Here is a 106,221-nt window from a genome sequence, read left to right as displayed (position 1 = left end):
TGGCACCAGCTTTGAGCTAAATCTTCCCCAAATCGTTCCCAAAGCTTTGCGTGCATCGCCCCGGCGTGCGGCACAAGCAGCCCCAGGACTTGCGTGGGTCCGTGTCCCCTCCCTGGGTGGCACTGATGTCTCTCCATCTCAGCAGAGCTGATTTTTCACCTGCTGCCCCTCCTTGCTGGCAGGCAGCAGATCAGAGCTGGGTTTCCAGCCAAGCACGGTGCATCTGAGCCCCACCGCTCTGATCCAACCCCCCAAAAACATCCCCCCATTTCTTCCAGCTGCCCATACGGCACGGGACTGGTGAGCTCGGCAGATGCACCAGCCTGGACATGCGGGCACGGACAGCCCGGCATCGCAGACAGGAGCAACGGGGTCAGGAAAATGCATGTGTGCTTTATTTATGGATATGTTTGAATATTGACATGTACAGAAGAGATAAGTACAGGTTACACCCCAGTAGTATAGGCAGACATCAACCATCCTCTCCTACGTGCACGCACACACACACACGCACGCAGCCTTTAGCATCACCCTGCTGCCCATGGGGTTATTGCTCCAGCACCGGCTCCCCGCCGCGGTGTCTCCCCTCGTGCTCTTGCTTTGACGACGATGTGGTATTTGTACATACACAATATTTCACGGGCTTTCAGGACTGCCAGACCACTGGGAACAGTGCTGAGCAGCCAAAAAAATAGAGTTCGGTGGCTACAGAAAGTTTGGCTGGTTCTTTTTTTCTTTTTTTTTCCCATGACTCTTCTTTGTGCTTATGAAAGGCCCCAGGTATGGAGTAATTCCTAAAAAAATTCTCTCCCTTTCTCTCTCTTGGCTCGCTCAATCCTTTGCCTTTACAAGCAGCTGCTATGACTTTGGTGGCTGGTCAAGAGACTTAAAAATGAAGATCCGTGGTTCACTTCACAGAGTTCAACAGAGATGAAATTGCATCCAAAAAAATGACTGACTTTTCACAAGGGAAAAGCAATGGCCTGTGCACGCATGTGTCTGGGGGGGGGGGGGAATGCAATCGGGTTTCCTTCCTCCAAAAGGCCTGCTCAAAAGCCATCCTTTTTTGCAAAGTTTGATTCGTGAACAGGCTTGGAGGGAGAATTGACATTAAATATTGGCAAAAAGGGTGAAATGATCAGGAAAAAATCATGCAGGTTTGGGGATTATTATTTATTTAATTCTGTGTAATTGGACTGCCCACCCCAACTCCCTGGCTTTTTGCTGCTGGGCGAGAGGCTCACTGCTCTGTGCCTTGCTCACTCCATTTCGAAGCACCCCCAGACCGCGGGGAGCCCCCGGGGGTGCAGGGCCCGGCCTGGGACAGTGCTTAAAGGACTCTATCCAAACTCACAGCGCAGGACAAAGGCTGAGGACAGGGAGCGCATTTTCAGACCTGCAACCTCAACTCTGCAGATGCTTCTGAGGTCCCTCAATCAATGGCACGGGGAGGGGACCCCTCCGGCAGACACCCATTTACAGGAACTCACTGCGGGTTTTGCAGGGATCCTGGCACACTATTGCCATGTTTTCTGAGCTTCTCATGCAACACCTCTGTGATATGGCCCATGGCAGTTGGCTGTCACTTTCCACAGCCTCAGGGCACTTTTAGCTGTTGGTCTCCCATCCTTCCAAAACTGAGGACTTGAGAAGACACCGCAATGGGAATTGAGGGTCTCATTGGCCTGTGATGCTTAGAGAAAACCAACATCTTAAGGAGTCTTTAAAGCAAGATATAAATCCAGGGGAGATGATGTTGTCTGTCATAGAAATTGTTAAAAATCTTTTAAGATAAATCTGCCAGAAAGTGTAAACAGACCATTGGTCCTGCTGCGGGACATGGTAATGGACTAGGTAACCTCTGGAGCTCTCCTCCATCCCCTGCAGTCTATGAGTAGGATTCGCCACATTTGTTTTTCACAGCATACCAGTCCTAAGCGAAAGCTGAAGTGGGGTTGCCAGTCATCCTGACCACCTAGAAAAAGTCTAACTAACTCTGCCTGCTGTCAACCAGAGAAGGAAACGGCAACGTGGCATTTCAACATCGCCACCAGTGAGTTCTAAGAGACACAGGAGTGGAGCCATGAGAGACTGCAGGAGTGGGTACTCCTGGAAAGCAGCTGACGCTTGCATCCCCATCCTGCGCAGAGACTCAGCCAGTGCAAGATTAAAGGCTGGTGGAGACAGGCTTGCCAGGGCCAGATGTGTAGAAGAGCAGGGCATGACTACAGGACTTGCAAGGAAAGTGGCAGAAGAAGGCAATTCACAGCATGACCTCACGATGTTGAGGTAGTTCCTTGCCTTTGAAGGGCTGAGCATCGGGGTTTAATCCCTTCCCCACCTGTGGCTCAGAGGACCCAAGCTTTGCAGAGTTGCAGCTAGTCGTTGTGTCACTTGGTGCACAGATGGCTCCACGGTCTCTCAGAGGACACCAACGTCCTGGATAAAGGGGAGATGTTCACAGCAACTCAGTGTGTGGCTATGGCACTTTGAAGGGAGGTAAGGGATTCCCTGCCTGTAGCGCTGCCTCCCTGCCTGCTTCTCTGATCTGGATGAGCCTCTTTTAGTAAAGATCTCACCCGCAAGTTTCAGTTCAGGGTGTGACCTGGCACCCTGCACACAGGGCTTGGATCTCGGCATGTTCCTTTGCACAGCCCTGGATGGGGACAACCAGGTGCTACAGCCCCGAGGACCTCAAGGAGCAGAACTTTGGAGAGGATGCAGCCAGGAGGATTTCTGTGCGTGTCTTACACACCCACAGGTTTTCAATAGAAAACAGGAGTGGTTCCATATTGGACCAAAACTCAAGAAAGTTGCTGCAGTTTCTCAGCAAAGTCTGAAGCAATGAACAATGGAAGGTTTTCTGCAGGGAACGGGAATAAAAAGCGCTGGACTTTGCTGCGTCAGCTGCTGCTAAGCCTTTCTATGGAGCCAAAGGCTAAGGAACTAACGGTGTTCCTTGGAGGAGGACAAACCAAGGAATAAATGGGCTGCTGCAAAGCCCAGGCCTCAGGGAAAATCTGGAGCTATTCCTGTGCCTCCTGCGGCGGTCAACCTGGGTAAGCATTTATCCTGGGAAACCTTCTCACCCTTCCTTACCATCTTCTTTCTTGGCTTGATCTAGCGAGGCGTTCAGCCCCCCAAGAAGGCACTGTGAGTCCTCAGCTTGCCTCCTCGAGGGAAGATCCCCAATTGCTCCTCACCCTCCAGCTGGGCTCTGGTTGCAGCTCAGCAGAATGGGTCACTTCACCAGCCTTTGCTTAAACGACCTCTCAGCTGAGTAAACAGGACTTGGCAGGAGGCAATGTCCTTCACGTGCTAACCTGGACACAAACGATTGCCTCTGCCAGCTCTTCAAGGAGGGGAACCATAGCAATCCACTCCCTACCCATGACATGATTCATGACTTGGCCTTTCCACAAATTGGCTGGATATTTATGTCCCCAGGGTGGTATCTAGCAAGCTTTTTCTATCCTATCTCTTCCTAGGAAAAATAATGAAATCCCCTGACCGAAGACCCTCTGCCTCTCTGCGAGACTGGTGGATGCGCAGGTAGGACGTGAGAATGGGTTGCATTGGGTTCACATCAAGTCCTGCCCACAGGCTCACACATTCACCTCTCATGGAGAAAGGGTAGCTTGGAGTGGGACAACACTGGCCTCTGGTTATTTGGATGTGACCAAAAAATACCTACCCCAAACACTTTACAGGACCAGTAAATGGAGACTCTAGGGTTGGGACATGAAGAAAGCCAGCTGTAAACAAAATGCAACACACGTGTTTCTTCCTGAACACCATCAATACATGACACACGTTTCTCGAAAAAGGAGGGCCTGAGGGGTAGGTGACAGCTTGGAGATGCATGCTGGTTGCACGCTGGCCATGATTTCAATATCGGGTGGATAATCCCCACCAGCCAGTTCGTAGCATGGTTACTTGGTCCACCCCAGAGGTGCTTCAGGATCCTCTCCAGTGAACAAAACCAACCACCTTCTCACCAGTCCTCTGGTTTCTTCAGTCTGAACCAGCTGGGCTGCCTTTAGGTCCTGAGCAACCCTGGAGACAGTCTGAACTCCACATCGCTTGACGTGTCCTGTCAAGAGCCCCTCCAGAGTGAGTCAGGGCTTCAGGAAACCTCCTGACAACTCATCCATCAAAAGTCTTTCCCCTTTTGGCTAGGGCAGGCAAAAGCATTTCCTTTGCAGCTCTCATTTCTTGGCTCAACTCTATCCTTTACCTTTTCCAAGGGAATTGTCCATGGCTCTGACCCCATCCGCAGAGAGCTGGAGAGACAACAACCAAGCTGTGGGGTGGGAAGGTGGCCAGGACCAAGAATGAGCTGGTTGTCGATGATGCTGATTGTATAAAATCAAATAAATTGGCAGACGGATGAGAAGGAGGAAGGGAAGCCCACACGCTCACCTCTCCTTCCCATCCCCTCCCTCCTCTTCCCCCTCCCCCCAAAAAAGTTACTGGTCTGGTTGTTTTGTAAAGAAACCAACACAAAGAGAGTCTCTGCCTGGCGTGTGCCCGCCTTGCTTCACATCACGAAGAGGCTCAGCACAGCAAGAGCAGGGAGAAGCCACATCTGCAGCGGAGAGGCTGCCCAGCAGGAGGGAGCCGCTGGGCTGGAGGTCCCTGATGACAGACGAGTGGAGCCCCGCAGGAGCCTCTCCTCTCCGGCCACCTACAAGAGAAAGGAGGCACATGGAGTGAGTGGAGTGGTTCTTCCCCACCTTGGTCCCTCTGAGGATTTAGGGCTTGGGGACTGCGTAGTCTTCCTACATGTCTGCATGAGCAGAGGGAGCCAGGGCTAGTCTCAGCACCCCAGCTCTAGTCTGGAGGTCAGCTCAGCTCTGTTGGAGATGGTGGCGAAGGTGGTGGTAGCTCCGTGGCATACAGCAGGGTCACCTCCTGGGCACAGCATTGGGTGTGCAGCCCACAGGTTTGGGCACTGGTTGGAGGTGTCTTTGTGTGAGGTGGGTGCCTGGATGCCCGCTCTGGTCAATGGAGAGCCATGCAGCTTATGGAGCCACTGCTGGCCAGCAGCATGACCTGGTGGCCTCTTCAGGTGGAGATGTCCCCTGGGTGTGGAATACATCTCCATGGGGCTGGTAGACATTTCACTAAGCAGCAGCTGGGAGCCAGGTGGCTTACTCCAAAACACAGTGCATGTGTTTACGTGACTGACTCCCACCCCGGGTGCCTACCCCCCCGCAGACAAACCGCACCCTTCTCCTTTCACAGTGCATTGACATCCGTGGCCGAAAATTTGCTTTACTAGAGACCTCTATTTGCATTAGTTGATAACTGACATAATTCAGAGCCAAGGCTCTGCACTGCTATGAAGATGGGAAGCAGGCGGACTAATCAGTCCATCGTAGCTTTCCTGCTCAGGTCCAGGGGCACCAACTTCGTTAAACATTGAACAGGGTCTGGATTCGAAGTTGAGTCCAAAGTCAAGACCCAACTCTCCGGTTTCTCTTGCAGTGTCAGCAGGGACGGTGCTCCAGGAGCACTCACACCTCAGCAGAGGGATGTGCTGCTGTCACGTGGAGGTTGGCGATGTGGTGGGGCCATCCCTTACTGCAGTTGCTTTCTCCAGCTTCCCACTTGCTGGTGGCAGCAGCAGTTGTCTATCTGGGATGAAGGGTCAGTGATGAGGGAGGTTCATAGCTTCATCACTTCCACGATAAAGTTGTCAGTGCAAGGTATGGATCTCAGGCCACTGCTTGGATTGCACTGAGGCCTGAGGAGCACCAGCTGGAAGCAAATCCTCAAAATCTCCCGGGTGCAAAGTTTATGGCCTGATGAAAGTATGCCTGTGCTGCGCATGGCCACCCATGCCCCGAAAAGCAGTGAGGGAAGCTGAGGCCACATTTCTGCACCTCCCAACCTGCTGCTGTGTGAAAACAGAGTGGAGGGAGGTGAATCAGGTGTTTTCCCAGGAAAAGAAAGGGAAGAAGGGAAGAGGCTTAAAAAAAATGTGTGTGGAAGCTCTCTGAAGGTATCGGCTAGCCCAGTGCAAAGCCCACTCTCAGTCCTTGGAGTCTAGTTAACTGACAGCTTCTGTTACCTGAATGTTCAGCAAATCAGGGTCACTGTTAATTATTCAACAGTAAAATAATTCATTCTGAAAACTACTCTGGTGGGTGGCAAATCAAGGTCATTGCTTTTTATTTAAAAATAAAATATTTAATGCCTACTACTGCCATCATCAGTAAATTAATCTGTTATTTATTTCAAAATAATTTCAATTTAATATTATTTTGATACTAACACCTTGCTGATGAATAGAACCTTTCATCTGAAATTTCCCAATGCTTAGCAAACCTCAGTCAGTTAAGCCTCAATGTTATGACCTCCAGGATCTCCATCTAACAAGGGAGGAACCTGTGTCCCAGCCAGCTGAAATGCTTGTCTGAAGCCATGCAGCTGCCCTGCAGGAGGGTGAGGAGCCAAACCAGTGGTCCTGGCTCCCCTTCTACACTCCTGAAAAGCTCATGGATTTCCCAGTACCTCTAAAAAAACCCATATCTGTCTGTAGCACCCATGAAAGAAAAGAGGTGACCAACAAGCAGGAGGGCAGAGTCAGGAATAGAAGCATGTAGCCCTGTGCTTGATGTTGGGGAAAAATATGTCAGGGCATGAAGAAGAGGGTGAATCAGGGACTCCAGGAGGTGGAGGGGAGGTTGGATGTCTTCACGTAGCTGAAATGACACAGATGGAAAAGGGAGCTGAGGTGAGGAGGGCTGGAGGGCACGGAGGATGTAGAGACACGGCCAACCATCTCTTGACGCCACATCAGCCCTTTCCTACCTTAGTGGGCTGGAGGTGCTCGAAGATGTTCTCTCTGAGGGTCGCCACGGCTCTGTTGGCATTTCGCTCCTGCTTGTACATCTGTGTGGTGGGGGGGATGGATGGGGCCACAGCCGCATTCAGGTAGGTCCCATTGCCAAAGGCCAGAATGGCATTTTCTTTGTGTGGGAAAGAGATGAAGAAAAGTGTTGTCAGGGCAACATTTCCAAGGGAAAGCACATGCATCCCTTCTCCAGCCTCCTTTGACTGCATCACCCTAGGTGCCCGAGGGTCTTCGGAGCTCCTTTGATGAAAGCACAGGGAGCTGGACACCTATAGACTCTTGAGGACCAGGGCATCTTCATACCCTAATTCACAAGAAGCCTCACCAGCTCACGGGCAATGCTGCCGGTGCAGCAATGTGCCAGGTGATACTTACGGAGGCAGATATTGTCGGTGAAGAGATGCAGAAAGCTCTCACACTCTTCCTGCCGGTTGCCGCTGGCATTGCACGTGCACCAGGGAGCTATGCTGGAAGTTGAGTTGTCAATGTAGTTGGGTGTGATGGGGCTGCCTGCCGGGAAGGATGGAGACATGTTACCACAAGGCTGGTACTTTAGAAAGGGATGATGATTTCCCTCCTTGCTGCTCCCTTGGGTTGCTCTGCTTACAGCCTCAGCCGAGCCCCTCCATGATGGCAGCACGAGAAAACCCTTCAAGTGCTGATGTCACAGGTCTGTTGTGCTGCCAGGGAGGAGAAGCAGGGCAGCCGCAACCCTTTTGTTCACCCCACCACCAACAAAGCCTTCAGTCAATTAAAACGTGCCATCAGTCCAAGGAATGGGCAGCTCCTGGGAACCCAGGTTCTCTAATAACATTCAAAAACTGTATGTGAATGTGTGTAAAGGTTTCCATGCTGTCATTGAAAACGCCAAAGTCAATCTCCAGAATGGTCAGAGACAACAAAGGAAGGATTAAATCGGAATGAAATCTTGACCTAAAAAGCTGTCAATCTATCCCATCCGTCAGGATGGACCAAGTCCAATGGCCGTTGGCGCTTCTCTTTGGACTCTGGCTGTGCTTGTGCTAACTGCTGCCAGCTGGGACTCTGCAGCATCTGAAAACCCAGTCTGACATCCTCTGAAGTCAGCAAGATGGCAGTGGATGGTGATTTCCAGTGGCATCACTTGTGATGGCATCAGGGAACCCCTGACAGAGCAGATGCCCTGGGACAGCCCATGTATTTCCACCTGAGAGAGAAGCTGGGATCTTGCAGCAGCCCAGGGCGCATGGTTTTTCTCCCTCCGCTGCAGCTGTCCTAAAGTTACCTCATGCTCATGGCTTAGGCTCCTTCTCTAGTCACCAGAGAGAGAGCCCAGCATCTCCCTGAATCCCAGTCTCAGCTCTCCACCTTACAGTCCTCATAGCTTTTAGCTGCCCAGAGCAAGAGGAGATGTTTCCCACCTAGGGGAGATATTTCCCACCCAGAGGAGATACTTCCCACCCAGGGAGTGGGAGAGAGAGCAGCCAAAGGACGCAGTCTCTTACCGATGATGCCTGTATACGCCAGCAGACAGGCAGCATAGCTGTCCCTCCGGCAGCCGCTCGCAGCCTGCAGGGACGGCTGGCAGTTAAACTGGAACTCTGCATAGCGTGACCTGATGGAGCAAGAGCACAAAATGGGACATATTAGCACAGCTATTCGGGGCAAAAAGGGACATAACAGCACACTGGTGTTATTTACAGAAGGGAACGCATTTGCAAAATCCTTTGCTGCTGTAGGCGTTGCTAAACCAGTTTGAATGAATGTCGTTTTATGCTCTCCTGCCCACCCCCAACAAACCCTGAAGTAGGTTTTATCCCCTTGAGATGAGACATGAATAGATGCTGTAGTTAATGTTTTACAGGCTTCCTCTGGGACTGCAAGAAAGGTCCAGTCTTGGAAGAAATGTTTGTTTTCTGGTGTGTGAAGCTGGTTTTTGAGGGAAGAGCTGTTGCAGACAGTGAGGAATTCATTCTGCATTGCCGTTACCTGGTTCTTGGGTAATAACTTCCCCTAGAGACCTAAGCCTTCATTTTTAGGCTGATTTGCTGAAAGAGAGAATCACCCTGGTCCAGTTTCTCTCTCTTCAAAGACTGTGATCTAAATGTGGCTGAGGTCAGCCTCAGATTAAGGGAAATGCCCAGAGACTCAGATATGAAATGCTCTACCCGTCATCAGGGCTGCTGCCACATCCTCTGCTGCGGGCACCCATTCTCAGGAGAAGGTTGGACTCTGGAGCCTGTGGAGCAAGAGGTGTGTGACATACAGCTCTGACCACAAGCCACCGTACCTCAGTTTTCACATTGTCTTGGTCAAAACACCAAACCAAACCACTCAGCACGAAGCAGCTTTGAGTCACACGCTGGGCTTGTTGGTCTGAGCCATCAGGGAAGTAGGTGCGTCATTCAGACAGATTGCCAGATTGCTCTTTCTGTGTGGCTCCCCTGCTAGCTTGGTTGGATAAACTCTGTAAATCATGCTGCCAACCAGATATGGGCCACCTGATTCTTTAGGGATGAGTCAGTTGTTGGCACACAGGCATCTAGTGGTGTTTGGACATTGTAGGATAGCTAAGACATCCCCATGGGGCTTTCAGGTAGGACATAGGACCTACCGGAGATGCAGATCCATCTAAACAGGCATCCCATGGCCAGGTAAGAAGGCATCTCACATGGCTTTTGAGCTGCTTAGGGAACTCAAGCAAGCATTAGCACTGCCAACACTTGAAGGCAGGGCCCTGTAGATGACAACCTGCGGTGTCTGAACTGTGGACTGGGTACCTCAAATGTTTGCTCTGCCTGGGCAATCTCAGAAAAACTGAGCATGTTGCTCCTCCCAGACAGCCTCTCTCTTCCAGACATTTTGTCGGTGCTCCTGGTCGGTGTCAGCACTCCAACTCACCTTCCTGCCCACTTCTCTTCTCCTCCCCAGTCTTCTCCTTTCTTTCTCTTCTTTGTTCCCACCTTTGCCCTGTACCAACCCCTTGCTCCTGTGCCATGGCCAAGCAAACTTGCCCAAATTTTTGCTGCATTATTTAGGGAAGGGAGGAGCTGGTTGCAGGTTTTGTATTATTCATGTTGGTAGAGCCCACCCCTCCAAGCTGGGAAATTCAAGGGGTTACATCTGTGAAGAAGCTGCAGGAGGACTAAGCAGTGCAGGCAAGGTTAGCCCTGGAGTATTTCACTCTATTTCTTTAAAAATTATTTGTTCCTGGCTCTCCTTGTGGTTTCTGCACAGCTAGCTTTGACCAGGTCACACGTCAACACCTTGATCCCGCTCTGTCTCTTGAGGATGTTTTATATTATATATTCAGAGACCAAGGAACCAGATAATTAACAGCTGTGCTGCTTGCAGGAAACGGTTTCCAGCCTCCTGGGAAGCAACACTCTCCCCTTTGAACCTCTTCTTCCCCGCTGGGCCCTCTTGTCTTGTTAGGGCGAGGGCAGTACCCGTCCGTTTCAGATTCCCTGGGTAGCCAGGGGAAATCTGAGCAAGAGCTGGTGTGGCTCAGGGGCTTTTGCATCCTTCAGATGTATAGCTCTGTTCTCCTTCATCCACGTTTCTGGGGTGCAGAGGGGTGAGGGTATTAGTACCAGCCCACCCTTCCAAGAGGATGCTGCTGCTCTCACCTCCCTTTGTGAAAAGATATAATTTTTTTATTGTAATTTAAAGATGACGTGCTGGTAGGGGGTGGTTGCTGGAAGTTCAGCTCAGGAAGTCCCAAAGCCCACAATAATTAGAGACTGGGATAATACTGGGAGATGTGTCCTACACTTGCTCTTGTGCTCTTCTCCAGGAGTCTGTTCCTGGCCACAGGACATGGGGCTGGGACCATCACGTTTAGTGCAGTACGGCTGCTGTTACGGTCTTACGTCTCTCACTGACAGATGGGCTCCACTCCCGAGAGCTGTATGTGGATTAACCTTCTGGAATATCAAAGACTTTTTGAGAAATAGAGGGGTGAAAATAGTACAGCTGAGACAAAAACACTTAAGGGGTATGCCTGTGAGCATGCACACTGGGATGGGTCTGTGCATGTGTGCACGCATGGGGCTTAAATGGAAACAAAGGAGCAAACCACTCTGGCCACACACTACATGGTGCATGTGGAGTGAGAACTGTGATGCTGAGACTCCTATTGCAATCACTAGCACATCCAGCCTTGCAGCAGAAGGGTATATTTTTTATATATATGATTAATTTTTCTAATTAAAAAAAAGAAAGCCATGGTTTTAAGGTATCTACAAGTGCCTGTGACTGTTAGAATAGCTTGGGTGCTCCTGTAGGATGCTCTGGGCTAGGGGGGATAGACAGTGAGGAGACAGATTGGTAAAAGTGGCTGCAAGCACCCCACACCACATCCCTGCTTAGCTTGCACCTTCCTGGAACTATTTCCATAGCAGGTCTTACTTTAGGACCAAAGCCAAAAACCACAGAAAATGTTAAAAAAGTTCCAGCACGAACTTCTCAAATCTTCTTCTGTCTGTTAATGCCTTCTATATAGAGTATGAGACAAGGACATGGGCCATGGGAAGGAACCACTCAGCAATGGCCTATGTCGGTGGGTTGTGGTGGGATGGGTGCCTCCAGACAGGATCCTTCAGGTGGGTGCATTGGTTCTGGTCACCGGGCTGTCACCAGTGGATGAAGCCCAGGCTTGTCCAAGGGACAGCTCTCCATGTTGGCCACCCCGGCGTGCAAACGTTACCTGCAGACATAGTTTTCCCGACAGGAGTCCAGAGGTGCCAGGCAGTTGGGCTTCTCCTTGGACTCATAGGAGCAGGCAGGAACGATGGTCTGCCGCCGGCGTTCGGCACAGGCTGTGTCGTCGCAGGGGCAGAAGAGCAGCTCGTGGGTGTACTCGGGCGGCACGCGGTCGAAGAACTTGCGCAGAGCCTTGTGGCACTTGGAGCGGTTGCAGGTGTCAGCCCGGGCCAGGCGCCGGATGCAGAAGGAGACGTACTCCGTCCGCAGACGCTGGCACATCTCATCCACGTTGCAGGCTTTGGCGGCATCCAGACACCGGTTCACCTGGGTCACCTCGTTCTCAGACCCTGTGGGGTGGTGGGAGATGGTGATGGGCTTTTGTGCTGACCTGCCCACCAACAGCACCAACCTATGCCGAGATCTTCATCCCCATCCTGCTCCCATCCATGGCCACCCCGGTGAGACCACCACCCACTCTGGGAAAGCAGAGACCAGGGTGAAGTCTACATTTGCTCTCTGTGTCCTGGCAGAACCAAATCCCCTTTCTCTACTCACCTTTTCCAAGAGGTGTCACGGCCACGCAACAAACCTCACACCCCAGAGCCGGCTCCACCAAGCTCTTAAATTTAATAAAATGAAGCTTTGCTCTACCCTGGGCATCTCATAACACTTTACCAATGTGAATTAACCAACTTGAGGCCTGGGAAGACAGCAGTCACTAGAAAGTGCATCTACTTATGGCCATGACTGCACACACCAGTGTGATGAGATCTCTTCTAATGGACTTTCTTTTTCCAAAAGGTTGCTCAAGATCAAACACTGAGTCAATGGCAAAGCTGGGTCTCCAGATACACGGGTGGTCTGCACTAACCCTTGCACCCCAGACTCTCTAACCTGTGCAACGAGTTTCCTCAGGCCTCCGGAGGGTCAAGTCTGGCTTTGGCAGCAGCTGTGCTTTGTTCATCCCAAGACCTGCCCAGCTAAGTGAGAGCTGTCTGGGTCTCAAAGCGCTACAACAGTGCTCTGGCTTCCCCCATCCAGACCAGTCCTGACCAGTATGCCCACATCCTAAGCAGCGACAGTGCCTTCATGCAATGGGGATCAGAGCTACCATCCAACATGATGCCCCTGGGACCTTGATGCTGCCTGCATGTGAGCGCATGCGGGTCTCTCCCTGCACACATCACAAGGTCACCCCTTCGCCGGCTTCAGAGAAATCGCTCTGCATTTCCACCCTCTTAAACAAGAGAGGAAAGAAAGTCCCAGATTAGCCGTCTGGGTGGGAGAGCAAGGGTGTGCTGTGGGGCTGCAGGGGAGGTGGAGGAAAACTTGCAGCAAGGGGGAACAATCAGGAAAATAAAGCAAAAACTGTGGTGATGGATGAGAAACACACTGTCTTTGGTAGGCAAATAGGGGTCTCACGAGTTTATGTGCCAGTGACCTCCTCTGCAAATGTGGGGAATAGCTAAGAGGGAAAGGCATTTGTATAAGACTGGTTTTAGGGGTCCTTCAAAGAAGGATGAGGCTCTGTTTTATAGACGGGGGAAATGCAACAGAGTCCCTGGTAGGAGTCAGTCGAGACATTAGGCTCTGTCTGATCGGACAGATAAGATGGGGGTCCTCCAAGCATGGGAGAGAAAATGAATTTGAAGCCGTTTTTCACCTGTCTGAATTAAGCTCATGACCTGAAGCACAGTAGAAGGACTTTCTCCCCAGCAGAGAAGGATTTTTTCACAGAGGAAAAATCCCCAGAATGATAAATTTCCAATGCAGAGTCAAGCCCTATCTTTGGCTGCGAGTTAAAACCAGCCAGTCACTGCTGACAAGTGTTAAAACATTGACAGTCTCTCTGAGCACTTCAAAACTGGCTGCCTTCCTTCATTTTCACTGATGTTATCAGATGCTCCTTCTCCGAGCATTTATTTTTCCCTTCCTGTTGTCCCCTCTGCTTACGGTGAGTTGGAAGTCAAATTCCAAGTTTTCCAGTTATTTTATGATGGGTGGAACTTTTGCTTGGTGTGTTCCCACCACAGCATTGGTTTACGCTGGGGAGCTGTCAGCAAACGTGTAGAGAACAGTTACTTGGAAGGGTTTCATTACCCATTCAGCTAATGAATCACAGGGAACACGCTAGCTTTTCTCCCACGCAACAACAGAGGATGTGCTTTTTTAAATCATCACTACAATTAGAGTGGAGGGTTATAATTCCATTTGTACAGTTTTAATAGTGGCCATATATTGTTTATGTAAAATTGGGTTAAAAATATCTGTTGCTCTGACTTGGCATACAGTCATGGGCATGTCTTATGTTTCAATAAGTTTTTGGGAATTTTTTTTGGTAGATTTGAGAGGGTCCTTTGGCAATGCTGACCATATGATCCTGGGCACTGGACAGGCGTGGGGCGGCAGGTCATAAGTTACGTTATAGACAGTGTTGATGAGTATAAATAGGGGAAAAAAGGCTAAACCAGGAAACTTCACATCCCTAGGTGGATGCTGAGTCCTTTGGTACATCTCCCTGCTGCTCTGGACCCATTCGCTTTGCTGCCCAACTGGTTTCAGTCTGCTTTAAAAACCTGACAATGTGTTAACCATGCATAAAATCCCCATCCCTAGATTTCGCCATGCTCTAAAGAGCCCTGTAGGACTTTGAGCGAAAGGGGAAAAACTCTAGTAAAGAAGGCCATGACCCAGCAAACAGCTTTGTGATGCTTCACTTTCCGTGCTCAAATCGGTCAAGTGGAGTCAATAAGAAGATGTGAGGTCAGGGAGCACCCCCCTTCCCCTCACTGCTCAGATCGTCAAGGGCTGATGGGTTAATTTGCTCCTGGACATTTTCACCTAAGTGCCTTGCTGTCGCGGGGACCACAGACGTCCGTTGGCCGCAGGGACCTGCTGCTCCTTACTCGCTTGGGTGCACTCCAGCTGTGGATGCCACCCCAGAGGCTGGCACACATTTGGGAAGAGCTGCAACAGGACTGCTGTTTTGGCACAGAGACACACGAGGAGTACATTACCTGCTCCCAGACGGGTAGTTTGGTAACAAAAAATCAGTCAGTAAAGCTTCCCCATGGCTGTGGTGTGTAAGCAGAGTCGAACACTGGTTGTGGTGGCAGCTGTGATGTTGGTGATGGATGGCTTAATAGCTACTGCACTGACCTTTTGACTGCTGAGCCGGGAGTTCATGCCCTCGAGGGGGTTAAAAGGTGTCGGGCAGCTCTGCTCAGGTAATTAAGGGGATTACATGATGCAGAGCAGAACACGTGTCTGAGTCCTGAGGTTGCCCTGGGGGCATGGGGTTAAAGGCTGTGGCTGGGATCAACCGGTAGGTCGGCTTATTGACCTTTTTGTCTGCAGAGTTTGACCCTGTGACTGATGTGGAAACACCTTCTCATACCTAACGATACCCAAGCAGCCCCTGCTCGGCAGGGTGTCTGCATGGCACAGGTCATCCACCTGCTATGGAGAGTCATCCCACTCATGATGGCTCATTGGAAGAGGTCTCGCTACCACGTCCCTCAGTCCCAGCCCTTCACAGTATGGACATGAAAAAAACAAAGGATGAAAATCACAAGTGTTTCTTCCTACGACATGTACCAGTTTAGCACAGGATTCATAAGCAGCTCCTTGGAAAAATGATTGCTAGACCTGAACTATGCAATGCTTTGTGAAGAGACCACAAGAGAGCACAAAGGACTGCTTTGTCTGTAGCGCTTAATCCCACAGCCTCTTCCCCCCAGTCTGAACCAGTAAGTGTAAGAGCATCTTCCCACCCACCTACCTGCGGTGATGGATGCCAGCCGGACATAATCAAAGCCCCTGATGAACGGCTCGTAAGGGGAACTCTCCAGTACATTCATGCCTGGGGTGAAAAGAGAAGTTCGTGAGAAGGCAACTGAGGCTCATGAGGGATGTCTGAGATGTACAAGGTTCAACAGCTGCAGCACAGGTTTGTTTGGTGCATCCAAGGGGGCGTGTGCTCTAAAGGCCGTAAGTAAATGGATACTCAGAGTCACAGGAACTGATGTGTGGCCATATCCTTAGGGAAGGGAATAGGATGGAACTGGCTTTTAAAAATATATCACAGCTTTGGAGTAGAACAGCCTCTCAGGGAACTGTTGAGTTGCAACCCTCTATAGCTCAAGTCTTGGGCCCCTTTACAGGGGATTGCCGCTGAGGACACCAGACTGTAGCACAGGCTTTTGCTCAAGGGCAGAGTTCAAACCACCAGCTCCCTACATACATGGGGTTTCCATCCCCATTCTTGCTATTTCCTATATGCCCCTCCCTGGGTCAATGGTCCTCACCTGTTTCTGGGACACAGCCAGGTCTGCGCACAGGGTTGTGTGTGTGGCAATACATGCCTTCATATTTATTAACACGTCTCCCTTTCTCCTTGCCAACAGCCCTTTCTTACTTGGCATGGAGCTAATGACCCAAAGCGCCCACAGAAACTTTCCCTCTTCATTTTTAAGTTGCAGGGAAGCTAATTTTATTCAATCGGTGCTTCCCTTTCATCCGCTCAATGGTCTGTAATGCCCCGTCATCCTGATGGATACCACAGAATATTATTGAAGCAAACAGCTCAGTAGCATTTTTTTTTTTATTAGACATTTAGATGGATATGGACAGCAGCAGCAGGTGTACTGGCTGGGATAAAAGGACTATCAGACCACATGCTCCGGGCATATGCTGATCACCAGCTGCGGTCAGGAAGAAATGGCTCCCAGGGTACACAGCCCTGTGCAATTACCACAGGTGCATTACAAGGCAGCTTTACACCTTCATTGAAATATCTTGCATCGTTACTGACTGGAGAGGGGCCCATTTGTATGTTCCAGCATAGCAGTTTTATGTCCTGATGATATAGCACCTTATCAGAGAATTGTTATCGGGTTGTCATCATGTTATTGTGTCTCCAAATGGGAAGGTGGCTAAACACAGGCACGCTCAAGAGAAGCTGAGTAAATAGTATGCTTTGTAAATTCCCTGAGCACACACTTCCACAATTGATTTTATAAGAGGGCTTCTAGGAAGCTTTTTACAGCCTCCTGGGTACGTATGACTGAGAGACAAAGCCATACATGGAGCGTGTGGATTGGCTTCCTTTCTCAGTCAATTAAACCTGTGTAAGGACTCTGAAACATGTGACTATTATGAAATATATTTCCCCAGGGAAATTAAGGCAAGGAAATCAAAGGAGTGTGAATCTGCATAGCAAGTGAACTCGGTGCTTGAAAAAATGCGGAGCTCAGGACACGACAGCAGAGGAGAGGTAGGGCAGAGTCTTGGCAGTGTCTGATAACAGCTCTCACAGTCATCCCCAGCCTGGCCACCCAGCACCCATCTCCCACTTTGCATCTGGAGACCCATTCCTGGCCCCTGCCTGCTCCCAGTGCTCCCTGCCATCCTCTCCCTGCTCTTCCAGCAGTGGTCCTGGAGCTGGAAGTCCTCCTGACACCACTGTCCTGCACAGCCACGTCACAGATGAACTGTGTCCAAGGCTTCAGGCCATGAAGGTCAGCAGGGAAGGGGTTGCAACGCAGCCTGTTAAGATGAATGGAGAGGCTGGATTGCCACCTCTTCCCCAGGCTTCACTTCAATGCAAACAAGTTCACCTGGCAAGTAATTATGGGAAAGATTGGATCCTGAAGGGTGCTGAGGTCTCTTATTTCCCCAGTCAGTTCATATCACCACGCTCTACACCCTGCAAGGTGTGGTACCCAAAAGCTTTCCGGGAACTTGATTAAGCAGTTCCTTTTCTGGCAAGCCTGTGCATTATAGTCTCCATCCTCTTTGTTTTGCTTGGCCTTTTGGCCTGTGTTATCACCCCTGCACCTTTCCTTTCAGTTTTCAGCCAGCAGTGTTTTATTAATCTATTTCACAGCCCATGGCTGGAAGGTTCTGTTTTATTCCCCATTTTAATTTTCATGGTGCATAAAATACTCACCAGCCTGACAAGGAAGAGTTATGGCCACTGAGGTGCACTTTTATGATGACTTCTAAAAAAAACCTTCAAAATCCAACACTTGGAACACTTGGGAACACTTTAAATTCCAACTTGATGTCACCAGCCCCAAATCTTCACTAACCCGAAGACACTGGTGCATTTGAGAGCCTCCAAGAGAATGATTTTTTTTTAAGTTCATGCTGTTTTTTTCCTCAATGCCCATGCTTTGTATAGTGTTTCTGTAAAATCCGCCGCTTTCATGGTCTTGGTTAGCATACTTAGATGCAAAACATACCATGCATTTCCCCAGCAAAAGATCTCAGGGTATATTGGGAACATCATATAAAAGAGGCCAGGCTAAAAGGAAGGAAGGAGGTGTCTCAGGTTTTCAGGCTTGCTTTCCCCAAAAAGTCATTACTGTGGGGGTCAGCAGGTCTTGAGAGGGAATGGGATACTACAGGAGTGACCTTTTTTACAGCTACTTTGGTGCTGGGGAGCTCTGTAGAAAGCCCCAGCAGTAATTCCTTTTTAAGAAGATCATCAGAAATGAGCACCCTGCTCGACTGACCTTCCATCAACGTGTGGTGGATGCTCCAGTAGACACTCAAGCAGTGCTTCTCCTTTTTCATGCCTCGCTTGCACTTGCAGCCGTACAGCTGGCTGGAGAGCAGGGCCGTCACAGTGCTCCGGCACTGGTTCTTGGCGTCGGGGCCCAGCTTGTTGGCTCCATTGCCTGCGATGCATTGCCGGAGGGTTCTGAATTTGGCGCTGCAGATGGGGTCGTTGGTGCAGGACTCGCCTGCTTGAAGACAGTCCCTGCTTGAGCTGACAGCTTCCGCCATACCTTCTGCAAGAAAACCAGAGAAGAGGTGTGAGGGTGATGGAGCAACCCCAGGTGGGAAATGAATTATATCTCCCGTGAGCTGGACCAGGCTGGGATGTCCAAATTCACATGCAGAGATGGAAATCCCTCACATCACCGTCCATTCTGCAAACAATGATCCTGCTTCTGAAGTCTTTAAGTGGGCAGATCCCTCTCCAACAGGTCAACTGGAGGGTTTAAATGCCCAGACTTGCCACTCCTACTCATGGATTGCCCCCATGATGGGGCTGAAACACATTGGCTGCTCGAGTGTGCTGCAGCACTGCTCAGCAGTGTCACAGGGGAACAGGATTGGGTGAAAGGAAGTTGGAGGGACGTTAAGGAGACAAGACACAAGCTGAGATTCAACACCTCAACCCAGCCCTCTCTCCCATATTGCTGGGCCACCAGCAGCAGTGAGATGCATGTGGCCTCCAGATGATAAGCCAGAAGGAGAGGTCACCTCTCTCCTGGAGACCAGGTTTTTCCTGATTTCAGAGAATGATCATGGATGGGGTCAGCCTGGAAGCAGGATTATATGTGGCAGAGACTCAACCAGCTCCTGGTGCTTGCTCTTTCCTGCTTGGAGCACAAAATGTTCTCCAAGCACTTTGCTGCCCCAGATCTCTATCTCATTTCTGCCTTCCAAAGTTAACAGCAGCCCAATGCTATGGAGACCCCAGCTTCTCCTCCTTGCACATGATTTAACTTTCCCTACACCTCCCTGAAGCTATGAACGGCTCTGTGTGGGGTGTTTTGACATGGAATCAGCCCACATGTGTCCCAGGAGTTGGCCCTTGTTCACTGTCACCACCTCCCCAGGACTCCCACCATTTTGTCTTGGCTTATCCCAGGCTTCTGTAAATTCTCCTCAGTTACTTGTAGAAATACCAAAAGTCCTCTGTTACCCATGCTGAAAGGATAGAGGAAAGCATGGCAGGAAGTCATTATTGCTACATGTATACAAATAAACTAAACATGCTCAGTGGTGCTGTGCCCCCATGGTGTGGAGCAGACCATTTCCATGCTGTTAAATGCTCCTCCTCTCTAAAGCAGGCTGGCCACATGCAGACTGACTCCTGGGGATGGGTCCTGGCCTGCGCTCACTCTAAGGCTCACGGCTGCATGGCTGCACCTTGGCAATGGCAGATCCAGAGGCTCAGCCGTGCTCAGCAGGTCATGGTGGCACCCAGGTGGAGGAGAGGAGACAGGGGTCGAGGACAAGGCAAACTGCACGCTTTCCAGTTGGTGTGATGCTCTGGAGCATGTTGACATAGGTCAGGCATGACTGCACCATGGCTTGGGGGAGTGATGAAGAGGGAAACCTGGTTTATGGAAGGGGAGAATCAGTCCCCGTGCCTATAACATAATTTTGGATCCTGCTGTACTAGAAAAACAGAAAGTCCTGTCATGACCTTAAAGGACGACTTGTCAAATGCTTCCCAAAGGAACTCCTTGTCCCCAACAGAACTTGTCTTCCCTTTGGATAGGAACCAGAAGGATAAGGATACTTTACCCTTCATGGGTGAGGGCACCTTCTGTTTTTTGAGCCCCTTCAAGGTCTGCTCCTGGTGAGACCCAACTCGGACAACATCATTAGAAAATTCTGTCTCTTGGGAAAAATGCAGGGCCCTGATTTCCACCTCTGAGGGCTTCATGAGATCTCCCCTCTCTCCAAGAGTCTGTTGATCTCTCCATAAAGTCCCTTTTTCCTCCTTCCACCTGCTACCTCTCCTGCCCTGAATTTCTGCATCTGCCTCCACCGCCCTCCCAGTTCACTGCTTGAGCCCAGTATATCCATTTCTCTTCCCTCAGCAGGCACAGGGTGTTTGCTAAGAAGGAGCTGCTTCTGTTGCTCTTGATTAGAGTAGGAAGTAGCAGCTGGAGTTCAGATATTTCAATTATGTTTATTACAAACTTTGGGTGAACCCACCAGGAGGTTTCCTCCTGAAATATCCCAATGGCATCTCAAATGCAAAACCCTTCATCAAACTCCAGACTATTTCAAAGTGCCTCATGGCCAACATCAAGCTTTCAGTTATCTCAAATCTCACAACACCTCAAATTTGAATTCTCCTACCCCTGATTTATTCATAGACCTGGTTTATTTAGCACTCAAGGCTTGTTTGGATCTGCCAAATGTGGAGAGAGAAATTATTTCCAGCATGTAGGAAACTCTGCCTTGGGCTGTCATACCTTGACGAACTCCGAACACAAGGAACCAGTTTCCTTGAAATATCACTTGGTCTGCAATTTCACTGAGATCTATAAAATGAGACGGAGCTGCTCATAGTCTCTGCTTTCAGACAACACTGAATTCCCCATGCACATATCTGAGCAGAATCCATGGGGCGGGGGGAAAGAACGTTTGACGTATTTTGCCCTGGCTTTCTCCAAAGAATCTCCTCTGGACAAGGATAAAGCATGGCAGGTTTTATTCTAGAAGAGATGACTTTGTCAGTGTCATGTCAGCTGCTAGAAAAGTAGGTTAAAATAGAAATTATGACCCTCTTTCCCCCTCTCTGCTACATGAATTGCAGAAGATACTCCCCAGGATGGTTATAAACACAGCCAGCCTGTAAAAGCTGTAAAACACTTTGGGATCCCACTTTAAATAAATCAAACAGATTGACCATTTGAGAAATTTTCTTGCAAAATTTTAAGTAAATATATCCTCAAGCTGAGACTTGCTTCATAGAACAAAGGTCAGGGGTGAATATTTACAGCCCAAGCCCAAAGCATAAAACACCCCCATTCAGACTTTACGGCAGAAGTGCTTGAAGCAACTTGAAGTGGAGCGTCACGAATGACCCGTTCCATAATCATGTCACTTAAAAACCAAATCATTCAGGGGCTTTTATTGTTAGCGATGTCTTTGCAACTGAGACAACATAACACCACGTTTTCCTTCTCACACTACCCCTGAGAGAGTAATTTTATGCAACATTAAGAGAGTGCCTCTTAGGGAAAAAAAATAATCTCTGTGACTTATAAAATAGATGGTGCTTCCTAACAGGCAGGGACAAAAGCAAGATCAAGTCTTCTCTCCCAAAGATGGAGTGGCCTTTCTGGTTTTTCCTTCAAAACCAGCACCTTGCACACTCTCCACCACGGGATTTTCCTCCGCCTCTGCCCCGACTGACTGGGGGGCTTGGGATATGCACTGGGTTGTGCATGGCTTGGGTTTTCTGTGCCTCTGCTTTTCTAATAGCAGACCTTCCAGCTCCCTCTGCTCTCTTTAAAAGGCCATTTGTCTGGATTTTTATTCCTCGCTTGCTGCTAATTTCACGCTGTTTACGGTGGGCAGATGGAGTAATGAGTTTATTTTCGCATCCTGTTTGTAGCTATGCTGCACATCTGTTTCTGCTCTTGCTTACCTCAGTGACACTTACATAAAGTTACTCCTAGTGTGCAGGAGTAAGAGAAAGCTCTTCTGCCTTGACAGATCCTTGGTTCTTCTTATATGGGTATCTCAAAGAGCATTTTGTTGAACAAGGTCTGACTCTCCTCCAAGGAGACCATTTCCTTCATCAAGGACATGCAGCTGTGTCTGGGGTAGAGAAGTGTGAAGGTGACCCCATGTGCCAGCTGGGAAACGGCAAACAAAACGCCTGGAGAGCACCAACAAGGGGCCCTGCCACTCTGCCTTTCTGATCCAACCAACACTTGGGCTTCAGGTGTTTTAGGAGGAACCACAGCATTTCTCATGGTGCTGTTCAACATGGGGCTTTGGGATATGTCCCCCTCCCCTCCAGTTTCTGTATGTATTAGGTGTGAATCCTTTTATACCCCTGATTCTCGCACACTCCTAGGGAGTGATGAACACTTATTATTTCTGTGACAAGCTGTTGACTCCAGGATGTTTGGTGTTTGCTTTTACAATATTTGCTGCTAAGAGGAGAATAACTATCCAAAATCTCCAACAAAGCAACAGGAGTGGTTTATTACCCCTTTAGGTTAGTTGGACATCTTTTACATAATTCTTCCTAAATCAAGCCTGCCAAATCTTGCACTTTGAGTACAAGTATGATGCAGAAGGCTCCGGCCTCTCACTCCCCTCATGCCCACGCTGGATCTCCTGTGCTCATGAATCCTCCATGCTGTGGGATCCCTTCTGCTCTGCCGCCTCATGTGCCTGCTGCACTTCAGAGGTCTTCTGCTGACCAGACACACCACATGCAACATGTCATGGTGCACGAGAAGCTGTCTGTCTACAAGCCTTGGTTTGCCTGCAAAGCTGGATGGGTCTCCTCACGCCAGAGTCAGTCTGCCAGCCAGCACATAGGCCATGTAAATGGCTGGGAGAGGACATTGCAAAATCTACTTGCATCCTGTGCTAAGGTGACAGACACCTGCAGAACTGGGGTCTAAACCTGAGGAGGGCACCAGACCATCTCTCTGTGTTCAGCTGGGAGAAATGGCCATCACTGGGCAATCCTAATAGGCTGGGTCAAATCAAATCTGTGGGAGAGATGTTAGTGCTTGCTAATAGGCAACTGCCTGATATCCAGAAACTTTCAACTTACCCAAAACTGTCAGAAATAAGTTATTACACACAGTTGTCCTGGAGTGAAAAATGATGGGAAAGGGAGTCTGGAAGAAATATTCCTAGTATTTCCCAAATATGCATAAACCAATAGTGATGCATGAATGGGCCCAGGTGGCTAATGCAAGTGGTCACTATGGACTATGTTTTCACATCATGACTTTACAGTCAAGTGTTCAGGACCACCTAAGGAACAAGCCCTTGTATACAGCTCAAACTTCATTTCCCATTTACTGTTGAAAGAGCTGCAGAGTGTGCAGTGGACTGCCTTTCCTCCAAGTGCATACATTGGACATGCCTCCACCTGCATACCTTAGATTTTTTTCCAGGAGTGCAAGAAGTCATGGCTCACAGGTGTCCCCCTCTTCAGGGGCCTCATTTGCAATGGGGCTGAGGCACTTAAGCATGCGTGAGGCATGCAAGAGAGGCAATCCTACACTGGGAATTCACTGTCTGCATTGCACTAACTTGCACTCACATGGGTTCATGTCACTGGACAAAAACCCTGCACCCTGCCTGGTCTGGGGGGAAGCATATAAAGCATAACAGTGCTTCGCCAGTAAACACCTCTGCCATACTGATGGTCCTTCCCCAAACCTGCCTGAGAACAACCCTCCCAGGAGATCCCGCACACCTTGCCCAGAACTTGTAGCTGTCATCTGGATTTCCTAGTGCCCAGCAATCCCCTTCGGGATGCTGTTCCCCAGACAAGGGAAAGTTCCCTTCCCTTCCGTCTGTTTTGCCCTGGGCTTGGTGCATGCTCACTGCTCCAACACCATGAACTCTTTGAGAGCTGGCTTACTGTTTTGCTGGATTAGATCAGAGCGGCTCACGCGAGGAAGATGACACTGTTCATTGCTTTGAACCCTCTGTGGATTTAGATGGGTTTACAAACATAACACATGCGTAATGGAATCCCACAGTGCAAACTGATCTTCTTTTGCTAGTGATTCTTCCCAGGCAGCACTGGGGTAGTGGAATTTGCTGAGAACAACTCAGGAACGTAATGTCTGAGGGTGTCAAAGCAACGCCGGAAAGTTCAGGCCAACAACATGCTGCATGTCTCGAGCAGGCATTAAAAATATGCTGCCTGACTCTTTGTACCTCCAGCTCTGACCTTTCTCCCCTTACTTTCTACTATAAGCAATCTTTTGTCTGTATTTTCTCAGTGCCTTCAAGCAGGACTTTACAGACACTGAGGAAATACAAATAAATACAATAACATTCACTAAATGTTTCCTTCTCCTCTAATAGCTCATCCACGTAGAAGATAATTTACTCATTGCATGAAATCAAAATCAGAAGAAACCAGTCCTCTGATCTGTCTTCCTGCTTATCGTAGACTAATGCATGACACCTAGATACCTTCAGAGAAGCCTGAAAGCTTGTGATGTCCTGTAGGTCAAGACCCCTGATGCGGCGGGAATGTTATTAAGCAAGCCATCCCACCGGTCCTTTGGCATGATGGATCTGTGCAAGTCGGATGATGCACAAACATTTTTAGTGGGTTATTCTCTGCCCTGTGAGGACTTACAATGCAAAGTGAGAGAGAAATGTGATGGCCACAAGTGTTAAATGAAAGCCAAAGAGGGCTCAGTGAGTCGGGTTTTGGACATCTACTGAGATGAACTCAATAATACCCCATTTGTCTTTGACAGCCCCTCTCATCTGTAGCTCTCTTAGCCATTTGCCAAGGAGGGAAGTGTCACTCTGGCTTTGGTGAAGCCTGAAGAGATGAAGCAATTTATTTGTACCCCACCAAGTCAATGACTAGAACCTGACTGGAAAAAAAAAAATCATGGGCTGGAGCATTAGTTGTTGGATTGTGTTTGCAGACTTTCAAGTTGGAAGAAAATCCAGAGCCCTCTGGGTGTCTGTGGTCTGGTGAAGTTACATCATGCCTCCATTACCCTTAAGGACAAAAGAATTCTTCATGAAAACTCTCATGATAACTTGGGGTGAAGTCTCCCTAGATATCATTACTCTCCTACACTAACACATCCTTTTTGACAAGGCTTCAGCCTTTGTTTTTTAAAGGTGCCTCTGGAATGCCCCTTCCTGCTGGACTGACTCAACCAGACTAACCACTGAATCAGCTATAAACAATATTTTTATGAAAGGAAGATGCAAATCAGACCATCACGCTCAGTGCATGACCTGGTTGCAAATGTGTACCTATTCCGAATAAGATTAATCCATCTGACCAGAAAGAAGGCTTAAAACTTTTGAGCATCCATGAAGCCTCAAACTGGGTACACACTATTCTGAAATGCATCCTCTGAAGCCCCTATCGTACAACAAGATACTAGTTTTGGCAGTGAACTTGATCCATGTCACATTCATTGCTTGCCAAAATTTGGGGACACCATTATATTGATATATCAGGGGGCTTCAGTCCCTGATTTCTGGTGTAACAGAGGTGCTTCCCCCATACCAAAGCTAACCAGTTATACCACCAACAGGAGACAGTGGTTAGTGGGGCTTGTGATCACTAGGATCGTAACACGGGTGTGTAAAAATAAGCATCCCATCCTGTGGGATAACTGAGGGTCTTTGGACATCAGCTCCTTGTCTGAGAAGATAAGAGCACATCTAGCAGAGAGCTGTAAGGACAACTGTATTAAAGACTGTGAGATCTCAAGGGCTAGAGGAGATCTCTAAGTACTTAAAGGAAATACATATAAGACCACAAGTTCCACCTAGGTTTGGCTTTAAAATGTCCTGGCCACGTGGTAGAAACATAAAGATTCTCTGCTGAGGCATAGCAAAGCAAATTTAGACCCAAAACTGCTCCTTTTTGGGTCTAACTCTGGCTGCGTCTGCTTCATCATACCAGCTTGTCTTCTGTTCCCTTTCTGACCTCTCATGTTCCCCATCCAGAGATCTATGTGCTGTACAGGGCTCAGACATAGCCCTATTGACCCAAAAGATGGTAGTGAGCAAGAGCCTTGATTGCATGCCTTCCAGTCTGGTATTTGACCTTCGTATGCTGTAGAAAGTACATCCCAAGGAAGGTGATTCAATATCAAGGATTCTTGGTATTCAGAATGATCTTTATTCTTGCTATTATGTTGAAGATGACAAGGAGACATTGTGGGCATCCTGTCCCTAAGAGAGGAATCCATTATGCATTTTCTTGGAGGGACATGGCACAATGAGGCAGCATAACTGGCCATGGCTACAAAGAGGGAAGCATAGAGGTTGCCTGCGTCTCTTGGAAAACCTCAGTCTGATGTCTCCAGAAAGCAGGGAAGAGAAAACGTGCATGTGCATGTGCAAATGAGTGTGTGCGTGTGTGGAGGGAGGGCTGTGGAAAATGCAGTGAGTATTGTTCATGCCTAGCATTTATTCAGTCAAAAATACGGCTGATGGGAACATATATGGACTTTACAGCCGAGGCACTAAGTGTATTGCTTTGAATGTGTTTTTATTGCTGGCATTTTAAAGCAACTCTTACTGGTATATCAAAATACTCCGAATGAAAGCTGCCATTGAAAGAGGAGTCATTATCACTTCAATTGGCACTGCATTCGGATGAACTGAGAGCGATCTAAAAAGGATAGTAATCGTCGGTAATGCTCCACACACGGGTGACTTCCATTTGCCCTGTCCAGCGCTGTGACATTTTCTCTTGCTCTTCCATGTCCTTGAGAAGAGTGTGTGACTGTCAGAGCTTTCCACTGCAATGGTGAAAGCAACAGTCCTGATGAGGTCTTTTTCTAAGCAAGATCTGGCTATAGCAGCCCCAAAGACAGAAATCCATCCCCTACTGGAGGGGCGCAGGATGTATTTAAGCATGTTGCCACCCTGAAAGGTGGCAAAAAGGGGCAATTTTAGATGGGAAGCTGGAGACTTCAAAAAAATCATAGAATCAGAGAATCGCAGAATGGTTTGAGTTGGAAGGGACCTTTAAAGGCCTTCCAGTCCAACCCCCCTGCAATGAGCAGAAACATCTTCAACCAGATCAGTTTGCTCAGAGCCCCGTCCAGCCTGGCCTTGAATGTTTCCAGGGATGGGGCATCCACCACCTCTCTGGGGAACCAATTACAATTGCGATGTTGATGACTTGCTTTGTGCCACCATCAAGAAGCCAATGACCTTGGTCATCAGCTGGGTTTGACACACAGAAAGGAAATAAAAAGTCCCTGTCCCAGACAAAAGTCTAAGTTAAGGAACAAGTGGAGCATTCTGCAAGCAGATGCAGGAAGCATGGGACAAGGGTGGTAGGATCCTAGGTAGAGACATGCAAAGACAAATGGAGGTCTGTAAATGGGGGAATTGGGAGAACTAAAGAATAATTTAATCAAAGCAGTATTCATGACATCAGCAAAATGCCAGACATTTACAACAGTCTCCACTGCTTGGATTACATGCTCAAGTTCATTATCAGTAATTGCCACGGGGCTGATTTTCCAAGTTTTTAGAGGAAAGAAAGTGCTACGTGCTCCAACTGTTAGTACAGGCATTTCTCTGGTGCTTCTAATGGCTGCGTTTACTCTTCTCAAGGCAGAGCAGTGATAAGCGCATACTCTTAACTGCAGTCCCTGAGCTGCGAGATCCCCAAAGAGCTTAGTACTGTGGTGTTTGGGGTTCCACAACAGTCCAGACCTGTAGCAAGATTTATGTTTAAAAGAAATATTTCACAGGCTTATATTGAGTTTGGAGATTGGCAAACATGCTGTTAACATGTTCTCTTGATCTGTATTTCCTAGATTAACCTGAGCGTAAGCCCTTTACATCTCCCCCTTTTGCAAACAGAAATTCTTCTCGCATTGCAGCTTATGCTCAGCTGTCACTAAAACAGCATTCAGGGGTCATCAGCCACAGAGCCTGTAGTAGCTGAGCTCCTCAGCTATCATTTCATTTTGTCGATGTATTTTTATACATCTGTCTATCTATCTGTGCCTCAAGATCAGCTCAGCTTCCCAGTCCAGATTTGAATAAGCAAGGCAGTCTGATTCTCAGCTTTCTGAGCAAAATTTCAGCTAGCAATGATCAGTGCCTTAAAGGCAGTCTTCTTAAGTCCAGCAGAGTGAGATACAGATCTTTTTCAGAGCCTATAATGGTTTTGTACACATATATAAATATATATATGTAATTTTTAACTCCCTTAACACCACTTTGCTTCAAATCATTTGACTGAAGAATTCTGGCATTCACCAACTCTTCAAAATCTTGCAAAGTCCTGTTGATTAAGTAAGGACCGTTGTAAAACGTGACCATTTCTGGGAGCCCATATCTGCCAAATAAAGGTTTACTGTTTCCCATAAGGTACCTTAAGAGAAGAGTCTAATAATGCAGTCTCAGAGTACCCTGGATAATCCAACACATCCCCCATATCTGAGACATCATCATTGTTTTTTCTCTCTAAGGTAGAAATTATTGACACATTTCACGCATATCCATTTATCCATTTTCTTCATCTCTGTATTCATTTGTGACCACTGCAATATATTTTTCAAGATCTCTCAGATTCTATACAATACCTCAAGGCTGTAGTATTTTTGGCACTACTAATTTTTGCATCTATATGCTATAATATCAATTACAGAAAGCTCTGATTTGAATTGATATGTAATTCCCAAGCCTTCTTTCAGTGACAGTGTTAACAGCTTTTTGCAATGTCTTGTCTTTTGCCGTGGCCTCCAGAAGTTTATTCCCTACTGTGTTTGAGGCGAGAGAAATCTCTTCCAACAGATTTGCATGCGTTATGCAGTTCTCTGCATAGTCTTCAAGAAGAGACTTCTCAGACGCTCTCAGGACTGTGCCTGCTCTCCGCTCTTCTTTTCCTGCTTTGCACAAACTGCATGGATGCAGCTGCAAAATGAAAGCTAAACACCCTTCTGCTTTCTGGAATGTGAACGAGCTTTTTGCTTTGGGAACAATTAATTTGGGGTCCATTTTTTGTTGGGATCCATCTTCCCTACCTGAATATTTTTCTTTAACATCTTCTGGAGCAAAGACTCCCCTTTATGCATTAAGATGCTGTTTCCATTTCTGAAAACCAATGCCACCAGTCTGCAAAGCACACAAGAGTTTTGTCACACTGTCCTGAGTCATTTGCAGAGGGATTTAATGGCCAGGTGGTCATCTTTGGGTGACACAGCTTGCCAAAACTCAGGTGATTTCTTTGTTCTCTCTTTGACTTCTAAAACTCCCTGTCCATGTTGGCAGCCCTGATTCATTTTGAGCCCTTCTGCATAACATCCCAGAAAGAAGAATTGTCATCTCATTTTATTTCAGGAACCAAACTCTGCAAATCTTTCTTATCTGTCAAAGCAGCATTTCTGTAATCGCCTGGCTTTGGCCAGAGTCTGTGTGTGTGTCGATTCACTTGTACTTTCTCCCAAATATCTCACATTTCTGATTTTAAATTAGATTTCTCTTGCCATGTCCCATTTCCTGACCCATTTCTGCAGCTTTTTGTTGTCTCCCCCTTTTGCTGTCTTCCCCCCTGTCTTTCAGGATATCATCTATGTGTATTGCAATGCTCTCATTTCCTTCAAATAATTCTTGCGCTTTCCTGTCAAAAGTCTCAGGAGCAAGTTAAAACCCAGAAGAAAATTTGTACAAGCAACCTCTTCCATCAGGGCATTGAAAATGCAGACTCTCAAAGTCTTCTTGGTCAGGGCAATTTGGAAGGACCCAACAGGGGCAGCTAACAGCATAAAAGAGAATACATCTCTAGCCATTGTCTTGAAAACATCTCCCTTGGCAGACAAAGGAAAATATTTTCTCTGAATATTCCTACTGAGTTCTTTGGGATCTAATCACAGTCTGAGGGACTTGTCCTTCTTTCCTGCTGTTCTCGGGGGCATGCACATTGCAGTGGCTTCTATTTTTAAAAATTATTTTCAATGTTAGTAGATAGTCCAAACCCTTCCCGTAATTCTGTCTCATGAACAGAGGAGCATTTCTGGAGGCTGAAGCACTGAGCGCTTAGGATCTGACAGCACAGATTTCTATGCCTTGTTCACCAATGCCACTAAAGACATATTAATACTGTTTTAAAATTTTTCCTTTTTTCTTTTTTTTTTTAAACCAGATTCCTTCTTTTAATGACCTTACTTAGGAGTCAGAACTTCATTTATCTCTTGACTGTGACCCACCCGCCCTGCTGATGAATTTTATTTTTCATTTTTTTAGGTTTTAGCTTAACTTAACCCGCCTTCATTCCAGCACTCCTCTTTCCTGGTCTACACTTGTTTGCAGTGTATCACTTTCCTGCTCCTGATATCATCCGGTGTTTCAGATTCTTTAAAGATGTAAACCTGAAAAAGGATTAACACTAGGGAAAAAATGAAAAGAGTAAAAAAGCTTTCCATCTGTCTTGGACTCCTACTGTAGTCAATTCCTATGGAAGAGCCCTTAACTGGAAAGCAGTTGATTAAGTGAGGCTGAGGGTGCAGGGAAGGATGTTTGTGCTGGTGATCGACTGATGGACAGGTACATTCTCATGAATTGGGAACAGGAATGTATCTGGAATGAATGTCATGGGCTTCTCCTTCTCTGAGAAAATGAAGTGCAAGACCCTGAACTTCTGCTGTTGCCCAAACCAGGACATGCGAGTGATGAGATGGGCAGCAGTTCCAAGGAGACAAAGCACTTTGAGGACCCTTTTGGGCAAGACCTTCAGAATGACACCCAGGCTGCTTCCTGTCATGTCCCACCACACTCTCCATACAATAAGAGATTCTCCTTTCAAATACTGTTTTAAAATCCTCCCTTGCCGCACAACTGCTGATACAGAAATAGGCTCTCCCAGGGGTTGTTGGTACTTGTCAGAGAGTCTGTGTATATCAACTACAAGAAATGGCAGAAAAGTAACATCTTTATCTTCCCAGTCCTCATCAAGAATAAGATCCCAAAGGAGTGGACAAAGACAAATAGATGCCCTTTTTAAAGGAGGAAAAGAAGGGACCAGATGAATTATAGACCAATCATGTGGATAAGACTGGCCAGCACAGCAAGGGGTGACATGGTATGATTTTACTTTTGCAAATTATTTGGCACAGGTCCATATTATGTGCCCATAAGAATGACCTCTGAGCAATCATGGTAAAGTGGGTGCTCATGAATACTGTGCTCCAAGAAGAGTAGCAATGGCACATTTTCAGACTAAGAAGGTCTCCAAGGGTCTGTCCTGAGTCTGGTACTGTTCAATATTCTCATAATGACTCAGATGATGGAATAGAAAATAGATTTATGTAATTTGTGGCTGACAGAAGATGAAGAGGGGGGTCACAAGCAATGTGCAGGACAAGACTGGAATTCAAAATTATCTTGATCTGTTAAAGGCAGTGTCCGAAATCAGGAGGATGACACTGAACAGAAGCAAAAGTGCCACTTGGCAATGGGAGTGCAAGAGGACAGGAGGGAGGAGTAAACCTAGGAAATGGGTGGCTTGCCAGCAGTATGGGAGACATGACCATGAGGTGGGAGGTGGTCACAAGAAAAAGCAATGAGATGCAAACCAGAAAACATGAGGTGTGGGACATGAGCGGTGCATATTTACAACAGGAAGCAATTATCCTGCACTTCTCAGCTCCAGTGAGGCTTTAGCTGGAGTTTGGGTCCATCTTTTTGGCAGGACAACACATGCTAAGGAAGATGACAAGATCCCAGAGGAATTTTATTAAAATTATAAGTGGTTTTGCAGGCTGAGGAAAGGCTGAAAGAGCAGGGTTTGTTTAGTTTAGGATGAAGGCTGTGAAGAAACAAAATCAGAGCACTCAAATATGTAAACAAGATGGTTCAGAAGGGGACAGTGATAGATAGCCCTCCACCGTTGTGGGATGTAAGATGAGAAGTAATTTTGAGTAACTGTGCAGCAAGGGAGATTTAGTTAGATATTAAGAAAAATGTTATATGGGAAGTTAAAAAGTGAAACAGATTACAGAGGGTCTGTTTAATCCCCAGCAGTGGAATCATTTACAGAAACATCTGTCAGAAACGGCTCTTGCATCCTCCCTTCTTTGCTGGAGCAGCAGGCTGTGTACGTGCGGTCCCTTCCCACTCTCCCTCCCTACAACACTGACCAGTTGTGATTATTGAAGACTTTGTGGCTGGTATGGACTTGTAAAGTGAGAACGACTGCCTCAAAATCAAAGAAAACACACTGGAGTCAGACCCAAATGAAAAGTGAATAAAGTCCGTGTGAAGTCTTGCTCTCCCAGAACAAGGCATCTCCTTCTTCTCATGGTTAAGCTGATGTTAATCAGCAGTGACTTCATTGAAGTATTGAAGATGAAGGTGTGTAAAACCAAAGCTGAGAAGAAGGATACCTGGTAATACTGTTGTGAAAAAAAGAAGGAGCATTTCCTCCTCTAAGGATAATTATGCAGGCTGGTGGTTCGGAAGAAAAGGAAATGGGTTTGCAAGCCCTCCCATCAGGATATTGCTGCAACCACCACGCTAACCCATGAAAGACAAGCAGTTTGAGGCTGAATGCAGGGTTGGCCATGCACTGGGGAAATGTAGCCATTTGGGTTATCCTGGATATGAAATACAAAGAAAGTAGGTGCCCACTGGCTCAGCACAGGGCTCTGCTGGGGATGGTGGAAAGCCCAGCACTGGGCAAGTTGACCAAGTGCCAAAGAACATCCAAGTCCCAGGAAAAATGGTAGGATGTTTTCCCATTTGTATTTAACTTTCAGATCCATGAGTGCTTCTGCCTTGTTCAACAAATAGATCTGGCAAACACTCCCTATATATCCACTGCCCATCTGTGTAATGAAGAGAGTAACTCTTCCCTGCTTCACCAGGCTCTAACACAGCTACTGAAGCTCTGTAGCTATCCATTGGCTACCACCAAACGCTGACACTCTGCCACCAAAGCAGCAGAAAGGTGGCTGTTTTCTTAAACTACGTTTCAGCACTTGCTGGAGGTCTGTGTCCTCCTTTGCCGTCCTTGATGGAGAGCTGAGGGAACTGCTGATCAAGGGCAAGCTGAGCCCATTTGTTCACTCCATACCCTCCTTCAACTCAACGCCATCTCTGCAGGCCTGATGTTAAGGCAGAGCACGTAACATACCCTTGTCCACTCTTGCCAATAGCAAAATAAGCGCAATGCCTTCAAAGACAGAGGTCTCGGTACATGAAGTTCAGTAAGCTCTCTGAGGGAGCTGTGATGCCCACTGCATCAAACAGTCCTAAGGGCATGTCAACATTGTTGGTTCAGCAGGGGCCAGGACTCATTTTCAGGTTACCATTCTCACTGTAGAGAAGCAAGGAGAAAATTACATTTTCTTTGTTTGATCTCTGGCACTTTTTGATCAGAAAAGTCCACAGGTGTTGAGTTTGAACTACTGCCAGACTAGCAACTGTTAGCAAAAATGGACAGTATTGGAATCATGCCTTCAGTGGTTTCAACACACTCTTATCTATCCTATACATCATTTAATATAACTAAGCACCGAAAAACCTTCCAGCTCTACCTGGCTTGCAAAACACAAGAGCATTCAAGATGAGCCAAGACAACTGTGCAGACCTTGAGCATTCATTGGTAAGAAGAGAATCTCACCCATTTTTAAAGGGTCATTTATCAATGAACTCTCTTCTTAATGTACCTCTTTAAAACATTTAAATGGCAGTGCATTCTGCACTGCACTGTTACGATAGAAAACCCAGCCATATGTCAAGCAGGAACTGTGACCCCTTTTTCTGTGATTAAGTTCATTTTTGTTCCATCCACTTTTTTTGTACATGATTAACTGGCTCTTTTTTATTTTTCTTTGCAAGGGCTGAAGCAGTTTTAATCATATATAATTCAACACTTGCTATGCGATTTGCATTCCCTGCTTTAAGATGAATTTGGCACTAAACAAGCTCTCAATTATACTCCCCCGCCTCTGTTTTCTCTGGAAGTCACAAAATTCATTCAAACAAAAGCTAAACCTCCCTGAAGTTTTATGAAGATTAATGATGACAAAAATCAAAGAACAGAGATCCTTCTACTGACTTTACAAAACCACAGGGTTCCAATATATGTTCTGCAGCGGCACTTTTCCAGGCAACTTTGGGTTCAAAGACAAAACTGTGTGCCTGTCTGTACCAGCCCAGGTCATTGTGTCTGTCTATCGTCCCTTCTTCTCATGCTGACCTTTTTTTGCTTCTGGCACTAGATATGAAGGTTGGAGTTTGCAAGCCCAAAGCATAAATGAGGATGAACAAGGACGAATAAGGCAGAAACTGAGATTAGAGGAGGAAGCCCAGTTGGAAAAACCGGAGAAGCTTCTTGCTGAAGAGGAGAGGAAGAGAAAAGGCAGTGAGAAACGGGCACTGAGGCAAGACAGCTGGAATTTAGGTATGCAACTATATATATGTATGTATTTACATATATATATATAAGTACATATTTAAATGTAAGTACATAGATCACTGCAGAGTGCTAGTCAACACAGAGCTGATTAAGAGTTAGGCAATCCATAGAGAAGCCTAAATTAAGTGCTTGTAGTTACTCTCTAGAAACACTTCCATGCCTTCCTCAACTACAGGAGAGACTAGGGAGCCTCACTTAGCTCTGATCCCCCCCATAGCCAATGAGGCTGATCGGGGGAGACAGACGACAAACATGGGGTGGGAAGTCACAGAAAGGAAAAGGCAGGCTGTGTTGGAAGAGCAAAAACACAAAACCATGAGAACTTATGCTGAAATAAACAAAACTCCACATTAAAAGGACACTGAGGCTGTAAATGCAAAGATTCACAAGTTGGGACATGCCGTGAGTAATCCAGAAGGAGCTGAAATCCACCCATCTCACCCCAAACCAGCACAATGGTATAGTCCATACCAATACAGTCACATAATAACTCCACTCTATGCATTAATACAACTTAACACACAGGGGTGTTTCTTATTATGTATATCTACATTGTCCAGAACATCAGGGGCTTACTGCAAGTTAGACCAAGAGGTGCTATTTTAATCATCAAACTTGGGTTAAAAAATCTACCTTTCGAAGCAGTGCGAGCATCGTATTTGTACCTCCTGTAATATTTAGAGTGTTGCACAGAGCAGTAAGAAGCAGCACTGCAAGATCTAAGCAGCTTTGGCAAGTCTTTTCAAATATGTCTCATAAAAGCAGAGTGAAAGAGATATTCTATCCGGCTAACTGTTAGTAATAAAAGGCATAAAACCAATGTGGGGGCCACAGAACAGGTAAACACAGTGGAAACAATATGAGAGAGAGAGGGAAAGAGAGAAGAAAAACTGACCATGTCTTGGGGTTGTTCTAAACCCAGGATGACAGATTGGCTTCCCCTACAGATGCTGAGTTGAGGCACTGGGCAGGAGGTAGGCAGAAATGGGCAGATAATGAACCATGGGGGCAGTGTATTAAAAAAAATAAAATAGAAAATACAGAATAAAAGACAAATATTTAATTATTTGTCATAGGAGCGCTATACAGAGGAAAAAACATGGGACTTGTCTGGCATTCATTTAGTCACTCCCATGTGAGCTACATCTCTATGTTTCTGCGTTGCTAGAGGAGCTGATTGCCCACATGTGGGCACTTAGCGCCATTCGAGATGCTCTAGGGTATCTGAGACATGAATGGGACTGCAGATGTGACACAGTCCTATGGGAATTCTGCACATTTCTGGAGCAGCAACTGGAAAGCAAGTGGAGCATTAGGCAGGGCAACCAACTCAGCTGTATAGGTAGACATTTATATGAAATTAGAAGGATATGACCCTTGGAGCTTAATCCTGGTCACGTAGGAACAGGATGTTCGCTGAAGGTGCACTGAAACAAAGAGAGATGGCAATGAAAATGTAAGTCCCAGGTGTCAAATGTGGCCAAAGCAGGGATCATTAACTTCATTGTCGGGGGAAGTAGCAAGCTGATTAAAGAGAAGACCTCTGGCTTGTGTCAGGAATTAAATAAAGCATCTGGAGCCAGCCAGCTAGAATCAGAGCTTGCTTAAGGTGGGATGGGCTTTCACAATGTAACACAGCAGCAAAGTGCCAGCAGTGTCATCTGCTATAAACACTGAGTCCCCTGGAAAGCAACACATCTGAAACAGCATCCTAAAGTCACAATGTCTTCACCTGAGTTAGACCTGCATTCATGGCAATTATGTGTTCCTTCCATCCTAGAGATCCCAGGGGATGGAAGGAAATTAAATAATAATAAGTTATTAAGCAAGGTTTGAACCTTCATGCTGAACTTTCTCCTTATGCCCTCCCTATTTCTGTCCTGTTTTCAGTCTCAGCTCAAATAACCAAAGAATTCTGCTATAAGAAATGATCTTGTAATCCAAGACAACTCAATCCATACAAAGGTCTAGTAACTTGCCTGAAGGCTTCTCTTACCCTTGTAAAGTAAGAGTCCACCCAGGAACAGGAGCAGAATCCTGAAATGCAATTACTGGCTGCAATTATTTATAACACACTTTCAATGATTATTCATAGGTTTCATATGGGGAGGGGGGGGCAGGGTGGGGTGGGGGGAAGGTCACCAGGTTGCAAACAAGCCTGAAATTCAGAATTGCTTGCTGAGGAGAGCTGGGGGAAGATGATTATGATGGATAATACAAGAGAAGAGTATAAGGGAAATTGATTGTGAAGGTTTACCAGGAACATGTGGACTATTAAAAACTCTATTGCACATCAGTGAATTTCAGACCCTTAAATCGACAGGACCTTTAAAGGGAAATCACATTTTCTATCATCTAATCAATGTAGGTAGCAGTGTGTTCGGTCTCTCTCTCTTTCCTGCTCTCTATTGACTTCAATTGGCCAGTTTAAAAAAGTTTAATGTTTAATCTGATATTAAGTGTCACGAAGTTTGAATAGACCAGAGGCAGCTGAAAAAGCCAGAAGCAATAAAGGTCAGCTTTCCTCCTAACTATCTGTATAAAGTCCAGCTAATCATAGCTCTCCTTGCATGGCATTTGTTATTTCAATAACCCTTTTTTCCCCCCACATGGCACATTGAGGTTGCTCTCAGCCCCGTGCTGCTCTGATGAAGACAACACAAAATTGTGCCAGCATCTGACTGTGAGGACCCCCTTCCTGCAACACATGATGAAAAGTAATTCAGAGCTGTTTGGGACCTGGCCAGGGACAATACTACCAGTCAGGTCCAGTTCCTCCGCTGCCTTTCACCTTATAGAGTCATACTTCTGTTCGCAAGTGCTATTGCAGTCAGGGGCCAGCGTTCCTGGCTCTGTGCGAGGATAAACAATAAGGCAAAGGGCTGCAGCGGCTGCTTTTCATCTTCAAAGTGTTTTCTCAGCTGTGGATGAACTTGAGGTTCCCAGTGCCCGAGAAAGAATTAAGGTCCTACAGTGTTTCCCCACAGTGCCCTGCTCAATAGCAGAAAGGTCCCAATGCAGAAGAAAATTCGGAAGCACCAAACAACGTAGTGACCACAGTGCCTTGGGGAAAGGAAGATTGTTACACCCATTTAAAACCACAGAAAACATGAGGGAGAGATGAGAGCCATGGGGATGAATGGTAAACCAGTTGTTCTCAGGGTACCCAGCCCTCTGAGCTGAAAGACAGGGACGGGGAGCAGAATGAAACCCCCATAATCCAAGGGGAAATGGTCAGCGACCTGTTGCACCACTTAGACACAGTCTATGGGGCTGGATGGGATCCACCCAAGGGTACTGAGGGAGCTGGCGGAGGTGCTCACGAAGCCACTTTCCATCATCTTTCAGCAGTCCTGGTCAACTGGGGAGGTCCCAGTTGACTGGAAGTTAGTAAATGTGACACCCATCTACAAGAAGGGCCGGAACGGGGATCCGGGGAGCTACAGGCCTGTCAGCCTGACCTCGGTGCTGGGGAAGGTTATGGAGCAGATCATCCTGAGTGCCATCACACGGCACGTATGGAACAACCAGGGAAGTGGACCCACTCAGCATGGGTTTATGAAAGGGAGGTCCTGCTTGACCAACCTAATCTCCTTCTTTGACAAGGTGACCCACTTAGTGGATGAGGGGAAGGCTGTGGATGTTGTCTACCTGGATTTTAGTAAGGCCTTTGACACTGTCTCCCACAGCATTCTCCTGCAGAAACTGGCTGCTCACAGCTTGGATTAGTGCACTCTGTGCTGGGTTAAAAACTGGCTGGACGGCCGAGCCCAGAGAGTGGTGGTGAATGGAGTCAAATCCAGTTGGCGGCCAGTCACCAGTGGAGTTCCCCAGGGCTCAGTATTGGGACCAGTTCTGTTTAATATCTTTATCAATGATCTGGATGAGGGGATTGAGTGCACCCTCAGTAAGTTTGCAGACAACACCAAGTTGGGCAGGAGTGTTGATCTGCTGGAGGGTAGGAAGGCCCTGCACAGGGACCTGGATAGGCTGGATCAATGGGCTGAGGCCAATTTTACGAGGTTCAACAAGGCTGAGTGCCAGGTCCTGCACTTGGGTCACAACAACCCCAGGCAACGCTACAGGCTTAGGGAAGAGTGGCTGGAGAGCTGCCTGGCTGAAAAGGACCTGGGGGTGTTGGTCGACAGCTGCCTGAACATGAGCCAGCAGTATCAGAAATAGTGTGACTGGCAGGACTAGGGAAGTGATCGTCCCCCTAGGGGGGGGCACTGGTGAGGCTGCACCTCAAATCCTGTGTTCAGTTTTGGGCCCCTCACTCCAAGAAGGACATTGAGGTGCTGGAGTGTGTCCAAAGAAGGGCAACGAAGCTGGTGAAGGGTCTAGAGAACAAGTCTTATGAGGAGCGGCTGAGGGAACTGGGGTGGTTTAGCCTGGAGAAAAGGAGGCTGAGGGGACACCTTATCACTCTCTACAACTACCTGAAAGGAGGTTGTAGCGAGGTGGGTGTTGGTCTCTTCTCCCTAGTAACAAGCGATAGGATGAGAGGAAATGGCCTCAAGTTGCACCAGGGGAGGTTTAGATTGGATTTTAGGAAAAATTTCTTCAATGACAGGGTAGTCAGGCACTGGCACAGGCTGCCCAGGGAAGTGGTTGAGTCTCCATCCCTGGAGGTACTTAAAAGCCGGGGAGATGTGGTGCTTAGGAACATGGTTTAGTAGTGGGCTTGGCAGTGCTAGGTTAACGGTTGGACTTGATGATCTTAAAGGTCCTTTCCAACCCAAATGTTTCTATGATTCTATGAGCCTATCTCCAGACCAGACCCATCCATGAAGAGCTGGTACAATCTCAGAGGAGGATCCTGCCGGAAATGCAGAAGATGGCATGTTTAGGATGTCGGTGTGAGTGCAAGCTCCCTTCCTTGTGTGGTCTCATACTGAGTTGTCAGGAGCTGTTATGGAGCAAACGAGGCCAAGGAGAGGCAGCAAATTAAGGTAGGCGTTGGGATTGTAGGAATGAAGGGTCTGCGTCAGACGAACAGAGGGTGAATGTGGGCGTGGATCAGAACAGAGCTAATATACATAGTCTAGAAATGGGTCACTGTAAGGTTATTTGGAGTAAAAACCACCTATGGGTGGAAGAGGAGAAAGGTCTGAAGCACTTGGCTGCTCCCCTATCAGGACCTGCATTACAGCCAGGATGCGGGAACATCACCATTCTGCTGTGGTCAGCAAGTAGTTGATTAAATCCTTCAGTGCTGCCTGTGAGAGCAAGGCAGGGGCCCTTCAGAAAGCAAAAAGACTGTATGATTCACAAGTTCAGAGGCCAGGAGGTCAGAGCTGACCTCCTCCCTTACACAGGCCAAAGGATTGCATCCACTCACAGTGGTAATGGCCCCTATAATTTGTCTTTGGCTCAAGTGTATTTTCCAGAGAAAAGCCCCCATTGATTAGAAGGCCTCAAGAGAGAAAGAAATCTGTTATCATCCTGGGTATGTTTGTTCCAATGGTTAATCACCCTTCTTGCCAAAATGTGCTTCTTTTGGCTCCTTGGGTTGTATCTGGCCCAACTTCTTCCCCCACCTCTTGTTACTGCTTTCCCTGTGAGGTTTAAATTTTTTTTCCCCTCCTATTGAAAACACTTTGATAACAGATTCACTGCACCACACATCTCCCTTCTGCAGCAACTTCATTCTTTAAAACCTCTGTCCCTGGAAGGTCTTGGCAGAATTCCAAATAATTTCTGCAGCTCTTTACTCCGCTGATCCAATAGTTCACAATCTGCCCTCCCCGGCATGGGGAGGGAGGCCGTCCCCACTTTTTTGGCACCCACTCCAGCTGGGCTGGTCTGCTCCAGCATGGAGTTTTCATTTCTGAGTCCATGAAGGGTTTGAGTCCTGTGTACAACAACTTCTGAGCAAATCATGAGGACTGCCTGTCCACCATGGCCCTAAGTCCTTCTCTCTCTGCCAAACTGTCATCGTTCTGTGACAAGAGATTGTGGTTTTCCTCCCGTCCTAGAAGCCTTAGCCTTCAGCTAAAGAAAAAGCTCGTTGCATCTGCCTCGCTTATGTACCAGTGATGAGGATTTGTGTCTTCAGTTACTCAATACCACCACACTACAGATTGTTATCTTGTCCAAGAACAGTATCAATATTTTTAATCATGCAATTAAAGACCGTATCAGAATGGATATGCACCAGGGGAAAGGGATTAAATTGCACAGACAGCCTTGGATCTGTCATCGCCTGTCTTTTGACTGCTTGGCTTTTCTACCTCAACCTGCTCTAATAAGATCAGACCATTCTCCTTCTCCTCCTCCACAAGATATTAGCAGGTGTAATGTACCTGGGCTGACCTCCCACTGTCCTCAGTATCTCCAAAATAAACACTTTACAGCTTTGCAAATTACCCTAGAGAGGGGCACAGGCATCTCATCTCCAGGCATTGCTGAACCCCCTCCCTCCCCAAATCCTCTACATCTAAAGAACACACTTGGGATCAGTCGTGAACACCACGTTGTATGCTTTATGCCTCATGAGAGGACATGTAGCCTGTTTTGGAGAGGTGGTATGCATGCCTGGTGGGATGGTGTGGTCTGCATGCAACACGTGCGCCTCAGATGAGGGCTCCTGGTCTAGTTCCTAGCAATGACACTGGAAGTCCATCAACCTTTCCATGCCTTGGTTTCCCCAGCTGGGAGGTAGATTTGGAGATGCTGGCTTCTGCACAGGGAGCTTTGAGACCCCAGGTTTACTGCCAGGTAAGCGATAGCCATGGGATATTTATTTCTAGTGGTTTTGGAGTGAACCTGGAGCACTGCAGAGCTAGGTCCAGGCACAGTATAGAGGTGTCTATGCATGGCTGGTTTACCTGGCCAAGGTGAGTTGCTTATATAGCCTGACTGTGCCCAGGAGCAGATCCCAAAGGGCAGTGCCATTGATGGCACTCAATGCCCACTGGGGCACAGAGAGCCTCCACTGTTGAAGATGGAGCCAATTCAGAAGTGTCTGATTGAATAAGGATGAAGGTCCTAAATCCTTGAGAGGGTTTTGATCATTTCAGCCTGGTTTTGACTGTTTCCTGGAGCTGGATCCACTTTCTTTCAAGGTGTCTCTGTGTCACTAGTGACCACAGCCTTCCCCCCTCAAGTGCTCGTTTCATACTTACCCAATTCCGGTTTTTTTTGCAGTTCTTGTGGGGCACTTTTCAGGGACAGATTGAATGGGAACAGATTTGAGGTGGATTGAACTTCTCTCTGGCCTGTGAAGCTCACCTGGGTTCAGCAAGCATTGTGCCCTCAAGCCTCCTATGTCTCCTACAAGTCTAGGCTGATGGGAGCCAGGTATTGAACTAGACAATCCTCTTGCTAGCGATGCAGGTTGCAAACTTAGTTGTGTACCGGCTCTAAGTCGTGAACCAGCCACTGTTCCTCTCCATCCACCCACCCCCCCCGCTTCAGATGGTCCCTCTTTAGGTTGCTTTTGCGAGCTGGGAATTTTGTACTACACTTGTGCTGCATATTCCCAGCTTGTTGCAATGCCATTCGCTACAGAGAAATCCCCAAATTCATGAAATCAGAACCTGGCACAACTAAGCGAAGACACAGCTGACTCAGACGACTGTACTGAAGCTATGCTGATTTACACCAGCCTGGGGGAAAGCCACAATAATTTTCCTCTCCTTTGACTGAGTAGCCACGGTGACAAGAGACTGAATAGATGACAAAATAAAACAGATCATGAATCTAGAACATGCAGCTGGAATTTCCCCAGCGGACTCACAATGTGAAACATCAAAAAAAAAGGCCTGTGAAATATGAATTAATGTAAGGACAAGGTTTTAATCACAGTTACAACTTTAAAGCCACAGTAATTCCACCAAGCTCAGTCTGGGGACTCTAGATTTTTGCTAATATCACAGATGCCTCTAGTGCACAAGGAACAGACCTTGGTCTTATTTTTGATGGTGTCAGTTCTGCAGTGAAGTCAGTGGCATATAAAAGTATGAGATTAAAGGTAAGTTTCATGGGCTGGATGATTTGCTGGTGTGACCGGTCATCTCTGCTTCGTCTTCTGGACACACAACTATCTATACTGGGGAGGCTCTGGCCCTGCCAGTGGTCAGCAAGGTTGTTACAGAGTATCTGCTCTGCATATTCAGTGATGTCCTCTTTTTGGTGCAAATCAGGAGTAAAAGATATGAAAATGAAAATCAGGACACTTGGTTTTCATCTGCCACTTGTTTATGTAGGACTGTACCCAATGGAGTACCACGGGCTGACCTCCTGCTGAGCACTACAGGTATTTGTCTGCTCTGAGAGCAGAGCAAAGCCCTCCAAGTCACATTCAGCAGCAGAAAATCATGTGATGAATGTGCCTGTCACATCTTTTGTCTTGTGGCACAATTTCCAGAACCAGCACATGTGCAAGTTACATGGGACTCACACACTGCAGGCTGGACTCTTCCCTGGTGTCACCATAATAAGTCCACTGGGTTGCATGTGGGATCATGCATTATGGCTTGGGAGTAGAGGAAGCAGCAGCTTGAGCTTGATCTGCCCTACTCATCTGTGGGTGATAATGTAGGGACATCCCATGTCCACTTTGCCTCTTGCTGGAGTCCTAATGATACACAGATGCGTACACACACCAGGAGTGACTTCGTACCGTGGTTGCTCACACCCATGACTAGTCTCAGCAGCTGCCACTCAGGGTAGCCCCAGTGAAGACAGACTCATACACCTCTACACTGCTGACTAACTCATATTTCATCAAGAGAAGATAGAAAGAGTCACAGAAATGACCAGTCCTGCCCTGTACGCTCCCTGGGTCCTTCCAGGCTGTACATCCACGTTTCCTTTGTATGGAGACCAAAGCGTAGGTTAAAGTAGAGCTGAACCCTTGATGCAATGTTGGGTGCACACCAATGGGCACAGGAATGAGAGATTTCTCCTGATCTTGTAGTCTGGGAGACACGCTCCTAAAATTGTGAAACACTTCTGGAAATGAAGTTCCCACATTGCATAAGTGCTTCTGAATATGGAGTTCATTATGTGAAAAACAGTGGTGCTCAGGTCCAGAAGAACAATAGATCAAGCAGGAAATCAATGTCACTTTTAGTAAATTAAGGAAAATACTGTATTGACATTGCATGTGCACAGCTGGGTAAAGGCACTGTCTCATGGCTACCCATGGAGAGGATAAGAGATCCCCTGTTAGCAGGAGAAAGCCTGTTGCTCGTGCCGTGGAGAGAGCTGCAGAGTCACTCTACAAAGTAGAACTGGCTAAACCTCATTTAGACCAAAAGGAGGGGTTTTCTTCAAATTACCTAATCAACCCTTCTCTCCCCGACATATAAGAACCTCTTCCTTACATTTTACTTTCAGCAAGGCCTGTTTTGAAGGGAAAATGTTGTCCCAAATGGCAATTTTTTAACTAAAATCTGTTATCATTAATAACAAGTTAATCAGCATATTAACAGCAGCTCTGACCACTCCTAAGCATGCTTTGGGATAGTCTAGGGTCAAAAAAAAAGACATCTTTTAATGGAGGTACTCCAGACATAACAGGACTCATTCAGGTGGTGATTTAAGGAAAACTGGAGATAGTGGGACACCAAAAGGCACAGCCAGCTGTAGCATTCCTGGGGAGTGAGGGTCCCTGTCACTTAAAAGGTGTCCCCTTTCGCCAGCCCAGCCTCATTGCACAAACTCAAACCCAAGGGCAGCACAGGGATTTTGGCAGAGGGAGTCCCTGAGCTCGGGGGATGCAGAAGCAGCAGTGGGACACATATCAACCTCAGGCTCCACGTCAGCCTTGCTATGACGTGTGGGAAACTCAGTGACTTTTGCTGCTTGTTTGCAACACAGCTTTTTGTCTGGGTGATTTAAACTGGTTCCTTTTCCAGTTTTGGGGAGAGGCATGTAGAAGTAAAACTGGTGTAAAAATAATCTCTCCAAGCAGTGCTATGGGATTGAGAATTTCTTTTTACCCACCCAAAGCTCTGGTCTTGCACAGAGCAAATGGAGATTCATGGAAAAACAGAAGATGATAGATATTTTTGCCTTTAAATCAAAAACCTGAATGTCCCCAAACTAAGACAAATGTGGCCTCTGAACTGTGGCCATGGTAAGTCTTGCAATCTGGCTCGCTTCTCCTCTGAGTTTCGCAGCTGGAGTTCATCTCCCAGCATGCACTACAGAGGCAGCTCAGGATCCAAATCACCTCCTTTTCGGCCAAAAACATTTTCTCTTTTGCCAGAAATTCAGCAGGCTGCCGGGACTGTCTTTCTTGCCTCTGGTTTTGTCAATATTTCCCACAGAGGGGAAACAAACTCCAAAGGTTTTGCAACCTGCTCTTCTCGGTTAGAATAACTGCCCGCTCAGTGGGTTTTGTTTTAAGGCTGAGGCTGCCCTGTGGCCAGTGTCTGGACGGCCCCACGGCAAGCTGTTGCCTCGGTTTTGAAGTGAGCCATAAGCTGTCCCGGTGGCCTTTGGATGCAGCCTACAAAGGGCTCTTTTATCAAACCGACCACACAGGGCCACAGCCAAAACGTTCTTTGGTCATGCATATGCAATAATGCAAATGCTTTATGCAGCATATGCAATATGATGTATGCAATACCCATATGCAATACAGCGTATGCAATATGGCATACACAATACAGCCCTTGGTGTGTTCAGTGTCTGGTTACAGGCTCTACCCAGATGCCATTTGTTTATCGAATCCCCGGTATGTTGGAAGGATATTTCTTTCAATCCTTTCTTATGTAGGCAAACTTGGTTTTGTGGTCACCGAGATCCAGGTGGGGGGACCTTTCGGTTTTGCAAGGACAAGAGAAGGTTGAAAAATTTACTAGAGTCTGGGCAGTTTTGAAATCTTGTGCCTAGGCTTCTCTGAGACCTGAGTCAAAAACAAGGGGTTTGACTTGCAATCGCACTCATCCCTGACCGATGTGCATCTAACTTGCACTTTACACACCTCCATGATGCCTACGGCTCCAGTGTTTCTCTTTTCCAGTGCTCAGAAAGTGTTTCCTAACTCCTGATCTTGCCTCATGTTAAGTCCATGACTTCTTGCCCTTTATAAAAGGATGCAAGGGATGGATTATCTCCTCTGCTACGCAAGGTTGTTTCCCCCTGCACCTCTTCTCCAGACTAAATGAACCCCACTTCACCAATGTTTCCTCTTGGCCTTTGACAAGGGCTGGGGCCCAGTGACAGCCAGGGATGTCTGAGCATATTGAAAATGTGCATTTCTTTTTGCAGCCCCAAATTTTTGCAATTTTTACCCCATTTTACTGGTGCCACTGAGACCCATTTCCAATCACAAATTAGCACCAGAAGAAGGAAAACCCAGGAGCTGTAACTTTGGTTTTTGGTAGGTCTATCCAGTACAAGGCAAGGCGATGCAAGGCAAGGTTTAGCATGACATCAGAGTAGCTACAGCTTCTCACTTTTCACCATCATTTTAGCTGGCCCAGGGTAGATCTAGGGAAGGGTCCATATCTAGACAAATCATCCTGCAATCACTAGCAAAGAGTTGGTTGCCTTCAAAGGAAAACCCCCTTTTCACAACAGATCCCCGATTCTCCTCTGCTCCCCACATAACCTGCAAAAAAACAAGTACAGAGAGAGCACCTTACATAGAGAATTAGGTAAGGCAGAGCTTGCTGAAAGCAACTTTGCGCTCCCTTCCCCCCTTGGTCATGTACACTTAGTAAATGTGCTTTTAATCTCATTAATGTTGTTTGAAAGAAGCAATGGTGGATGAATCATCTGATGCAAATGGAATAGTTTAGAGAATACATGCATTTTCATTAGCCTAACTTCTCCTCCAGCACTATGTATTAGCACGGAATTAACCCATTAATTCTATTGATTTCTATTAATATTGTGCATTCCATCAGTGCTCGAATTCCCACGGACTCCTTTCCAACCATCTATAGGAACTGGCTTGTTTAATCAACATTGCACAACTAATCGAGGCAACTGTTTGGGTCATGAAGTGAAGGAGAAAATTGTTTCTAACTGAGACTACGGGAGGAATTTGGGGAGGCAGGATATAATTATTACTGCTGGAGCAGGGCCAGGATGCCAGCTATCGCACTCTGCTGATTTTGCCGAAAGTGCCACGGGAGTTGTTGTAAGCACAACCGACGGAGGCGAGAGCAGATAATTTCATTTGTTCTCCTGTCCCAAAATCCAGCCAGCACCACGCTGGTGGGAAACTTGTACCCTCAAATCCACTGGGATCTTCTCAAACATCTGTCTATCATCTGTCGCAGGCATTCATCAACCTCTATTACAGCAGTATCCCATTACCTTATTGTACTCCCCATATCTATCTTCACAACACCCTCTTTGCCCTGTGCAGATCCGCCGTGCCATTTCTGGCCACACTCTTCCCATCATGGTGGCATTGATGGACATTGTCTGGGATGGAGTCACTGAAGGTAACGGTCTCTCCTACACAGCGGTGAGAGGAGGTGGTCGAAGTGCCACGTCTCCATGTAGGACGAGGAAAACTTCTCATATCTGTGCAAGGCCAAACATCTCCCTGCCGGTTTCGTGCAGTTACATGAAGGGACAGCATCACTCAGAGAAGCGCAGTAATCAAGGGATGGGGAGGATCTCCGGAGACTGTCAAAGTCAAAGCAGGATCACAAAGATGGTCTTTCATGTTTCTAGCTCAAAGCCGCTGGGTTTTCCTTACTGCTCAGGTAGCAGGATGGCTCTGCCTCTTGTAGCCTTTTGCTTGGAGGAGAGGATAAACAAGGTCTTTGATGTAAAAACCCAAATGAAAGCAAACACAACAAAGTTGTTCTTTAAACTTAGCTTATTCACCAAGATCTAGTTCTCCTAGAGGAGAGAGGGATGCAGCCTCCTCCCTGGGCAATCACTGCAGCGAGCTCGCCCTCCCGTTGACTGTGCATGCTGAGACAATATCCATGACATTTTTTACAGCACTATTCCAGCAATATTTTGTCTCAAATTGCCTTTACAAAAGGCTCTCTTTATTCCCCTCATCATAAGCCCTGCCTCATTTTTAGCAGCAAGCTGAATCCTATCTCTTGCATCCCGGCCTAATTATTGAACAACCCTGTCAAAATATTCAGTCGTTTGCTGATATTTTACTCACAATTAGAAGTATGAATGTACTCCATTAGGCTTCTAATATCCTTTATGCTCAGCCTGACATTTGGGGAGCTATTTTATTACAGCTGACACTCTGGGAAATGGGGCTGGCATAGTTAGCATCAGTAATGGTGTTATTGACCCCAATTTTATGAATGCAGGAGGATGCCTGAATGTTACACACTCAGGTATCCAGAGGGTTCTCACTGTCTCACACCAATGTCTGTTCTGGGAGCTCACATCCCTGCCTTTCTGTGAAAGTGTGGGGTTTTTTCTCAGTCCTCTAAAGCTCAGAGACACTTTTCTGATCAAGTGTTTGGCAATTAGTTAACACAAAAAAAAGTCCATCAAGATAGTGAGGATTAAGGTTGAGTTTCTCATTGAAAAGCCTGCTGGCATGTTGATAAAGCATCAAACACAACTGGGAATCCTCAGGGTTGTTTGCACTTCTGAAACAGACTTGTGGCACAGTCCTGGGCAAGTTACTTCACTTTGTTACTCCACTTTGGGTCTGACGGTGGTGGCATCATGATTTTTGTAGCACAGGAGGCTGTGAAATCCCCCTCCATGTTCACCACCTCTCTCTAAAGCATAGGGAGAGATGGTCCCTGCCATGAAGGTCTTCAAGACCAAGGCAGAAAGCCCCGATCCTAACAAAAAGGATAATTTGAAAGCTGAGATTAAGACATGGGTATTCTGAGCCACAGGTCACAGCTGCAAACCACTCATACCTAATTCTTGCCATAGAGATTTGGCTGCCTCTACTGTTGCGTTTCTGGCAACTCATTACATGTCTCTCAGTGAACAGTAGATGATCATGGGACTTTTCTGGTGCCCATCATGCAGCAATCCCAGAGCAATACCAACCAGAAGAAGCCTGGGGAAAGGGAAGCAGCAGTGAGCTACTGTACCAATACCTGACTGCTGAGCCCCAGCAAAGCAGTCCTCCATCCCCACCTGCCCTGACACTTGGGTCCTTCCTCTGACCACCAACAGGCATCTGGAGTAGCTCTTTGAAGAGGTTCTGGATGGGGCTACATGGGTGTAACCCAAACCACCACGTTTCTGAGACTGCATCTGGGGTGAAATACAAAAGGAGGGCCTGGACTTACCCCTGCTGGGTCTTCAAGCAGTGACTGCAAGAGGAGGCTCAGTGGCAAATACAGCTGGAATTTGCAAAAAACATGTCTGATTGATGCTTTTCCCCTTCCTTCCTTAGCAGTCATGATGCACAGACTCTTACCATTTAATATAACAAGGAAATCCTCCCTTTTTCTCTCCCCTCTTTTCCCAGCACCTCATGAGCACCTGGGAAAGCAGTTCTCATCAAGCTGAGGCTATTGCTGAAACTTTGCTCCATTTCAGTGCTAAAAAGTGAAATTCCTTGTGTCAAGGGTAGTTATTGTACTCTAAACCCTTTTTAAAATAATAAAAAGGAGGAGTCATTCACCTATCACTGTGGAGTTTTTTAATGCAAAGAGGCAAGGCAGGCATGGACCTGACAGGGTGAGGTGGCTTCCCCGGGGAACACAAAAAGTCAGTGGCAGAGAAGGGAGAGCCCAAACGCCCCTGAGCCCCAGACCAGTCCTGTGGCTTCAAGTTTTCACACACTCCTGACCTGAGAAATTCAGCTGAGCCCTGGGCTTGGATCCAGTCTGCCTCTGCTTTGTGGCTGTTGCTCTGCCTTCAGATAAATACCTGTTGGGAGGAGTAAGGGAGAGACTGACTCTTCCCAGTAATGCTCAGTGACAGGACTGGAGGCAATGGGCAGAAACTGAAACACAGGAATTTCCACTAAACAGAGGAAAAATATTTTTTACTGTAAGGGTGACTGAAGACTGGAACAGATTGCCCACAGATATTGTGGAGTCTCCATCCTTGTAGATATCCAAAATCCAACTGGACACAGTCCTGGACAACTGGCTCTAGGTGACCCTGCTTGAGAATGGGGGTTGGACTAGATGATCTCCAGTGGTCCTTTCCAACCTCAATGATTCTGCGCAATGCCATAGCACTATCTGTAACGATAATGGAGAATTTCCCAGAATGGGCTGGAAAATGCAGGCGCTGAGCAGAGGTTGAAAGGATGGAGATCGTGAAGGAGCTACACAGGTTCTTTTGTAACTCCAGGATATTTGGGATCCTGAAAGCAGCTGCCTGCACTCCTGGCATAACAGTGGTCTGCCTGTCAGAGGTGCCAAATGTTGTCCATGTTCCTCCAAAATAAAGGCATCGAAGGGGGGAAATCAGCACCTCTCGAAATCAGTCTGCTTATTTGGTGTCCAGGGATTCAATGTGGGCTGTTATGTCTGGAAAAGCTGGGCTTGCGCTGCATTGTGTATCTCCAAACTTTCTCCAAAACTGACTGACTGGCCAAACGTCCCTGAGCATTTCTTCAGTGGCAGAAGGTCCTTCCAGTCACTACCAGCCACAGGGACCAGGAGAGGGAAATCCCAGTGTCACAAGCAAGAAGGGACTTCTTTAACCAGCTTGGGGTTGAAGCATGGAGCTCGGTGTCACAGAGTGGATCTGTAAGGCAGTAACATGTCACTGGCAGCTGCCTCAGCTCCCATTATAACTACTGGAGAGACTGGGCAGGATCCACATGCCTGTACAGAGGTGCTCCATGCCCTTTGCATGTCTTGGGATGCCATAGAGGATGCAGGGACTATATTGTTAGGAGCTCCCACCTCTTCCCAATAATGAAAAGAAGCTTTCAGACCAAATCACCATCCAAAAAAACACAGAAGTAGTTCTCTTTTTTTCCAGCTGGCTCTGCCTCTGCCTGACCACACAGATCCAGCCCCGTACCGCCCTGCGCTGATACCAAGTGAAGTTTAAACGTCTCTCCTGCTCGCCATAGCCTCCCCCCAACACACACACACCCCCTTCTGCATCAACAAAGCTCCAGCTTCTGCCTCTGAAAATTAAATCTTATCTCCTCAAACCACTCCAGCTTCACACACCTAGGATCCCATCTCTCCCTCTCATCTGACTTTAACACTACCATCATTCCCCCTCAGAAGGAGGAGGACAGAGCCCAGATTAAAAGGAGCTGTTTAGCTGGCAGCAATATTACCTTCCTTTGCCCTTTGATTTTTGATTTTTTTTGTTGTTGTCGCTCTTGCATTTTTTATTGAGCACCCGGGCCGAATGGCTGAATAAAATCGAACTTCCCAGCTGAGACCGCAGATGCTCAGCTGAGCATACCTTAGGGAAAAACGTGTGTAATTTCCATTTTGGCCAATAATTATGCAGGGGAATCTTTTGTCCTGGTGGAAGGTGGATAAGAGGAAGAAAAGCCTTTGGAGGTGCCGATTAGCTTTTAAAGAAACGCTGGCCACTTAAAATTGTTGAGCCAGAACTTCAGCAGACATGAATCAGCAGAGATCCTTCATAAACATGGGGATGAAGAGCTAAGAATTTAGCTGAGAATCTGGGGGTTTGGGTGTGGATACGCCTATGTTTATTTATTTATCACTGCAGTTCTCTTTAGTGGGTGTATTTGGAGTTTGTACTTTTTTGCTTTTTTTTTTTGGAAATCAACTGGTTGGCTTGGGATAACATTTCTATGTGTTAAATTAATCCCAGGACAGTAAGCACTCCTTTCTTCCACCCTTGCCAAGTGTGCATAGGTCCTGCACTACTGCTCTTTGCACAAGTACAAACTCCAGACTCACACAGCTAAGCTTTTTCTTGTTTGCGCTCAGTTAGACTTTCCAGACCACCTCCCTTTCCTGCTTTCCCTCTCACCCTTCCTTAGTCTGTTATTCAAGGCCAGGCTGGATGGGGCTTTGAGCAACGTGGTCTAGTGGAAGGTGTCCCTGCCCATGTCAGGGGGGTTGGAATCAGATGATTTTTAAGGTCCCTTCCAACCCAAACTATTCTAGGATTTGATGATTCTGTGATCTCACAACTGGGTCTCAGCCTCGGGGCCCGTTTCAGGCCCATGGTCTTATCCTGAGATGGGTTACTTTCCTGCATATTCAGTGATTAAAGGATCTGGATTCAGCGATTAAAGGATTAAAGGGTCTGGAGCACAAGTCTTATGAGGAGCGGCTGAGGGAGCTGAGGTTGTTTAGTCTGGAGAAGAGGAGGCTGAGGGGAGACCTTATTGCTCTCTACAACTACCTGAAAGGAGGTGGTAGTGAGGTGGGGGTCGGTCTCTTCTCCCTAGTAACGAGTGACAGGATGAGAGGAAACGGCCTCAAGCTGCACCAGGGCAGGTTTAGGTTGGATATTAGGAAAAACTTCTTCACCGAAAGGGTGGTCAAGCATTGGAACAGGCTGCCCAGGGAAGTGGTTGAGTCTCCATCCCTGGAGGTATTTAAAGAATGGATAGATGTGGTGCTTGAGGACATGGTATAGATGGACTTGGCAGTGTTAGGTTAACGGTTGGACTCGATGATCTTAAGGGTCTTTTCCAACCTTGACAATTCTATGATTCTATGAAAACTTGTTGTCAAACACAAACCACCATGAGGCAGCTTTGCAAACCTGGGGTCTTGCAAAGTTGCTACGATTTCTACTGTCTGAGTCAGCAAATACAGATGACATTTGGGTCCCAAGAAAATCAGTTATTTGGGGGTAGGAGCTGGTGCTCTTGATCTCCTGCAAGACCTAGGATCATTTTGAACACTGTAGAAGGAATCAGGAGTAACTTGTCATGATGCGGGTGCTCCCTGTTGGATTTCAAAGGCTTCAGAGGTAAGTTGACAAAGCTATTTTGGGAACAAAATAGTAGTCTTCCCCCATCTGTGACTAAAATTAAACCAGTCCTAACAAAATAATTCTACAGAAGTTTATACAAGCCCCTTTAAATCCACCCCAGTCTCAACCATTCAAGCACTATCGCATCCATCCCTGCACGCACATGCCAGGAAAAGTCTTTCCCAGTACTGCCATAAAGTCCTGCGGCTTATCTCCACCCTGAGCATGTCCACAGAGCTGGACTCTTCCACCTTTTCACCTCCATCCTTGTATAGACCTGAGCCAGCCCAGCAAGGACCAGTTCGTCCACCTTGGTGGGGACTGAGCAGCTGGACTGGGGTGGGAGGGGGACAGCATGGGGCTGGCAGATTCAGAAAGGAGTCATTAGCTTTGCCCCAGAGGAATGGGTGAAAAGCTCATCCTTAACTTTGATTAGAGCGACTAAGAAGTATTTTGACTCCGGGCATATAAATGAGCTCTTTAAAACCTGCCCCTCCATCCCTCCTGCCCCGAGTTACTGACTCAGGGCTCCGTGCTGCGAGCGGCTGCCATACTTCAGGTAGCAGTGCTTTTTCTCCCTCCTCAGTTAGCAAAGATATCACATCCCTTCTCTACCCTAGGAGAGAGGCTTATATCTTCCTTCTTCCCTCACCTGCCTGATTAGCATCAGAAAGCACCCTGGGCATGAATACCCCCAAGGACTAATCCCAGCAAACCATGTCTTCTTCTAATATGCTGACACTCTCCCCCTTGTTTGCATTTTTCTTCTCCCTTCCTCCTCCCTCTTCTCAAAACATTTTTTCCTCCTGCTGGGTTTGTCTCTCCATCTGTTGTCTGTCCGTTTTCCCTCCCTGCCGGGCTGGGGTTGCCGCACAAGACCAGGCTTGTGCTCAAACTGAGCCTATCCTGCCAGCATCATTGAGACCCTCTTCCCCCAGCATCTGCTCTGGGGATCGTGGGTGCATTGCTGCTTGCAATTAATTTCTCCTAAAGTCAGAGCAGCGGCCGCAGAGGAAGTATGAGTCCGGGGAGGCTGATGCTTTCTGTTCAGTGGTTTGGGGTTTGCTGTTCCAGCTCCCCTGTAACCGAATTGCAGCCTTAACTCTGTCCATCCTTGGAGCTCAGACTGGAAGTGCACAGAAAGCGAACAGCAAAGCAGGAGTCCTGGATCGGTGAGATGAAGCTGCAGCATCCACTGGGGCTATTAAACGGGAGGGACTGGATACAACCTCTGAGCAAGGAAGTTTTTAAGCTGCTGGTAATGTTGAGCTGGGAGCATAGGGAAGGATCGTGCTGGACAGACTTTTGCTCTGTAGTCCTTAAATCATACCTTGACCCCACAAAGTGGTGTTTAACCTCCTCTGACCCAGATTTACATAGCAGCAGCCATTCAAAGGTCCATCTCACCCAGCAGCCTGTGTGCAGCAGTGACCAACAGAAGATGCCTGGGCAAGACTACGAAAAAGGGACCAGCGCATGATACTACCCTCTGATATCTTTCCAGCCTTCAGCTATTTTCATCCTATGGACATCCTGAGCAAAAAGTAGTTTCTACGCAAGGCAGTGACTCTCAGCAGATTTCTCTTTGGGGAACCTGTCCAGTTTCCCCACAGATCCATGTAGACATCCACAATGTCCTGCCATGAGGAGTTCTACAGGTTGTCTACCTGATATCTGCATGATGCCATCTTGTACCACTCCAGAAGACCCAGCATGCCTTAAAACATTTAGAAAGTGATCCCCCATGGAATAACAAGGAGGAGAAGCATCAATTAAAGACACAGAAGGGAGATCCTATCCCTACAACTTTAATTTAGACAGGTGTTTTATACTGAAATTCACAACAGGGAGCTTCTACCCTGGGTCCTTGGGGGTCCTGTTATTGCAGCAGAGTTTCAAGCTGCCGTGTTCCTCCTCTGTCTGTCCTATGCCACCCGGCACCCAAAGGGATGGCTTACCAGCTTGCAAGCCTTCTCTCTGGGCAGGGGTTAAATGAAGAGGGTTTTTCAGGTGCAGGGTCGTTCTTGCAAAAGCTACATTGCAAGAGCCTCTGCCCTTCTCTCCACAGGTATTGCAGAGGTATCTGCAATCTTCTGATAGCGTGCTTCACCTCTAGCTAAAAGCATGGTCTTCAGAAGACAATGAAGATTGTGGGACAAATGTCCTCAACCAGGACAAATATCGTCGCATGACATGGAAAAACACAAGTACAAAGCAGGATTATGACCAGAAAGCATGCTCAGCCTCATCAACACCGCTGCCACTTTCAGATACGCAATACACTGTTCATATTAAACTCAAAATCATCTGACCCCAGAGCTATCTCTGTTGAAAGGTTGTTCAGGAGGATAAAAATTCCCCTGACTTTTTAAGTAATATAAATATGATACTGATGGGCATTTGATACAATGTGCAAAACAAATGCTGTGTAATGAACACTGTAAAAGCCTCCTTAAAAGATTTTAAATAAAGAAAAAAATATGGAAAACCTGAAAAAGGAAATAATGTTTTGTGATGCCAACAGACTTCTCCTGTGCAAACAAGAGGAAAAGGGGGGAAAAAAAGAGTTGGATGATTTAACTACTTGGCTTTGATTACTGGATCTTGTCTGCAAAATTTTGGAAAAAATTAACTTAGAGGGGAAAAAATCGAGAGATATTTGGAGTAGCCATATAACAACAGCCCTGGGCCACAGGACAACTGTAACCATGAGTAAAATTTTCAGTATCATTCTCTCTGCCCTAAAATCACACCTTTGAGGGGAATAAGAGTGAAAATGGGAGTGCAAATATGAGGGAATACATTGCAAATATGTAAAACACATAATGGGGTTTTAGCTGCTTGCTTTTGGATTTGAGGAGAGACTGGCCCAGAGCAGTCTCTGCTTTCCCTCAGGACATGGAGACCTGAGGACAAACAGACAAGAAAACAACATGGAGAGCAAGACCCCAAACTCAGAGAGCCCCAAGGAAAACCGCCAGCAGTCACATTCATGCACTGGCACAAGAGACATCAGACCCAGACCCCTAAACAGGGCACCATGAGAGTCCTTTGCCCATCCCACCCCCTCATCCCTGCCTTCCCCAAGGTTAGAAATCCCAGTGACTGCTGACTACCACCGCCCTGGTCCCCAGTGCGGAGGGACTAGCAGTGTTAAAAAGGGTTTCCCTTTTGCTGGAGCGTGGGGATGTTCCTTTTCCTTTCAAATATCATTAAGTTTCTAGTCTCAGGATGGCTGAGAAAATCTGCATTAAATACACTCTGACAGGCCCCCTGGGTATAACCTTGAAAACAGTGGCTTCTCCCCAGCATTTACTTGCTATTAAAGGAGTGTGAAGAGTTCATTTTTTTAAATCGAGGGGGTGATGCTTTCCCAGATGCTAAGAAATGGGTGGAAGATGAGGGGTGTCTGACATGTCCCCCAGGAACCACAGGCCTCCACACAGCCCATGCCCATTTTTGCCCATTAACTGCTGTGTACTAGCTTGTCGGGTTTTCAGTTTAGTTTAGTTGCTGAGCTTAAAATCCTTGCTTTCAGCTCATTTGTTCCTCTGCCCAACCCAAACCTCCCAGAGTGAATAGCTGCTCCTGCTATGGCCCTGGAATAGCTATAACCATTATTATAACTCAGTTTGCACACGCAGCACTTGGTTTTTGCATGGATTGCCTCTGCTAACCAAAGTTCCTATCTTTGCTTACAGAGCAGATAAAAACCTCCTTTAGCAGTAGCTTGCAAGGAATTGTGCATGGCAGCATTTCTCAAACAAAGTATTTTGGGGTCATACAAAGAATATTGCAAACTATTCCAAGCCCAAAGAATAATATATTTGCACATTAAGGTCTAAATACAAGCAAAGAAAACCCACAAAGCCAGAGGACACCCGCCTCAGATCCTGCATTAAGAGATACAGTTCCTACAAACACGCACGTGTGTTTGTATCAGGTAAATCAGGAGTGTGCAAGGTTTCCTCTGCTATTTGGGGCTTTGGTGGGAAGGAGCTGTGTGTTTTAAAGGAAAACTTATGAGTTTGTCAAATTTTATGCTGATAATTTACATGGTCATTTTCATTGATTTGGAATAATTCATCTTTACTGTGATAGCGGCGCCAGAAGCACTTCTGAGTATTAAGAAACTTAAAACAAAAATGCTTCTGAAAGGAATAATTCTTTGTTTTCTTTCAGATTGATGAAAAAGAGGGGTCGTCTACAGATGGTGTGAGTACTGGTGTTCCAAAGCAGGTTTTGTGGGTTGTCTCCAAGCAACTCATGGGTTTAGTAGCAAGTGGGCTGGGGAAAGTTAAAGGCTTTCTGTAACACCCCTGATTGTGCCATCGTGTTCCTCCTCTCCTCCCACCTTGTTATCACCTTTGCTGAATGCTTCTGCAAACACTGTGGCTGAGCTTTTAGCCCCATGCGAGGGACGCGATTGTTTGAGGTGGTTCAGGAGGGAGCCATTGGTTTGGGTGGGTATGGGGAGGTGCAGGGTGGGAGTTAAGTGCTGGTAGTGGGGAGCAGAGCAGGGCAGGAAAGGGGGGCATGAAGCAGATCATCATGGGGGGTGATGAGAGGCATACAGCTGGCTACCTCTGGAAATCAGACAGGCTCAAATTTTTTGTTGAGAAAAACCAAAGACAATGACTACAGAGCTCAGGCTGTGGGGGGAGATGAGGGTCTGAAAAATTGCCAACCAAACCATGATAGCACCATGAGAGTGCAGTTAAAGCCTCCTCTGCGTCTCCCCACCAAGCTGTCAACAATTCCTCACCCAGGCATGTCAACAACAATTTGGCCAAGCCTTCCCAATGCCCATTTCTCCTCCAGTTCAAATCCACAAGTGGGGCTTGAGAGACAAGTCAAAGGCAAACAGCATCTATCCCTGCGTAAACTCCTGCTGATTAATGAGCAGAGCCTGTGCTTTGCCATCTTCATCCATCGTAAGCCCCGTGGCAGCCACCAGGATTCGGTTGCATGTTCCCTCTCAAAGCCTGGCTGTGGGGGCTTGGCAGGGGCTTGCTCTCCCCAGAGCCCGGTGCAACCAAATGGATATTATAGAATCAGACTCATATCATGGTTTGGGTTGGAAGGGACCTTTAAAGGCCATCTAGTCCAACCTCCAACCTGCAAGGAGCAGGGACATCTTCAACCAGATCAGGTTGCATCCAGCCTGGCCTTGAATGTTTCTAGGGATGGGGCATCTACCACCTTTCTGGGCAACCTGTTCCCATGTTTCACCACCCTCATTGTAAAAACTTTCTTCCTTATATCTAGTCTGAACCTACCCTCTTTTAGTTTAAAACCGTTACCCCTTGTCCTATTGCTACAGGCCCTATTAAAAAGTCTGTCCCCATCTTTCTTATAAGCCCCCTTTAGGTACTGAAAGTTTTAAGTATTGAACGTTGCAATGGTTCAAGTTGAAAGAGTTTAGCCTCAGGAGACTGCTCTTTCTTTGTCCATGACTTCTGCTTGCTTTTCTATATACAGCTGATTTTACAGCTCCCAACCTCGCTTTTAAAAGGCTGGCAATCTGTTATCCCATTCACATTTCTCTGCTCCCAACCGATGCACTAAGAAAATTTCATCTGTAAACATGTGCTCTGACCCTCTCCAAAGGCGCCTTTGCTTTCAGACACCCTGATACCTCCTCTGTGCAACAGCATCTTTGATTTGAAAAGGGTCACCAGAAATGGCCCTCTGTCCCTCCAGGGACCAGGAGGGTTCACAGCCTCCAGGAGGCAGGTATGGTTCTGCGAACACTGATAATAAGCCCGTTCAGCCAAAGTTACTTCAGCTATAAAATATCACTGCATCATCAAATGTAAAGCTTCGTTTAAGCTTTCTACAGCTTTCATGGCTGTATGAGTAACAAAACAGCGACTGTGGTATTTTAATTAGCGCCTCAGATAGCCTTCATTTCTTTTGCCAGTTCAGTCTGTAATTTTTGGAGTACCTATCCTTCATTAAAATAAAAAGTCTCAAAGACATGGGAGCCTGTAACTCCTTTTGTATATAGCTGAAGATCAAGGCTCAGGCATTTTAGACATACTGCTGCTAAAACATACTTAAAACTGGCTCTTCCTGTGTATCAGTCAGCACGGTCTTCTCCATCCACATCTGAAGCAATGGCTTTGATCGTCTCTCAACATCTTTGAGCCGGTCCGTCTGCTGTGCCTTCTGCTCAAATCCTTAACACATTTTTTTGACTGGTCTTGAAATGCAGCAGGACCAGGGGGGGCTGGTCACGACTTTCCCTTCCTCAGAATTGCCTCTTCAACTGCCGTTTTCTTACAGTATATTGAAAAATCTCTCAACTGAGCTCCCCAGCCTCAAAGCAGATGTAGAAACCACCTCTCTATGCTTCATTTATTTAGGAAATATATTGAGTTGTCCCATGTTTTCAGGGCTTTGAAGGAGGTCATCTCAATGGCATGCAGCTGACAGAAGGATCTTCTTATAGGACAGCAGAGATGCAGTGGGAGAAGCAAAGTCAGCCTGGACATACGTTGAAAGGGATCAGCACAAGGGAAGGGCTGTTTGCATCCCAAAAGGAATGGGAGGACACAGTCTTCTACATTTTGCTTTCTAGCATCTCTCCCTGTGCATGACAGATGACTGCTCAGGGAAAAGAAATGAAATTCTCTTCCAAGTACCTGATTCTAGGAGCTGAAGCTTTCAAGGAGAAATGCTGAGTCTCAAGGCCAGGCTTGAGAAGGGGGAATGCATTGAGACACTGGGGCAGCCCAACAAACAGTGCAGCAGGCACGGGTGAGGCTTGCCGTGGTCTCTGACCATGAGATACATGGCAGAGTGATGCATGTCCCCTATTTGATAATATTTTTGGGGAAAAGGCGGGTAAAATTCCTGGGAAATGGTATAGGTATGTACTGAGGCTCAAAGAAACAGCCTGACACATTTATGAAAATAAACAGACAAATCAAGACCTTTATGCAATAAAAGGATTTTTCTGTTGTTAGTCAATTTATTTTGTTTTAAGTTTGATCAGCTTCGATAATGACCCTGCAGCACTTTTCTTGCTTCCTTCCTGTTCAATCAAGAAGATACAAAATGGGGAAGATAGGGATTTCTTCTTCCCACACACAGAGGGGATGAGGCATTGCCCCACTTGGCTTTTCAACTCAAACCCACCTAAACCCAGGATGGGACTCAGTTTTTGCCTGTATCACCATGATACAGCACTGAGTTACTCTCGGTACCTGTGACTGCAGTGACTCTGGCAGGTATCTGCCCTGTAATTTAGTGACTGTAAGGAAGAAGAACAATTGCTATTATTTTTTGGATATTTTTTTTAATCCTACCCCGAACCTGTTTTCCATCACAAGATGGAGTTAGAGGAATTCAGACTCTGCAATAAACATGGGACGGGGATGTCGGTACTTGACAAGAATTGTGAGGCTCTGAGTGATGGGCTGGGTAGTTAATGAAACCACCTAGAAAGGCTGACATATTTGCATTCATGTTAAAAGAAAATAATAATAATAATTTGAGGCTGTTGAAAAGTGCTGCTCTGACAGCCCTGGAGAATGCCTCTCATTTACCCACAGACACAAAGCAGCCTCCGCTCCTGCTGTGCCACCGCTGTTTTGAGAGAGATATCAGTCTGGTTTTAGATATGGTTGCTCCCTGCTGAGGATGAACCCCAAACCACCCTCCAACCCATGTCTCTGCCACCTGCAGCCTCATTTCCCAGGCTCAGTGGCTCTTGCAAGCTGCGTGCTCAGACGTTGCTACACCACCAACTCATGGCCATGGCTCATGCATGGGGCAGCTGTAGGGTGGGAGCTGAAACAAGGGGACCTTCCTGGTCCTGGGGTATTCCAGGCCCTTCCTGCTAAGCCGGGGAGCAAACCCCAGCCCCAGCACATGTTCTCAATTAAGCAGCATCTGATGACAAGCAGGGCACGTAGGGGATCTTGCTGCTTCCATCTTCATGGCATTGCCCCAGCCCTTCCTCCCTCGGCATCACATACTGCCCCTAAGGACTATACCCTGTCCGCCTGCACTTTAGTATTTTCCAAAGCGTCAAAAATATCAGGCGAGGAATTCTGCAGCAGCTGTGGCTGGTGACACAAAACAAAACACCATTTCTATTTGCTGATGTGTTCTTCGGTTTTGAGAGTGCTGGGTTTGGTTTTTGCCCTTCCTCTCTCTCTCCCTCCCTTCCTCCTTCCCTCTCTCCCTTCCTTCCTTCCTTACTCCCTCCCTTTCTCCCTCCCTCCCCTCCCTTCCTCCTTCCTTCCTCCCTCCCTCCCTTCCTCCCTTCCTTCCTCCCTCCCTCCCTTCCTCCCTCCCTCCCTTCCTTCCTTACTTCCTCCCTCCCTCCCTCCCTTCCTTCCTTCCTTCCTTCCTCCCTCCCTTCCTCCCTCCCTCCCTCCCCCCCTTGTCTAGGAGCCTCAGAGTCTCTCAAGTCGAATCTCAATCTGCCTGGAGGACTTCCAGCACTTCCAGGTTTCAGTGGCCCCCATCACAGAGGCTTTCTGGGTCACTTTCTCACTTGTCTCACAGAAATAGCTCACTGCTATTCCACCAACCTCAAGTTTGAGGTGATGGAAGAGCCCCTGGGACCCCGACTCCTGTAACCTGCTACTGCCCAGCCTTGGCTGACTGCACGGTTTCTGGCCAGGCTGTGCTGAGATCTGCTTGGGAATCTTGACTGCAGCAGGGCTTTGGGCTAGGAGGAGGGTTGAACTTCCACTGCACACTAAAGAAGCTCCCAGTCTACATCAGGCTTTGCCAGGACATGCTTCACTGGCGAGAAAGGAAGCAGGGAAGAAAGCAACAGTGAGAAACAACAAGGAAAAAAGCAAAGAGAATTCAGGACTGGGTAATTTCTGGCCAACAATTGTCTCTAATAAGGTTTGACTGTATTAATTAATTGAGATGTGCCTTGGAGAGCTGGAGCTGCTGCTGATGGAAGTCAGCCAGGAAGAAAAAAAATCTCATTTTCTCTGCAAACCTGCTGATTAGACCAGATCTCTGAGGTTCACTGTAGCAGGCTTTGGGGAGATAGGCAGCCTTTCAGGGCCTGCGACACAGCCACAGGTAGAAATTGGTTGTCATGAACTGCCAAGGGAGGTGGCCAGGGGTGGAGGAGGACAAAGCTTTGCAGTGGGACCGAGCTGGGTCGTTCCTTCACATAAGCTTTTGATTAATTTCCTACACGAAGCCAAAACACATGTATTTTCCCTGTCCATGTAGGAAGAAAAACATAAATAAGGATATGTGTCATTCATCAGAGGTTCAGGTCATTGGTAGGACTAACACTACTCTTGAGTCCTTACACACCCATTGTCCATGCTGTCAGTCCCAATAACAACTCCCGCATGGACCTCTCTGGGAGGCAGCGACATTGGTGGACTGGATGAACCAGGACCACAAAAGGTGACCTTCCAGTCTCAAGTAAGCTCTTCCAAAACACCATGTAGATATTGTGGACCTGTGCTCCAGCTGGATGCCAGGCAGCAACGTGGGTAACATGGGTGCAAGGTCCCCAGGGAAGAAAATGCTTCCGTCTATCCTTGAAGGACACAGAGCATTGGTGTGCATGGTTGGGTGTGTGTGGCTGAGCTCACATCCCAGGGGACACACAGCGTGTGCAGGAATAGTCACCATGTGTCAGGGCGTTCAGGGAGCATGTGTTTATATTTTGCACTACAGAGTTTTCCTAGGTCTTGGGAAATGTGCTGGAAAAGATGGTCTGTGCATCTTTCCAATCTAAATGCCAGTTATGAACTGGCAGGGGAGGACAAAACAGTCCTTTCTAACTTTGCTTTTCTGCCATGCAGAGAAACTCTGCTCCTTGCTTTGAACACAGTGTGGAGGAATCAGCAGGTAGTCTTTGTGCCCTTGGTCCCTCCGTGAATCTGCACTCCTGTACGTCTCCAAGAACAACCCTCCCACTGCCACCACGAGAAGTGATGAGGTTGAGAAACATCCTGCGCCCTGTTGACCTGACAGCAGTAGCACGATCTGAGGTTTAAACACAGTGATATTGACCCAAATAATAGAAAAAAAACCAACCTAGAATAGAGACGTGTCTGTATTAGACTTAGTGAATCCCGGTTGCTTTTTCATGTAATTTTTTCTCTCGGGAGTTTTTACATGGGAGCAGAAGGAATCCCTTATACAGCTGTTCACTTTTCCTATTTTTTTCTAAAAAAATATAACTCCTATGGCTTGGATATCAGGGGCTGGGTTTAGACTAGATAGAGTAAAAATGCTGCTAACAACTCTTGTAACTCCTACTATAGTTTCTATAGCCAGGACTTGAGAAGATGCTGGACAGAGGTGAGTATGGGACGGCATGGGGTTCAGATGTGCAGGAGTAAGAGATGTTGAGCCAACGTTGGGATTCCCTCGCTTTCCCTTTGGATACAATTTCAACACACTTGGAAAGAAACCGTCCCAGTTTTCCACAGATTCGTTTTCTGCCATAAGAGGGAAATAATCGAGACTGAAACTACTTCCACTAATTGTCTCACTGTGTTAAATCTGAAATGCTGCCAAGTTGCTGCTTGGGAATTGTTCAAACAGCTTTACTTACCCTTCTCTCCTGAAGGCCAGGCTCCCCGGTAGGACTTTTGCACACCAGGTGGTCATCGTGCACCAGCCCAGCTACAGCCTCAGGTCAATTAAACTGATGTTCCCGAGTTCTGCTGTGCTATCTGCCCATTGAAAATTTTGAGGTCAGCAAGGACTATTACATTTTTTTAAACCTCAAAATAAAAACAAAGCAGAAGGCAGATACTTTCCCCCAAAAGACAAATTATTCTAAGTGGCTTCAGATGATTGAAAGACATATTTTTGCAGAGGAAGAAGTGAGATGAAATGTTTTCAAGGACCTTTGTTAAACTCAAGAGAAAGACAGCTCACAAGTCCTTTTCTTGCTTCAGCCATTGGTGGTTCCTACAGTGTTGTCTGGATCCATTTGACTGCTGTCTACACTGATGTCTCAAGCAGGTAAGGTCGCAAACCTTAGAGAGATCAAGCTGCAAAGAAATCATGGTTATGGGCTCAACTCAAGCAAACTCACCCAAGATCTAGATGTACACTAGATAGCTGGCTCCAGACCCATAGGCATTCATGACCTACCTCCTCCTAAGGTACCTAACTCTCCCAGAAACCTATGGGAAGCTCAATGTCCTAATATGATGAAGACATGTCAATATTTTAGAAGATAATGTCCAAGCTTTGATGGGTAAGTCAATACCAGCATCTGTTAATAATCTCATGTAACATCAAAGTGACTGGTTTACCTCTGAAAGCTTTGTGATTGGAAATGAAGCACTTTTGGTTAGTTACCCAGAATGGCATCTCCGTTGTCCCTCCTGGCCCCCACATTTCAGTCTTGGGCATCAATGCTCTCCCTATCCTTCCATATGTCAATCACTTGCTTTTCCAGCAACCCTTTTCACAAGCATTGGGCTCATTGGATAGTTGGCTGCATGGGGGTATGTACAGGCAAAACCAATAGAAGTTCAGCCAGAAGAAAGGAAGAGAAAGTCCCTGACCTTGTCAATGCTTGTGAAGAAGCAGGCTGTCAAACATGGACTTATCTAGGCAAAGTTCTGTGCCCCATATATTTCCTGTTCACATTTGTTGGCTGCTGACCCAGTTATAACTTGGCCTCAGAGCATCCACATTGTGTTGAGGAATAGCTGAGAAATGGCTAACTCCTGGTGAGAAGCGTTTCTTTGGAAGCCGAGGTCAGGTCCTTGCTTGTGATGGCATCTTGGGTTTCATCTGTACTACCACATAAAAAAAGCCTGGACAAAATCTTTGGCCCTGGGGTCAAAAGGTACATTCTGGCTTGCCTATGCCCACATGCTTAAACCTTCCCCCACCAGCACAGACACCTTTACCTGGACCCTTTGTCCTGGGTCTATGACACCTCCTAAGTGTGCCAAGGCACTGTTTGGTCAGGAGGAGCCAAAACTATGCCAGTGAGCTGATAGATAACCAGATTGGACACCAGTAGGACAGGGCTTAAGGATGCTTAAAATCATAGAATCATAGAATGGTTTGGGTTGGAAAAGACATTTAAAGGTCATCTAGTCCAACCCCCCTGCAAAGAGCAGGGACATCTTCAACTAGATCAAGTTGCTCAGCGCCCCGTCCAACCTGACCTTGAAAGTTTCCAGGGATGGGGCATCTACCACCTCTCTGGGCAAGCTCGTCCAGCCTGTTCCTGGCTCTGCTGACTATTTCACATCGATAGATGTGGCTTTTGCCTCATTTCATGTGTACGTGTGCTTAACTTTAGACGTGTGAGCCATGTGAACGTGGGAGTGGAGTGGGAATGTGGCTGAATGTAACTATGGCCATGCATTCATGCGGATGTGCTCACTGTGAGTCTGCTGTCCCCACAGGGAACCTGTTTTATACTAAAAATGTTTCTGCATTAATGTGTAAATTAAAGTATGACTGCAATAACAGTCAAAAGGGAGCCCAAAAGAGAACAGAGAAGATTGATTATGTGCATATTTTAAGTGCTTTGTGTCTGTGAATGTTTATTTGAAAAATGAGTGAAAGAGAAGCACTGACACTACAAATAAAAATAATATAGGGAAATACCTCTCTTTTTATTATTAAATTATAGATTAAAATAGGAAACGTGAGGGAATATAGAAACATATATCTCTTTGTGGAGGCTTTCTATAACAGTCAGCATAAAATAACATAGCAGTACCTGACAGCTTAAATAAAGATAGGAGCCTCAGCTCCTATCTACACATTTATCTCCTCTGATCCAGACAGGGTAAAGAGGCATAAAAGGCTCAGATAATAGCATCTTTTCTGCACACCAGCTCCCAAACGATAGGCAGATTTTATACTCGGTTACTCCACATAATGTCAACATTGTTAGAAAACAAAAGCACCATGAAGGAACATTTTTTTTTCCCCTCCCTCTCTTTCACCTCTTTTTTCCTTCTGATCTTTTACCTTGTGGTTTCTGTGTAAAATACTATGGGGCAGATCCGAAGCTCTGTGCCTCTGGCCCAGCCCCTGAATTTGTGGGGCAGCAGGACATGAGACGATGGGAACGAGCAGTGAGGTTCAGATGGGTGCACACAAATCATATGCACAGAAGCAGAGAAAGCACCAGCCAATTCACTTAATCCCTATCCTTTCCTTGCTGCAAGCTGTCACAATATCTATTGTAGTCGACAGCTATCGACCATTGCATGCCATGCCATTAACCTTTGCCACCCAACACGTCAGATGACGGAGATTGAGAAAGCTGTGTGTCACATCTGAGCCAAGCAGCCCATGGGAGGTGCAAGCAGAGCAGCAGCACACGCTGAACCGGGCACTGAAGCTGCTGAAAAGTCTTACTACAACCAGGTGTTCCCTGTTGCCCATGCTTTGTCCAACAAGGTGGACTTCATCTTGAGAGGCTTTACCCTGACCCCATGGACCCTCTGAAGACCAGCCTACTCTTTCCTCAATTTCCTTCATCACCAACAGTTACCTGCTCCCCTTGAGCAGTTCTCCTGAATCCTTGGTGTGTTCAAGGTGACACCATGTCAAGCAAACCCAGCCTGGAGGAGTTCCTGCAAATTTCAATGCTAATATTCATCTCTGGAAAATGTAGTCCTCCTCTAAAGGTGCAGATGGCACAGGACCAAGGTCCTGGGCATTGCCCGAGAGACGGCACATCACATTAGCATCCACAACTATGCTACTTTGTGATGGTTAACGTCCACAGGACCATACTTCCCCTTTGACATTGCTTAGCTGCTTTTACCTCCAAGGAGCAATCCTGAACCCACATAAAGTTCTCACTTTGCCTTTTCTCCCTGGACTTGCAGGCTGCAGGGACTGCCTTTATGGTCCCAGGAAGACGTTTCTTTGGCTCTACGCAGATCCGCATCAGGCATTTTACTGCTTAGCTGGGAAAAAATAAGTAGCAGTATGAAAGGAGCCTAGATTTCTACATCTCCTTTCACATGCACCTTTTCTGCTATGAACTTCACTAACTTTTCCCCCAGTGGGCAACACTAGGAGCTCCTTCCCGTTTCCACAGCCAATTTCACATCCCACAACCTGTGGGATCTGAACATCTTCTGAGACTTCTATCAAACCTATCTAACCTGGCCAGAGGGCTCAAAATTTATTTGGGGTGGACAGACTGACACACACACACAAGATTCATTTTCTCAGGAAACCACAGGCTGAAGAACAGCATAATTAGCTTGTTTACCTTTGGTTGAATCAACTCGTTAATTCTTACTAGCCTGAAGGGTTTTCTCCAGGGACATCTATATTTGGCTAGTTGATTTGTTATGAGAAGAAAGAGTTCTTGGCACTTGCTTGAGACAGGGAAAAATCTTGGCAGCAGCTACCTGCATTTTTTGGAAAATGCTTATTTTTGAGTCCCAGTGTAATGTAAGGTGACAAGAAGAATAATTGTCCAAGCCTGACTTGGAGCCAGTCCCTCAAGGAGGTCACATCCAAGCTCCTGCCTTCCTCACCTCCATTTCCAGGGAGGATGGGGCCAGGCCTGAGGGCAGGAGGCATTGTGTCCTGGGGGCAGGGAGGGTCTGGGAGAGGTGGAGAGGTTGAGAGCAGGTCTAAGGCACCAAGACCAAGGTGGTTTTAATGGAGAGGAGGAGAAGCCACATCATCACCCATTAACAAGAGGCAGAGCCCAGGGCTAGCCAAGTCTCTTGGCTGACCTAGACTCATCACCCATCACTGAGCCACCATCCAGCTGTACCATCACATGACCATTAAGACCCTTGGTTGAGCAGCACCATCTTTCCATGATACCTTCAACATGAGCATGGGATATATGGGGTGCAGGGAAAAGGAGGTGTGAAAGAACTTATGGCCAACCCTCACTTCCAAGTGTACCAGGCACAGGGTGACCCTGTGCCTAGTGACACTGTTGCTGTCTTGGAGGCTATGCAGGCCCCTTGTTTAGCTCATGGATGCACCTAGGACCTGCAGATCCTACTCATAGATGCGCTGTTTAATCCTCATGCCCATGACACACAACTCTCCCAAAAAAATTGCATCAAGCCTCAAGCCTAGCCCAAATGGAATCCTTTCAACTTCTTTTTCCAGTAAAAATGAGAAAGAAAAATGGCCTAAACATTTTGCTCCTAATACTCAACTTAAAACTTTTTCTTTCTCTGCTTCATGCTGTTGCTTTCTCTCCTCCCCTCCCTGTCTTACAGAAGTGTGACTAATCCTCTTCCTTCCCTTGCACTGTTACCTTGAAGGTATTTATAGAGTGTGATCATGTTCTCTCCTGTGTCTTTCTTCCCTTTTCAACTCTGGATAAATCAAGCTTCCTCAGACTTCTCTCATGTGTCTTGTCTTTCACGAGGTCATGTTAACTGCAGTGGCAAGCCAAGAAAGGCTTTGCCTGTTGGAGAGGACACTTCAGAGCTGATACAGCTGCTCCACAGGCTTTGCAAGAAACTTCTGATGGACTCGCTCTCCACATGCAAATCCCTAGCCCCTTGCCGGGTCTGCGTGCATGCGGGTTTGCATGCACCTGCATGCTTTAGAAACGGGGATTTATCTGATCCCTATCAAATTAGGCAGCACTATCATTTATTTTATATTATCTCATGTCATTGTTAGTGTTCTGCCTTCTGATCTGGAAGCAGCAGAAAAGAAGATGAATGTAGAGGGCTGAAAGAGATTAAGCTGAAACACATTTGTTCAACAACATCTGGAGGCTGTCTGAGAAATGGACGGTTCCTGGCAGGGAAAGGGTGGACTCTCATGCTGTGCCTAGGTTAGGTAATTAAGGAAACTCAAGGTGCTGGTCCAAATGGCCCAGAACTGCCTCATCTGTGCTATTAAACTCTATTCCCCTTAAAACAGAGCAACCACTTGCAAAAGAACTGGGAATGGTCCTTGGCTTGTGCTAGCTCCTCATCAATGTCCAGGACATGGCCGCTTGGCCATGGTGAAAACCACTTCAGGGATTTTAATAGGTTTGACAATCAAATTCCCATGGCTCCAAAGGCTCCTGGGCACTGTATGATTTACGAGTGGCCTCTGTGACCCCCAGCAGAGTCACCATCTCCAGGTACTTCCGATCACTACTGCGACTGGAGCCATCAGGTCTGTGAAACAGTTGAAAATTTCCCATTGGATTTCTTTCTTTCTCTTTTAACTATTGGAAGATGTGTTCCGTGGGAAAATTTGGGCTTGGCAAGTAGAAAAATAAAGTGCTAAATATTTGAATATTACTTTCTTAATATTTCTTTCTTTTTTCCTTTTTTTTTTTTTTTTTGAGTTGAGTACATTGAAATGACAGCTCCTTGACTGCTTCCTCAATCCCCAGAGCTCTCTTGGAGGATAAGAAACCTTGGTGGCTTAGGTGAGGTTCATCTTATTGAACTTAAAGCACCTAAAAGTCAGGGAAAGGTCTAAAATTGTCATCTTGATTTGCTTCGTAGTCCTTGGAGATAATACTGATCTGTAGAGAGGGTAAGTGTCCCTCTGGACCTGCCAACCTCTCTCCGCTGATTTAAAGGAAAAGTTCAGAAGACCAGGTGAAAACCAGGTGGGATGAAACCCATCCCCTGCAGCCTGCTGGCACCATCCCTGTCTGGTGCGCGGGCAGGGGACAAGTGAGACACAGGGTCCATATCTCTTCCTGTCCAGCGTCCCTCCAGGAAGACCAATTTCTGTTTTCTTAATAAAAGCAAGTAAAACAGAACAGGGACATCTGAGGCTTTATTTTAGTCCTTGTTTTTCTTCCCCTGGAATTATCCTCAATAAGCATTTTATTTTCCACTCGCTATCTTTTATCACAATTTTTACTATTCCTGATTTGTCACTGTTGTTCAGAAGCCAAATTGTACCAAAAGCCCAGTATTTTTCTGGGGGAATGAGTTTCTGTTTTTCAGCCTGCTCTTCGATCAGAGACTTTCATTTTTTGCACCCCGCAGTTGCTCCCGTCTCTGTAGCACATCACTGAATTCAGCCCCTTCTCTTTAGCAGCGCACATCTCTAATCCTGGTGCAAACCAGGATCACTGATCCCCGTGTAGGGGATATGGGAAGATTTTCAGAGCAGATTACTCAGCTACTGCACTTGAATTCAGTTTCTGCCTGACTACAGAAATAAGAGCTTGGTAGATTGCGTGCACAGCAGGTGCTGCTAAAAGTCACATTGTTCCTGATACACGGATGAGAAATTTTGCTCCCAGCTTGTAGTTAGCTGCTCCACACAAACACAAATATCCCAGGTCAAACTGCACTGTCACCTGGTTCTACCTCATAATAATTCCCCTCCTTTAAAAATATCCTTGTTTTACACTGTGATGCTGTAAGTTTGCATCATTTTCCAAAACCTGAGAGACACCCAGAAACAGATGTCATAATTCCTTATCCCATGGGAAATCATTCATCCTGCAGATCAGGCACTTTTGGGGGAGTTCACTAGAGTTCTTTTTGTTATTTGCGGGTTTTTTGTTCATTTGTTTGTTACTTTGTTTTTTGCTCCAGCCTTTCCGATTATAATTAATACTTATTGGTAACACGATAGCATATAACAAACTCGACTAGAGATCTGGACCCCCTTGAGTCAGGTACTTAATTACTAACAGGCTTTCCAGCACACATTAAGGATTGGCCTGGCTGGGTCTGTGGGGAGGAAGAATGAAGCAATATCAGCAGAGGGAGATAAATTTCCTTGCATTAGTCCCAAGAGGGTGGTAACTCTGAAGCTGCTTTACCCAACGCGTATGCCTCCACACTCCACGCTGATGGATGGGTCCCCGAGCTGTCACTTCACACACACTTCGCCTGCAGGGACTCATGTCACCTTTCACAGACAGGGGAATCCAACCCCTACGGCTTCCCCAGCTCGGGAATGGCTCTTGGGACTTACGGTCCTACACTTTCCTCCTCCCAGCTGCTGGATTCCCTACTAAGGTTCATCTGCATCTTCTGTCCAGCCTCTCAGGAGCTCTTTCTCCTCTGCTTCCCACCTCCAGACCAGAATCAGCTTGGGACCTTCTCCGCTCTTCCCTTTCCACACCTTCTGGCCCTGACAGAGAAGTCTCCTGTTGCAAGTTTAACGCAATTCCTGATCTTTTTCCCAAGACAGCAGGAGAGCCCCATAAGGCTGGATCCTAGAGGAGGTTCCTCATCTGGGTTTCAAGATATTTCCTTTCGTTTTCCCTGCAATTAACATCCTAAATCATCACAAAAAGGAGACAAGCTTTCCAATCAAATAGGGAAAACCAGGAAATTCTCCGGGAATGGGACACCCGACCACCTTTCAGGAGTTCCTTGGGCCAGCACAACTTATGGCTTTGCTAATTAGGTTTGCTAATACCTACAAAGCCTGACAACCCCCAAGTGATTCCATCATCTTCCCAAAGGGAATCCTGCTCTTCTCCCTTCCTTTAACTAATCAGATGTTTTCCTGGTTGAAAGCAAACTTCTATTCCTAATGCGCAGCTCGAGTTCCTCCTCACTTCAGCTCCTTGCGAGGTGGAGAATGACTCCTTCACATTACCTTGAAGGTGTTTATAGGCTGTGAGCACCGTGACCCCGAGCACTTTTTCCCACACTGGAAGGAAATCTCAGCTAAGATGACTCTGCCCATGCCCTCTCTCCAAAAGACGATGTGGGTGTGACAGGCAGACCAAGGTGTGCAGTTTGTCTCTCAAGCAGCCTTGCTGCATTATGTTCTCTTACCAAGAGGAAGAAACAAAACAAACAGATTGGAAGGGTAAAAAAAAAAAAAAAAGCCCTACTGTGAAATTGCTATAAGTCGTGTGTCAAACCTGGGGCATAAATCAACTAACCCTTGCAAGGAGGAGTGTAATTCCTCACTGTGCAGAGGAAACACTTAGGCAAACTCAGCCTTGTCTGGGGCTTTACACAAACAGGTCAAATGGCTTTGATTCATTCCAAGCCCTGTCTAATAATTCAGCATGCTGGTTTGCTCTCCTCTCCATTAGTAGATGGCAAACACATCGTCCCAACCTGCAGCCTTTATTACAGAAGATTCAGTGTGCATGGATTTATGTTGCCTCATGCCTTGTGACATCTTTTTAAGGTGCCTTCTGCTGTACATACTGAACATCAAAGGAAAACACAGACAGCAACAAAGGAAAAAATGCGTGGTGCTACAGGAGACATCTGCTACCTATTTCCAGATTGCAGGTAACCGAGTCAGCTGTATAATATCTGAGAGATATTGCCATGAAGGCTGTCATGGGGAGATGCATTTTTCTTCCCATGCATGGAAGTTAAAATCTCAGAAGAAATACCTAGCCTGTTATTAAGACTTGTTTATCCAAAGTCACAGAGACAGGTAGCTCTGAGAAGCTATGAGTTTCCTCCTGGCTTTTCTCTCTGGGGTAAGTCTGAGGAAGGGGGCTGGTTGGCTGCAAGCCAAATCATTGCATCTACAGCCAACACCTGGGGACCCAGTTTGCAGGTCCTAGACACCAGTTAGGGGTGATGCACATGAGCAATGGACAGAAAGAAAAGGCAAGTTATAATCATGGTGGAGCTGATACTTACGGAGGGTCTAGTATGGGCAGCAGGAGGAAAAAAAAATAGAGAGAAGCATTCAGTAAAGGCTGCCACAGCAAAAGAAGATGAATTGAGAAATTCAAAACCCTTTATGATTGATTTCACTGTTTATGTAAAACTCTCACAGACAAGACCACATGAACCCTGGACGAGTGGTGACCCAGACACCAGGTTTTCTCCAAAAAATTCACAGCCATCCTTTAAGTGAAGGCTCCCTTCCCAGGAGGCTGTAGATGCCCTGTGATTCCTTTGCTCTGATTAATCAAGGATGATGGGATTTCCCAGGTGGCTGCTGCAGAGGCATCAGCCAGCCTCATTTGATGCAAAGCTCGAAGCAAAGCCTGATTATTTTGCAGAGACTGTTCAATTTGCCCTCTCTGAAGGCACCCTGGAGCTCTCCTGAGCATTTGCTGGGTCCAGTTCAGCTCTGAGCCTCCAGAGACCTCAAATCATGCAGACAGAGACTCCCAAAGGTGCTCCAGTTGCTGCCTATCTCAAGAGAGCCCACTTCCCACAGGCATCTCCGCTCCTCGTGGGTTTTGCAGCCATTAGTGACTAAACTCCCTCGAGGCAGAAGAGATCCGAAACACATGTATGCAATGTGTCCTGCAAGGCAGTCTGCAGCACGGACTGCTTACAGTTAAAAGACCTGCATTAACGTTGAGTCTTGACTCAAATTATGTATACGAGTAGCAGGAAGAGAGGAGGAAAGCAAAACCCACAAGTTTCTCAGGTCTTAACTCACAGCCCTTTAGCATCTGGACCTGTTTAAAATCCCATCCCAAAGTGGACTGCCCTCCCCTTGGGGGCAAAGAATAGATGGCTTAGCCTGGCAATGTATGAAAGATGAGCAATTTGATCCTGCTTTTGGAAGAAGCACCAGAAAACCTGCCCCATTCCTTTCTCCTCAATAAACAGGACCCATGAACTTGAAAGCAGCTGCCTGCACTTGTGTGTCAAAACAACCCCCCAACCCATACGTCAGCAGTAGCGTGGGGAGTGCTGCTAATAACTCTGTCAAAGCACTCAGTGAGAGCAGGTATTGCAGACAGGATTTTCCAGTTGGATTCAATAAATCAAAACCACAGCACAACTATTTTTACTGCATCTTTCATGCAAACTGCTTCCCAGATGGCTTTGGACAGAAAGAGGAACGTGTGCACTGAGGAGCTGCCTGTGGAAGAAGAGGGATTCACATGAAGGGAGGTGAAAAGAGATGAGACTCAAGAGTGACAGACAGTTTTGAGCCGGGGAATATATATCTAGTCCAATGGGATGCAGGGAAACACTTTTTCCCAATGAGGACTGTCAAGCAGTGGACCAGGGGCCCAGAGAGTCTCCATCTCTGGGGGTCATTCATTCCTTCAAGCCACCTGCTGCAGGCAGCTAAATCCCAGTCCCCCCAACAGCTCCAGTCAGATGGACCAGAGAGTGCAGCAGATGACCAGGCTGCAAGGACACACTGGAGGTCTGGCCATGCCCTGCACCTTGCATGGCTGCCATTCCCAGCGGCAGGGAAAGATGTGTCACTGCTGGGTGACTGAAGGACCCCCCAAGGTGGATCTGCAGCCAGGGTAGGGCTTCTTACCGGCTCAGCTCTGTAAGATGCAGGGAGATGCTTGGAAATATTCGTGAAGATAACAATCTTTCTTAACACCTATCAAGTTCACTACAGCTCAGCAGCAGCCAGCTGTGGCATCGCTTGTTATTAGACCTAAATCTTGGAGGAATAACAGGTAATTTACATGTGATGTGACCTTAGAAGGTACCTATCCTTACTACACACTCATTTTTCTTCCCTGTGGCAGTCCCAGGATCTCCTTACCCAGGAATAATGGTGGCTTCCCCTTCTGGAAATCTTTCCTGCTCTCCATACAACAGCTCCAAGTCCTTGTCCTCCATCACCTTGATCGCCACAACCCCCTCCTGTACACACCTGGACACACTCCCCCCCCAGTCACACCAAACTTGGTTTTCCTCCTTGTCCATCTCCAAGACCTAATGCCCATCCATGGCTCTACTTCCCATCCACCTCTTCAAACTCATCCTCTCAACCCTGATTTTCCACTCTGATTTCACCAGCCCCCATACACCCATATTTGAACCTTTAAAGCTGTGATGGCCAAAAGAGATGAAGGCAGTCCACATGGGGTGGTGGAGATGTCTTCCCAGCCCTTCTCTCCCACCTGCTATCACACAGCTGCCACCATCAGCCCATTCAGGCTTGAAGTCCACTGCCAGGAGGTGTTACCAGAGGGAATTTTGACAGATGCATTTGAAACAAGGGAACTGTGCTGAACTGAAGATTGACAGGAACAAGCTTTTCATCGTTTTGTTCCTTTTTATTTTTTTCAGTGAAATGTGTCCTTCTAAAAAATTGTTTTAGCAGGAGGAGAACTTCCTTTGAATTTGTCCTCTTCCACACTTAGGTTGAGAAGAAAGAGGTCATTTTTTTTTTTTTTAAGGAAGCAAAGGGAATATAAAGTCCACTGGAGAGAAAAAGAAAACCTGGATATCTTGGTAGCAGAGTATTTTTAGGGAAAAGTAGCAAACTTTAGCGACATTAAAAGTCATGTTTAAAAATGACCACGTGGAAAGTTATAAAAATGAACAAGTCTTGTGTGAAAATGATGAAGGGGATTTCAGGCACAATAGAAGCCTTCTGTGAAAATTGCCAGGAGAGCAGAAAAGACATTTCTGTCTCCAAAAGCAAAATAAAACACTATTCACAGTAATTAATACTAATCATTAGACTTAACTAGTACTAGTTTTTACCCAGCAGTAATTACTATATAAGGCTCCAGAGCTCTGGAAAAAATACTTTCTGGGTGTGGTGAGATCCTTGCAGAGGAATTTGCACAGTGTTTGAGGACAGCCTGTTTAGGGAGAAGTTTTATTTCTCCTCCGCACCAATACCGAGAGACATAAATATCATATTCTTACTGATGCAAATAACGGATTGCTCCCGTCAGAACTGACAAAGGCACTAATTTAAGGAGCGTTTCCCTCTCTCATACACACAGATGCATTTTTCAAGACATTTTTCCTCTCCCCCTGGGATCTGAGTTCCCAAACCAGGTGAAAATCCGCCAGACGATCTCTTGTGTTTGATTGCATCTGTGAAGAGCCTGTGGGAAACATATGCCAGAAATTATGCTAACAACTAAGCGCAGTAAAACTTGCCAGGTAAACACGACAGTTGTCGGCAGAAGACAGCCCAGATGTCATTTCGGGATCCTGTCCTCCATCGCAATGGTCCAGAAATTATTCTTGGTCCCATGGGGACTTCACAACAAACTACTGCTTTCAGCTCTAGCCCAAATTTTCATTCTCATTCTTTAATTATTATTTCGTTAGCGCAGGGACTGATGTGACCTCTGAAAGGTGCACAAAGGATAGGCAGTGCTTTGGGGGCTGGTTACAGGTATAGTCCAGTGTCCTTCTAAAATTAATTACATTCTTTAATTATATCAGTGCTTTCTAGAGCATTGATTCTCCATAAAGTCTTCCTGAATGCCTCACCGCTGTCTTGTGGGTGGGATTTCTAGCCAATACCACAGGTGCAAATAAATATCGGGGGACACCAAGACAGCAATGAACTTCTCCAAAGCCATGTCCCGGTCCCCAGCTGTGTGCTCCTGTTCTGTCCTTGCCACTGGCACTGGCATTCATGTGGCTGCTGGTGAGACAGATCAGGGAGCAGATCTGGCTGAAAAGTGGTTGAGGGGGGAAAAAAAATTGTGTTCAACTATATAAGTTGCCTGGTCTGGGTCACCGTCGGTGCCTGTGCCACCAGGGAACTGGGTATGAAATGGCAGCAGGAGGTCTCCGTCCAGGCTGGATGATGGTGACGCTGCCCAGTCCCACCTTGGAGAGCCACAATTTCTCCAAGCCCTGCCTCCACCACCCAGGATCATCCCAAAAATGGCAGGGGACACACACACAAAAAGCAAGGCGCTAGCACTGCAGCCCACGTGGTTTGCAGCCAGCATGGATGAAACTGGGAATTGCCATGTTTGGGGTGGCAGAGGTCACTGTCTCCAGCCCAGTAACCCGGCATCCCCACTCCTTGCTGGAGATCTCCCCAGGCACATCTAAACAAGCAGCCCTCATCCATCCGTAACACAAACATCTAGAAAATATCTAGAGAGCAGGCTGAGGGTGTTGGATGGCATCTGCTGGGATGGTGCTGAGCCTGCAGGGGTCAAAGATGGATTCAGAGTTGAAAAGGTCCTTCTGGAGACTCCAGGATCAGAAGGCCAAAAGGTGAATACTAGCTGATAGCTTTGCTCTGGCTTGGAGCGGCGGCGATGAGTGTACCCTTAACACCTGCCCGCTATTCCCAATTGCATTGCTGACAACGGAGAGCTGGCCATTTGCTCTTTTCTTTAAGTCCACTTTCTCTAGAGAAAATCAATCAGTCCACCAGTCAGTCAATCAGGCAGTCAATCAGTGAGTCAGTCAATCTGAACCACTTGGAAAACAGACCCTGCAGAGACCTGGACTCCCACCCAGAGGCCCTGTGAGCCTTGCAGGAAAAATCCTCGGTTCTGAGGGAGGCTGAGACCTTCCCCAGTCCAGGGCACAGCTCCAGCCCCTGCGAGGCAGGAGATGGCCCAGCCTGGGGCATGTCCAGGTCCCGGTGTTCCTCTAAACCCTTGGAGCAAAGCACTCCCTGGCTGGAGATGGCCCCTCTTGGGGGGTCGAAATCCCCCTCCTGCTTTTGGGACTTGTAAGAGTTGCTGCTGCTGACATCTAGTGACAGGGAGAGCCGGCAAGAGGAGTTACCTGGAGCTCTGACAAAGCCTTCCCCACCGAGGGAAAAACCTACTCGGGGTCTTTCCCAGGAGGTGGGCTGACAGCAGGGATGCTCGGGGTGCGGAGGAGGCAGCGCCGGGCCGGGATGTCCCAGCCACTTCCATACATCCCAAGACCTTTTTCCTCCCCCAGTGCCTACCCAAAAAGGACCGGCGCATCCTACCCCCTTGCCTCCCCACAGCCTTTCCCGGTCTATTTAAGCACAGACTCATTCTTGCGTTTGCTCTCTCAAAGAAGCACGAGGAGGGGGGAAAAAACGACCCTAAGGGGAGCTGGCGCAGTTGCAGCCAGTCAAAACCTGGCAGGGAGGCGGCTCCCAGCCGTGGTTGCCCGCTGCCCGGTGCCGCCAGCCCCGGGGCTGCGGCCCCTTCACGCACGGCTCTTCCCAGGGACGCGGGGAGCCCCGGGAATTGCAGGCAGGAAAACCGTCCGCTCCGAGCTGGGGAGAAGCGGGATGGGAGCGGGATGCTCAAAGCAGGGGTGCTGCAGATCACATCCCCGCGGGTACGGCGGAATCCCACGGGGGACAGCATCTCCCAACCACGGCTGCCTTTAGAGCTCACACAGGGATGGGGAGAGACATCTGGGGTCCTTCGCCCCCCGTTCCCGGTGCCAAACAAAAAACCCCTAATTTTGGGGGGGTAAGAGGAAATCTGCAGCAGGAACCCCCGAGCGCGCGCGCGCACACACACACACACACACACACACACACAGAGCTCGGGTCAGGTCGGCGCTCAGGGCACGGCGCACGGCGCTGCACGGCACAGCGGCGGAGCTGGGGCTGCCAGCCCACTCCCACCGGCCCCCAACCCCCGACATTTTCCAGCTTCACCATCACCCTGGGGCTCTGAAAAATCTGCCTCCACCCCAACACATCCCTCCAAGCTCCTTTTCCCCAGCAAGAAGTGCCTTAAATTCCCTGGGTAAATTGAGCCATTCCCGCGGCAAACAGGACTATCCGGAGCGACAGTGGGAAAGATCCCAGCGCTTGGATCCAGAGCAAACGAGACAACAGAAAGCTGGGGGATGCTCCTGGGGTGCTGGCGAGGGGGAGACCGACCGTGCCCGGGGGGGGGGGCCGAAATGTCCCCGCAAGCAAACCCCAGCAGAAAGTTGCGTGTGTCCCCCTCCATCTCCCCGTGCCACCGCGCTACTCACCCAGGAGGATCAGGGTGCAGAAGTAGAGGATGCCCCTCATCCTACCGCTCGCCACGGCTCGGATCACACCGACTCGGCACGGCTCGAGACCCGACCGGCCCGGCACGGCTCGGCACGGCTCGGCACGGCCGGTGCAGGCGGTGCCGGAGGATGCGCGGAGGCTGGGCAGGGCGGGAGGCGTCCCCGCCGCCCCGGCCCGGCCCTCCCGGGGCGAGCGCTCACACCGCGGCCGGCTCAGCCCCGCTCCGGCCCCGGGTCATGCCCGCAGCTCCCACCGGCCGCTTGTCGCCTCATCCCTCCGGGGCAGCTGCGGAGAAGGCTGCTTCCTTGCTTTTTGATTATTTTATTCGTCTTATTATTCCCCCCCCCCCCCTCTTTCAGGAGCAAACTTCTGTCCGCGGGGCGCGGGTTCCGCCGTGCCCGAGCGGCGGGGCAGCCCTCGCCGCCTTCCCCCGCCTGCCTCCGCCGACGCCCCCGCCTCTCCGCGGCCGCGGCCCCGCGGGGAGGGGCTTGGCGGCCCGGCCCCGCTCCTCCCCGCCTCCCCCGGCCCCGGAGCCCCGGCCCCGGGGGGGAGCTTGTGGATCTGTGTCTTGGGCGAGCCCCAGGCATGTCCCCTTTTACCCCTTCCAGCCCCGGGATGTCTTCTTTCTCCCCCGCTGCCCTCCTGGAGGGTCCCGGCATCCCCCACACCCCCAAACCCTCATCTCTTTGCAGCCTCGGACAGGGCGCTCGCTCCTCATGACAGCACCAGCCCCATCCCCTTGGGACCTGTGTCCTGGTCTTGACTGCTAGCAGAGACACAGCCCCGAGGTCCTGGGCCACATCCCACCACCCCTCCCAGTCATGATACCTTTCATTAATCCCCTGCAACCTTCCAAACCTCCTCCAAAAACACCTCTGTAAATTCAGGACCCTCCATCCAGGTCCCCACACCTCCTTCCCCATGGTGCACTGAGCCCATCCAGCCCCTGCAAGAAGTCCCTCACCACCATCTCCTGGTGCTTCTCCCACCCCCCGGGCTCCCCCACCTGTAATCACCATGTCCCAGTAGGTGACCCTCTTTTAGGAAGCTAAGCAGCAGAGCCTGGCTCCTTAATTTTTATGATGATGAGTGAGCATCGTTTTCCACTACCTCCATTTCATGCATGGAGTAGCTGAGACACAAAATGTGAAGTGATGTCTTCAGGTTCACCCAGTAATTAACTGACCGACAGAGTAAGAAGCCTCATTCCCAAGTCAGTACCCTGTAAACATCTCTGTTCCTCCTCCTAATGCAGGCTTGCCTTTTCAAAGGTCCAGTCTTTTCTCCTTTCTTTTTTCTTTTCTTGTATGTTTTCTTTTCTTTTCTCTTTTCTCTTTTGATTTTGTTTTTCTTCTTTTCTTTTTCTTCTATTTTCTCTTTCCTTTTCTTTTCTTTTCTTTTCTTTTCTTTTCTTTTCTTTTCTTTTCTTTTCTTTTCTTTTCTTTTCTTTTCTTTTCTTTTCTTTTCTTTTCTTTTCTTTCCTTTTTTTTTCTTTTCTTTTCTTTTTTCTCTTTGCTTTTTCCTTTTATTTTTTCCTTTTATTCTCTTCTCTTCTCTTCTCTTCTCTTCTCTTCTCTTCTCTTCTCTTCTCTTCTCTTCTCTTCTCTCCTCTCCTCTCCTCTCCTCTCCTCTCCTCTCCTCTCCTCTCCTCTCTTCTTTGCCCTTCTTTTTCTTGCCCTACCCTTCTTTTCCATTTCTATCCCTCCTTTTTCTTTCTTCTCTTTTCCCTACCTTTTTCCTCTCTCCTCTCCTCTCCTCTCCTCTCCTCTCCTCTCCTCTCCTCTCCTCTCCTCTCCTCTCCTCTCCTCTCCTCTCCTCTCCTCTCCTCTCCTCTCCTCTCCTCTCCTCTCCTCTCCTCTCCTTTGTCCTTCCATCCCTCCTTCATTGTCTCTCTTCTTAACACAGAGGCTCCTCTGCTGATTCAGAGAAGCACCAGGGCACTTTTTCCACACTGAAAGCTCAGGCAATGCTTTTGAACATTTGCTGCGAGAGCTTTTCTTGACTGCTGGGTCAGGTATTTTAGCTAAACATGTATTTAAACACTCTGGGAAGGTTTTTTTGCTGGAGCTGTTCAGGGTTCTTAACTTGCATTTCCTCGTGGCATCACCTCATTAATCCTCCAGCAAGTTCTCTTAGAAAATCAGAGCAATTGCACATTTTTATTTTTCATGAGCAAAACAGAGAAGGGTAATAATTCATACAGCCATTTCTAGGTGTTATATATAAAGCATAAAGAAGTCAAGAAAATACTTCTTTTTCTTTCTTTTTTTTTTCCTCTTGGCAAATCAAAAGGAAAGTGTGATCCCTGGCCCTCCTCTCCCTTTGAAATCTTCTACCGTGTTCCAGTCTGGAGCTGTTCATTTAGCGAGTTTTCTAGTCCTCTGTCAGAATTGAAAAGTTGTAAATAAATTAATGTCTTTAATAACTGTCTTTCACAGCTAAAATGAGCATTTCCTGAGCTACTCAGTGGGGAAAAAGAAAGTGTTAATAAAACCTCATTTGGAGTAAAAAAGCATTACTCTTGAGCTGGTTTTTTTTTTTTTTTGACTTCTTAAAGCAGAGTATGATTATGTTTAAACAAATTTCAAAATGAAATTGCAATGAGATGCAATTGAAACATCTAGCTGGGAAACTGGGGAAATTATTGGATTTTTCTGCTTATTATTATTTTTAATTATTTCACAGATTCTTTTTTAGTGTTCTATTTTTGAAGCAGCTCTTTGCCCAGGAAAAATAATATCACTGGAACATATGTGGGTTTTTGAACAAATGAAAAAATATTTTCCTCGGAAAACGTCTGCCCTCCCGTCAGGAATGAGATATTCTGATGCCCTTGGGCCAAAAGAGGTGACCTGAGCCCCATCACCCCATGCATTAAAGAAGGGATGGGTTTGACTCAGTGTCCCACCAAGGTGCTGAGAGCAGGGACGTGGGGACTTGCTTTCCCTGCCCCTGTGTCTTGTCCCCTTGTTCACGTCTGAGCTGCAGGAAAACCTGCCTTTTGGTCGAATCAGTGAAGCTGCGTCAACCTCCTCCATCTGCACAGCTGGAGCTGGAGGAGGCGACGCAAAGGCAGCCTTGCTGTCCCCTCTTGGGGTAAGGGCAGGATACAACCTCCCCCTCTAGCCAAGAGGAAGCTGTCAAGGAATCAGTGCTATGAAAGCAACATTTCTTCTTACGTTTGAAGAAAAAAAAATAGCAGGGAGTTTGAGGGATGGGGAAAGTCCAGGCATAGACAACCCCCAGTGTTCATCCCAACGGGGAGGCATTTCCTGCCTTTCCTGTAATTACTTGCATGCGGAGGGAGGGGACCCCATGCACTGGGAAAAGCCACCCAGAAAAGACATGCTGCAAATACTGTGGAGAGAGAGGGATCATTGTTCCTTGCTGCCTTATTTATCAGATCTGGGCTTTCTCCTAATCGCTGGGTGGATGCTGAAATGAATAGAGTTAAGTAAAAAACACTCCTTCCACGCACATACACACACCCCTCCTAAAATTACCTGCTACCTTGCCTTACAAATGAATCAAGGTATTGATCAGTCAGGTGTAAAAAAATCCCATTGTTACTTATTTTAGACCTATCCCGAAAAGCTGCTCCCCAGAGCTCCGGACAACAGATTTAGCAAAGCCAATGAAAGAAAGAATTGTTTGGGTAGGTCCATGGAGAAATCACTGGGCAGGGAAGGCACATAAAATATGCTGATTAAAAGAAATGCATCTGTGAGAGTGAAACCGGTTACAATGGAAATTGGAACAGAACTTTTGCCTGTCTTCCCCCAGTAAGATTGCTGTGGAGGACCCTACCATTCCCTTCTCACTCCCATGGCAATAGATAGTCCCTAATCCAAAAATAGCCATAGAAACAAGGCAAGACAACCATAGTCATCTTTTTTTATGAATGGTGAAGTGACAACTGAGAGATTAAGGTATTCATGCAACTCCGGAAAGCTGGAAAGCCACCAGGACCATTCCAGAACAATCCATCCATCCATCCATCCACCCATCCACCCATCCATCCCAGGACAGCACCCATGCACAAATGTCTCTTGCTTCAAAATGACTCTCAGGGAAATGGTGACCCATGGTACACAGGGGACAAGACAAGCCACTGCTGGCCAGGAGATATGAGGAGGTTTAGACTAAGAAAAATACTGTCTAGAAAAGCCTGGTGGGAAATGTGAGAATCGGTGGAACCAGCTGCTGGGGTGGCAGAAAAAGCCAGGCAGATGTGTGGAGGGTGCACCAGGCAGTATGAGGTGGTATAGAAGCCCCATGCACTGACTATCTTGATCCCCAAAACTGGGAAGACCAGAGTACTCCCTGCCTCCAACATTTCTCGACCTCACTGTTTGGGACCATTTGGAAAATTTCAAAATTTGGACTAAGATAGGCCAAAAAAAGGCAACACGCTTTCAGGTCAGCTCTGCAAACTTCCTTGATGTGGCTTCACAAAAGCCTGCTGATGAGCTGACCTTGTTGATACGATTGGTAAGATTGTGTTATAATTGCTCAAAGCTTCTGGAAACCCATCCAGCCTCACATCAGCTAAGTATAAACCAAATGACTGCAGAAACCCAGAAACCTAATCCTTCTTCACTTTAGCAATAATCTGAGTGTCCAGACTGGATTCTGGTTTGCCTCTTGGGGTCAAAACATATGGGTCCTAAGCAAAAGTTTGTGTGCAAAGAGAAATATTTACCAAAGCAGAAATTTTTACCAAAATATTTTTACCAGAAATATTTACCAAAGCAGAAATATTTACCTTCACCAGAAATATTTGACAGCCTAGCCCAGGAAGAAAATCCAGCAGAGGCAAATCCAGTTGGACTGCCCTAGGGCAGGAGAAAGGAGTGATGGGCATCAGAGAGACGAAGGCAGGCCAAACCTCATTCTATATGAGCAAAAATGAGGAGGTCACCCAAAGGAGGTAAATCAGAGACAGGAGGGTTTTGCTGGAGGTTTGACAGCTCAGGTAGTGAGAAGGATAAAGTCAGAGTCTAAGGGATGGCTGGCATCTTGTCTTCTGTTACAGAAGGATGTTTCTGAGTCAGCCAGAATGGGATGCTCTGCAGTGGGATGATTACTGGACAGGTTCTCAGGCGACACCCCTCCCTATGCACATACATCTGCAGGACCCTCATTTGATGCCCTTCAGGGCGACAACATGTAAGAGGAGTAGCAGTTTTCAATGAAAGTCCATAGGACACTTGCCACTAGGATGTTGATGCTGCTAGACCTTTTCCAAACAACTTCCTTCAAAAACCATTTCCACCTACAGAGTCAGGAGAGAGGTTATTCTCACTCTCTTCATCTATACCATATGATCCAAGATGTGGATGGAGTGATTTTAGCCTGGAAAAGGGTTTCCACCTGTCAGCACTGTGTTGTCTGTTCAGCCTGGAGAAGACGCAGCTGCAGGCAGAGAGGACAGAGATCTATTTGGGCAAGGTGGATGGAGATCACCTGTCCTCTGCCTCGTCCCATATCAGAGTGAGGGCCAGGAAATGAAACAAGAAGAAAACAGATCCAAAACCAATTGGAAAAAGTGGATATTTGGTGAGTGTTGCCTTGGCACAGGATTTTGTGACTGTTAAAAGCTAACATGATTCAAAAAAAAATCAACTAGACAATTTCACAGAAGAGTGCTCTGGCAATGGTGAGTTAAGTACAGAGACCTCACCTGTGGCTCAGGAACTCCCAGAGCTGCAAGGCTGGAGGTTAGGGGAGTATTTTGAAAAGATTTTGCCCCACGCTGTCCCCATTCTTATCCTCTTCCTTAGATATCCATTACTGGCCACTGTCAGAAACAGATTAACCTTTTTCTGATCTGGCAAAGCTGCTGTGATGTTCATCTTTGTCTGCTGTGCTTGGGCACCAGCTTGCATTATCTGCATCACCTCTTTAATCAGGTGTTGTCTTTACTGATTTTAAGAAGGAGAGGGCAGGAGGAGGGGCTTGGCTCTGTCTTATCAGTTGTTTGTGAGAGTGTAAGGGCTGTGAATTGGAAACTTGGCTGTGTTTTGCCAGTTTAAGAAGTGTCCCCCTTGCTTCTCTCTCTTGCTTGCAAATGTGTTGTTTTGGGACTCTGGTTGCTGAACTTCTGGGATAATGTCACACAAACCTATTAAACTGGGCTGGCAGGAGAGTAGGAGAGTTACTTGTTACCATTTAGGAGCAAATAAAAAACAAAACAAAACAAAAACCCCAATAACTGTGGCTGCTGTCAAACCTTTCTAGGAAGATCTTCATTCTCCCAAGGACTCCAGAGTGTCTCAGCACCTGTAGGGTGTTTAAACTCATTGCCAAGCAGGTTTGACTTCCCAGGAAAATGCAAGGACCTTGGGAATCCTTGTGCATTTTGCAAACTCTGCTCCTTTGGTGAGATCCTGGGAAGCCTGAGCTCCCAGCCAGGTCAGCTGGGGGACCACACTACCTTGCAGAGTTACACCATCAATAAACACAGAAAATCACACATCTCACCTTGCTGGAGTGCAGCCAGCCTTTGGGTGGGATACAGCCGGATTAACCTGCCACGGTTTGCAATTATTTTGAGGTGAACAAAGGGAAAAGGGAATCTGAGCGATGTAAAAACCCCAGTCCCCCAGTACTCTTCATGTGTCCATTCATGGGATACATTGAAAAGAAAACATAGAAGAGGAGCAGACATTATGCAGTGAAATGAGGGAGGAGATTATGGCTGATATCCAGATTATGTTTTGCCATAATCTAGGTAAGAGCCCTTGGAAAAAAATAAATAGCTCACCTTTGCTTTCAGTTAAGATGAACCATTAATGATGGTGGCAAAAGCAAAGCAGGGCATGGAAATGCACTGAGAAATGAGAACTACAGGGAAGCTCTGTCCCAAAAAGCACCATATCAGAAGGACTGGCTACTCTCCGTCACTAGATCTCCAAGGGCCAGCATGCACAACTTCGGATCCGGAGGCAAGGACATAAAAGAAAATTATCAAGTCAAAGTGTAGCCTCTGGGCTGGGGACCAGCAAAACCAGGGCTTACGTCTGAAAGAGAGAGGTAATACAAGGGACATCAGAGATGCTTGTTGCTGCTCAAAACTTTGCTGGGCTTTGTAACATGGAGGGAAGGGGGCACTAAAGACATAGGGAATGGATACGAGATCATAGCATGCAAACCTGGTATTTTCTTGGATAAAATAAATTTTTGTAGGAAAAAAAAGGGCATGTGAAAGTCTCCTTTCTTTGGATTTTAAATGAAAAATTGATGCAGTGCCATGGGGTAACCTTGTTACTCCAGCGGGAGAAGGCGAAGTTTGATGAGGAAACCATGTCAAAAGTAAGGAAGTGGCTAACCGGGAAATGATATTGAACTGTGCTGGATGGGGGAGCCCATCTATTAGTGGAGTTTCTCCTGGGTCTGTCTTGCAATTGATTTGTTTAAGGTTTGCAATAACAATTTTGGCCCCCAAGGTGGGAATGAAGTGCTAATGAAATCTGTTGATGGAACAAAGCTGAGAAACCTCCGTGAAATGTAGAAGGAGCTGAATATCACAGAGAAGACCTCGAGAAGGAGCAGAAACAGGATGAAACTGTACAAAATATAAAGTCGTGAACCTGAAAGTAAAGGTTTCCTTAAACAAGGCACTTGATAAGCCATTTCTCTGTTGGAAATCATTCCCAGCTTGAGCCATGGCAATATAAACTGGTAATAGACACACACGTAGACTGAGGGGCAACATTTCTGGGTGCCTGACTAAAACCAGGCATTCAGCCCAGGTGAAAATGCTGGAGGTACCACGCCAAGGTCCAGAAGGTGACTTTAACTAGTGCATGAGTATCTCAAAAATCAAACAACCTGCTGCTGGGGGCTTCGTACTCATCATACCATCACCTCCCTTGCAAAGCGTGGCGGAGGAAGGACTATTTTGGGAAAAATCCCTGGATTAGATAGACTCAACTGTGTGCTCTCCCTGCCAGGATGTGACACGGTGTCTGGTCCAGCTCCTGATTCCTGAGATGGAGCCACTTCTCCTAAATCCACTTAAGATGTGCAAACAGCCCTGTCAATAGCAGCTCGCCAAGCTGTGTGCTGAACTGTGGCTTTCTCTGGGCTGCAGTAGCCTTGGTAACTCTCAGGGAAAAAAATAACCTAATTTTCTCTTTCATCCATAAGCCGAACCCTTTAATTTGCTTTCAAGTGAATTAAACATAAGCCTCCATTTTTCTAATTCCTTTGTCCTAATTTAAAACTACTGACATTTATCAAAGGGGTTTTCTAGATTTCCCATTTTCAGCTCATTGTTTTAGTATTTTTTAAATAAACCAGAGATTGACATTTTTATTGCTGAACTGCTTTCCTTCCCTCCTTCTTTTCTTAATAACGTGGTGATGTTGTGTTCATTTCTAAACTTTTCTAATACCAAGGAGAGCAGCCTGTGTCCTGCTGCATAATCAAGGTGACCATGGTTTATAACTGAGCTATGTTATCATTGACTTGTGTAATGCAAGAGGATCTTCGAAGGCAAACAACCTCATTCAGATGCCCTGAATGCCACCTTAGTCCCTTTAATGTTCAACACGCCGAATGACCCATGGTTCATCCCATGAAGTTATTAGAGGTATCCATCCCATGAAGTTATTAGAGGTATCAGATACCAGAGAACAACCACGATGCTATGAAAACAGCTATATGCCAGTACCAATTTGTTTGCATTTCCAGAAACAGCAGCTGCCTGAATAACTTTCATCCTGCAAAGTGGGTTTGGTGCCCTTGATCTGGCTCTCCACCTTGTCTGAGAAAGGAATTTCTCTTGTTCAGTATTGTGCACATTGAGGCCATCTTCTCAGAGTCAGCATGAGCATAAACACAGCACAAAACATAACCTGGGGCAAAGAGTCGTCTTCCCTGTGGTTGGGGGCCCTCTTGGAAAGTCTGTGCATTTGCTTTCCAAACTTGTTTTTCTTTTAGTAAATCATAGGGTTGGTGGAATGGACTCAAAGCTGATGGGCAGCCCTTGGGGACCAAAGTCCTCTGTTTATCCACTGGCATGGAGGGTTGACACTGGAAATATTTCCCACACGTCTTTGCTAGCATGTCTCAGAGCTTTCTCAGAAGGACAAGAGGACGAAGTTCACCCATGTCTAGATGACAGCTCTTCTCCAGACAGTGTTATTCTTCATTCCAGCACCTGGCTGTTTTTCAGTGGTTCATGACAAGTCTCCATTTTCCCTCAGAATTTTGGGTTGTATTTTCTTTTGCTTTCTGACACCGATAGCCATTCCACCATGCAGTAAGTTATCTAAGAGCATCTGATCTTCCATCAGTGTTAACCCTGAGTCTTGGCATTTGGGAGGAAATGAGAGGAAGCTCTTAGCGCTAGACTTAATTCAGCATCTCTCATTATTTGGTCCAATCAAGGTCAAATCCTGAAGCTCACACTCCAATGACGTTTCCATCTGCTTAGAGAGCTCCCTGTCTGTGTTGCGGACTAAAGAGATCACCATTATAATAAGGGTGATATAATAATGGATTTGTACTTCCAACACATGGGAATGGTAGGGATGCACTAAGCTCAGGAAGAGGAGTAAATGCCAGCAGAATATAGGTTGTATAAGGGGGAAAAATGAATTTGAAAGCAAGTTTAAGCTAAGATTTCCTTATCCTTTTGCTGGGATTTGGGAGCATCTGCCATGAAAGCTTCTCCTTGGGACACAATGTTCTGGCTGGCCCAGAATGGGGCATAACCTTATCCCCTCATAGATGCCGCAGTTTCCCCATGGTGTCCAGTCTTGCATACAGTGCCTCCTGTTTTGGGTGGAGTCATGAATGGAACTGGACCAGTGTGTGTAGGGCTGCATTACTGTCAGAGGGTCGGTTAAGACTGGGGGTAAAGACAACCGCCCAGAGCCAGGATCTCATACCATAAAGCGAAGTGTAGAAATAGGCTTGAGAGCAAACATAAGCATTGAGAATCCCATAATCTCCTATTTTCCATTGTCAGTAGCTTGGGTTCAACCCTTCAGTGCAGAGGAATGGAAGAACAGCTGAGCATGGGGCCTGTGATCACTGTAACTCTGTTGCTACTGAATCCATCTAAGTTGCCTACTGCTAGGAGTTGAACTCTAACAGAAAAAAAACATGTATGTTGGTTTTCAGTGGACTTCTGTCCTTCATTCCCTGACGGACGTTTTTTATGGAAATGCTTTGCAAATAAAAATGTTTTCTTTATGGAGTTGGAAAATACTCTTTTGAAAGTAAAGTAGGATTTCAGTCTCTTCTGGTAGCAATTAGGAATACAGGGTATTGGTGCATTTGAAAATTGAGCCTCTTATTTAACTGTCTAAATACAGATTTAATTTTCCTGCTTTTGGCACCTAAGCTTGAAAATTTTCTTCTTACAGATGAAAACAGAACATTATAGAAATTGAGTCTATGCCATTTTTTTTTCTGCTTTGTGAAAGATAAAAAAAAATGAAGAGAATAATTTATCAGCATTTGCATCTCTTTTATTCTAACCACTTTGAATCAAAAATCCCTCATGGAATAGCTCTGGGCCATTCTGGCTATACCAAAAACACTCTTTCTCCTCGGAGCCAGAGTTAGACAACCCATGGCAAGTGGGCAAGTGTTAGTTGAGCCATTTCCCTCTGGGGTCTCAACGGGGTTGCGCAGAGAAGGTAGCTTTCAGGTGGCAGAGAGAGGATCAGAAAAGGGACTCTGTAAATTTATGGGGAAGACATAAAATCTTAGCAGAATGCTGTTGCAACATCAGCCAGCACAATGGTGTGCAAAATAGTCTTTGGGAGGTCTGTGCTTCCCTAAGCCCCGCTTTCCAGCCCACTTCAAGTCTGGGGATGTCACCTATTCAGCACAGCTCCATCACCCTTCACAGTGACTGTGCTAGCAGCTGATGCACTCTTTATAGCACTGTCTGACACATCAGCTCTCACTGCTGCAGCCACAGCAATCCACACAATACAACACAGCAGCCAATTCCAGCCCAAGTCCTGCAAGCCATCCAGCGACATTTCATCAGAGGCGTGCAACAGATATAGTGGAATAGACACAGTTTCTCCGTACCATACCTTGTAAAACTCTTTGTGACATCTCCTACATTTGCTAGTAAAATTCACTCAGGCCTCAGGAGAGACCATGGGAGATGATTCACAAGAAGGGATGGGAGATGTACTCCTGGCTGTACCCCAGCCTTTGGACTCAGGGCAAGACAATTTGTCTCTGCAGCCCACCTTCCCCTACCCTCTTCCCAGCTCACATCAGCAGTTCTTTGGGGTAGACTCTACCTATTTTTTCAATTATGTGCCTAACAAGGCTTTGATCTCAGTGGTAGTCTCTAGACACTCTTGGAATTTGATTAAGAAAGCAAGTGCAAAGTGGAAGCGTGGGGTGATTCACATCTGCATCCCCTCAGCCTCTTGCCTTTCCTCCCTCTCTTGTGCAGGGTGCCTTCCCCAGGGTGCTGCACAGGGCACGGGGGTCCAGCTTTGAGGAGCAGAGGAGAGGTCCCTCGGGGGCTATCACTGCAACCACGGCTCCAGGGTCTCTGTGTGGTGGATAGTCTTTCCAGCCAAGCTGTTTGCTTGAGGGGTGAGTGAAGCGGAGGGGGCAGCGGGGGATGGGGATCTGCGTCTTACAGAAATTGGAGGAGGATGTCTTTGTCAGCTTCGATGATAATGGGGAAAACAGAGCGACCGGGGCTGCCTCTGGTAAATGCGTTCCCGAGGCGTGATGGGCTGTTGTGTCAGTATGTTGTATTTGGTTTTCCTCCCAAAGGCTGATTTAATGAAGAAAAATTCAACAGGGAAAAAGGAAATGCACACACAGAGGGAAATCCCTCTGCTGCTGGAGGGGTTGCGAGCGCAGCAGGGAGGGAGGACAGGGTGGTCCTCAGAAGTGTTTCCACATTTCTGGTTAATTGGACAGGTCCAGGCAGGTGGATAAAATCAGTGATGAGCTGAGCTGTGGGGATCTCTGAGGTTCCTCCCACACCACCACCCCTCCAGCCAAGTGACCCTTGAACCTCAGACCCCTTTTCACTACTTTGTATAGAAAAATTTGGCCTCAGGTTGGCCCTTGGCACCCTGCAAAAAGTGTTGACCTTGCTCTCTGCGACCACCCATGGGAGCGAGCAGAAACAGCGCACACTCGTCAGAGACACTCGGCCAGATACAGTGAGAAGCAATAACACATTGGTGTTTTCTGTAATTTCGTCATCTTTCTTTTTCCCACTGTTTTCTCCTGGAGGAGGGGAGTAGAGAGAGGAGCAAAGGCAAAGTGAGAGACAGAGCAAAAGTGCAAGAGGAAAAGAAAAGAAAAGAAATAAAGGAAAGGCATTTCCAAATCTGCCCTTTCCAATTTTTCCATGCATTTATGATATCTACCCTCCCTCACCCCAAAGTCCCACTGGCTGGTACATCTTCCCAGCCATGATTTCATGCCTTGAGGAGCACCCTTCCACGCAGCAGCTCTGCCCTGTGTGTGCTGCCTGACAAAATCTGCCCTTTTGTCCCCAGAGCCAAACCTCCGGCTTCCCATACCCAGTGAATTCACTGTAATTGCCATAATCTGCTGCCTATTAAATCTGATAGCTCTGTTATCACTGTTAATAACAACTAATTAGTGAGGCTGTCACAGGGAGTGGTTCTGTAAGGGAAGGTGTTTGTCCTTAACTTCACATAAAGGCTCTATATTAAATCAGAGGAAGGCACATGACTTCAAGGGCATCGGCACTTGGTAACTTTTAGTCCGTAGCAGTGAAATGGAAATGCTCCGCCAACTTCTCCCCAAGGAAATCGGCTTTGCACATTTGCCAAAACAAAAAATTCACTGGAAAGGAGTTACCAAAACAGCAGCAAAAAATAAAGCAAACTGCAAAAATGTCAGCAGGGCAGGAAAACGGGAGCCAGGATGGAGAAAGCAGCAAGGTGCAGGCAGCTCTGGGGAGATGAGGGGCAGGCAGGGGAGGATGTGATCAGAAGGTGGAATAAAAGGGGAAAGGACTGTGTCATCTTGACATCGTTGAAAGTAGCAGACCCCCTCCACACCTCAAAAGATTTGTTGAAAGCCGAAAAGATTGCCACTGAAAAGTGAAGGATGTTTTCAGTTTTGATGATGAAACATGAACACTTCTCCCACAGTCATTTCTTCCAGGTGAAAACCTGCTCAGTAAAAAGAAAAAAATAACCCACATTTCTCATTCCTAATTCTATGATTTCCTCCACGACCCAAAACCTCCATAAACCAGAAGCTAAATAGCTGCTTTGTCAGGAGAGGGGAGGCATTGGAAAGGAGATGATTGCTCACCCCGAACCCTGCCGCGCCTGACTTTGCAATGGGATTGCCTGAGACCTCATTCTGGTTTTAAGAAACACGCTCCCAGAGCTGCTGCAGCAGGAACAGGGATTGAGAAGACGGAGATGTTAACAGGAAAAGGTAGCAAATAAATATACCCCTGAACCCTTTTTTCATGTGAAAAGACATATTTAGGGTCTGTTTCACATTACAGCTAGATGAGAAGTGAGCATCGCCTCCCACGAGCCATTAATGAAGTAGAAGAAAGGCTACCAAAACAAAACCCCTTCCATGCCCCGGTCCATGCAGAATCAGGCCCCTTTGCTCCTGAGCAGAAACAACCCGCCATCATCCATCATAGGTGCTTATTGAGCGAAACTCCTACTTATGAATAGCAACGAAGAATTTAATCACTTTGGCAGTGAGTGCCTTTTCTGTCCAATATTTGATAAAAAAATCCAAATCTTTATGGTCTCTCTTTAATTAGAGCAGCAGCAATTTTGTGAGATGATGGATGGTCCCGTGATGACTTTGCTGAGGTGGCTTCATGCTGCTGCCAGGTTCAGGAGGTGAATCTGCCAGGTTGGTTTGTTTTACTGCTGCTGCCACTTCTGGGGTTTTGGCATCTGGTTTCATTTGTAAGACAAAAAGGGGCTGGTCCTAAAAGCTTCCTTAATGGATGTTTGGGACCTTGTAAAGGGAAATGGTTGTGTAAAAGATGCCACAAGAGACCAGCTTTTGGTTCTGTCCTTTAATCTTCCTCCTTTTCCCTTTCCCCTTAAAACTGCTGCAGGCAGGTCACCTGCAGCCAATATTCTCCCTCCCAAGTTGGAGGGGGAGCAATATCACACCCAAGAAGGTACATTTTCTAGCGCTCAAAGCACTGGCCTAAGCATTCAGATATACAGGTTCATCCCTTTGTTTTGGCACGCAGTGATTAACATTATTGGAACCGTCACTTCTGCTACCATAGCCTGCCTCAGTTTCCCCAATTATAAAAAATCAGTAGTGTTAGGAGAGGTGCCAGGGACTTAAGAATTATTTGAGGGTGAGAAGCCATTACACAAAACAGGTTTTTGCAGGAAGACAAACACATACTCTGTACAACTGTCCTGTTGTTTTTGAACCCTTTTTCTTCCCAGGATTCATCACAGATCTTCCCTTCACATGTCATTGCTGTCAGCACATACAGATGTTTGCGAAAGAGGCAGATGTTGGCAGACGCTGCAGATGGTGAGCCAACTGGCAGCAAAATGCAGTATTGCCAGGACTCTTCCTTCCTGACATACTTCGGTCTTGCCCTGACTTGCCTCAGGCGGATGCCTGGTGGTGTGTCTTCCCTGGTAAACATGGAAGACAAGGCTGGAACTCGAAATATGTGGCAGGCTGATTGCTGGAGACAGTCACTGGGATTTCCCTTAGAGACAGAGGGGTGAAACAGGTGGTTTTAGGGTGCAACTCTTCTTGTCCCGAGGCACATGTCTACGTCTGCTCTCATGAACCATGTCTTCTTAGCTCTGCTACTCTGAGGAGCAACGGCTGTGAATAGGTACCTGCACTGCAAACATCTGAAGGCTGATCAGGTGAATCTCATCCTCTGGGTCTGTAACGGCAGCTAATCTCTGTAACAAGTGAATGCCACTTCTAGAAGACTGTGAGTCCACATAACAAGACAGCAGCACCATGCATGTTTGATGTTCAGGGCTGTTTGTCCCTGTCCTGCCAGGCAAGTCCCACTGCAAAACTTGTTTCTGAGGTGTGAGACTTGTTCTGGTCTCAGCCTCAAAACATCAGGTCACTGTAAAAGTGAACAAGGCTGTTGTATGACCTGCCCACAAAGGACTAGGAAAAAGTAGCGGCTTCAACAGGAACAGGAATTTGCAAAGCCACAGCTCCACGGGTGCTGATTTACAGCATGCATTATATATACAACTACCCCCCTTCCAAAAAAGAGCAGACCAGATTGCTGTCTCAGTTGCCACAATGTAAATCAAGATCAGCTTGGATTGCGGTGGAGTTTGCTGCCCCAAGCACACGGGCAGATGTTCCGCCTGCAGAGTTAGCAGCCACAGCCAGAAGGCTGTGCCCCACGCGGCAGCAGGGAAGGAGAGATTTCCCTAGGAAAAGAAACTTCTCCATCGTAATACAGCTAGATATATGCTTTCAGTTGCAAACTACAAAGTGAGTGATTTTAGGTGTTGGGTTTTGATATCATAATGTGCCCTATTTTCCATCTTTCAGGCATGAATAATAGAGTGTTGTGTCTGCAAATGCACCGGTCTTTCAGGATGCTGGCAAAGGAAGTGCAAATCTCCAGAGCTCTCCCGTGACCGCTCTCCTTTCATCTAATCCTGGGGCCAGGCAATTGCTAGAAATGCTCTCAGTGGCCAGAAAAGAGCTGGCCTTATTGCTGACAGAGGAGCTGGGCACGGAGCAGTGCACAAGCACAGGGAAGGAGCCAGCCAGCTTCACCCCACAGACAGCAATCCAGCTGTGGGACTGTAGCTGGGTTCACATCGTGCAGAAACACTGCATATAAATCTGTGAACAGGCTCAGCTGATGGTCAACACAGCTACAGGAGGTGAGTATTCGCTCCCTGGAAAGCATCAGGTGGGTTGTGCAGGGATGAGGTCACGCTCCTGCATTTGGATGTGTCCGGAGCTGTTCTGGAGCCCAGTATAAGCCAAGCAAATCTCCAGGCAAGTTGAGTTTTTTTGTGGAAGGAGACATACCACTGTACTCATCTGCTCCAGGCACTGGCCATTGTTTTGTGACACCATTCATCTCTTGTGCCCAACCATGAAGAAACATGCCATAGGATCTAAGCTGATCATTATCCTTGAGTTAGAAAAGAGCTGGAGTGGATGAGCTGGAAAGATAACTTCCTTAGGTATTCTTATTCAAAGCTGAAAAGGTTATATGCGTATCTGGGGTGGGGGAAGAAGATGTGGGAGGGTCACCAGTCTATCAGAAAAGTGCTGAATCCAAGATGGTATTTCTTCTGGGCTCCTTAACCAATGCCCCTGCCCAAGGAGCTCTTGGGTTTTCCCTTGGTGATAATCTCTTCCATGTACTGTGCAAGAAAAAAGTCACCCTTCCATCTCCAGTACTTGAGATGCGTAGTTGGATGAGCAGGTTCTCAAGCTGGAACCCAAGATTCCTAAAAACCTGGAGGACATCAGCCCCAAATGGGTCCTTTAGGGGGACAATTGTAACCTGTGAGGCCTAAAACATGTCATGCTGACATCCAAGCGTGTCACAGAGAACTCCATGCAATGGAGGTTTGAAGCTTGGTTGTCCTCCTGTTTGCACCATTGCCCATGGCCACATTTCTCCAGCATCAGGGTGAGGACCATTGCAACCACATCTCAACTCTGTGCTTGGAAGAAGTTAATCTACTCTTTGACAAAGTCTTGGGATGGTACAAACCAACAGGGTGCCAACCTCCATTCTCATTTGAATTTGGGAGGGATCATCTTCTGCATCTGAGGGCTTGCTAGGGTCAGGTCCTGCCTCGCCTCAGTCTGGCCTCCAGTCATTGCAGAGTTTGACTGTCCTAGTGGCTGTGGCAGGGAGATGCTAAAGCAAACCAACAAGACCATGACAGAACAGACAGCCTTCTCGTGTATGCTACTCTTGTCATGCATCTTGTCCTCCCTATTGCTACCCAGCAATGAAAAATAAAATTTAAAAAAAAAGTACTCTGCTGCACAAGTTAGATTTGTCCCGATTGGATGTTCAGAAGCCTCTGATCCTTTTTGAAGGCATTGTTGGATAGGAAGGAGGTGTTTCCAGCAGAATTCAGATCCAGGCTTCGAACTGAGTTACATTTCAAAGTGCTCAGATCTTGTCTTGGATTAGGAGGAATTTGGATCTGCCCTTGGCAGCTGTCTCCACAATTTGGAGAATTCAGAGCCAGAAACTGGCACCAATTTCAAAGCTTTTTTTCATGACTCTTCAGGGCCTTGATGTTAGTATCATCCATTGATTCATTATCTCAAATGGTGTAAGTACAGCCCAGAGGCAGGTTTGAACTGAAACTTTCGAGACCCTTTCCAAGTTTTCTAAGATATTCCAAGACTTTGACCTTACCAGCCTTTAAGGTGAACGTGACTGGCAAAGGTTTTGTTCTTTCCTGAAAACAGAGATAAAATCAAAACAGAAAATCTTCTGTTCTTTCAAGGAAAAAAAAATCAACCTTTCACTGAACCCTGTGTTATGTGACGCTTTGGCAAAAAGCTTCCCCGAGTACAGTCTTCGATGAGAAATGTGAACATTTTCAAAGGAAGCAGACACTTTCCACACACAAAAAAATAAATAAAATAAAATTGTTTCATTCCCCACAAATCACTCTTAAAAATGGTGTAACTGTAAACATTTTAACAGCTACTCCCTGGATGCAATGACACTTTTTAACGTATTGAATCATCTTCTAGGAGTAATCCTGCCAAACTCTGCTTTTCTTAAATCCTTACTGTCCAGACTTCTTCATCCCAAATCAAGTGATTGATGGATGTCATATCTACTTCCGTTCACACTTAGGTAGCTCACAGCATCACACACCATGATCGTTCCCTTTGGCACTTCATACATTCTACAAAGTCAATGCCCAGATAATTGTTCCTTTGCTGGCTTCCCATCCGACTGCTGGGCCAAATACTTCTGCTCTGTAACTCTTCCTGGAGGATGACTCATTGTATTACTGCTTCAGAGAGTCATTTCCAGTTTATTAGATGGGAATCTTCCATTTCATTAACCAGGAAGTTTTTTGTGTTCATTTTTTTTAAGCATCATAGCATCCTAGATCTTACCCTGTGCTCTCCAACTGGTGTTTCCAATAACCACTCCAATAGTGAGGGAAAGCATTATTTTAAAGGCCTGTATTCTCCCATATCTTCTCTCACAGCTTTTAAAATTAGGTGCTATTATGACTTTCCTCCAGGGAAGCACTTGAGGATATTCCTTGCTTCCAAACACAATTATAATATATCCCCTTGTAGTTCATCTCCCCCCTGGGCTAGAGGATAGGAGCGCAGAAGCACAGCTTCCTACCCCAGAGTTTCATCAGCCATGATAATCTTCTACCTACTCCAGGAAGATGAACAGAAGCAGAGAAGTATGTCAGCAGGAGATCTGCAGAGTTATTTTTCCTCCCTTGTACTCCTAAAGATCCTTCTGCGGTTCAAAGGGAAAGGTGCTCAATTCTCGCCCTGATCTTCACACAGCACCGTATATCAGAGCACCTGATTCTCCATCACTGTACTCTGGACTAATTGTGGTTTTCTTCAAGATCTCTGGTTTCCATGACAAGGGTCTTCCTTCGGCTTAATTCTGTCATTGGTTTTCCAGCCTTGTCAAGATGCATGCTCAGATGGAAAAGGCAGGAGATACCTCTATGCTCTCTTACCCGTGTCGTATAGAAGATGTTCAGCATTTCGCAGACGCAGCCCATAATGCCTGGCTAGACTAAACCATGCAGTCTATAGGCTTTGGTTTTCTTTCTGAAAGTGGAAACCCCTGGGTCAATGGTGCGAACAACTCCCTTCTGTGAGATGGTTTACGATTCCCACATGTTCCAGGGCAGCATTTCCTAAGGGTCCCACCTGGAGCTGTGTATCAACGTGTATTTTCCAAGCTTTGCTCCATGAACAAGGTGGCTGGTTCCCCATGGGGTCGTACCTCATGGTCAACTGATATTGCTGTCTAAGAAGATACTTGCACTAAAATTTCTGTTTTATTGTTGCATCTTTTACCATGCTGGGGAATACAGGAAGATCTCTTTGTCTTATACTCTGCTTTATCTAAAAAATGGTAAACCCACCTAAGTTTTCCTGGGAAGCCAGAGCTTGCAACTTTCAGAGCGCTATTGGCACACAGAGTTTTGCCAGTCTTTTTCCTACCCAGAGGCCAGCGTTGAGCTCAGGGCTATCATATTTGCAGGGTCAGTCCACAGCTGTGCCAAGAGGCAGCTATGCCATGTTCAAGGGTTCCTGTGATTCAAGAGGAGAGTCCAGAGAAGCTCTGGGTGCATCTCATCTCAAAGCCACCCTTTCTATTTCTTCAAAGAGGTGCAGACATAACAACGGGGGCCCTGTGAATCTCCAAGCCCAGCCCTCTTGCAAATACATCTCCCACTCATGTCTGTGTGGGTTTTTGTGTGATCTTTCCCCGCCATCACCCTCATCCAATTTCCAGAGCTTGGAGGGGCTTCTCACAGTCCCATCAGCCATACTGCTCTCCTTGTCTTTCTCCAGGGGGGATGGGGTGGAGGCAGTCTCCATCACCTCTGCAAATCTGGCTTTACCCCCACCACAGGATCCATCATCCCGTTATGTGACCCTGAAAAGGGAAGACTCCTTTACTCCGTGATGGTGTTGAAGGAACACGATGTGCTACAGTAAACAAGTTGCTTGTCCTGAAACTTCAGCAGCACGAGTTGACTTCAGATGACTCCCTCCTCCTATTTGTCTGGATTTTATGCTGCCTGACTCTCCATCTCCCTCCCTTCTTTCCTGGGGAACAATAAATCAGGATTCAGTGTTGTCTGTATAATGAGAAACCCAGGCCCTGTTTCTCAGCTGGTGTAAATGAATGTATATCCACCAGCTCCACTGGAGTCAATATGCACTCAGGGTGAGCACTAACCCCCTTCCCCCCGCTCAATTTTGGTCCTCTCTGTAATGCTGTAAAATAAAATGCACATGCAAAAAGATGTCTTTCTTTTTCTCTTTTTCCCCGACAGACGTTACAGAAGAGCAATTTCCCCAAAGTGTTCTCTAGAAGCATCATATAGTATGGCTTGATTAGTTTGCAAGGGTTTTTTTTGTGGTGCAGCTGCCCAGAAATCAGGCTGAGAGCAAGGGTGGGAATCTTTGCAGCTCACAGCATCAGTGCAAAGAATTTCTGCCTGCTTAGCTGGTCTTTTGCCCCCAAAAAGCCTCTTTTTCTGTGTTTTCCCTCTGGAGCTGCAGAAGCAACTGTTTTCTTAATAGTATTTCTCGGTTTGGTTTTTTGGTTTTTGGTTTTTTTTTTCCTTTCCCATCTTTCTTTATATATATATATAAATGGTGTATGTAGAGAGGGAGAGGTTTTGTGCACAGATGCAATGTTGAGTTGACAGGACACAGAACAGAGTCCTCTCTCAGGAGAATACAAATGTGTCAGGAAAGGAAATCCCAGATTGTTTGAATTTCAGTGCTAACAGCCCCAACATATGTCTAAGTCTTCAAGGGAGATTTACAGAGGAGATTTGCATTGGGGTGGCTGGAAATCTTCTCTTTCCACCTTCCCACTGCCACTGCTGAGAGCTACCAGCTCCCCATTCATGTGACAGGGGAAGCATTTACACCATCGTCTCTCAATGGCACCATGCCAGATCCTGCTTTGGACCTGGTCCACCTCTAGAAAACTATCACAAAAAATCACATCTGGTGTCAGCAGGATATCTCGGACATCCTCAAGCTCTTTGGGTCCTAACAATAGACTAAATGAGGTCCTGTGGAGCTCAGCACTGGAGTGTGCCCTGTGCTGGAGTATACTGAGCAAGGATGAGGCAAAGTCCAGGGCCACAAAAACCAGTACAGCCCTGTTCTTTGGTGAGGAACCTAAATCATGGCCTAAGTGCCTGAAAACTAAACCAGGTTATGTTGTTGAACTGTATAAGCAGGAAAGTACAGAGGGTCAAGGTCATGAGATGTGAACACTTTTCTTCAGTCAACCACATCCCTCTGCAAATAAATCCCTGTGTTTGAGAACAAAACCCACTTTCTCTCTTCGTTTACAGCTATGAAGACCAGGACCTTTGTCCATGGGCATTGCCCAGTCTCTTTCTCATGGTTGACTGATTTTTTTCCTACCTTTGGAATATATTTAAGGTTTCTTGCCTGCTGTGGATTCTCTAGTGTCTAATACAGGAGCCCGTGTTTCATCCACCCCTTCTGAGCTTATGGGTCTTTCTTGCCCACCTTCCTGCTTCTTTTCCCAAACTTTGTTAGCTCTGAGAACTCTCCCTCTGCTTTGAAACTGGTTGAAACTGATAGATAGATTCAGAAGTTCTTGGGAGGAGGATAGGGAGAAGGCGGGAAAGAAAGACCTAGAAACAGGCAGAAATAACCCCAGTTCTTTAAGAAAAAGGCTTTAGGTATATCTGGCTGCTGCAGCTTGGAGTGAACAACATGGAGGCACTGCAAATGACAGGAAATCTGTACGGAAGATGACCCACATTCACAGTTGACATGGGACCAGAATGAAGACATTTGGGCTGGATTTTTGGTAGCAATTTTTGGATGTTGCCTGCCCACCAGATTCTGGGCCAGACCCTGCAGGTCATCTTGCGGATCTCAGTAGGAAGCATAGACAAATCAGCATGCTCTTGTGAGCCTATTTAAATAGAGACTGCAAGTCCTGGGAGGCACTGGGCACTGTGTTTGCACAAGACACCCCAAGGGAGCAAATTCTGTTCCTTTTCTGTGTTCACTGCCCCATTCCCAGGAGACAAAACCAGGAGAATGGGATCAGATGAAGTGCTATGGGCAGAGGGGCTCTCCTCAGGGAACTAATGTGAGCTGAGCTCTTTTCTCCCCTGATGTTTCTTTTGCTGCGGGAAGAGACTAAGCTGGCAGTGGCATGGTGTCACACTCATTAAAGTGACCCCAAGGCTCCCTGCTCATTGCCTTACCCTTTCCACATCCAGCACCTTGCCCAAGTGCTGTCCCCAGCCCTGCTCGTCTTCTAAGGACTGATGTACTTCCAGCTGAAACCCCAGCAGAGTTGAGGACTGCCAACATGCAGGAAGCGGCTGAGAAGTTCAGAAAGCTTTTCTTCTTCTGTTTTTTTCTCAAATCTTTATATTTTCAATTACTGTCTATAAGCACAGACTATTTATAATCAGGAGAAGATACTCCACCCATGCTACCAAGAGATACAGCATGGTTCAGAGCAAGGTTCAGAGCTTGGGAATCAGTCTTTTTCAGGTCCCTGTTTTTACTGGAAAATCAATAAAAAATAACTGATGTAAGTCAAGCCCAACTATTTCCCCTTTCACTTTCAGAGAAATGAAAAAAAGCTGAAAAAAACCAATCATTTCAGGTCACCCCAAAATATTTCCCTTGACCACCTAATTAAATTTTTTACTTCATTTCTAAGTTACTAAAAATAAACAGGTCCACTCTGAGAGAAATTCCACTTTGAAATGACAAATAGAAGCTGAAAGGTTTTGCTTTGAAATTGCTCTGGTGTTGCTGATGTGAAACATAAGACAAGTTGAAAAGAAACATTTTGACATTTCCCTTCCATCATCCCCATACTTTTATTTTCAGCTGAAGCTATCAGCTACACTCAACCCATATTCACAAATGACACACTGCCTCCATCCCTCCACTTTTAATTGAATTAATCCTTTGTGAAAAATGACTCACTGGACTCTACACAACATTTGGTCCAAGCCAGTCAACAACTTTTAATTTCTACTTTCTTCCTTTGTAGTTTGCTGATCATCCAGCAACAGGTGAGGACAGTCATGATTTGTGATTACAGCCCAAAACGAGAGGCAGAAGAGAAGAGATCACACCCTTTCTGTGGGGGAAAGGGGGGAAGAGAGGGGAGAAATGACATAAAAGTCTTTCCTGAGCAAAACCCCGAGGCAGTGACCCTAGAGGACTCAGAGTTCAACCCATCATCAGAGGTACGTTTGACCTATCAGGACCAGGCACACCACAGCACCTGGGTGTGGGAGCAGACCAGCAGCCAGATGCAGGTGGAGAACCGTTGCTGGCCACCCCAGCTATTAGACTGACTGCAAGGAAGAAGAGGACAGTGAATTTTCCCAAGGGCTGTCTCAGAGGTAGGTTGTAAAGGAGATCCTCTTTGTTTCTTTGTGAAAATCCTCTTTTTAGCATCCCTCTTCAGCCAGAACTTTCACAGACTGAAGTTTATTTTGGATAATCATCTGGGTTAAAGTAAATCTTCCTCTTATTGCAAACTGGACATTATTCTACTGGTTTTCCTGCTCCACACACACGTCTCTCTGTAACTGCATCAAAGAGAGAGGGCAGCGCATTCATTATATACAGCCACAGGGAGATCAAGAAGACATTGTTTTGTGATACATGGCATCTACCCCACAAGCACACACATGTGTCCCATGCCCCAGCACAGTCTTCTGTAAGGGATTTTGGGTTGAGGTATCGCTAGGAGGAAGAATTTTCCACAAGGAGAAGATCTTGCCAATAATTTCTAAGGGCATGTGGAAGTGTGTCTTTGTTAGTCCTGACCCTGCAACAGCCCCAGCTTTGCTCAGCTCTCACTTTAAATGAACTGTGATCAATTAAAAGCTCTGCTCGCTGTGTATTCAAAGAGCATATAAATCTTCAGGGTCTAATTTTTCCTTTTGGACAGCCTTTGGAAGACTGAAAATAAAGCCAGTGCCAATTCTAAATATTTCATGTCTCCATGTTCCCAAGCTCAAATGAGTCTGATGGCTTTGGTAAGCTGTAAGGAAACAAGCAGAACAGACCAGAAATCTTTGGAAAAAAAATCATCTCCTATCACCTCTGAAGGGAAAATATTCCTTTTGGTTTTCTTCCTTTTTTAGATTCATATGGGCTTGCAGGGGGACAAAATGGAGGGCTCTAGTGCTGTTTGTTGTTAGATTGCTGTTGAAATCCAGCTGTAAAGACCCAAAGAAGCTTCTCACTCATCTGAAATTATTTCGGTCTGGACAGGAGGTATTCCAGTAAGCTGCTCTGAAGCAGCTACAAATTGGTTTTAAGAGGTGAGGGATAATATCCTTCTGCCTGGAAGTGCATCTTCCTAACTGGTAGCTCCTCATTAAAGATGGTGGGCAGAGAATACTGAGCCTGTATGGCTGTTTTCTCTCCTGTCCCTCTTTTGAGGGTAAATGCAGGACCATGCTTTCCCAGGCTGTCAATGTGGCACTTTGGAACGTGTCCCACATTCACTTAAAATAAATAAATCTGTGTCGAACCAACTTTCTCATGCTAATCAAGTCACTGGAGACAGTGAAGACAAATGGTGTGGGACACTGCCTGTGCTTACCAGTCACAGTGACACTCGTGCCCCTTGCTAAGGCCAGATTCATAGCACAGTGCCTGCAGCCTTCCCTGAATTAGCACTGTTGGGTGCTCCAGGACTGTGTTTAAAACAGCCACAGGTCACTGCCCAGGCAATCCTATCCTCAGACAAGAACCGGTGCTGGCTAGGGACCGAAACTTGATCTCACCACTGGGTGTTGGAAGTGCAACCGTGAATTTCTTCCATCTACCCTCCTCTGATCCATGGTTTCAGAGATACTGATGGCCACATGGACCATTAGATCAGGCAGAGGGTGACTCCTTTGCCTTTGTAGATATGGTCTGTCTCCTGTAGCTGAGAATGAAAGGCTGCTTCTCTTCCTAGACCCTTACGTTGTTGGCGCCCCTATCTATGAAAGCTGCTGGACTCAGGCTGTAATAAGAACAGCAGCTCTAGTGTCCTGTCTTCAGTGTAACTCTGCTGTTCAAGATCCTACCTGACAGTCCACCTAAGCCAGTCAAGGAAAGTGGCTTGATTTGCATCAGGTGATAATCCAGTCTGGTGTCTAAAAGCAGAGGGAAACAGCAAAGTTCCATAAAACCAGAGGTGGATGCCTGGAAAACTCATTAAAAGCTCTCAAAATACAATGGATAATGAATCCTCAGTGGGCTATAATGTCTGTGTAACCCAGTGGGCAGCTGACACCACATTTATCTTCCAAATGTTACCTCTGGTCCCTTAAAACACATTATCAGAGCAGATCTGTGCTGCTGGAGGACTGGAAACATAAACACTCCAATTAAAATCTTTATCAGTCAGACAATGCCTGAGAATTAAAGTCCTGCGCTGAGCCTGTCCGTCTCCCACTGATGCCCCCTAAGATACACTGCTGAAAGAGCTTTGCCAAGTAGACTGGGGAAAACACCATGCTTTTGCTGTTTGCCAGCTAATTGTGGGTTGCTGTGACTTTTTGTTGTTGTTGTGTTTTGTATTTTCTCTATCCCCCAGCATTGAAAATTCATTAGTCACAGGGGCGTGAGGTTAAACGGCACTTCGTGCAAATCACATTTTATTTTAGGTTGCATAAGCTTCACAGAATTTCTGCCTAATGCTTTTGCATTCTCTCATGCCCTCTCCTCCTCCTTTCCATTATTCTTGTCAGTCTAACAACTAACAAGACTGATCTTGCTCACTGCTTTCTGATCCCTGTTCCCCCTCCCAGCTCTCAGTTTACAGTAGTTTTTATTGTAACACAGCTGAACAGGAAAGATTCAAAGGCTCAAAGGACCATGAGGGATTTGCTTCCCGGCAGTCTCCGTTGAAGCACAGGTGTCTTTGTGCCCTTGAAATCTCACCACCACTGAGAAGCTGTGAGATCTTACGCTGATCTTCAAACTAATCCTCACATCGCTCTTGTTCTACCTCCTCCCAGCTTCCTTTCGATACTCGGGTTCATTGGTCAAGGAGTATGGAAGTTAAAAGAGGTAGCAGGTTCCTACCAGCTGGGAAGCTGACTTGTGATGCCTGTTTAATAGCAGAACATGTGGTCTTGGCTCTGTATTTTTATTCTTGTTCCTTATTTCATGAGCATCATAATGATGCTGGAGTGTCTTTCCTTCCTATTTATGCTGTAATCATGGTCATTTGGATTCACATTATTTGAAGTTTTTAAACTTTAAATCTCTAAGACTTTAAATCAGCGTACACATCTCCATCCGAATTAGCTGTCCACCCTTCGTTTCTAATCAAGGGAGCAAAATGGATACTTCTAGGAATGACTCATCACCTCCGAAGAAAATTTCTAAAATAGACCAGATGGCTTGTATCCTGTTTTGCCCAATTGGCTACAAAGGAAGCCCAGGGCACTAGCTCCAGCACAGACATCTGCATTGCAGACCCGTCTATTTGGCCAGAGGAACCCCACTGTAGACATCTGGCTCAAGAGTGGGCATGTAGACTGAGGATGTTTAATATTAGGGAAGATTCAAGCGGAACCAGAATTTCTGGGATGGACACTAGGCCAGATAAGGCCTGCTAGGCTGGATTATGGGTGCTTTAAGAACAGTGATAACAGTCCTTTCTGCATATAAGACCCTTTCAGCTATATTCTTGCCTAATGTCCTTAGGAAATTTGCAGCACTCTAAAGAGAAAGGCACTGTGACAGCTTTGGGTAGGAAACCATGAGGTGTTTCTTGAGAATGTAGGGTGGGTTGTACATGGAAGGAAATGTCCGGGCAAAGAGAAGGGTTTCTATGGCATATCTGCTAATGGTTCCCTGGTTTTGGCTGTTCACCTGCAGTTGCCAAAGGATCTCAGGAAGTTACTGGGGGGACTCGTACTTGGGTGTATTCTTGAACCTTGGGCCATATTTATTGCTTGTGCCAGGCTCAGGAGTTGGTGACATTTAATACATGCTGGGGAAAAGAGAAAAAAAAAAGGGTGTCCACATTCATCCCAACAGTGATGCAGTGTTGATGCTGGGGTGGGAGATGCTGGCTAATGGGAGGCAGATGAGAGCCTACCCTAAAAAAAACATGTGGATGGTGACATGCAATACACCTGTCTTCCAAGGAAGTCTATCCTCTGGGCCAAAGTGTCAGGCCCTCTCAGGGAATACTTTGATCAGGATGCAATTTTGTTAACCCTTATTTTGACCTTGGACAAACAGGATCAACAGAGCTCCATGTTCTGCTGATGTCCAACCAGCTCAATAAAAGCTTGTTCAACACACAGTTCAGAAAAACATTGTCTCCTCTCTACGGTGATGAATGTCAATCAGCATCCCCACCTCAGGGCATAAAAAGGACTCAGAGAGACTTCAGCTTTATGTTTGGCATAAATTGACCTGGGTGTCCACAAGCCATGGACATTCCCCTTTGGAAAATGTTCTTGAGAAAGCAAATTGGGGAGGGAGATGGATGGGAGAACAGTTAGAGGCCAGCCATGCACTCTATCAACCTTAAACGAATGAGCTGTCACATGGATATATAGGGAGAGGGACACAGGTTAGTAAATTAAAGCCCTGACAGCTCTTGACTCCAATCCAACGTGCTAATTGGAAAGACTTCAACTGTTGCTGTCCCCTGAGACCTATATCTCAATCACAGGCCCGCCCTCCCCAGGTCAACCCGAAGAGCTGTTATCGTCTACTGCCTGGGCTTTTCCTGGAAGAGACTCAGGAGTATGAGAACAGGAGAAAAGATGTTTTCTTTGCTCCTACATGGCTTTTCTGAGCTCTGCTGTGCCTGAGTAGGAGCACACAGAGGAAGGTCTGATCCTCAGCTGATGGCAAGTCAGTGTCTCACCCCTGCAGAGATGCTATCACCATCCAAGAAGCTATGCCACTTTGTGCAGATTGGAAACCCTCCGGTGGTGACTGATGGCAGAGTTACTCCACTTTAAACTGAGAGAGGATCTGTCCTCATTACATCAACGTAATAAACACTGAAATTTCACAGTCTTAATTACGGCTGTAACTGATTCCACTATTAATCATTAAGTACCAATTATGCAGCTTTACAATAGCCTGTGGCTTTGCCTATATCCAGTATTTGATGCCTCAAAATGACTTGCATAACATTGTATTAACCATCAAGGCGCTGTCTGAGATACTGCTCTTTCCTGCTTGACCTGCAGGAAATAACTTGGTTACATGCAGGGAAAACCTGACTTTCTAGTGGTGGCTGCTTTGACTTTGCTAGTTGGATCCATCTCACCTTGGTTCATAAAATCATCTTGTTTCCCTTACAGGATACTGAAATCTTTGACACCCATTTGCTGTATTTCTGGGCAGGCACTTTCCCAACTGGTTTGTGTGTAGCTATCCACCAGAGCTGGAGCCAGAGACTTCATTACTAAACCACATACTCTTGCACTCTCTTTAATGGAGAGAAACTACATCTTGCTCTCTTCTGTGGAAGTTATATGAAAACTTGGCAATGTGCATTTTTATGTTGTATCATAACATAAATGCACAGATGTTGACTTGGGGACAGGTGCTCTGAAGTTATTGGAAAGGCTGTCCTTCCCAGGAGGCAAAATGTGATCACTGCATTCAAAACTGGCCAAGAAATGCAGACAAGTCCTCTACCTCTTCCAAGAGAGCCCCAAGAGCTACAATTACCTCAAGAAATTAGGACCACAGCTCTTCTCCATGACCCAGTAGTAGCAACTGAAGAAAATATTCCTCTGAATGTCTGCTTCAGTTGAGACTGATCTCATCAGTAGCCCCAAGCAATGTAAAGTTTTCTTACCAAGTTATTGTAATTCCATCTTATTGAAACACTTCTCCTGTTGCCTCTTAGAAAATGAGCATTTTTGGTAAATCCTTGTTCATC

General features: G+C 46.8%; 1 protein-coding gene across 1 annotated transcript; it reads right to left on the bottom strand.

The window, feature by feature from the left end:
* Positions 1-373: 373 nt before the first annotated feature.
* GFRA4 (GDNF family receptor alpha 4) lies at positions 374-77,951 on the bottom strand. Its single transcript, XM_087737797.1, has 8 exons — positions 77,543-77,951; positions 18,067-18,345; positions 15,330-15,410; positions 11,550-11,895; positions 8,347-8,456; positions 7,238-7,372; positions 6,820-6,977; positions 374-4,687 (listed from the first exon to the last, which is right to left on the bottom strand). The coding sequence occupies exons 1-8, from the start codon at positions 77,580-77,582 to the stop codon at positions 4,541-4,543; spliced, it is 1,296 nt and encodes a 431-aa protein (XP_087593923.1). The 5' UTR covers positions 77,583-77,951; the 3' UTR covers positions 374-4,540.
* Between the last annotated feature and the right edge of the window lie 28,270 nt (positions 77,952-106,221).

Source organism: Nipponia nippon, unplaced genomic scaffold (genome assembly GCF_047370975.1).
Source record: "Nipponia nippon isolate SJK-2023a ecotype South Korea unplaced genomic scaffold, ASM4737097v1 scaffold_6, whole genome shotgun sequence".
In the NCBI taxonomy this organism is placed as follows: domain Eukaryota; kingdom Metazoa; phylum Chordata; class Aves; order Pelecaniformes; family Threskiornithidae; genus Nipponia; species Nipponia nippon.
Note: the sequence above shows the minus strand (reverse complement) of the source record. Positions and strands in the feature narration are given on the sequence as shown.

Bases quoted from the DNA above. Each gene is read 5' to 3' on its own strand.
- GFRA4 (XM_087737797.1), bottom strand. From the start codon at position 77,582: ATGAGGGGCATCCTCTACTTCTGCACCCTGATCCTCCTGG. The intron at 6,978-7,237 runs GTAAGTATCACC...TCCCACACAAAG, and splicing joins CACCGACAATATCTGCCTCC to AAAATGCCATTCTGGCCTTT. The intron at 4,688-6,819 runs GTAGGAAAGGGC...TTTCTCTTGTAG, and splicing joins AGCACCTCCAGCCCACTAAG to GTGGCCGGAGAGGAGAGGCT.